Here is a 143,501-nt window from a genome sequence, read left to right as displayed (position 1 = left end):
AGGGTAGCTGTGACTTGAACCCTGGACCCTCAGATTAAAAGGCTGCCGTGACCCGGATTCGAACCGGGGTTGCTGCGGCCACAACGCAGAGTACTAACCACTATACGATCACGGCGTGCCACTGGCCTACGGCTGCTAAAAGGTCCAGCGGCGTGTTTGTCCGTTCTTTGGGGGTCGCACGAAAGCGTACCAGGGACATGCAATAAAGTGGCACGGCCTCGTCTCCTCAGCGTGGAGGAGAAAAAACGTAGTCGGCAGGATTTGAACCTGCGCGGGGAAACCCCAATGGATTTCTAGTCCATCGCCTTAACCACACGGCCACTACTACGGGAGCTCAGGGTTCCCAATAAGGACAAAGCAGGCTGCCACATATCATCCTGTAGAGGAGGGTTTTTCAGTGCTGACCCTACACTCCCACAGCACTGCAAGTTTCCTAGGTCTCTTATCTGTCTCACTCAGTTCACTTCATGGGCACTTTTCCTAGCGAGCTGACCATCAGGACCGAACACCTCTCTGGCGCCTGATGCACTCGCACCGTAGCCAGCTCACTCACCCAGCCGAACCTGCAAGCTAGCCCTACATCAGACAAAACGGCGATTCGAACTAGGAGAAAGCTGGCGCCCACGTCTCATCCTGTGATCCGGGTTTTTTTTTTCAGTACTGACCCTTTGGAACCACAGCACTGCCAATTTCCTAGGTCTCGTTTATCTGACTCACTCAGTTGACTTCATGAGCGCTCTTTCCTAACGAGCTGACCATCAGACTCAGGTGTGCCAAGCAAGGGAGACGCACAAAAACACTAGGCGGTGTAGTGAGTCAGCGGCATAGCTGGACCAGCAACCATATCACTGTCTTTCGCCCGAAAAGGGACTTGAACCCTGGACCCTCAGATTAAAAGTCTGATGCTCTACCGACTGAGCTATCCGGGCTCTCATGTTACATTGGCCTGTTACTTTTTATATAACAGCAGAATCCCCACAAACCGCTGAGCAGAAGCCTTCAAGGAATTACGGCAGAGAGAGCAAAGGCCTTGGAAGGCACAATTATCGGCACAGAAAACTAAAACAAAAGGGTAAGCGCCATCCGTAGTAGGCAGGGTTCTAACCTGCGAGGGGAGACCCCAATGGATTTCAAGTCCATCGCCTTAACGTCTCGGCCACGACTACACCTGGCTGCAGCTGGCCAGCTCTCTTGGCTGCAGGAAGGCAGCACCGGACGCCAGCAAGCTTCAAACACAAAATCCAACTTAAGGATGAGGTGGCTAAAAGGAGCCCGGTGTCCCGACAGCAAAAGGCTGCCGTTACCCAGATTCGAACCAGGGTAGCTGTGACTTCATGAGCGCTCTTTCCTAACGAGCTGACCATCAGACTCAGGTGTGCCAAGCAAGGGAGACGCACAAAAACACGTGGTGGTGTAGTGAGTCAGCGGCAGAGCTGGACCGGCAACCATATGACTGTCTTTCACCCGAACAGGGACTTGAACCCTGGACCCTCAGATTAAAAGGCTGCCGTGACCCGGATTCGAACCGGGGTTGCTGCGGCCACAACGCAGAGTACTAACCACTATACGATCACGGCGTGCCACTGGCCTACGGCTGCTAAAAGGTCCAGCGGCGTGTTTGTCCGTTCTTTGGGGGTCGCACGAAAGCGTACCAGGGACATGCAATAAAGTGGCACGGCCTCGTCTCCTCAGCGTGGAGGAGAAAAAACGTAGTCGGCAGGATTTGAACCTGCGCGGGGAAACCCCAATGGATTTCTAGTCCATCACCTTAACCACTCGGCCACGACTACGTGAGCTCAGGGTTCTCAATAAGGACAAAGCAGGCTGCCACATATCATCCTGTAGAGGAGGGTTTTTCAGTGCTGACCCTACACTCCCACAGCACTGCAAGTTTCCTAGGTCTCTTATCTGTCTCACTCAGTTCACTTCATGGGCACTTTTCCTAGCGAGCTGACCATCAGGACCGAACACCGCTCTGGCGCCTGATGCACTCGCACCGTAGCCAGCTCACTCACCCAGCCGAACCTGCAAGCTAGCCCTACATCAGACAAAACGGCGATTCGAACTAGGAGAAAGCTGGCGCCCACGTCTCATCCTGTGATCCGGGTTTTTTTTTTCAGTACTGACCCTTTGGAACCACAGCACTGCCAATTTCCTAGGTCTCGTTTATCTGTCTCACTCAGTTCACTTCATGGGCACTTTTTCCTAGCGAGCTGACCATCAGGACCGAACACCGCTCTGGCGCCTGATGCACTCGCACCGTAGCCAGCTCACTCACCCAGCCGAACCTGCAAGCTAGCCCTACATCAGACAAAACGGCGATTCGAACTAGGAGAAAGCTGGCGCCCACGTCTCATCCTGTGATCCGGGTTTTTTTTTTCAGTACTGACCCTTTGGAACCACAGCACTGCCAATTTCCTAGGTCTCGTTTATCTGACTCACTCAGTTGACTTCATGAGCGCTCTTTCCTAACGAGCTGACCATCAGACTCAGGTGTGCCAAGCAAGGGAGACGCACAAAAACACTAGGCGGTGTAGTGAGTCAGCGGCATAGCTGGACCAGCAACCATATCACTGTCTTTCGCCCGAAAAGGGACTTGAACCCTGGACCCTCAGATTAAAAGTCTGATGCTCTACCGACTGAGCTATCCGGGCTCTCATGTTACATTGGCCTGTTACTTTTTATATAACAGCAGAATCCCCACAAACCGCTGAGCAGAAGCCTTCAAGGAATTACGGCAGAGAGAGCAAAGGCCTTGGAAGGCACAATTATCGGCACAGAAAACTAAAACAAAAGGGTAAGCACCATCCGTAGTAGGCAGGGTTCTAACCTGCGAGGGGAGACCCCAATGGATTTCAAGTCCATCGCCTTAAGGTGGTGTAGTGAGTCAGCGGCAGAGCTGGACCGGCAACCATATGACTGTCTTTCACTCGAACAGGGACTTGAACCCTGGACCCTCAGATTAAAAGGCTGCCGTGACCCGGATTCGAACCGGGGTTGCTGCGGCCACAACGCAGAGTACTAACCACTATACGATCACGGCGTGCCACTGGCCTATGGCTGCTAAAAGGTCCAGCGGCGTGTTTGTCCGTTTTTTGGGGGTCGCACGAAAGCGTACCAGGGACATGCAATAAAGTGGCACGGCCTCGTCTCCTCAGCGTGGAGGAGAAAAAACGTAGTCGGCAGGATTTGAACCTGCGCGGGGAAACGCCAATGGATTTCTAGTCCATCGCCTTAACCACTCGGCCACGACTACGGGAGCTCAGGGTTCCCAATAAGGACAAAGCAGGCTGCCACATATCATCCTGTAGAGGAGGGTTTTTCAGTGCTGACCCTACACTCCCACAGCACTGCAAGTTTCCTAGGTCTCTTATCTGTCTCACTCAGTTCATTTCATGGGCACTTTTTCCTAGCGAGCTGACCATCAGGACCGAACACCGCTCTGGCGCCTGATGCACTCGCACCGTAGCCAGCTCACTCACCCAGCCGAACCTGCAAGCTAGCCCTACATCAGACAAAACGGCGATTCGAACTAGGAGAAAGCTGGCGCCCACGTCTCATCCTGTGATCCGGGTTTTTTTTTTCAGTACTGACCCTTTGGAACCACAGCACTGCCAATTTCCCTAGGTCTCGTTTATCTGACTCACTCAGTTGAATTCATGAGCGCTCTTTCCTAACGAGCTGACCATCAGACTCAGGTGTGCCAAGCAAGGGAGACGCACAAAAACACTAGGCGGTGTAGTGAGTCAGCGGCATAGCTGGACCAGCAACCATATCACTGTCTTTCGCCCGAACAGGGACTTGAACCCTGGACCCTCAGATTAAAAGTCTGATGCTCTACCGACTGAGCTATCCGGGCTCTCATGTTACATTGGCCTGTTACTTTTTATATAACAGCAGAATCCCCACAAACCGCTGAGCAGAAGCCTTCAAGGAATTACGGCAGAGAGAGCAAAGGCCTTGGAAGGCACAATTATCGGCACAGAAAACTAAAACAAAAGGGTAAGCGCCATCCGTAGTAGGCAGGGTTCTAACCTGCGAGGGGAGACCCCAATGGATTTCAAGTCCATCGCCTTAACGTCTCGGCCACGACTACACCTGGCTGCAGCTGGCCAGCTCTCTTGGCTGCAGGAAGGCAGCACCGCACGCCAGCAAGCTTCAAACAGGACTACAGGACTACAGGAGCTCAGGGTTCCCAATAAGGACAAAGCAGGCTGCCACATATCATCCTGTAGAGGAGGGTTTTTCAGTGCTGACCCTACACTCCCACAGCACTGCAAGTTTCCTAGGTCTCGTTTATCTGACTCACTCAATTGACTTCATGAGCGCTCTTTCCTAACGAGCTGACCATCAGACTCAGGTGTGCCAAGCAAGGGAGACGCACAAAAACACTAGGCGGTGTAGTGAGTCAGCGGCATAGCTGGACCAGCAACCATATCACTGTCTTTCGCCCGAACAGGGACTTGAACCCTGGACCCTCAGATTAAAAGTCTGATGCTCTACCGACTGAGCTATCCGGGCTCTCATGTTACATTGGCCTGTTACTTTTTATATAACAGCAGAATCCCAACAAACCGCTGAGCAGAAGCCTTCAAGGAATTACGGCAGAGAGAGCAAAGGCCTTGGAAGGCACAATTATCGGCACAGAAAACTAAAACAAAAGGGTAAGCGCCATCCGTAGTAGGCAGGGTTCTAACCTGCGAGGGGAGACCCCAATGGATTTCAAGTCCATCGCCTTAACGTCTCGGCCACGACTACACCTGGCTGCAGCTGGCCAGCTCTCTTGGCTGCAGGAAGGCAGCACCGGACGCCAGCAAGCTTCAAACACAAAATCCAGCTGAAGGATGAGGTGGCTAAAAGGAGCCCGGTGTCCCGACAGCAAAAGGCTGCCGTTACCCAGATTCGAACCAGGGTAGCTGGGACTTCATGAGCGCTCTTTCCTAACGAGCTGACCATCAGACTCAGGTGTGCCAAGCAAGGGAGACGCACAAAAACACGAGGTGGTGTAGTGAGTCAGCGGCAGAGCTGGACCGGCAACCATATGACTGTCTTTCACCCGAACAGGGACTTGAACCCTGGACCCTCAGATTAAAAGGCTGCCGTGACCCGGATTCGAACCGGGGTTGCTGCGGCCACAACGCAGAGTACTAACCACTATACGATCACGGCGTGCCACTGGCCTACGGCTGCTAAAAGGTCCAGCGGCGTGTTTGTCCGTTCTTTGGGGGTCGCACGAAAGCGTACCAGGGACATGCAATAAAGTGGCACGGCCTCGTCTCCTCAGAGTGGAGGAGAAAAAACGTAGTCGGCAGGATTTGAACCTGCGCGGGGAAACCCCAATGGATTTCTAGTCCATCGCCTTAACCACTCGGCCACGACTACGGGAGCTCAGGGTTCCCAATAAGGACAAAGTAGGCTGCCACATATCATCCTGTAGAGGAGGGTTTTTCAGTGCTGACCCTACACTCCCACAGCACTGCAAGTTTCCTAGGTCTCTTATCTGTCTCACTCAGTTCACTTCATGGGCACTTTTTCCTAGCGAGCTGACCATCAGGACCGAACACCGCTCTGGCGCCTGATGCACTCGCACCGTAGCCAGCTCACTCACCCAGCCGAACCTGCAAGCTAGCCCTACATCAGACAAAAAGGCGATTCGAACTAGGAGAAAGCTGGCGCCCACGTCTCATCCTGTGATCCAGGTTTTTTTTTTCAGTACTGACCCTTTGGAACCACAGCACTGCCAATTTCCTAGGTCTCGTTTATCTGACTCACTCAGTTGACTTCATGAGCGCTCTTTCCTAACGAGCTGACCATCAGACTCAGGTGTGCCAAGCAAGGGAGACGCACAAAAACACTAGGTGGTGTAGTGAGTCAGCGGCATAGCTGGACCAGCAACCATATCACTGTCTTTTGCCCGAACAGGGACTTGAACCCTGGACCCTCAGATTAAAAGCCTGATGCTCTACCGACTGAGCTATCCGGGCTCTCATGTTACATTGGCCTGTTACTTTTTATATAACAGCAGAATCCCCACAAACCGCTGAGCAGAAGCCTTCAAGGAATTACGGCAGAGAGAGCAAAGGCCTTGGAAGGCACAATTATCGGCACAGAAAACTAAAACAAAAGGGTAAGCGCCATCCGTAGTAGGCAGGGTTCTAACCTGCGAGGGGAGACCCCAATGGATTTCAAGTCCATCGCCTTAAGGTGGTGTAGTGAGTCAGCGGCAGAGCTGGACCGGCAACCATATGACTGTCTTTCACCCGAACAGGGACTTGAACCCTGGACCCTCAGATTAAAAGGCTGCCGTGACCCGGATTCGAACCGGGGTTGCTGCGGCCACAACGCAGAGTACTAACCACTATACGATCACGGCGTGCCACTGGCCTACGGCTGCTAAAAGGTCCAGCGGCGTGTTTGTCCGTTCTTTGGGGGTCGCACGAAAGCGTACCAGGGACATGCAATAAAGTGGCACGGCCTCGTCTCCTCAGCGTGGAGGAGAAAAAACGTAGTCGGCAGGATTTGAAAATGCGCAGGGAAACCCCAATGGATTTCTAGCCCATCGCCTTAACCACTCTGTCACGACAACGGGAGCTCAGGGTTCCCAATAAGGACAAAGCAGGCTGCCACATATCATCCTGTAGAGGAGGGTTTTTCAGTGCTGACCCTACACTCCCACAGCACTGCAAGTTTCCTAGGTCTCTTATCTGTCTCACTCAGTTCACTTCATGGGCACTTTTTCCTAGCGAGCTGACCATCAGGACCGAACACCGCTCTGGCGCCTGATGCACTCGCACCGTAGCCAGCTCACTCACCCAGCCGAACCTGCAAGCTAGCCCTACATCAGACAAAACGGCGATTCGAACTAGGAGAATGCTGGCGCCCACGTCTCATCCTGTGATCCGGGGTTTTTTTTTTCAGTACTGACCCTTTGGAACCACAGCACTGCCAATTTCCTAGGTCTCGTTTATCTGACTCACTCAGTTGACTTCATGAGCGCTCTTTCCTAACGAGCTGACCATCAGACTCAGGTGTGCCAAGCAAGGGAGACGCACAAAAACACTAGGCGGTGTAGTGGGTCAGCGGCATAGCTGGACCAGCAACCACATCACTGTCTTTCTGATGCTCTACCGACTGAGCTATCCGGGCTCTCATGTTACATTGGCCTGTTACTTTTTATATAACAGCAGAATCCCCACAAACCGCTGAGCAGAAGCCTTCAAGGAATTACGGCAGAGAGAGCAAAGGCCTTGGAAGGCACAATTATCGGCACAGAAAACTAAAACAAAAGGGTAAGCGCCATCCGTAGTAGGCAGGGTTCTAACCTGCGAGGGGAGACCCCAATGGATTTCAAGTCCATCGCCTTAACGTCTCGGCCACGACTACACCTGGCTGCAGCTGGCCAGCTCTCTTGGCTGCAGGAAGGCAGCACCGGACGCCAGCAAGCTTCAAACACAAAATCCAGCTGAAGGATGAGGTGGCTAAAAGGAGCCCGGTGTCCCGACAGCAAAAGGCTGCCGTTACCCAGATTCGAACCAGGGTAGCTGGGACTTCATGAGCGCTCTTTCCTAACGAGCTGACCATCAGACTCAGGTGTGCCAAGCAAGGGAGACGCACAAAAACACGAGGTGGTGTAGTGAGTCAGCGGCAGAGCTGGACCGGCAACCATATGACTGTCTTTCACCCGAACAGGGACTTGAACCCTGGACCCTCAGATTAAAAGGCTGCCGTGACCCGGATTCGAACCGGGGTTGCTGCGGCCACAACGCAGAGTACTAACCACTATACGATCACGGCGTGCCACTGGCCTACGGCTGCTAAAAGGTCCAGCGGCGTGTTTGTCCGTTCTTTGGGGGTCGCACGAAAGCGTACCAGGGACATGCAATAAAGTGGCACGGCCTCGTCTCCTCAGCGTGGAGGAGAAAAAACGTAGTCGGCAGGATTTGAACCTGCGCGGGGAAACCCCAATGGATTTCTAGTCCATCGCCTTAACCACTCGGCCACGACTACGGGAGCTCAGGGTTCCCAATAAGGACAAAGTAGGCTGCCACATATCATCCTGTAGAGGAGGGTTTTTCAGTGCTGACCCTACACTCCCACAGCACTGCAAGTTTCCTAGGTCTCTTATCTGTCTCACTCAGTTCACTTCATGGGCACTTTTTCCTAGCGAGCTGACCATCAGGACCGAACACCGCTCTGGCGCCTGATGCACTCGCACCGTAGCCAGCTCACTCACCCAGCCGAACCTGCAAGCTAGCCCTACATCAGACAAAAAGGCGATTCGAACTAGGAGAAAGCTGGCGCCCACGTCTCATCCTGTGATCCAGGTTTTTTTTTTCAGTACTGACCCTTTGGAACCACAGCACTGCCAATTTCCTAGGTCTCGTTTATCTGACTCACTCAGTTGACTTCATGAGCGCTCTTTCCTAACGAGCTGACCATCAGACTCAGGTGTGCCAAGCAAGGGAGACGCACAAAAACACTAGGTGGTGTAGTGAGTCAGCGGCATAGCTGGACCAGCAACCATATCACTGTCTTTTGCCCGAACAGGGACTTGAACCCTGGACCCTCAGATTAAAAGCCTGATGCTCTACCGACTGAGCTATCCGGGCTCTCATGTTACATTGGCCTGTTACTTTTTATATAACAGCAGAATCCCCACAAACCGCTGAGCAGAAGCCTTCAAGGAATTACGGCAGAGAGAGCAAAGGCCTTGGAAGGCACAATTATCGGCACAGAAAACTAAAACAAAAGGGTAAGCGCCATCCGTAGTAGGCAGGGTTCTAACCTGCGAGGGGAGACCCCAATGGATTTCAAGTCCATCGCCTTAACGTCTCGGCCACGACTACACCTGGCTGCAGCTGGACAGCTCTCTTGGCTGCAGGAAGGCAGCACCGCACGCCAGCAAGCTTCAAACAGGACTACAGGACTACAGGAGCTCAGGGTTCCCAATAAGGACAAAGCAGGCTGCCACATATCATCCTGTAGAGGAGGGTTTTTCAGTGCTGACCCTACACTCCCACAGCACTGCAAGTTTCCTAGGTCTCGTTTATCTGACTCACTCAATTGACTTCATGAGCGCTCTTTCCTAACGAGCTGACCATCAGACTCAGGTGTGCCAAGCAAGGGAGACGCACAAAAACACTAGGCGGTGTAGTGAGTCAGCGGCATAGCTGGACCAGCAACCATATCACTGTCTTTCGCCCGAACAGGGACTTGAACCCTGGACCCTCAGATTAAAAGTCTGATGCTCTACCGACTGAGCTATCCGGGCTCTCATGTTACATTGGCCTGTTACTTTTTATATAACAGCAGAATCCCAACAAACCGCTGAGCAGAAGCCTTCAAGGAATTACGGCAGAGAGAGCAAAGGCCTTGGAAGGCACAATTATCGGCACAGAAAACTAAAACAAAAGGGTAAGCGCCATCCGTAGTAGGCAGGGTTCTAACCTGCGAGGGGAGACCCCAATGGATTTCAAGTCCATCGCCTTAACGTCTCGGCCACGACTACACCTGGCTGCAGCTGGCCAGCTCTCTTGGCTGCAGGAAGGCAGCACCGGACGCCAGCAAGCTTCAAACACAAAATCCAGCTGAAGGATGAGGTGGCTAAAAGGAGCCCGGTGTCCCGACAGCAAAAGGCTGCCGTTACCCAGATTCGAACCAGGGTAGCTGGGACTTCATGAGCGCTCTTTCCTAACGAGCTGACCATCAGACTCAGGTGTGCCAAGCAAGGGAGACGCACAAAAACACGAGGTGGTGTAGTGAGTCAGCGGCAGAGCTGGACCGGCAACCATATGACTGTCTTTCACCCGAACAGGGACTTGAACCCTGGACCCTCAGATTAAAAGGCTGCCGTGACCCGGATTCGAACCGGGGTTGCTGCGGCCACAACGCAGAGTACTAACCACTATACGATCACGGCGTGCCACTGGCCTACGGCTGCTAAAAGGTCCAGCGGCGTGTTTGTCCGTTCTTTGGGGGTCGCACGAAAGCGTACCAGGGACATGCAATAAAGTGGCACGGCCTCGTCTCCTCAGAGTGGAGGAGAAAAAACGTAGTCGGCAGGATTTGAACCTGCGCGGGGAAACCCCAATGGATTTCTAGTCCATCGCCTTAACCACTCGGCCACGACTACGGGAGCTCAGGGTTCCCAATAAGGACAAAGTAGGCTGCCACATATCATCCTGTAGAGGAGGGTTTTTCAGTGCTGACCCTACACTCCCACAGCACTGCAAGTTTCCTAGGTCTCTTATCTGTCTCACTCAGTTCACTTCATGGGCACTTTTTCCTAGCGAGCTGACCATCAGGACCGAACACCGCTCTGGCGCCTGATGCACTCGCACCGTAGCCAGCTCACTCACCCAGCCGAACCTGCAAACTAGCCCTACATCAGACAAAAAGGCGATTCGAACTAGGAGAAAGCTGGCGCCCACGTCTCATCCTGTGATCCAGGTTTTTTTTTTCAGTACTGACCCTTTGGAACCACAGCACTGCCAATTTCCTAGGTCTCGTTTATCTGACTCACTCAGTTGACTTCATGAGCGCTCTTTCCTAACGAGCTGACCATCAGACTCAGGTGTGCCAAGCAAGGGAGACGCACAAAAACACTAGGTGGTGTAGTGAGTCAGCGGCATAGCTGGACCAGCAACCATATCACTGTCTTTTGCCCGAACAGGGACTTGAACCCTGGACCCTCAGATTAAAAGCCTGATGCTCTACCGACTGAGCTATCCGGGCTCTCATGTTACATTGGCCTGTTACTTTTTATATAACAGCAGAATCCCCACAAACCGCTGAGCAGAAGCCTTCAAGGAATTACGGCAGAGAGAGCAAAGGCCTTGGAAGGCACAATTATCGGCACAGAAAACTAAAACAAAAGGGTAAGCGCCATCCGTAGTAGGCAGGGTTCTAACCTGCGAGGGGAGACCCCAATGGATTTCAAGTCCATCGCCTTAACGTCTCGGCCACGACTACACCTGGCTGCAGCTGGCCAGCTCTCTTGGCTGCAGGAAGGCAGCACCGCACGCCAGCAAGCTTCAAACAGGACTACAGGACTACAGGAGCTCAGGGTTCCCAATAAGGACAAAGCAGGCTGCCACATATCATCCTGTAGAGGAGGGTTTTTCAGTGCTGTCCCTACACTCCCACAGCACTGCAAGTTTCCTAGGTCTCGTTTATCTGACTCACTCAATTGACTTCATGAGCGCTCTTTCCTAACGAGCTGACCATCAGACTCAGGTGTGCCAAGCAAGGGAGACGCACAAAAACACTAGGCGGTGTAGTGAGTCAGCGGCATAGCTGGACCAGCAACCATATCACTGTCTTTCGCCCGAACAGGGACTTGAACCCTGGACCCTCAGATTAAAAGTCTGATGCTCTACCGACTGAGCTATCCGGGCTCTCATGTTACATTGGCCTGTTACTTTTTATATAACAGCAGAATCCCAACAAACCGCTGAGCAGAAGCCTTCAAGGAATTACGGCAGAGAGAGCAAAGACCTTGGAAGGCACAATTATCGGCACAGAAAACTAAAACAAAAGGGTAAGCGCCATCCGTAGTAGGCAGGGTTCTAACCTGCGAGGGGAGACCCCAATGGATTTCAAGTCCATCGCCTTAACGTCTCGGCCACGACTACACCTGGCTGCAGCTGGCCAGCTCTCTTGGCTGCAGGAAGGCAGCACCGGACGCCAGCAAGCTTCAAACACAAAATCCAGCTGAAGGATGAGGTGGCTAAAAGGAGCCCGATGTCCCGACAGCAAAAGGCTGCCGTTACCCAGATTCGAACCAGGGTAGCTGGGACTTCATGAGCGCTCTTTCCTAACGAGCTGACCATCAGACTCAGGTGTGCCAAGCAAGGGAGACGCACAAAAACACGATGTGGTGTAGTGAGTCAGCGGCAGAGCTGGACCGGCAACCATATGACTGTCTTTCACCCGAACAGGGACTTGAACCCTGGACCCTCAGATTAAAAGGCTGCTGTGACCCGGATTCGAACCGGGGTTGCTGCAGCCACAACGCAGAGTACTAACCACTATACTATCACGGCGTGCCACTGGCCTACGGCTGCTAAAAGGTCCAGCGGAGTGTTTGTCCGTTCTTTGGGGGTCGCACGAAAGCGTACCAGGGACATGCAATAAAGTGGCACGGCCTCGTCTCCTCAGCGTGGAGGAGAAAAAACGTAGTCGGCAGGATTTGAACCTGCGCGGGGAAACCCCAATGGATTTCTAGTCCATCGCCTTAACCACTCGGCCACGACTACGTGAGCTCAGGGTTCCCAATAAGGACAAAGCAGGCTGCCACATATCATCCTGTAGAGGAGGGTTTTTCAGTGCTGACCCTACACTCCCACAGCACTGCAAGTTTCCTAGGTCTCTTATCTGTCTCACTCAGTTCACTTCATGGGCACTTTTCCTAGCGAGCTGACCATCAGGACCGAACACCGCTCTGGCGCCTGATGCACTCGCACCGTAGCCAGCTCACTCACCCAGCCGAACCTGCAAGCTAGCCCTACATCAGACAAAACGGCGATTCGAACTAGGAGAAAGCTGGCGCCCACGTCTCATCCTGTGATCCGGGTTTTTTTTTTCAGTACTGACCCTTTGGAACCACAGCACTGCCAATTTCCTAGGTCTCGTTTATCTGACTCACTCAGTTGACTTCATGAGCGCTCTTTCCTAACGAGCTGACCATCAGACTCAGGTGTGCCAAGCAAGGGAGACGCACAAAAACACTTGGCAGTGTAGTGAGTCAGCGGCATAGCTGGACCAGCAACCATATCACTGTCTTTCGCCCGAACAGGGACTTGAACCCTGGACCCTCAGATTAAAAGTCTGATGCTCTACCGACTGAGCTATCCGGGCTCTCATGTTACATTGGCCTGTTACTTTTTATATAACAGCAGAATCCCCACAAACCGCTGAGCAGAAGCCTTCAAGGAATTACGGCAGAGAGAGCAAAGGCCTTGGAAGGCACAATTATCGGCACAGAAAACTAAAACAAAAGGGTAAGCGCCATCCGTAGTAGGCAGGGTTCTAACCTGCGAGGGGAGACCCCAATGGATTTCAAGTCCATCGCCTTAACGTCTCGGCCACGACTACACCTGGCTGCAGCTGGCCAGCTCTCTTGGCTGCAGGAAGGCAGCACCGGACGCCAGCAAGCTTCAAACACAAAATCCAGCTGAAGGATGAGGTGGCTAAAAGGAGCCCGGTGTCCCGACAGCAAAAGGCTGCCGTTACCCAGATTCGAACCAGGGTAGCTGTGACTTGAACCCTGGACCCTCAGATTAAAAGGCTGCCGTGACCCGGATTCGAACCGGGGTTGCTGCGGCCACAACGCAGAGTACTAACCACTATACGATCACGGCGTGCCACTGGCCTACGGCTGCTAAAAGGTCCAGCGGCGTGTTTGTCCGTTCTTTGGGGGTCGCACGAAAGCGTACCAGGGACATGCAATAAAGTGGCACGGCCTCGTCTCCTCAGCGTGGAGGAGAAAAAACGTAGTCGGCAGGATTTGAACCTGCGCGGGGAAACCCCAATGGATTTCTAGTCCATCGCCTTAACCACACGGCCACTACTACGGGAGCTCAGGGTTCCCAATAAGGACAAAGCAGGCTGCCACATATCATCCTGTAGAGGAGGGTTTTTCAGTGCTGACCCTACACTCCCACAGCACTGCAAGTTTCCTAGGTCTCTTATCTGTCTCACTCAGTTCACTTCATGGGCACTTTTTCCTAGCGAGCTGACCATCAGGACCGAACACCTCTCTGGCGCCTGATGCACTCGCACCGTAGCCAGCTCACTCACCCAGCCGAACCTGCAAGCTAGCCCTACATCAGACAAAACGGCGATTCGAACTAGGAGAAAGCTGGCGCCCACGTCTCATCCTGTGATCCGGGTTTTTTTTTTCAGTACTGACCCTTTGGAACCACAGCACTGCCAATTTCCTAGGTCTCGTTTATCTGACTCACTCAGTTGACTTCATGAGCGCTCTTTCCTAACGAGCTGACCATCAGACTCAGGTGTGCCAAGCAAGGGAGACGCACAAAAACACTAGGCGGTGTAGTGAGTCAGCGGCATAGCTGGACCAGCAACCATATCACTGTCTTTCGCCCGAACAGGGACTTGAACCCTGGACCCTCAGATTAAAAGTCTGATGCTCTACCGACTGAGCTAAATCTGGGGAACAATACTCTGTATAAGCGGGGGAAGAAGAAGGAGAAGGGGGAAGGAGGGGGAAGGAGGAAAAAGAGAGCAAAAGAGAGAAAAGGAGAGAAATTGAAGTGAAATGAGAGTTAATATTGACTCTGCTGCCCGTCAGCAGCTACAGGACACATATATTACATTATTAGTTTGAGAAATATGTCCATAGATAACACTTTGCATAGGGTGCTGTGTATCCAAAGGTTGCTGGTTCAATCCCCGACTGGAGCAGGCATCTCTAACCTAACTTAAATATTACGAATCGTTTAATTAATCACTTATTAATTGATACAAATAGGACAATGGCTTATTTTGAATGTCATACAGTCAAATATATGTACTTAAGTTAACATACTTATGTAACAACGATATAGATAATAATGAACTTAATTTACATAGCAATGCAATAAATATGTTTATCAATTAGTTGGCTGAAGTTATTACTATATTCATATGTATTGTTTGTATATATGTATACATGCATGTGTTTTACATTGCTTGAGAAAAAATACCCAATACCCAATCTAATTTAAAAATGAAAGGAATTAGAATTGAAAGTTTGTAATTGTTTTCTCTGAGTGACTGTTGGCAATAAATAAAGATAAAGGCCTTGCTGTTTAAATATATTATTAATTTATTACAAAATCTTAATTATCTCTTTCTTTCTCTCTCACACACACAGTAAGCATATCACAGATACAAAGAAACTGAAGAATTATATATAAAATACAAATATAAAATAAATAAATAAACAAAATACACAAAGTAATAAAGGTAGAAGATTCTGGTCAGCTGGTAAAAAAATATATACAAATAACAAAATCAACACACTTTGTAAAGTTCACACAAAATAAAAAACAGTAATATACAGTGTGCTATTTCTGTATGTTGATTTTTTTTTTAATGCCAGACCTGTTATATGGGATGAATATCGAACAGTTACATCAACAAACTAATAGAACATGACTGAAGTATTTCCACTACACATCTACACAGTGTGAGACAAAGACAAACAAATCTATTTCTTATCTGCCCTCTTCCTCCGCATCTCCTCCATCCACTGGTCAAGTGGAATACCAGCATTTTGGGGACAGTATATGTACCCATAATACTGGGCATGGCCACTTTCTTTGTTGCGGGGCTGTTGGCACTGACTGCATTTATTTTTGTCAACTTTCCGATTGTAAGGCCTCCGGGCAGGTGGTGGAGAGGAGAGGGGGGCAGCAGGAGCAATCCGTTTGTATGCATTGACTTGTGGGGTCAAAAACGCATACACAAGTGGGCCACTGGCAGGGCTGGGGCTGGAGATAGTAGGCAAAGGGGCAGGGGTAGGTGGAGATGTCTGGTGAGGGAACAATTGCCTCTGAGCTGGCAACCTTGGGCAGGCAGACTGCAGAGAATGGGTGTGTTGGGCTGAAGACTTCCTCTTGTCCACTGCTTGTCCACTGCTTGCTGTAGTCTCTGAGAATTAGAGTCCATCTAGTCAGTGCATATTTACCCTGTTTTTTTGGACTTTTATGGATGTCACAGAGTTTCACAAAAATGCACTCTACCAGACGACAACAGTCTGGCCACTGGGCAGGGGATCCTGTCGATCCTAGCACGCAACGTGTCATGCTCTCCACACCTGGCGTAAATTCAGGTTTCTTTTTAGAGCACCTGAAGCGTCCTGTTGTCAGATGCGACTGGTGCCGTGCAGAGTACGCCACACGCTGCTGGTCATATGGTAGAAGGTTCTGCCACAGAGCTATGATGGTACTGGCCTGCTGGGAGTTAAGAGTTAGTCCAGTTTCATTCCTCAGTCCCACCAAGTATTCTGCCAGGCTGTCCACGCTGTCCATCCCTGGGATGTTGCGCTCATCCACAACCTGGTAAATACAGGAGTATATAAAAAGTTAAATAAAAACAATAGCACAGGCAGAAAAATAGCACATCTTTCAAACTGTTTATATGCCATTTTACATTATTGACACACTATTTTCCTATTTTGATATTGTGCAGTTGCTTTGACACAATTTGTATTGGTAAAAGCGCTATATAAATAAAAGTGACTTGACTTGACTTGACATGTCACAAAAGACCTACCAGCTGTTGCTGTGGTGCTGCTCGGGTCATGGCAGGTGGCTCAGAGGGACTTATAGCTGGAGTAGTGGCAAGAGAGGCTGGGACGATAGAACAGTCAGGAGGAGCAGAGGCTAGGTTGGTGGGGACAGCTTTTGGGCCAGAGGGTGCAGTGGTGTACTCATTTGCAGCCTGCTAAATGTAATAATAACAAATAATAATACTAATGAAATAAACATCGAAATGTTAAAATGTAATACTGCTTTTAATAATTTATTTATTCTTCAGATTTTTGTTCATTGTCTTTCATCTCTGTCCATTTCATGATTGCATTGCATATTTTTTTGTGATTGGAAAATGTGTTTTTGAAAAGTGATTACAAATACATTTTCTAATTATTATTATACAATGAAGATTATGATTATTATTATTACACAATAATAATAATTATTACTATAGTACAATGAAAGTCTAAATTATCCGGAGCAACCGGAAAGTCCACTGACACAGTATGATAAAAAAAATGTGACAAGCATAATAACCAGTGCAGCTGTAATGATAGCAGATGCAGGCCCTGAAGGTCGTGCAGTGGTCTGGAGAGAGGTGGGAGTTGGAATGACCGCTGAGCTGGTGGTGGCAGGTGATGGACCAGGGGATGGGTCCAGTAGCCCAACAGTTGGGTCCAAACCAGAATCTTCAAAGCCCTCATCTTCTAACTCTTCCTCTGTGACTACATCTTCCAGCATCTGCTCAGTCTCCTCTGAGTCAGGCTGGACATCCTGCAAGGCCCTCCCTGTCTGGCGGTATAGGTAATCCATACCTATTAGCTCCCCTGGAACAGACAAGAAAATAGAATAGAGGAAAATTTACTTTTCAGAAAATTCATAAAAAGATTTATGGATATAGAAAATAGCCTCCTGATGGAAAGCTTAAACTAACCAGTATAAACAGAAGGTGGCTGAAAAGATGGAACAAGCTTCCTTCCAAGCACCTTGACACTGTAGTTGTTGACACAGTGAACAAGGTCACCTGAGTAGCTGAGCAGCTGTTCAGGTGACCTTGCTGGATCCCCGACTGCCAGAGATGCAGCTTCACGGTCCTGGTTCCATCTGTAAAGGCCCTCAAGGAGGTACAGCTGGAAATTCAGGCTGTTGGCACTGGTTCCTTAAGATAGTACAATTGTGAGCAATATTGTTAGGTTAACTTGTTGTGTTTGGTTCTTTGTCAGACTGTGTCAGCGTTTCCAGGATAATAATAATAATTATAACTAACAATACTATTGCTACTATTCATAATAATAATTATAATAATAATAAAATGTTTAACTGCAAATATGTAATCTTGCTGATAAATAAAAAGTGATTCATACTGACCTGGAATGAACCTGTTCAGATGCAAGTGGAATGATTCAAGTGAGGTGGACCCTCTTGCACATCTGTAGTTTGGCAAGACAATGCCTTCCTTGGTAGTGGTGCCAGTTACAGTGTACAGGAGGACACCTGGTTCATCCTGAATGCATTTCACATGCTTCATCTGGGTTTGCCATATGTTCTGCATTCTCTCGTGGTCCAAGAGAGGGACACCAAGATAGTCTCTGCCCTTTACCCCCATGAGCTTATTAAGAAGCTGTTCAATCATCATGATCGTCTGCCGCTCCCCTCTTGTCCGCCTCCTGCAATGCAATGCCAGTTCCTCCTTGGTTATCTGCTGGTCCACTAGTTTTTCAGTGATCCCAGGAACACCTTCTTGTTTCAACTGTTCCCTCTTAGCTTGACGCAGCAAGGCAACATCTCCACTGTCCCACTCAAAAATGCAGCTTGACAGTCTGGACATAAAGATGGGGTAAAGAGGATGTGCATCCTTTGTACACCCAGATGCCAGTCGCCGCATGAAGTGGTATATGTCAAGCTTTACAACCAGGTCTGGCCACCCACCAAATCTTTGTTTTAGTTTTGTCTGTCCTGTGCCCTCTCGACAACATTCACAGTCAACATAGAGAAGCTGAGGAGGAGCCACACCAGCATTGCTGTACCTGCGGATGAGATCAGCAGCCATGGTGTCAAGTGCAGGACCCTCCTGAGCAGTCAGGACACTGATGAGGATTTGGCCCACCTCATTGCTCACAGATGTAAGCCACAAGGCGGTCCCCTTGGCAAAGCCTGATAGCTTCTTGGTGATCTGTGATCACATAGAAAAGACAGTGAATGCCTAAAGCCCAAATAAACAGTTTCCTTTACATGTAAAATACTGAAATAATACTGTTTTTTAATATATATATATACAAAGCATTAATTTCATTTTTCATGTCTTTTCTGCTAATGTTGTATTTAGACTTTTGTTGGTGAGATAGGATTTTACAGTGGTAAGGGTTAAAAATATTTACCTTTTTTGTGGAATCCATTTTTAATATATTGCCAAAGGTGGATGTTATGCTGGCTTTTATTTGATCCATTCTACTTAGGATGTCTCGGCCATAAACAGCCAGCATCCACCGGTGGGAAGGAACAGCCACTGGCTTAGGAGGGTCCTGGAACTTGATAGGGTGCAGGCCTGGCTGGACAGCGAAGTCTGAGCATGCGCCAAGGTAGCGACAAACACGCTTAAGCCACTCCTCGCTGTGATTTTCCCTCAGCTGCCTGACCAACCGACTGGGGCTATTACCCAAGGTCCTCTCCCTCAGAAAACGGATCACCCGTATGTCACAGGCATATCTGTATTAAGAAACAAAGTGAAAAAGAGACCCAAAAAAAGGCAAACAGTAAAACAAGCTCATTTATAGTGTGTTTGAATGACAAACATTTGTGACACAGGCTAAAGAATTTCAGTATACTCACCTTCGTGTCAGGATCAGCCGGAACTCCATTCTGTGTGCCAAATCCAGCTGGTCCAAGATGGTCTTGCTGGTGGAAATGTAACTCGTTTTACAACCAGCCGAACTGCACCAGAGAGTCTCCGTGATCATTAGGTAGTACCTATCCACATCCAAAACATGGCGGGCTCTCTTGTGGGCTCCATAACCTGTGAGCTGTTTTCCACACACAGGACAGGAGAGCCTGACCCGCCAAAGGTGGTATGGCATCCACAAGAGAAGCCGGTGTGTAAAAAAACGCTCTGGAGTGGGGGCCTGATGATAAATGAGCGCTGGCTCCGGTGGATCATACCAAAGCTTCAGGTCATTGTGCAGCCGCTTGTTCTTCCACAGAGCAGATGAAATCCACTTCTGATCCTGAGGTGGTATGGTCCCCATCAGCTTGGCAGGCAGCCAGCCAGGCTCTGGACCAGGAGCAGTCTCCATGTCAGCAGTAGGGTGATCTGAGCGACCAAAAAAAGAGGTGGCAGTGGCAGATGCAGAGGTTACAGGGGCAAGAGGAGCAAAGGAGGTACCAGAGGAGGAGGCGGCGGCTGACACTTCCTTTACAAATAAAAAAAGGCAAATATATATAAATATATATATATACATGATTGCAAGTCACACATAAAGGATGCTTATTTGAAGTAAAGTATCATTGTGAAGAAAACCATTTAATTTAAGAGTTTCTCACAGCTCTAGCAGCTACTGATGGTATCGAGGAGGCGGTTGTGGGCACAGGAGAGGGAGGAAGAGACAGAGTCGAGACAGTCTGAATGTACTTCCTGGGACTGCGAGCAGGCGATGGTGTCCTCCTTGTCATGGCACTTGTGACAGTGCTGGACATGGCAGAAGATTCAGAAGTGCAACTGATGGGCTGAGAGAATATGACCACAGTTTACAACATAATACATAATATTAATCTGCCCTTATTAGGAATTACAGTAATGACAACATAAATTCAACATATCGTTATGGAATGAAAATAACAGTAGCCTAACAAGAATACCCAGGCATAACAAGAATAAGAGTGCATCATACACTATTGTATTATATGACTGATTATATGATTGTAAAATCAAATTCAAACTGTCATTCTCTTTACATTACCTTGGTTGCAGGCTTCCTGCACAAATTTAAGTTTGGCGTTAAAGCGGCACCCTGAGACCCACCGAACCGCGGCTTTATAAACTGAAAAAAAGTTTTAAAAAAAAGTCATCTTAAGAGGAGCCTTGTAAATTAAAATGCATATATTTGAATACGTAAAAAAATTCAATATCAGTATCAGTAAATCCTCATTACGTACTGATGCCATAGTTAAAGTTGGCTTGCGGGGTGTGAGTTGTCCAGTTGTTGCTGTCTGCCCAGTTGTTGCTGTCTGCCCAGGTGTTGCTGTCTGCCCAGGTGTTGCTGTCTGTCCAGTTGTTGCTGTCTGCCCAGTTGTTGCTGTCTGCCCAGTTGTTGCTGTCTGCCCAGGTGTTGCTGTCTGTCCAGTTGTTGCTGTCTGTCCAGTTGTTGCTGTCTGCCCAGGTGTTGCTGTCTGTCCAGTTGTTGCTGTCTGTCCAGTTGTTGCTGTCTGTCCAGGTGTTGCTGTCTGTCCAGTTGTTGCTGTCTGCCCAGGTGTTGCAGCAGATGATGCAACAAGTGATGCAGATGAGGGACCTGGTGCCGTTGAAGAGGATACTGACATGGAAGGCTACAGATTAAGATAAAATAAAATAAAATTGAATAATAGAGACAACAACACCAACACTTCATAATTTTAGGAAAGGATTTTTGATACCTTTGTTGTATGGAATCCACAACTACATGTCTGTGTCTCTCCAAACAAAGACATTTGTCCCCTCAACTGCACTGGTCATTTAAATACGCTTTAAAGTTTTCAAAAGTTTTCGTCTTAGCGAATATTTTGTGAACACAAGAGGTTAACTCGTAACTTGTCCATGCGTGTAAGGGAAGAGTGGAGGACGTGAGAGATGGCATTGTCAGTGGATCTGTTTGGGCAAACTGAAGAGGGTCCAAAGTATCAGGGATGGAGGAGCAAATGTGGCTCTTTACAAGTCTCTCGAAAACCTTCATGACTATAGATGTGAGGGCAACTGGGAGATAGTCATTCAGGCAAGAGGGTTTATTGTTCTTTTGCACAGGGATAATGACGGATTTTTTGAATGAGGTGGGAACCACGGAGGTAGCAAGGGACTCAAAGTGAACAAACCAGCGAGCTGATCAGCGCAGGACCTCAGAACACGGCCGATTATCCCATCAGGTCCGGCTGCTTTCCTGATGTTCACTTTCTTTAGCGCCCTCCAAACCTCATCCTACGACACGGTGATTACAGGATTATCGCTGCTCTGCCTGCTGCATCCTGACGCGCTGGACGGCAGAGTCTTGTTTCTGTAGCTTGCTCGGTTAGCGTGTTTACAAAGCTTAATGCTACATCTGTGAACTCGCTGACGTCAGAAGAACTCGCCCGGAACATGTCCCAGTCGACGTCATCAAGAGCCGACTGTAGCATAGCTTCTGAGTGAGAGGACCAGCGCGTCACTACTCTCTGCACCGGGGGATCCTGAACGAGCCTTTGTTTATATTCCGGTGTGAAGGAAATGGCGGCATGGTCCAATTTGCCAAAAGCCGGTATTGAATGGGCTTTGTAGGCATTCTTAAACTGAGAGTAGCAATGATCCAGTGTATTTGGTCCTCTAGTTGGACAGGATACATGTTGATGAAAGTTCGGCATGACCTGCCTGAGGCTAGCTTTGTTAAAGTCTCCCGCGATGATACAGGCAGCGTCAGGATGTTTGTTAATGTAGCCGCTGAGCACATCGTGGAGCTTCGACAAAGCATCGACAAAGCCAAGCCGGTGTATGCCTGTGGTGGAATGTACACAGCAGTAACAATGATCGATGAAAACTCCCAGGGCAGATAAAACGGGCGGCAAGTAATGGAAAGATGTTCCAGATGAGGCGAGCAGGAACGCGACAGAATGGAGATATTCCTGGGATCACACCATTTCTTGTTAATCATGAAACACACTCCTCCACCCCTGGATTTCCCGGCCTCTGCTGATCTGTCCATCCGAAAAACAGAGAAGTTCTCACTTGGCATTACAGCAGTGTCCGGGACCGAGGAAGAAAGCCATGTTTCTGACAAACAAAAGATATTACAGTCCCTAATGTCCCGTTGGAAACTAATCCTGGCTCTAAGATCGTCTATCTTATTCTCCAAGGATTGGACATTTGCGAGCAGAATGCTTGGAAGAGGAGGACTGTGAGCCCTTTTCTTGAGTCTGTCTCGAATCCCAGTGCGTTTCCCGTGGTGTTTCTTGATCTGTCGCCTCGGGGGGTTATTGTTTATCTTCGCGTTCCGAAGAATCTCCAGAGTCCACGATGGATTCGTGGATAGAGTGTCCTGGAACAGGTTAGTGTAGCGGTTTCCAATGTCCAAAAGTGTTTCTATGTTATAGGTGATCAGTGCCGATGTGAAATGTGTAAAAAGAGAAAGTAAAAGTAAGTAAAAAAGTAAATTAAAGAAAAATCTGAGCGGAGAGACGTGGACGCCGTCCGAACACAGCGGCGCCATCTTGAATAATGATATAGTGATATTTACATGGAGTCAAGTGATGTTATGACACAGAGTTAGAGTTTAGGAGCCTGATGGCCTGTGGGAAGAAGCTCCTCCTAAGTCTCTCAGTTTTTGCCATCAGGCTACGGAAGCACTTACCAGATGGTAGCAAAGTGAATAGACGGTTACCAGGGTGATTTGAGTCCTTGATGATTTTGACAGCTCTATTTTTGCAGCGTTTAAGGTAGATGTCCTGCAGAGAGGGGAGAGCAGACCCGGAGATGCGCTCAGCTAAGCGCACAACTCTCTGTACTGCTTTGCAGTCCTGATTGGAGCTGTTTCCATACCACACTGAGAGTCAATACACTTTCTATGGTCCCTGAATAGAAAGTTTTCAGGATTGCTGGTGAGACCCTGAATTTCCTCAGCTGTCGCAGGTGGTACAGTCTTTGCCTGGCTTTCTTAACCTGTGTTTGGATGTGTGTAGTCCAAGTCAGGTTCTCGGAGATGTTTACACCGAGGTACTTGAAGCTACTCACCCTCTCCACAGGGGTCCCACTGATCATAAGAGGAGTGTAGGGCCGCTGCTGTCTCTTCCTGAAGTCCATGATCAGCTCTTTAGTTTTGCTCACATTCAGAGAGAGACAGTTGTCCTGGCACCATGATGTGAGTCTCTCAACCTCATCCAAGTATGCGGTCTCATCATTGTTGGAGATGAGGCCCAGAACCACAGTATCATCAGCGAATTTGATAATAGATGTGGGGCTGTGAGAGGACACGCAGTTATGCGTGTAGAGAGAGTAGAGCAGGGGACTCAAGACACAGCCATGTGGGGATCCTACGTTCAGGGTGATGGAGTTTGAGGTGAACTGGCCAACTTTCACCACTTGAGGTCTGCCGGTGAGGAAGTCTTGAATCCAGTCACAGAGTGAGGAGTTTAGGCCGAGGTCTGTGAGTTTAGAAGCCAGCTTGATGGGGATTATAGTGTTGAAAGTTGAGCTATAGTCAATGAATAGCAGCCTTACATAATTCCCATTGTTGCTGTCCATGTGTGTGAGGGACGAGTGGAGGACGTGAGAGATGGCTTCGTCAGTAGATCTGTTTGGGCTTTAGGCAAACTGAAGAGGGTCCAAAATATCAGGGATGGAGGAGCAAATGTGGCTCTTTACAAGTCTTTCAAAAACCTTCATGACTATAGATGTGAGGGCAACTCGGCGATAGTCATTCAGGGAAGAGGATTTATTGTTCTTTGGCACAGGGATAATGACGGATTTTTTAAATGAGGTGGGAACCACAGAGGTAGCAAGGGACTCATTAAAGATGGAAGTGAACAAACCAGCGAGCTGATCAGCGCAGGACGGTTATCCCATCAGGTCCGGCTGCTTTCTTGACGTTCACTTTCTTTAGCGCCCTCCGAACCTCATCCTCCGACACGGTGATTACAGGATTATCGCTGCTCTGCCTGCTGCTTCTTGACGCACTGGACGGCAGAGTCGCGCCGCTGCCGTTGCAATCGAAGCGGCCGTAGAAGATATTTAACTCGTCGGCCAGCAACGGATCTGCTCTCACCTCAGCGGAGGATTTGTTTCCGAAGGCACAGGTGGTTCTCAGTCCCTGTCACATCCGTCGAGAGTCATTGAGCTGGAAATGAGACTCAATTCTCTCTCTGTATCGGTGTTTGGCGACTCTTACTGCGCATCGGAGAGCATAGCACGATGCTTTGTACTCGCTCATATTCCTGGTCAGAAGAGCCTCAATGTAAGCGGCAGTGCGTGTGTTAACCGCAGCACGGATTGTTCTGTCCACCCACGGTTTCTGGTTGGAGAATGTCCTTATAGTTATTGTTTCTGTAGCTTGCTCGGTTAGCATGTTTACAAAGCTTAATGCTACATCCTTGAACTCGCTGACGTCAGAAGAACTCGCCCGGAACATGTCCCAGTTGACGTCATCAAGAGCCGACTGTAGCGTAGCCTTTGAGTGGGAGGACCAGCGCGTCACTACTCTCTGCACCGGGGGATCCTGAACGAGCCTTGGTTTATATTCCGGTGTGAGGAAAATGGTCCGATTTGCCAAAAGCTGGTAGTGAGCGGGCTTTGTAGGCATTCTTAAACTGAGAGTAGCAGTGATCCAGTGTATTTGGTCCTCTAGTTGGACAGGATACATGTTGATGAAAGTTCAGCATGACCTGCATGAGGCTAGCTTTGTTAAAATCTCCCGCAATGATAAAGGCAGCATCAGGATGTTTGTTAATGTAGCCGCTGAGCACATCGTGAAGCTTAGACAAAGCAAAGCCAAAATAATATTACTTATTAATAAGTAATATTATGTTAACATTTTTACGTAATTAGTATGCTTTTTACACACTCTTTTGCACTTTTTACTGTCTTGGATTTATTTATTTTTATTTAGCTTAGATGTCATTATTCATTATATTCACCATATCATTTTTATTTTTTTAAGTCTGCTACAGGCAATAGTCAATTAATTTACATAATTTATCTGTACAACCATCTAGTTATATAATCAAACAAGCATCCATGGGTCGAAACACCCTTCTAGCTAAAGTCCTTTTATTTTTATTTCACTTCATTTGTATCTGTCTCAAGTTGTCTGATATTTACCCTGTTGTTTTATACTTATAGACATGACTGGTAAACCTGATTCGTACTGGCATGACATCATCGAACGCCCAAGGGAAGTACCACTTCACTACAGGCAAGAAGCCAGGGGCGAAGAAGTGGAAGGCTGCCTTGGCAAAAATTAATAACTGCCCATTACACAAGCAGACCCGTGTTTATGATATCGTTGGCAAAATAATCCCCTGTAAATGCGGGTATCATAAGGTATGTAATGATAAATGTGATTATTTTACCTACGCTGGTGAGCATTACTATTTTTTTTTATTCATAACATAAAACTGCTCATGATTTGTGCTGTAAAGCTTGAAATATTAGTCAGAAAATCTAAGAGTATAATAAAAGCTATGTAGACTACAATGTGCTTAGTATCGTTTCAAAACATTTATTTAGATTTACATTCAGGCATATTATATATTCACATCTATAAAGAAAACTACAGTTTGATAAGTTAGACATTATTTACAATAGCAATCACTTATAATTATCAAAGTGACAATGTTGCTATACAGTTAAAATGTCATGTGTTGTAAAGCCTGACATAAGAAATAGTAGTCAGAAAAAGTAATGTGTATTTATAAATATTTTAAGTGTAAAGGTTTATTGAATCTTTAGACAAAAAAAGAGAACAGTTTGCTGAGTAACATTTTATACATTGCCTCATAGCATTATAGTGAAAGTATGGAGCTCAAACTTGATGAGGTAAAGTTTTTTTTTTCTTAGAAGCACAAACTGAGCAAAATTCTGCAATAATTGTACGTCAGTACAGTTAAGTGAAACTTTACATTCATGAAGATCTGAAGGTGGGTGTTTTTACTATTATTTTAAAATATCTTTTAGTTTCTAAAAAATTTAAAGCATGAATCAAATGACAGAAGGCATATTGTAATTTTGTACAACATGATTTACAGCAAAGTTTTGATTTTGATCATTTAGAGGCATTAGATATTTGTGTACCAAATGATGCACCTTTTTTAAGACTAAAACAACATTGTTTACTGCACTGGCAATATTCTCAGACTAGGGAAAAACTAACACTTTTTTTTTTTTTAACAGTCAGCTGAACAGACACAGCATTAGGCGCACAGGCAGGACCCCTCAGCGGTACAGGCATGCAAGCAGGACCATTGAGCAGTACAGGCTCCACACCTGCCCCTCAGAGCAGTGCTGGCTCCATACCGGCTCCTCCGAGCACTGCAGTCTTCAGCCCAGCCTCTCAGAGCAGTATAGGCATGCAGGCAGGACCATTGAGCAGTGCTGGCTCCATACTGGCCCCTCAGAGCAGTGCAGGCATGCAGGCAGGACCATTGAGCAGTGCAGGCTCCAGACCGGCCCCACAGAGCAGTGCAGGCTCCAGACCGGCCCCACAGAGCATTGCAGTCTCCAGACCGGCCCCACAGAGCATTGCAGTCTCCAGACCGGCCCCTCAGAGCAGTACAGGCATGCAGGCAGGACCATTCAGCAATGCAGTCTCCAGACCGGCCCCTCAGAGCAGTGCAGGCTCCAGACCAGCCCCTCAGAGCAGTGCAGGCTCCATACCGCCCCCACAGAGCAGCAGTTCAATTAGGTGTGCTCTTTGTAGCAAAGACGTTGATGTGGAGGGTTTCACTGAACATCTATCAGACTACCATGTCCAAGAATGTTGTGACCAGTGTGGTGCAAAAGTGTGAGGTGCAGTTGGACTACTTCACCACATTGATAATCGTCATCGTTTGACTAATCTTTCAGACCAAGACAGACCATCTGTGGATCCACCAGCAGTATCTGCCACAACATTGACTGCTCAGTCACCTGTATACATCGAAGAGCAGCAAGGAGCTCCACAAACTATACTTCACACTCCATCACTGTGGATTAAGTGACAGATCACTTCTGTCGCGTGATCAAACCAGCAGACCAGAACTGGATTGCTCAGTGTCTGTATGACAGTACGGGCGACTGAAGCAGCAGTTTTCCCAAAACTGGTTTCTTCCACCAAGTCCCAGCAAGCCTTCTACTTCACTGCCTGATCCAAGCAGTTACTTCAGGCAGCGGATGTTTCTGTGGGCCCCTATGAGGATGAGGGGTATTCCTCTGAAATTCACACAGTGCAATAGGAAGATGCACCATTCAGGTTTAGATGCACCATACTAAAGTGGGGGAAGTCATTGATGTTGACTCCAGATACTACTTGATTGGAGCAGACTACCCTCGCTGCAGTAAGTTCATGATTCCTGTCTGCCCTTGGAGTTCAGAGATGCTGAAACAGCTGGATATCTCCCACAGAAATAAATTCCCCGCTGTTCTCACCACTCACCTTGCCCTTGACAGGAATTGTGTGACCTTTGCTGAAGCCTAGAACTGCAGGAAACAGCTCCAGTTACTTGCAGCAAGTACTGGAAGAAATTCATAGCGAGGAGTGGGCAAGACAGACTATTGACTACCTGACAGACTGTGAGCTACACAAAAAGAGATGTGCCCTGACCCAACTGGAAGTGGTTTATGAGCAGCCACCACCTTTTTGCCCCCTACCTCTGGCACAGTGGTTTGAGACGGCCCATGCCAACAAAATTCTGGGTCAGCTTGACGAGCTAAAGGGTGTCATAACATCAACATATCACATATCTTCAGTGATTATACTTGATGTGTTTATGTATTTTTATAGATCACTAAAAAGCTTGCTAGTGGCATTGCGGACACTGCTACCTGGATGATCAACGTTGGCAATGAGTTTGGCCAAGTCTTAAACTGTGTCTTAAAAACTGGTGAGGGAGCCAGTCTGGATGACTTGTGTCAGGGCATCGTGAAGCGATACAAGGATGCTGGAGAGCCAGAGCCAGCTGTGATTTATGCTGACAGGGACTGCTACAGCGGGATGGGTTTGTAGCTTTATAACTTTTTCTAATAGGAATGCTTGTGCATTTATGCTGTTTATACATTTCTAATTCATATTAGCAAGCCTTTTAGGTAAGTTTCTGAATCAGAATAAATTACAAATTAGTGGGAACCATGCAGATCTGTGAAGTGAATTTACATGGCTTTTGTTCAGGTGTTTGTTCATATTTCTTAAGAGCACTCCTAAGGAGACTTTTTAGAACTATTTAAAATAGAAATGTAGCATGAGACCCCGTTCACTGTTTGCAGTTAAGTAAACAAAAATGTATTTAAAACCGCATTAGCATATTGGTTTAATGAATAAAATTTAAATCTAAGAAAATGCATAAGTTCTCTCTTTGTTTCTTATTGGTGTAGGTGTGACTCAGGTTCTTACCTAGTTTCGACCATGGAAGGTCACAGTGTGTCTTGATGTCTTCCACTTCGTGCGACGGTTCACTGCTGGTCCAGTTGTATCTTTGAATGGGACAAGGATGATATTGCTTATCTTAAAGAGGCAAAAAAGAGCATGCTTTTAAAAAAACATGGGGGGCATATTCCAACAGAGGCCCAAATCCTTTCAAGCATAACCTCCAGTGAGCTGGCCAAGCACTGCAGGAAGAGGACACGGGGAGTGGAAGAAACTCGTGCCTTGATTCAAGGACTGCTGGACTCCATGTGGGAACTGACCTGACTTTGCGCCTCATCAATCCGGAGAGCATGATGCATGTGTGGGAGGTGCAACAAAAGCATTTACCCTGCATCCAAGATCCACCCGCTGTTCAGCTTTACACAAAACTGGGCTCCGGGTTACAGAAGGGAGACAAGATTCTAGATGTACTGAGGTGTGGCAAAAGGTCCTCTTCTCTGGAAAGCTTTCATCACCACCAGTGCACTTTTATTCCAGGTAAGTATTGAAGTTATAAGACAATATCATGTGTATATTTAAGTAGTATTGTCACAATATTGTAATTTCTAACTTTGAATAATACATTGAAAAACATCAAATACCATTTTTAAAATGACAGGGAAAATTGTCACAAAATTAAAGGCATACAATTTGAACAGATTTTGGTCAGAAATAAATTCATTTAAATATTAGACAACTGTATAAGTGTTTACCTATCAGTTGAAACTTTTTCTTAGGCCTGGTAGTTCTGACGGGGGTTTATAATGCTATTTTCAGGCTGTGGACATGAGTGGTACATCGCATACTAAAATCTATGACGTACGTTTAATGTCCCACATGAACGTTCTCAGCAATGTATAATTAAGTCTGTCTGAATGTCTTTATTTTTGTTTATGTTTGTTTTTCAGATCACAAAAAAGCTGGCTGGTGGCATTGGGGACACGGCTGCATGGATGACCAACATTGGCAATGAGCTTGGCCAGGTTCTGAACAGTGTTCTGACAACAGCTGAAGGCGCAGGACTGGAGGAGCTGTGCCAGGGCGTCGTCAGACGTTATCAGAATGCTGGCGCACCAGGTCATCATGTTGACCGGGATTACTGCAGTCAGTCAAGTGGGATTTTCAAATCACTAATTTATCAAATATGCATTGCAATATATTTTACAAAAGTTAATAGCGGTGTGTAAAAAAAAAGTTCAATTAATATTTAAAAATAAAATAATTAATTAATAATAATTAATAAAAAAAAGATAATTAATATTATTACTGGAAATATAATGTAGTTGTAATAAATTATAATTTCGAAAAAGTATGTTGAAATGAATTCAAATGCATGCAGTTTTTTTTTCTCCCCCCTCCACAGGTGCACCTGCGGTACTAAATCTTTTTCGGCCATGGAAGTGTCACGGTGCACACAGCAGGGAGGAACAAGGAACATGGAGACGAGGATGTAAACTCAAACAATAGACTTTACTGAAGACATGGCAGGACAAGGCAAACTCACAGACATCAAACACCGGGGGGTAACGAGTAGACCAGACAACACACCACAACACAGACAGGACTTAAATACTAGGGATAATTAGCGAAACACACACCTGGAACAGAATAAACTACTAATTACATCAGACAAGGACAGGAAACAAACCAAATATGGACATGAACACACAGGGACCACGTGGAAACACAAGACACACACAACAGAGGTCTGACAGGAAGTCTATTGTAAGGCTAGATATCTTCCATTTTATGAGAGCACCACCCTCTCTATGGTATCGTTTGTTCAAAACTTTCCTCCTGTATCTTTGAGTGGGATCAGGAGGATGTGAAAGAACTTAAAGCGGCCAAGAGAGGGGAGTGGAAGAGCAGCCATGGTGGACAGGCTCTTACTGAGGCTCAGCTCATGACCAGCATCAGCCCAGGTGAACTGGCGAAGCATTGTAGGCGGCGGACACACAGGACTGAGGAGATCTGGGCCATGATTTCAGGGCTGCTGGATGCAACAAAAACACCTGGAGTGCATCCAGGACCCTCCACATGTAGAGTTGTACACAAAGACGGGAACACTCCAGAAGGGTGGCAAAGTCCTAAACGTGCTTGGGTGTGGCAGGGGTTCATCCTCGCTGGAGAGTTTTCACCAGTGTGCCTTCATTCCTGGTAAATTCTGAATGTTAAATTGCAGTATGTTCTGTAGATTTTTAAGTTGAAAAGATTGCTTGTTTTCTTGGAATTTACTACAAGCTACTTGTCTCATTATTCTATGTTGATGTTCTATAACTGTGTCATTAAATTTGTATCTCCTCAGTTTAAAAGAATTGCTGACTGAATCTGTGCATTTTCATTCTTAGGATGGAGATGTAATGCCATGCACACACAAATGTACATGTTAGAGGGGGCCTCGAGGTGGAACATGAGCCGGGCAAAAGAAGCTGTATCTGTGGTGGAGGCCTCAACCCTCAGGACATTTGATGTCTGCTTAATGTCTCATTTAAACAACATGGGCTTTGATGCCAGAATTCACCCCTCCAGAAAAACCCACTGGTAAGATATCTATCAGGGCAATGCTGAGCACTGGAGTATTCCTCTTTCTCCTGTGTTTGTGTGTGTGTGTTCTCTCCCCAGTAACAATATGTTAAAAATTATTGCAGGGGAGCGCATTGCAGTGGTGTACTTATTGGCCCAGTCCAATAGAGGCGACCAGTTGTTTGCACACCACAATGACATGCCTGAAGTCCCCCCAGAGGAGCCCGAAGATGATAGTGATATCCCATATTTTTTTCTATAAGATTTTTGAATTTGGCATTTTGGGAGCGTGAAACCACTATTTTTTTTAAACCGGGTCCCAGAGTGGATAAATCTGAAAACGACACCCTTGCGTTTAAGTGTTTACAGCCAATCCGTATATGTTGTGAAATGAAGATGTCATCACCCCACGTCTCACCCCTAGTCAAACACCACTACGTCACATAACGGCACCAACAACATGAACAAACACTGAACTATTGTCTTTTTATTAACTAACATTAACACAGATTAATAAATGTATTGTTCCATGTTTGTTTGTATACAGCGCACAAGTTTTATGTGCATAGTCCGTGCCTGCATCCTAATGTGCATACTATCCATCCTAAATTCTATGTGATATAAGTCATTTTCAATACTATTTAGGGCAGATAGTGTGGATAGTATGCACATTGGGATGCAAGTTCCATTTTTCTCCATTTTTAGTGTATCTCTGTGGCAGAATTACAGTGCCACATGCTGGTCTGGCATGCATACTACATCGTTTTGAGTCGGTTTCATGGTTTTAATAAAAATAAAAGTTTCAATGTTCGACACAATAATAAGATCACAGACATACTTGTCTCTTCACATTCTAAAATTGTGGGAGTGTATCTGCACTGGTCGGCTGGCATGCTGTCCTTCTACAGCTTTTCTGACACACACAAGCTCACACACATTCAACACCACATTCACTGAACTCATCTACGCTGGTTTTCTGGTTTATCCTCAGTCCTCAGTGTCTCTATGTGAGTTTAAAGAGCTTCCTGTCAGAAACAACTGAGAAACAAAAAGTCACACTATCTCTCACAGAGCTGTAAACTTCTCACTTTGAATCTTAATTTCAGTGCGTATATAGAAACACACAAATATTTATCCTGTTGCTTTCTAACACTTGCACTCATTCAACAGAAAACATATATACCATTTACTATATAATTAACTTCATTGTATTAATTGTTGTAGTTTTCAATAAAAGTCTGTTTTCTAACTTTTTTTTTTTAATGTGTCTAATATTTATTTACAGATCAGCAATGTTGCTGGCAGTTGAGGTTGTGATATTGTTGGTCTGAAGAATCAGTAATAGGATGGTTTGCTATTTCAGTGTCAAATGAGTGTGACATTCACCGCACACCAGGGCTGAACCGCACACCATGGGCTCTGTCACCCACTTATAATAAGTATACTCTATGAGCAGACAGAACTTTTCTAAAATCTTTTATAAAGATTTCAATAAATTGTGATTTGAGATTGAGAATTGTGATTGAAAGTTTACAAGTTGACTTCATTTCTGTCTTTGGCAGCCAGTCAAAACATTTTGGCTTTGATTGAAATGGATCTCAGCAGAAACAAAGCAACTCCATATGCTCTCGAGCTCTACCAACCTCATGTTATTCAACAACCCTCATTCAAATATTTATTTTATATTGGGGCACGTATGGGTCCATGGTGGGTGTGGGCACAGGCTAATTACAATAGAAATAGGCCGCTTTACATGTCCAAAAATACTATGACGCGCAATGTGTTATGGAAAGTCTTATAGAGTAAACATCATGAGTCTCTGCTGACCTGGCTGAGTGTGAACCTGTCATGCACACAGCACATAATGATAATGAAGGTCAAAGACACATTATTGAGATGGTGCCGCTTTGTTCGGACGCCGTCCAGGTCGCTCCGCTAAGATTGTGTTTTTATCTACTTTTTTACTTAGTTTTACTCTCTCTTTTTACACATCTCACGTCGGCACTGATCACCTATAACAAAGAAACACTTTTGGACATTGGAAACCGCTACACCAACCTGTTTCAGGACACTTTATCCAGGAATCCGGCATGGCCTCTGGAGATTCTTCGGAACGCGGAGATGAACAATAACCCCCCGAGGCGAAGGATCAAGAAACACCGCGGGAAACGTGCTGGGATTCGTGATAGACTCAGGAAAAGGGCTCCACAGTCCTCCCCTTCCGAGCATTCTGCTCGCAAATGTCCAATCCTTGGAGAATAAGATGGACGATCTTAGAGCCAGGATTCAAGATTTAAGATTCAAGATTCAAGATTTTTATTTGTCACATACACAATTATACAGGGTATAACCAGCAGTGAAATGTAGGTCAGGTCCGCTCCAAGGACAGTGCAATTATAAAGTATACAAATATTAAGAAAAAGAAAAGTAGAAAAAATAAGAGAATAAAATAAAATAAAAGATAAAAAATATAAATATAAATATAAATGTGCAGGTCAGTACAGGTCAGTATGTTGTTGACTTAAATAGTAATAAGAGGAATGTGCAAAAAGAATGTGCAAAAAGTTGTCGAGGGTATTTAAATAGCAGCAATATGAGGTAGAGGAAAATTATGAATAGCTTATTGATATGGTGATATTTACATGGAGTCATGTGATGTTATGACACAGAGTTAGAGTTTAGAAGCCTGATGGCCTGGGGGAAGAAGCTCCTCCTAAGTCTCTCAGTTTTTGCCATCAGACTACGGAAGCGCTTACCAGATGGAAGCAAAGTGAATAGTCGGTTACCAGGGTGATTTGAGTCCTTGATTATTTTGACAGCTCTATTTTTGCAGCGTTTGAGGTAGATGTCCTGCAGAGAGGGGAGAGCAGACCCTGAGATCAAACACACTGGATCATTGCTACACTCAGTTCAAGAATGCCTACAAAGCCCGCTCACTTCCGGCTTTTGTTAAATCGGATCATGCCGCCATTTTTCTCACACCAGAATACAAACAAAGGCTCGTTAAGGATCCCCCGGTGCAGAGAGTAGTGACGCGCTGGTCCTCCCACTCAGAAGCAATGCTGCTCTTGATGACGTCGACTGGGACATGTTCCGGGCAAGTTCTTCTGACGTCAGCGAGTTCACGGATGTAGCATTAAGCTTTGTAAACACGCTAACCGAGCAAGCTACAGAAACAATAACGATAAGGACATTCTCCAACCAGAAACCGTGGGTGGACAGAACTATCCGTGCTGCGGTTAACACACGCACTGCCGCTTACAATGAGGCTCTTCTGACCGGGAATATGAGCGAGTACAAAGCATCGTGCTATGCTCTCCGACGCGCAGTAAGAGCTGCTAAACACAGATACAAAGAGAGAATTGAGTCTCATTTCCAGCTCAATGACTCTCAATGGATGTGGCAGGGACTGAGGACCATCTGTGCCTTCGGAAACGAATCCTCCGCGGAGGTGAGAGCAGATCCGTTGCTGGCCGACGAGGTAAACATCCTCTTCGGCCGCTTCAAATGCAACGGTGGCAGCGTGTCAGGAAGCAGCAGGCAGAGCAGCGATGATCCTGTAATCACCGTGTCGGAGGATGAGTTTCTGAGGGCGCTAAAGAAAGTGAACGTCAGGAAAGCAGCCGGACCTGATGGGATAACCGGCCGTGTTCTGAGGTCCTGCGCTGATCAGCTCGCTGGTTTGTTCACGTCTATCTTTAATGAGTCCCTTGCTACCTCCGTGGTTCCCACCTCATTTAAAAAATCCATAATAATCCCTGTGCCTAAGAACAATAAACCCTCTAGCCTGAATGACTATCGCCCAGTTGCCCTCACATCTATAATCATGAAGGTTTTTGAGAGACTTGTTAAGAGTCACATCTGCTCCTCCATCCCTGATACTTTGGACCCTCTTCAGTTTGCCTATCGCCCAAACAGATCTACTGACGATGCCATCTCTCACGTCTTCCACACTTCCCTCACACACTTGGACAGCAACAATGGGAATTATGTAAGGCTGCTATTCATTGACTATAGCTCAGCTTTCAACACTGTAGTTCACATCAAGCTGGCTTCTAAACTCACAGACCTCGGCCTAAACTCCTCACTCCGTGACTGGATTCAATACTTCCTCACCGGCAGACCTCAAGTGGTGAAAGTTGGCCAGTTCACCTCAAACTCCATCACTCTGAACATAGGAGGCCCACAGGGCTGTGTCCTGAGTCCCCTGCTCTATTCTCTCTACACGCATGACTGCGTGTCCTCTCACAGCTCCACATCTATTATCAAATTCGCTGATGATACTGTGGTTCTGGGCCTCATCTCCAACAACGATGAGACCGCATACTTGGATGAGGTAGAGAGACTCACATCATGGTGCCGTGACAACTGTGTCTCTCTGAATGTGAGCAAAACTAAAGAGCTGATCATGGACTTTAGGAAGAGACAGCAGCAGCCCTACACTCCTCTTATGATCAGTAGGACCCCTGTGGAGAGGGTGAGTAGCTTCAAGTACCTCGGTGTAAACATCTCTGAGAACATGACTTGGACTACACACATCCAAACACAGTTTAAGAAAGCCAGGCAAAGACTGTACCACCTGCGACAGCTGAGGAAATTCAGGGTCTCACCAGCAATCCTGAAAACTTTCTATTCAGGGACCATAGAAAGTGTATTGACTCAGTGCATCTCAGTGTGGTATGGAAACAGCTCCAATCAGGACTGCAAAGCACTACCGAGAGTTGTGCGCTTAGCTGAGCGCATCTCAGGGTCTGCTCTCCCCTCTCTGCAGGACATCTACCTCAAACGCTGCAAAAGTAGAGCTGTCAAAATTATCAAGGACTCAAATCAGCCTGGTAACCGTCTATTCACTTTGCTTCCATCTGGTAAGCGCTTCCGTAGCCTGATGGCAAAAACTGAGAGACTTAGGAGGAGCTTCTTCCCCCAGGCCATCAGGCTCCTAAACTCTAACTCTGTGTCATAATATCACTTGACTCCATGTTAACATCACTATATCAATAAGCTATTCATATTTTTTTCTACCTCATATGCTGCTATTTAAATACCCTGTACAACTTTTTTGCACATTCCTGTTATAGTACTATTTATGTCAACAACATACTGACCTGCACATTTATATTTTTTTATCTTTTATTTTATTCTTTTAATTTTTTTTTCTACTTTTCTTTTTCTTAATATTTGTCTATACAATTGCACTGTCCTTGGAGTGGACCTGACTTACATTTCACTGCTGGTTATACTCTGTATAATTGTGTATGTGACGAATAAAAATCTTGAATCTTTAATCTTGAACAATGTAATTGGGTGACTATTTTCATAAAATGAATAAATAGAAAACTTGCATGAAGCAAAATTGATTTTATTACAATACAGGAAATAAAATAAACTTGTTCTTATATAACATGTTATTTGTGCAATGAAATAATTAAAATCAGGCAGTAAAAATGTGTTGTGTGCCTTTTTGTTGTAAGTCAATGTGGGACAGACTCAGAAATCTGAAAATTGTAAATGCTGTTATTTATGCAAAACTTAAAAATAAATTCTGATTTGTGTGCACGTGTAGTTCCACCACTGTCAATTAACTATCTATCTTGATCAATGACATGCTCTCACTCTGTCTCTGAACAAGAATGCATGTGTAGCAGCTAAAAAAGTGCAAATGAATCTAAATAATATTGGAGGAATTATCTATATTGATAAATATTACTTGTACTTTAGTGACTGCTCCAATTACATACACACAAAGGAAATAAGAGTACATAAGGCATTATAAAAAAGCAAGCCAATAGAATACATTTATGAATGTGTAAATAGTTCAAGGTTTGGAATGAAAAACATAAACACATGCACTGTTTAAACAGAGGACAAATCTGCAGACATAGAGGTCTTTATTATATAAATGCATGTAAGTTTATTCTCTTGCTTATTCCTGTACTATAAATGCCATATGTGTAGTGTACAAATACGCATATGTAGCGGTGTGTTTTCTGCGTTGTGTAGAAATCAAGGACGAACTACAGGAATTCTTGCATTCACGTCCTCGTTTATTCTGCATAACACAAACGAACATACATGAGGACTCGTGCAGCAGCAATGCACGACGCGCTGTGACTCTTCTCATACAGACTGAGAAGCAGCAAAGTGTGCCAACCCCCCAAGTCAGCATGGTGGCAGGAAACACCAAATATGGTCATGGAAAGTGAAATCACAAAATCATTTCTTATATACACACCTGCTACACATAAACAAATCAGTCTAAACAATCTAAACAAAACGTCAATAAAATATTCATAATGAATACTTTACCACTAAATAATTCAGTAATAACAGTGCAACATATAATAACATGGCAATAATTTTAAATGTTGTATAAACTCACGTATAAAGAAACATTCACCAAAACGTTTTTCAGAAAACATCATCACTGTAAGAGGAATAATTAATAGGACAATAATATATGTATGACTTCTTCAAGGCCATCAGATTATGATTGCAAAGCATCAAGCTGATTTCTGTCTTATAAACCAATCATAAATCAAATCACAAAACAGATGTACTGAAAATAATACCAAAATTAATGGGGCAAAATAAATTCACATTTACATGATGTGAGATGTTTCAGATTAAAAAGTTTACAAAGAGAGTGACATAAGCGCTTATTTCTAAAATATAATTTTATACAAATTGAAAGCAGCTTGTAATGGGTCAAGCCAAAGCTCTAAACCAATGTGTTCTGGACTGGTGAGTCGTGACCCACACATGGGTCTGTTCTGCTTGAGCCACAAAGAGCAGGGAAAAAGAAGGTCAGATCCACATAAAATTGTTACATTCCCTCCCCGTCTAGGGGTTTGGGAAAAGGTGCAACAGAAAAAAAAAGTTTTTGGTGGAGGTTATGAATCCTGTCCCAGCCAGCAATCACCACACATATTTGAAATACAATTGTTTTTTATTGACTCTTCATTAGAAGAAATAAAAGAGGAAGCAAGAAAGTTGAAGAGGGGACCAGGCCAAAATAACAAACAAAAGATGTGTAAATGTTGGGAGGAACAAACTATCTTACCTGAATTAAGAAAAGGCAAATAAACCACATAACTTTTTACCTCACTCCCTATCTGACCAAAAACACAATTAGCAAAAGAAAATAGCATCCACCTCTCTAAGGCTTCCAAAATTAAATACAGTCAAAGGAACTAGAGTGAGATAGTTCAACAGAGTCAGACCGTACACAGATTACATTGGTTAAGAAAAATAATCACTTAGTAACACAAATCTAGGCTTTAGACCCTCACAACAGGGCACAGGCACAGGCACAGGCACAGGCACAGGCACAGGCACAGGCACAGGCACAGGCACAGGCACAGGCACAGGCACAGGCACAGGCACAGGCACAGGCACAGGCACAGGCACAGGCACAGGCACAGGCACAGGCACAGGCACAGGCACAGGCACAGGCACAGGCACAGGCACAGGCATCATATGCTGGGTCAGGAGGAAAGACTCTCAGCTTCCTGGCTTTCCTCCTCAGCTTTATCCACCAGCTCCTGTCTCATCAACCAATCAGATCACCCCCAGAGCTTGGTTTTAATTAGGCACAGCTGACGCTCATACCTGTCTGAAGGGACGACAGAGAGAGAGAGAGAGAGAGAGAGAGAGAGAGAGAGAGAGAGAGAGAGAGAGAGAGAGAAGAGAGAGAGAAAGAGAGAGAGAGAGAGAGAACAACCAGAGAGGGAGTACAAAACACAATGCAAAACAAAGTGCAACCACATTGCACCAAATAAATGGTGACCACATACATCACAGATTAATGGGAATTCAAACAAATACGTCCTGGGACGTAACAAAATAATCCATACAAATATAGTAATTATTTCATAAATTAATAAGGCAATTTTCCATACTTGATGTGGACTGCAAAAATGGATTCTCAAGCAAACCAAGTTGAGAATCACTGCTTCAACCAACCAATATAAATACATTTTTAAACAGACCCATATATCTGGGAAACCTGTGTTGATTTCTTCAGATTGGACAATTCTCAACTTTAGTGCCTATATAGCCACCCAAAAGTGAAAGGCCTACAAAACCCTAGTCACCACTATAAGCAGGAAAATATCTAGTAATCAACACTGCTGCAACCTTGATAGAGGAGTTTAGTGAATTTTACTGCTTCTAATAGTAACACACATTTACATCAGTGTGTATATGTACAGTGCAGTCTTTCACAGCAGGAAAGAATGAGTGAGATAACTATTCAAAGGATTTAAAGGACATTTAGTGATAATGCTAATTTTATATTTAGTTATATGACAAACTGAAGCCAAATGTTTTTAAACATTAATACAGAGGGACATAAGCATTATTTAAGAGTAACACTCTTAAACAGTGTTTCTTATATACATATAATATGTTATACACACACACACACACACAGACACAATTTCATTTAGTCTATCATAATTTCAAAATAATGTAAAGAAACAAAAACATGAACCCTTCAGTGATTCCATAATACAATTGTTTTAAAAAAAAGTGTCTGTTCTTAAGAAAATGTTGGTCTTTGAGCTCCTTTCTACACTGTAGCACAACTAAATGTCTTTTGTTTTTTTGTAGGTTTTTTTTTTTTTTTTGCATAAAAGGTTAAAAATTATTTTAGCTGGTACACCAGCATGGTCTCTTGGCTGGTTTTAGAGGAGTTTTGGGCACTTTTTAGCTGATCAGACTGCGGGACAGTTGCTTGTAATACCAGGAAATGAGATTAGGCTGGTTTAAACAGGTTTTTATAGCTGGAAGGTTCCTGCCCCGTGCATAGTGGGAGCCATGTAGAGTGTAATGAGGTTGACCAGATGTCTTGATATATCCGGGACAGTTCCAGTCTCATGAGATGTGTTATTGTTTGTGGTTAATGATGACAATGCAATCTGATGAATTAATGCAAACTGATTTGCCAATATTTTCATTCTAGAAAATCTTTCAGAAATTCAGATTCCCATAACTTGTACTCAGTGCAAGGACCTTCTCAAGTCCACTAGCAAGGTTAAGCTAAAGAGATGCCCATATGAAAATCAGTTTTCAATGACAAAGAAAAGGTGTTTTGTTGTCACTTTAAATGTTAATTTATGTTTACAGGCAATTTTGTAAAAATCTCATCTTCATAACCGTGCTGGCTAAAATTTGTTTCTTAATGAGCTCTGAAAAATAGGAAAAAATATTTTTTATGGATTTTTACATTTTGTGTAAAAACCTCAACAATACAAAACATAACAAGAGGATAAAAGATTTGTTCCCCAGTAAGTAAATAAATGAATTATGAATAGCACTGTATAAGTACTACAAATGACTCATCTAGGTCTTCTGAAGCTGTTTGATAGCTATAAGTAGGAGATGATAAGTTTAATGACCAATGGCATTTCCCGCCAGAGCTGATGTAATGCATCTTCAGGAGCTCATGTTTGAATGTGTGTGGGGTGGGGATGAAGATCAGCTTTGGGGCTTTTCTCATACAAAACAATCACTTGGCCTTTGAAGATTTGTAATTTCTTAATTACATTTACATTTAGTCATTTGGCAGACGCTTTTATCCAAAGTGACTTACAATTGGGGAATACAAGAATAGTGAATAGTGAAGTGACATACTGCCAAGTATGGTGATCCATACTCGGAATTCGTGCTCTGCATTTAACCCATCCAACGTGCACACACACACACAGCAGGGAACACACACACACAGCAGTGAACACACACACACTGTGAACGCACACACACAGCAGTGAACACACACACACAGCAGTGAACTCACACACACCCGGAGCAGTGGGCAGCCATTTATGGTGCGGTGCCCGGGGAGCAGTTGGGGGTTCGGTGCCTTGCTCAAGGGCACCTCAGTCGTGGTATTGAGGGTGGAGAGAGCGCTGGACATTCACTCCCCCCACCTACAATCCCTGCCGGCCCGAGACTCGAACCCGCAGATTACGAGTCCAACTCTTTAACCATTAGGCCACGACTTCCCGATTAAAAAGCGATTAGTCTTGAAGAGGCAATCAGACAGAGGAAGTGCTCGTAACACCAAGTCTCAGTCATTGTTCAAATAAGTACAAGCTACTAAGCGGAGGGAAAGAGTTTTTTTTTTTTGAGTTTAGGATGAAGTCAAGTACTGCCGAAAGAGATGAGTAATTAACTGTACTTTCTGCCTGTTACACGTTTTATATTGTTTTTATATTGCACTATATTGACAAATAATTAGCTTTAGAATTTGGGGTCTGGTTTGGTGCTTAAAATCAATCCCAGCATATCATGACAAAATGATGACCAATATATAATTTCAAGATATGGAAATCCTCATGACCTTCATGCAAATCTTATGATGCCAAAGTTTCTTGCTGAAAGAAAAAAGATGAGGTGTGTTAAACCTTCCACTGTAAATGTCAAAATCTACAGAAACAATGTTTGTCATGATTTATTTTGTTATTTGCATTCTCAGTTTATTCTGCTGGAAATATGGGAAAACTGAATAAAACAGGAGAGAGGTTGAAACATTATCAAACTAAAGATATGACACCAAATATGATATGCACCAACTACATTGTACAACAGTTCCTCTTATTTTGCCGAAATAAACACCATAATATGAAACTAATGTTATTTCATCGCTATTTCAGTTAATGGTGGCAGGTAAGGCTCCACAAAAATCCACCCCCTGTGTATCCTAGACTTATAAATATCAGAAAATTTAATAAACCTGTACAGCAGTGTCCAAAAGTTTGAGAACACTATTGAAAATTATCTATTTTTTTTATCTATTCTAATACAAAAAATAAAAGTTGTCATCATATATTATATAATTAGCATAACAATTTACATTAAAAAGTAAAATAGAAAAACAAAATACACAAATTTCTTCTGCTATGCAGCATACAAGCTGCCCATGTCATGATTGAAAATTGATCTGGCATGATTGAAAATGTTCAAAAAACATCATGACTTCTGTATAATGGAATTAACATTGGTAAAATGACAAATCTGATTACATTTCATTAAGTGAATCTGAAATATTTATACTTTATATGTCACAACCTCGTTTTTTTAATGATATATCTTTATTTATATAGTATCTAGGCTTTAAAAACATTTTGACCCAATTGTACACCTCACTTTGATGTGAGAAGAAACCCACAACAGGGGGTGGTAAAATAGTGAAATGACACATTTTTTTTTTTTTTTTTTTACCAGAAATACAAAACACATTACAGAAAAACAAGGAATCTTAAGATGAGACAGAAGAGAAACCCAAGAAGTATGATGGCAATAACTGATCATTAGCTACATTTTGGTTGAAATCAGTCTCAGTTTGCGCTGGGTGACTGCAATCCACTTTCAGATAATGCTATTCTTCAGGGTCTTTCAAACTGACTCACTTCCATAAAGCTTAAAACAAGAGATGTTAAAAGACTCTGTTTCAAGATTTCCTTTGAATCCTGTTTGAGCTTGTATATTCCCCCAAGTTGTCTGCTTAATTGTGCAACACATATCGCGCACCACAAAGTTTCAGTGTTTCAAACACGGCTTGGAAGGACCTGTAATACACACAGCTGAAGTCCCCAGCTTTGCCTGATGAGATATCCAACTGTTTGTCAGAGGAGCGAATAAGTTGCCCTTGTTTGATTCAGCGCTTTAAAAAAACTCACACTTCCAGTCCACAAACTGAGCTCAAATATCGCAAAGAAATTACTGCACTTCAAAACAATATCCAACAATAAACAGATTATAAAAGCATATAAAACACAAAGAGAAGACAAGAAATAACAGTCACAGAAGCAGTTCAACTGCTAGCTGCCCCGGATAAATCACACACATGCAAGTATATCCATGCACGCGCACAAACACACAGATTTAGGGATTTTAGTCCTGACCAAAATCCTAAAACATGTTCTTCTGCAAAAAAGAGAAAGAGTAAACCATGTCCAAGTTCTTTTATAGCTGATGTTATTTTTATTGGTTGTTATTGTTGTAACTAACGCAAAAAAGGGATGAAAAGTGTATTGTGTGAGTGTATATTTAAAAAAAAAAAAAATCTCTTACACAACAAAAGAAAATGTGTGTAATAATGCAGTGGTGCACGATAGCTATGAGAGATGCTCTTTGTTCAGTCTTTAAAATATGCACACGTTACACAAATCCAGTCTCTGCTCGACTGTCCGTACATGCAGGCAGCTCCCTTTACTGGGAGAGAGGAGGAGGAGAGAGACAAAAGGGGATTTTGGTTCCTATGTACAATTGCTTATATACCGTAGATGTCTCTATTTGATTATTTTCAGAGTTGTCAAACGGGGGAATCTCAGAAAGCCTTGAGATGATAAACCCACAATAATAATAATGGGTGGTAAAGTCAAAAACATAAAAGCAATAGCTGCAAAGTTTAGATCTTGTTACTGACTATATATTAGACTAGTGTCCCACTAGTCAATTTTCAGTTGTATGAACATATCAGACCCAAATGGACAGATACAGCATCTCACGCATTCATAGGGTCAAATTATTCCATAAACTGCATCCTAAAACAATGCAACCTCAGATCTAATTTATTTCATGTCTCTTTCAAGTTACTCTGAGATCTGTCTCCTAACCAGTCTGTGCAAAATCAGTTTCCTCATGAATGTACATCAAATATCTGGGTCACATCATGCAGCAGTGATGATAGACAGGATTAGATGTCACTGGAACACTGTAAATGGTGAGATTGGTAGCTATGATTCCACTGATGAAAAGCACGTTTTTTTTTGGAGCCGGACAGCTTTAATGACCCATTGTAGCAAGCCTCATGTCACTTCTATCTGTAGCTATGACCTGAATAGCATTCGGCTGATCAATTCGAGACTGTTTTGGTCTAACGGTGGTAAAATAAGAATGAATAAGATGCTAAACAGTCAGCAGACTATTAGATATGGTTGGTGTTGGAGCTGGTGGAAGTTTTAATACAGTATATTGAAAAACTGTTGAGATATTGAGCAAAAAGCCCAATTAGGGCTCTGGTTCTTCTGAGGAGCTCTGATCGAAAGAAAGGGATTGTAAAGTTGTGCTTTGGTTGGAGAAGCATTTGCTGAGAGTTGTAGGATGGCATGCTCTTTGTAAGGGAATAAACTTGGGCTTTATGTTTATGTTGGGGCCATATTACAGGACAGACCCAGCAATTAATTTGAATCACAATGTTGACTTGCCTGGCTTATATTTCTTTTAAGTGCTTATGTATGTTTTTGAGCCTCAGTATCGATGAGACTGATGAGAGTGCTGAGATGAGGACGAGTATCCTATAGTGCTTTGCGACTGGGTAGAGCCTTGGACATTGCTCTGGTAACCAAGCCGCGAGCTGGAGTGCTGCAATGAAGAAAAAAATTCAGATGATCAAGTATTTTGCATGAACAAGCATTGACCAAGTTTTTTTGTAATACTGAGCTGAACACTAACTTGTAACTAACTGGACACAACTAACGAGTATATTGTTACATAATAAACATGCATTTAATTTACACACCTGGGCCTGTATTCCTAAAGATTCTAAGAGAGCTCCTTTTAGAGAGCTCCTAATTTAGCTTAACAATTTCTAACTAGGAGTCTTAGCTTAAATGTGATTCAGGACCAATCTGAGAGCAACTCTGAGCGACGAAAAAAACCAAAACTTGTATCTTAGTGAGGAGGCGGGGCTGACCCCGTTGCTAGCTATGACACAGTCTTTTGAAGACTGTGATTGGTTGGTTGTCCAAGGAGGAAATAAAAGAGCACTTTTGAGAGTAGGGTTTATTATAAGCCTTCACTTGTAATTTTTCCTGATTTACCATACTCTCTCTCTCTCTCTCACACACACATTATATATGTATATATATTTTTTATTTACCATGCTGTCATACTTACCGTGTTTTATAGGAAATGAATAGAGACATTGCCCAATAAGTGCTGTAACAGACTCAAATCATCACTGCTGCATAGTTGCATTTTTCCAGTTGCCAAGTATGTTAATGTAGTGATTACGTCCATTTCTGGCGCTATGGCATTTCAGCGCGGTGTCGGAGATGTTAGCATGTCTTTAATAAGATCGGTCACAAACATGATCCCTGCACGATCTAATGTGTAGCATCTTATTAACTCACTGTCATGCATTGTGTTCAACACATTTCTTCTCCCTCTTCATGTTTTGTCCATTTTCTCCGCTGCTAAAGAAACTCTTAAGCCCCTTAAAAGTCCTCGTCTGTACTCCTAACAATTTTGGACCTTAAGATGCTTTCCGGATTACTTTTTTCTTTACTAGGATCTTTTCTTTAATTTTTAGAGGAAACACCCACATTTCTTAGAATTTTGTTACTAGGAGCAACTCTTAGCACTTTCATGAATACTGGCCCAGATGTGTTTCAAATGACTCTGTTTCTCTGTTCAGCTCTGACTACTCTGATTGCAACTTCAACTGTCAGATTGTGCTATATGCTACGGCAAGAGATGTGTTAAATATTATTAATATTTATGTTTGCAATTCTTTACACATCTTGATCTGATGGTTCTTTTATTTTGCAATTTCAATGTCTTATTTATGTTGTTTTAAAGAATAAAATACAATACTGCATTGTGTGGGCTATAAATTCAGAACAGGCAGTGGTTTACCTTTCTAAATATAATACTGTGATTCTTACAATGTAATAAAAGTTCATCATAAAAATAAAATAGTATGGGCCTGCACCTTTTTCTGATTTTTTTTTTTTTATTTGTTTTATTTTTTTATTTTTTTTTGGGCGGGGGGGGGCAAAATAATCTACATAAAAAAATAACAATCACAAACATGACACTTGTGAATAAAATAAATGCCATGTATATCTCTGCAGCTTATTAAAACAGCTATAAATTAACTCACTGACAGAGTTTCAAGTGTTGACTGCTCCATTAAATAAAATTTGGATTGCGTTCTTTGTTATAAATAGTCACGTTGGGTACAGAATTCATTCTCAATGTCGGGTATAAAATTCATCATCAATGTCAGTCTTACATCTATAATATCTAGATACTAAATCCACTTACATTTTCCTGCTTACATTATGAATGATTACACAGTGCCTTCAATAAAAATGTAAAAAGTTCAGATTTTTGTGTTATAAATTTAGTCAGATTTAGACTTGCCAAGTTTTCATAATTTTCACACTGGAATGATATCTGTGTTGATACCAGTGCTGTGATTAATCGCATCCAAAATAAAAGTTTTTGTTTACATTATATGTATGTGTAGCATGTATATTTATTATGTACAAATAAATACACACACATACAGTATACACTTTGAAAATATTTACATATTCTTATATTTTATATTATATATAAATATTTAATAAATAAACTTTTTTTTCTTAAATATATACACATGCATGTTGTATTTATATATACATAATAAATATACACTGTATACACACATATATTGTGTAAACAAAAACTTTTATTTTGGATGCAACTAATCGCAATTAATCGTTTGACTGCCCTAGTTCATTCCCATTATACTGGTGTTATCACTGGCTGAACGCTAGGTCGTGCTAGGACACACGTGCAGTGCTTTCAGCAGGGTGTCTGAAAGACTGAGGAACTGCATTATTTAGGGCTATTCTCTGAGTTCGGATATTACCATAGGAACTGCTGCTGTCAAGTAAGAGAAGAAGATGGGGATACTTGACAGGATTTTAATGCCCAGCTATGTTGGGATATAGAACCATTTCAATTGCACTGGGTTACCATTGTGGTGAAATGTGGAGCATTTGCTTAGGTTGAAGATGAAAATCTGATCATAAAGCTTGTGATATGAAGCTCACACTGTTCAACTGTCTGCTGGGTGTCTTGTTTCTAAGCATTCAGCTGTGACATTCCAACACCGCACTGTTTCACATGTAAAATGTTTGGCACTGCAACATGGAGTTAACACTGCCAAGCAGTTTTCTCTCAATAAACTACTAATTTGCTTATTACTAGTAAGGTAGTTGTTAAATTTAGGTATGGGGTGGATTAAGGAACCTAAATATGCTCATGCAGAATAAGGCATTAATATGTGCTTTATAAGTACTAATAAACAGCCAATATGCCAGTAATATGCATGCTAATAAGCAACTAGTTAATAGAGAGAATTGGTCTCTAAACTAAAGTGTAAATAATACAACTGGCTAATAAGCGTCATATATCATTTTATAAATACAGTGTTGGCTTTAAGTACACATTCACCTCACTTTATCAGTTAGTATAAAAAATGTAGATGTCGCTTTAAGAGTCCCGGCACTGTTATTAAGTATATATGGCATATTGAATTGAACAAGGATTAAAACGAGGCTGTGAGGGGAAAAACAAAGTCTTTGCAATGGCACACACTGTATAAAGTCCCTAGATCGAGTAATTTTCACAATTCAGTTTTTTATGGAGTATTTGTCCACTGAAAATTTGTGTCAGAAAGGCATTTCATTACCTGAACAATCGTTATATTGTTACAGTCCATTAAACACACTGTAATCCTGTCTTGTTTTCATTCCTGCCAAAAAATTAAATATGGCTCTACTCTGACTAAGGCCTATTAAAATTTGAATATTAAACAAATCTCTAAGTGTTAGCTTAAGTGTTTGCCTAATGATTTTTTTAAGTGTTTGCTTAATGACCTAATGATTTGAATAAAGTACTATCACTCTATTGTGTGTGCACATGATTTCAACTAAACTAATCCTGAGGTCAAGTTAAATAGTAATAATGAAATATAATGATAATGAAATAATGAAAGGAAATATGTGGGATATGCCTGTTTATATAAAGCTGTTCTGTGAAAGCATTACTGATCAAAGCATAAGATTCTTTTTTGAAATACATTAATACTTTTATTCAGCAAGGATGCATTCATTCAAAAGACATTTATACTTTTTTGAAAAGGTTTCCATTAAAATGAATTCAGTTTTTTTTTGTTTTTGTTTTTTTACCTCCAATTCATCAAAGTATCTTGAAAAAAAAAAGCGTCTTCAGTTTCCATGAAAATATTGTGCAACACAACTGTTTTCAACATTGACAATAATAATAAATATTTTTTAAGCACCAAATCAGTATATTACAATGATTTCTGGAGGATTATGATATTCTATGTTTGTTTAACATGCACATTTTTTTTGTCAATCCAAATGAATCCAATCAGTGACAATGAATTAATAAATAATGTTGTTTGAATGAATCTGAACACAGATGAATGGAAAATTCAGATCTGTGCTCCCCAGCGCACCCTAGAGGCTCCTCTCTTACCTGGTAGTCTGTTTGAAGAACACTGGTTCCTGAGGTGCGAGGTTTTTTGTTTGGTGGCCCCTGTTCCTGTCCATGCTGTATGGAGGGGCCAGTGTTGGCCCCTGCAGTGCCTGATGTGCCATTTGTCTGCGCTGAGCTCTGCTGGGTTGGAGCCTGCTGTGTCTGCGTTTGTGTCTGCGTCTGTGCAGCCGTCTGCTGGTGCTGCTGTGTCTGATTCTAAAGACAAAACAACATATCACTGCACTTTGAATGCTACCTTTGATTATTTGGCATTGAAAGCTGGACAACCATTTTAACATACATTATTAATTTCGGTATTTTATTATTTCACAATAACAAGCACTGCAACTTTTGTAAGACCACATTAAACAAGAAGATTACAGTGGCAGATAAGCGTTTTCTTTCAGTGCGTGCAATATACTGGTGAATATAATGTTGTTTTTTTACAAACATCATTTGTATCATGGTAAAGCAAAACCAAACCAAACTCCACTTCACAAAAATAAAAGATGTTCATTTTTATAAATCTGTTTAATTGCAACATACATGACTGCAAATAGAAAAAAATCTTTAAAATGGCCAACTTTATTTACATTAAAACATGGAGATTAAATTTGTAAAAATAAAAGATCTTCATTTCAATAAATCTGTTTAGCTGCAACATACATGACTGTGCAAATAAAATAAAAAAAATCTTCAAATGTTTACGTTCTACATTACGTTCTTCACATAAAATTGTGAAGAGTATAGCAATTAAAATTTTTGCTTGTATCACACACCTCAGTTTTATTCTATGTCTGAAGAGTTGACCATTTTTTTTATTTTATTATTGGCATTCTCTGATAAGTTATTCTGTTCGGACGATTTGGATGTCACTTTTGTTTATTTATTTATTTTTATATATTTATTTAGTTAACAGGGACATTGTATATTAATAAAACATTTATGTAAATGTACTAGAATTAGCCAAAGGCTATTTTTCATCCGTAGTCCTTGGACAAGATGTTACAAGTCACCATAAAGAAATTTTAATTAAAAATACATACTAGAAAATTTAGTAATTACACAATACAAATCATACAGTAGTCTATTGAAAACAATATAATATTAATTAAAAACAATGCAAACAAAATACAAACAATAATAGGATAGGTAGCAGACATAAGATTCTAATGTTAATAAATCTGAGTACTAATTAACCAATTCCTTAATTGAACCCTATAAAGAATATGTGTTTAGATCTCTAGATTTATCTCTCTAAATTTAAAGATGTGTCTCTTTAAATTTACATTATTTTTTTATTTTTGTGAGCTTTCTTTCTTTTACATTGGGTCCACTAGGCCAGCAAAGAATGTAAGAATTATTTCCATAGCAATTAACAAGCTTGTATAGACAAAAATATTACATAAAATAAATATAAATTTGATTGACGGAAACGGCAATTGTTGTGAATGTGCGATTTACTTTCTTTAAATTAAAAAGTGTGATATATATTTCATCCATCTCAAAGACACAGTCAAAAATCTATATTAATCAACCAGTAATTAAAAATGACATATTTCTAGCTCTGAAATCTACTTGGATAAGTTGCAGTAAAATATCCAAGAGTCCTGTGTAGACTAGGAATATATGTTAAAAAACATCCTAAGGTGTTTGCTGATATGCAGTTCAAAGCTTATTTATGATGTTTACTTCAATAAATATAATTTTGAACAAAACAATTGCTCCCAATAAATAATTTAATATTGCATGAATGCACTGGGTATGCAATGACAGCATCTTGTGTGTTGTGTATGAATAAGGAAATGTCCCAAACAACCAAATTCATCAAGGGAAACCCACTGAAAATGACACAAGGGAATAAAAGATGCAGTCTTAAGTAGACTAGTGTTATTATATCAACTTTTTTTTTTGTGTGTGCTGTCAAGTGTGCATGTATTTTGTACAAGCAAACCTTTCGTAAATCAGGGCCTTTGTGTGGTAGGAACCCAATCAGTGTCTGTAGGTCTGTCTCTGTAATAATGGATATGTTTGCAAGGTTAATTTCCTCAAATGCACTCACAGCCATCCTGAAATTGTGTTACCCAGAAAAGCAGCAGTTGCATGAACATTATATGGTGTAGCCAAAACCACTAAATGTAAAAGTAAATATTGGCTCACTCCAGCATTGCAGACATGAGATGGTTATTTTATGCTGTGTGTGTTTGTTTGTTTGCCTTTTGCTTGGATACATTTCATCCTTCAGTGACCGAGTGCAAAGCTTAACAACACTGCTATCTGAGCTCTCGCTCTGCTATTTTCTCTTTTCTGCACCTACACTCAGCTTCCCTCTTAGTTCCACTGGAATGAGTGACATTACAAATTAGCAGCAGAGACTATAAGAAAGCAGTCATTTTACCAGATGCTTTTATCCAAAGTAGTTTGCAGTACACATTTTACAGTGACAATCACCCAGGAGCACCAAAGTGCCTTGCTCAAGATCACAATGTCCTTTTAAGTTATGAGACCTACAACTTTGCTAAAGTGAGCTTCAAAACTGCTCATACTTACAATAAACACTGCATTAACTAACTGCCTATGGCTGTTAAGACAAAATCAAATAAGTTCAGTAGTTGGTAGTCTGAAAAGCAAATATAGCCCATACATTATATACTCCATATTTAAATAAAAATGTAAGGGCAAAGGAAGCATGTACAAAGAAAATAACATAGGTCCTATAACAGATCCCTGAGGGATCCCACAAGTAATAGGTAGACAGTAAGTAATTTGTCCTTAAGAGAGAGAAAAAGTTCCCTTGTCCCTTGAATTTCAGTCCCATGGAATATGGAATCACATCACAAAAACTAAAATCAGAATCAGAATGAGCTTTATTGGCCACGTATGTTTACACATACAAGGAATTTGTTGTAGTGACAGAAGCTTCACAGTGCAACAGAAAGACAGCAACAGGACAGGACACAGATTAAAAAAAGAATAACAACAAATAACCAAATAGGCAATGTACAAATCAGCAAAAACACAATATATAATATAGACAACTATGTATGTGCAGGTCAAGTATGTGCAAATTAGAAATGAGAAAATAAAAATAAAATTAGTGAGTGTGGTGAATGGATAGTGTATTATAGTTGTGTGTTCCACGTTTATTGATGAGTGTTCATGAGATGGATTGCCTGAGGGAAGAAACTGTTCCTGTGTCTGGTCGTTCGGTAACAGTTCAAAGAGGGAGTGTGCTGGGTGTGAGGGGTCCAGAGTGATTTTACCAGCCCTTTTGCTCACTCTGGATGAGTACAGTTCTTGGAGAGTGGGGAGGGTTGTACCGATGATTCGCTCAGCAGTCCGGACTACCCTCCGTAGTCTTCTGAGGTCAGATTTGGTAGCTGAGCTGAACCAGACAGATATAGATGTGCAGAGGATGGATTCAATGATGGCGGAGTAGAACTGTTTCAGCAGCTCCTGTGGCAGGTTGAACTTCCTCAGTTGGCGAAGAAAGTACAACCTCTGCTGGGCCTTCCTGACAATGGAGTCTATGTGAATATCCCACTTCAGGTCCTAGGAGATGGTGGTGCCCAGGAATCTGAATGACTCCACTGCAGTCACAGTGCTGTTCATGATGGTGAGTGGGGGGAGAGCAGGGGGTTTCTAATGAAGTCCACTATCATCTCCAAAGTTTTGAGTGTGTTAAGCTCCAGGTTGTTAAGACTGCACCAGACAGCCAGCTCCTTAACCTCCTGTCTGTAAGCAGACTCGTCACCGTCCTGGATGAGGCCGATCAGTGTGGTGTCGTCTGCAAACTTCAGGAGCTTGACAGAGGGGACTTTAGAGGTGCAGTCGTTGGTGTAGAGGGAGAAGAGCAGTGGGGAGAGAACGCAGCCCTGAGGAGCTTCAGTGTTGATGGTACGAGTGCTGGATGTGAATTTACCAAGCTTTACTAGCTGCTGTCTGTCTGTCAGGAAGCTGTTGATCCACTGGCAGACGGAGGTGGGGACGGAGAGCTGGGTTAGTTTATTTTGAAGGGTCTCCGTGATGATGGTGTTAAAAGCGGCGCTGAAGTCCACAAACAGGATCCTCATATAAGTCCCTGGTCTGTCCAGATGCTGCAGGATGAAGTGCAGTCCCATGTTGACTGCATCATCCACAGACCTGTTTGCTCTGTAGGCAAACTGCAGGGGGTCTAGTAAAGGGTCCAGTGATGTTCTTCAGATGAGCCAGAACCAGTCTGTCAAATGATTCCATGGCTACAGACGTTAGGGCCACAGGTCTGTAGTCATTAAGTCCAGTAATTTTGGGTTTCTTTGGGACGGGCATGATGGTGGAGCGTTTGAAGCATGAGGGGACTTCACACAGCTCCAGTGATCTGTTGAAGATCTGTGTGAAGATGGGGGCCAGCTGATCAGCACAGGTTGTTAGGCAGGCTGGTGACACACCATCTGGACCAGGTGCTTTCCTTATTTTGTTCTTCCTGAAGATCTGGCACACATCTTCTTCACTGATTTGAATCGTAGGTGTGGGGGAGAGAGGGGTTGATGGAGGTGTGAATGGCTGTGTGGAGAGGTGTTCAGGGCGGGTGTGGGGTGATTTTTCAAAACGACAATAAAACTCGTTCAATTTGTCTGCCAGGTGTTGATTCTCCATAGTACTGGGGGATGGTGACTTGTAACTGGTGATATCCTTCATTCCTATCCACACTGAAGCAGGATCACTGGAAGATAATTTTTTCCTGAGCTTGTCAGAATAATTCCTCTTTGCCACTCTGATCTCCTTTTCCAGTGTGTATTTGGCCTGTTTGTACAAGACTATATCCCCCTTTCTGTAAGCATCTTCTTTGGCCTGACGGAGCTGTCTGAGTTTTGCAGTGAACCATGGTTTGTCGTTGTTGTAGATTAGATGAGTCCTGGTGGGAATGCACATATCCTCACAGAAACTGATATAAGATGTTACAGTCTCTGTGAGGTTGAACAATCAGTAAGGTTGAAACAGGCTTGTAGATCCCGCTCTGTTTCATTAGTCCATCTTTTAACAGTTCTTAATACAGGCTTTGCAGACTTAAGTTTCTGCCTGTAGGACGGTATAAGATGAGCCAAACAGTGATCAGAGAGTCCTAAAGCTGCTCGTGGAACAGAGTGATATGCGTCCTTTATTGTTGTGTAACAGTGATCCAATATATTACTGTCTCTGGTGGGACATGTGATGTGCTGTCTGTATTTTGCCAGTTCGCGGGAGAGATTTGTTTTATTAAAGTCCCCGAGAATGATTAAAACAGAGTCTGGGTGTTGTTGCTCCCTCTCTGTGATCAGATCAGCGAGTTTCTGTAAAGCTGTGCTCACGTGCGCTTGCGGTGGAATGTAGACATTCACGAGAATGAATGAGCAGAACTCCCGCAGCGAATAGAACAGCTTGCAGTTAATGAAGAGCGTTTCTAGATCTGAACAGCACATCTTCTTTAACACTGTTACATCTGTACACCACCTCTCATTGATGTAAAAGCACGTCCCTCCGCCGCACGATTTTCCCGTTGATTCTGCGTCCCCATCTGCTCTGATCAGCTGATAATTAGGCAGATGTAGCACGCTGTCCGGTATGTCGCCATTCAGCCAGGTTTCCGTGAAACACAGCAGAGTTAGAAAAATCCTTGTTTGTCCGGGAGAGCAGAAGGAGTTCGTCCGTTTTGTTGGGTAGAGAGCGGAGATTCGCCAGATGGATGCTAGGCAATGCCGTTCTAAATCTGCGCTGACGAAGCTTCACGAGTGCTCTGGCTCTCTTCCCCCGCCTGCGCCTCCTGTAGCGTTTCACCAGAGCTACGGCTCCGTCAACTACAATGTCCAGCAAAACATCCGAAAAATCAAAATCCGGTAAAAGATTTTGTGGTGCGTTCTGCCGAATGTTCAGCAGGTCATCCCTGGTAAAACTGATCGTATTTGAAAAACAAAAAACAGGAAAAACAGTACAAACACTGGAGAGTAACGCACAATAGCTGCCATCATCGGTGCCATCTTGGTCTAAAGTGAGCTTATAATTAATCTTATAATCTAATACCATTAATCTTTCCAAAAATGTATTTCAGGAACATGTTATGAAGATGAATCCTGTATATGAAGATGGACATAAAAGCAGCCCTCCGGCTGAACTGAATAATCTATTTATGGTTGAAAACAGAACTCTAGGTGCATTAAAAGTGCAAAATGATATCGAAGCCTGCACAACTCTCCGTCAAATTCTCCCTCAAAACAAGAAGAGGAACCTGTAACTATTTCGTATTTAATTTCCATTCAGCCTTCCTGCATTCCTGCCTAAGGGTGCAAGTTTGATTCCTAAGCCATGGTTCTGAAACAATTTTAGATTTCCTGACTTTATATGGAGCAACAGAGTTAACAATGTCTGTACAAACACAGTTAGACTGTGACTAACTCTGGACCAACAGAAGGAAGGGAGACCTAATAAAACTCCAAAATGAGGTGGCTATATAAACTTCTGTGAAGTCCAGAGCTGTGGATGAAGTAATAAGGTGGGAACAGAACATAAAAAAGCTGAAGATTAGAGTGTTTACATGGATAGAAAACATTAAACATAACAGGTATATGATCAGATGAACAATTATTAATAATGTAAGTATTATTAGATCAGAGGCCCTAGAGATATAGCTCCAAAGAGTTAGCTTGCTCATGAGTAGGGCCAGTAACTGAAGAATATTAGGAGTCCAGCGGATCTAAATAACATTTACGTTCAAATTTGACATTCACTAAGTATTAAATGGTGAATGAGTGAATGGTTCTTGCACATGTAAATACAATCATGTCTTATCACAATAAGATGTTATATGACAGATCATATTAGAGATATAAACATTTCTAGTCTACTTCTTATACGTTTCTTGTCAAAACTATTGTAACCAATGTAGATAGTAGGGATGGGAACCGAGAACCGGTTCTTCTTTAGAACCGGTGCCCAGTGAATCGATTCCTTGGAACCGTTAGAGTACCTGCTTAACGATTCCGCTTATCGGTTCCGCTCGTTGCAAATGTGTCATGACATCACACACGCGCTGCGTTGTTTTGGTTATACAGCAAACATGTAATCGAGGCAGAAGCGATCTAAAGTGTGGTTATATTTCACTCGAAAAGACACCAATGCGGTAATTTGCAACAGTTGTAAAAGTTTAATTTCGGCAAAGGGGGGGAACTACCTCCAATATGCAGAAACATTTGGCCACACAGCACGCAATTCATTTGCAGGACTGTCGCATGTTTGATACACTACTACTTAGCGACACAGCAACAACAAGTGAGTCAAGCAGCAGCGGAGCTAACGAGACACCATCTGCTATTAATGCCGAAGGTAACTTGTCTATTTAGTTAATGTGAGCGCCATTTCATTGTGTAAACTTTTACTATACGGATAATAATCTCCATTGTCATTGTCCATCAAATTTAGATGATGATGATGACGGCCATCAGAGTCTGGCTGGCTCAGAGGCTGCAGCAAGTATCTCTCGTCGTGCACCTCTAGCTACTCCGTTTACAGAGGCAGGGAAGAATAAAATGACCGCGGCGAGGATAAACGAATGTCACAGAGCAGTGACTAGGTTTGTGGTAAACGGTTTGCACCCGTTTGCCACAGTAGATGCCTCTGCATTTCGGTAGGTTAATTTGCTGTATTTTGTCCAGCATCATGTCTTTTCAAATGAAAATAAATGCATGACCAAAAGTTGCATGTTTTTATGTCAGTATAGTTCTGTTTTATTAATTGCTACAGGTTGCTACACATAATTTGTCTGTGTGAAGAGTATGTGCTGTGTTCTTATCAGATATTAAAGTGAGTTAATACAAACAAACAAATTTGTACTTATTCCCTCACCTAATGAGAATTGATAAGGAATCGGATCGATAAGCAATATCGATAATGGAATCGGAATCGTTAAATTCTTATCAATTCCCATCCCTATAGATAGGATATCCAAACAAAAGGATCTGATTTCATTCTTTGCAAAATTACAGTCTGGAAAGTCAGTGCTAAAGATCACATCTAAAAAACAAAACAGAACTGGATGCAATGTGATAAAAAGTTTTTAATTGAGAAAAAAGTGTGAGAAAAAGTTTTTAAATCAGCCATTGTTACCTTCTCTGTTTTCTCCTCTGGTTCATCCTCGCTTAGAAACTCTCGTTTGGGGTAGGGAATCTGACATCCTGCAAATACACTAAAAACACACACATGCACACAAAGAAAAAAATTAAAGCAGGTTTTATAGGAACTGCAACTGTTTCTCATCTAAATTTGGTAAATTAAATGCAGGTTAACAACTATTATTCTTGTTTAAGCTGCTATAAAATCTGTTTGAAAGAGGAAAATCAGGAAATATTTGTGGTATGCTACACTACAAGGTGAAAAGAAAGCAGACATCCATTTTTAATTTAAGGGTTTGGCTAAGTTCCAGTGAAAGCAAATCTTATTGCAATGGCACAGAACAACACTTTAGAGAATTAAGTACTTTTGATTAATTGATTCCATAAAAAAAATTATCCATTGCGTCTAGTGCAGAACACTAAACCAAAGCTCAGACATGAACCCTACTGAACATCAATTAGATGAACACAAAATGAACTTCCCAAAGCCTTGTTTCTACAGTTGGGAAGCCTTTAGAGAAGATTAACTCCCTATTAATGCTAAATGTTTTAAAAGTACATGTTGAACAAGTACATATGGGTGTGGTGTTTGGGTGACCACATACATTTGGTCACTGAGTTTTCTACTCTGAGATTACTCAACGTGTGTCTAAATGTGTGTGTGTATGGAATGAGTCTTACTCAGACGTAGGTAAGGGGTCCTCCAGGAAATATGGGTCCTGCAGTGCCTGCTCAGAAGTGATTCTTTTGGTGGGGTCCATAGTCAGCAATTTCTGGAGCTAGATTAGATTATATTAATTACTGTGGGAAGGATGAACTAGATTAGATCATTAGTTGACTAGGTGGTGTTAAAGCTATGATCAGGCATGTTTTTAGTCATATTGGATGTATGGACACTAAATGCGGCAATTTAATAGACTAACTAACCGATACTGAACAAACAGATAGATGATTATTACAGAATAGAAAGATAGAACATTAACTAATTATTTCACAAAACCTCCAAAGTTTTTATGTAAGAAACACTCTAATACAGAGCAGGATAAGAAAATTGCTTATATAGGCTATATCTTCATGTAATCCAAGAATGACTCTGTGTGGACCATGCCATTAGCTGTTATAGGACTCCATTTAAAAATCTTATTTTTAATAAGATTAATAATAAGATTAATTTAATTAAAAATAAGATTATTTTTAATAGGATTATTGTAATATTTGCAAAAGGAACGCCTAAAATTTAAATTTCCTTCTGCAACATTAAAGCAAATGATTTACATAAGTAACCACCTTAAAACTAACATTTTGTGAAACATAAAATGTGTCTAAGACATCTTCATAGTACTATCTCTTTTATACAAGTTAAAGTTGATTCCATATACAAGTGCACAATAGACTCACCAGTAGAAACACTTTGCTGTCTGGTTTGACTTTATGTTTCTCCATGTATTTAATAAGACTGCTGTTGGCATATCTGCAAAACACATCCAAAGAATCTCCATATATACACACTCAGTGGTAAAACTCTAGGTATAGCTAGACTTTACACAAAATATAATACATATACTAAGTTAGCTGTGTTCAGACAGTACAGAACTGAACAGATGCACTGCCTTGCAGTTCTTCTGTATACAGCTAGAAAGATTTATCATGATGTAATATTAACACTCATTTTGTTTTTGCTGTTGAGAATACATTTGCTGTTATTCTGGTAAAGCGCACTGCACTCACGTGGTTCTTCTGAAATCTTTCTGTAGAGTAGGATATTCTGGCATTTTCCGGATATCTTCCCAGTCTTTATCTAGGAATTACACATACACATTATAATAGTGCACAGTGACATTTAACAAGGCTACGAGTCCAAATAAGGACTAATAATAACACATGAACTCACTTGTTAGGTGTCTCTAACTACTATGTACTTTTGAAAATTATGCATTTGATACAATTATTTGGTACTATAGTGTGCATTTGTAACACTGTACTTACAATTAAAGCATCTGCATTTACTACTAGCGCTTTACTGAACAGTCTTGCATGTACATGTGCTTATTATAGTAATTAAAATAAAGAGGTAAATAACTAGGTAGTAACGCTAATCCTACCCCTAAACCTAACCTTAACTCATGTAGATCACTTATATTACCCAGTAGTTTGTAAGGTAAGTATACTGTAAGCACACCTAAGAGCATGTACTGTAAAATGAAATGCAGTTGTTACATCTGTAATTACTCTACCCAAAACCCCACCTGTATCATAACCTCAGTAGCAGAAAATGTCAATTCAATGAGAGTTTTTCAGAAGGACTTTGTATCAAATTCGGTGCAAACACTCTTTCGGTGTAAAAAAAAAAAAAAAAAAAAAATCAGGATTTACTAAAGACACAAAGTGAAAATTAGTGGTAAAAAGATGTGGCACAGTTATTTTTGCAGCTAATCTAATTGCATATGCATTTGTAGAAGTTTCACTTTCAAACGCAAAGTTTATGGGAAGAGAGTATTTAAATAAATCATGCAAGGTGATTTACTGAGGTTTGTTATTCAGTTTTTGCGCCATTATTTAACACCCAAAAAAGTATGTCTTACGTCATATTACACCTGTGTTTGTAGTAGATTACACATGCCTGGTTATCACCGGCTCTGCTTTGCAGACCCTTCGCTAATTTGCGCTGGTGGATTGGTAAATTGCATTATGGAAATCCATCGCCGCACTCTCATGGTGCTATTTAGTAAATCTGGTCCTAAATATCCATGTAACTTGTGCTCTGTTTTCTGTGGCATTATGTTTTTGCCCTGTTTGACCTAGTTTTCCCTAGTCTGTTTAATTACTCATTCAGTTCACCGGTTGTCTGATTATCTCATTAGTTTCCCTTTGTTTGGTTCCTGCTTATGAATGTCTGTTTTCATCTATACTTTGTGCTTAGCGAGTATCCTGTAGTTTTCTTGTGGCTTTATATATTTAAGACTGTTATTGTTAATTCTTCTTCATCGTGCGCTTCACTCACAACACATACCATGACAATCCACAAGTACAACTGAATACGTTGCTTTGTTGTCTATGAAATATCAGCACTTTTGGATGGGCAATCTATATTGTCTTCTATCTTCCAGTGTGTTCTGTACAACTGTTTGCAGCAACTGCTGCATCATTTTGTTTCATGCTGGTCTATTATTGTGGTATAATCTATTTCATATAAACCCACAAAACAACATCATTCATTCATTGATTCAACAAATCAATGACGAGTCTTTTATCACTGTACAAACAGCTTCACATTATGTAACACTTCAGTTAAAACAAATGACTCAAAACAGTAACACTAATATATAAATGTAATATATCAAACTTGTAGCTCAAATACATGTGGGAAGAGGGCCCACACAAGGACAAAAGAATTCAGGCTTTATAGAAAGTAAAAATATTTAAACTTAAGGGAAATGCAAGATGCAAGTCAAGTACATCACTAAGAGAAAAAGAAATGTAGAAAATTTTATTGTTTGTTCCTAATCTTAAAAAAACCATAAATCTCAGGTCTTCCGGTTGTAATTTAACTATGATAAATTGTAAATCTATAATAAACTGATTTTTCCAACAAAACAGCCAGAAACTGCCATGACCAGTCATTCCAATTTAGATTCATCTAAACTGATCAGTCTAACACAAGTGATGTAAAAATGTTTCCATTTCATTCGAATCAAATCTAATGAATTCCTGAGAGTAGTACAGTGAGGCAGAGTAAAGGTGGCCATAAGATAAGCTAAGGTCAGTCACCTGCTGGGAAGCCCATGACGCTGAATATGCGATCTAACTGGTCGTGATGGAAAGGATTGCTGGTCTTTATGTCTTCTTGTCGGCAATGGAAGATTGGTTCTGACGTCAACAGCTCTGCAAAGATACAGCCTATTGCCCAAATATCTGAAAAAAGTCAAAGAATATTAAGTACAGATAACAAAGAAGACAGACAGACAGCCTGAAATACACACAATGCACAACTTACCGATTGCTTTGGTGTAGTGTCTTGCCCCGAGCAGTAGTTCGGGGGCTCGGTACCAGAATGTGACGACCACTGGGTCCAGATCGGCCAAAGGCTTCAGTGGAGAGTTAAATAGTCGGGCAAAACCCATATCCGCTAAGACACACAAACATAGAAACCCATAAATAGCCCATTCTGATCATGTTTGCAGATCATTTCAGCCTTAGGTGTGCTATGCATTTTGTTTTTCATGAGCATAGGAGAAGTAACAAACAGTCATTGGCAAGCATTTTATTCAACATTATTAATAACTGGTGGCTTTTAGGGGTCATGAAGTGACAATGTGGCATCATAATTATAATAATAAATGTAATAAATGAAACAGTATTTTAATAATGCATAATATAATATTTGCATTGAGAACATTACAGAGACCATTTCATCAGTGTTGCCAAGTCTGCAGTTTTCCTGCTGTTGCCGTGAAAGTCCCTCCTTTTTTCGACTGAGGTAGAACCCCCCGGAATGCACTTTTGGAGCAAATTTTTATGCAGTTTTTATAGACATTTTCCTCAGGAGCACGACTGAGCTATATTTGAGTACCAACTGTGCTGGTTTGATTAATAGGAAAGTAGAAATTTAGCTATTTTAAAAACATAATGGAAATTGTTGACCATGTTTTGTCCCATGTGCCATAGCCCATGAGAGGTTAAACAATTAGTTGTGCTGCTTACATGGTGTGGCTCCAGTACTCAAGTGAGTGAAGATAACACTGAAAGCCACAGTGTAACCAAACACAATAACAAATTCCACAGGCTGGTAAAAATAGTGCCCACAGCCCTGAACAGTCATCACCCAGAATAGTGTCTTATGTAAGATAATGGCTTCACATTTGCTCAGACTGACCCTACAGCCGCTTAACCTTGACAATATCACCTAAAAAGAAAATAAGTTGACCAAAAAAGGTTCCACAGAATTACATAATATCTAATTTTCTTCCTTGATAATTTGCAACTTCAATAAAAAACCTTTTCAGTTGAGGAAATCTTGATAATTATATTGCAATCCGATGCCAAAGTCAGTATGGTATTTTACCAATTTTGACTCTTCCTCGCTCTGGGCCTTCCCCCATGACCAGGATATTGGCAGGTTTCTGAAAGACAAAGATCACAAATAACCACAAATGATCTGCTTATCTCAGAATGTAATGCTTTGGTGCTATGGCAAAACATCCTCAACAAATGGATGTGCAATTTGTTTAATAAAATCTTGTCAGAATCATTCTAGATCAGTACAGAGGTTTTCAAAATTAGGGTAGTTCAGACTTGATTAATCATCACCTCTGTACAGTACTTTTTCAATGTTTTTAACAAAGTTGTTTCTGTTCACCAAGGCTGCATTGTTTGATCAAAATACAATAAACAGCAATATTACAAAATATTTTTACAATTTGAAAGAAACATTTTTTATTTAAATATATGTTCAAATGCAATTGATTTCTGTGATCAAAGCTGAATATTTAGCATAATTACTCTAGTCTTCAGTGTCACTTGATCCTTCAGAAATCATTCTAATATGCTGATTTGCTGCCCATTTATTATTGGTGCTCAGTTATTAATAATGGTTCTTATTATGAACAATGGTAAAAAAAAAAAAAAAACGTTTTTGGTGCTTAATATTTTGTGGAAACGTTTTTCAGGATTCTTTGATGAATAGAAAGTTCAAAAGAACAGAATTTTGTAACATTATCAGAAGAAGAAGAATCAGAATGAGCTTTATTGGCCAAGTATGGTTACACATACGAGGAATTTGTTTTAGTGACAGAAGCTCCACAGTGCAACAGAAAGACAGCAACAGGACAGGACACAGATAATAAAAGAATAATATACAAATATCCATATAGGCAATGTACAAAACAACAAAAACACAATATATAATATAGAGAACTATGTGTGTACAGGTCTGATATGTGCAAATTTGGAATGAAAAATATAAATAAAAAATAAGTGTGGTGAATAAATTATGTATAATAGAGTTGTGTGTTCCGCGTTTATTGTCAAGTTGTCATGAGATGTATTGCCTGAGGGAAGAAACTGTTCCTGTGTCTGGTCATTCTGGTGCTCAGAGCTCTGTAGCGTCGACCAGACGGTAACAGTTCAAAGATGGAGTGTGCTGGATGTGAGGGGTCCAGAGTGATTTTACCAGTCCTTTTGCTCACTCTGGATGAGTACAGTTCAGCCCAGAGGAGCTCCAGTGCTGATGGTACGAGTGCTGGATGTGAATTTACCAAGCTTTACTAACTGCTGCCTGTCTGTCAGGAAGCTGTTGATCCACTGACTGACAGAGGTGGGGACGGAGAGCTGGGTTAGATGGTGTTAAAAGCGGAGCTGAAGTCCACAAACAGGATCCTCACATAAGTCCCTGGTCTGTCCAGATCCTGCAGGATGGAGTGCAGTCCCATATTGACAGCATCATCCACAGACCTGTTTGCTCTGTAGGCAAACTGCAGGGAGTCCAGTGAGGATCCAGTGATGTCCTTCAGATAAGTCAAAACCAGTCTTTCAAATGATTTCATGGCCACAGACGTTAGAGCCACAGGTCTGTAGTCATTAAGTCCAGTAATTTTGGGTTTCTTTGGGACGGGGATGATAGTGGAGCATTTGAAGCATGAGGGGACTCCAGTGATCTGTTGAATATCTGTGTGAAGATGGGGGCCAGCTGGTCAGCACAGATTTTTAGGCAGGCTGGTGACACACCGTCTGGGCCTGGTGCTTTCCTTATTTGTTATTTCTGAAGACCTGGCGCACATCTTCTTCGCTTATCTGAATTGTAGGTGTGGGGGAGAGGAGGGTTGCTGGAGGTGTTAATGGTTGTGTGGAGAGGTGTTCAGGGCGGGTGTGGGGTGATTTTTCAAACCGGCAATAAAACTTGTTCAAGTCATCTGTAAGTTGTTGATTCTCTAAAGTGCTGGAGGATGGTGACTTGTATCTGGTGATATCTTTCATACCTTTCCACACTGAAGCAGGATCACTGGAAGATAATTTTTCCTGAGCTTGTCAGAATAATTCCTCTTTGCCACTCTGATCTCCTTTTCCAGTGTGTATTTGGCCTGTTTATACAAGACTTTATCCCCCTTTCTGTGAGCATCTTCTTGGCCTGACGGAGCTGTCTGAGTTTTGCAGTGAACCATGGTTTGTCGTTGTTGTAGGTTAAATGAGTCCTGTTAGGAATGCACATATCCTCACAGAAACTGATATAAGATGTTACAGTCTCTGTGAGCTCGTCCAGATCGGTGGCAGCAGCTTCAAAAACAGACCAATCAGTGAGAGAGAAACAGGCTTGTAGATCCCGCTCTGTTTCATTAGTCCATCTTTTAACAGATCTTAATACAGGTTTTGCAGACTTAAGTTTCTACCTGTAGGACGGTATAAGATGAACCAAACAGTGATCAGAGAGTCCTAAAGCTGCTCGTGGAACAGAGTGATATGCGTCCTTTATTGTTGTATAACAGTGATCCAATATATTACTGTCTCTGGAGGGACATGTGATGTGCTGTCTGTATTTTGGCAGTTCGCGGGAGAGATTTGCTTTATTAAAGTCCCCGAGAATGATTAAAGCAGAGTCTGGGTGTTGTTTTTCTATGTCTGTGATCAGATCAACGAGTTTCTGTAAAGCTGTGCTCACGACACTCACGGGGCGAATAGAATGGCTTGCAGTTAATGAAGAGCATTTCTAGATCTGAACAGCACATCTTCTTTAACACTGTTACATCTGTACACCACAGATGTGGCCAAGTATGGTAACCCATACTCGGAATTTGTGCTCTGCATTTAACCCATCCCAGTGTACACACAGTAGTGAACATACACCCGGAGCAGTGGGCAGCCAATGCTGCGGCGCCCGGGAAGCAGTTGGGGGTTCGGTGCCTTACTCAAGGGTCTCACCCTAGTCGTGGTATTGAGGGTGGAGAGAGTGTTGGTTATTCACTCCCCCCACCTACAATCCCTGCCGGACCTGAGAATCAAACCCACGATCTCTCTTATAAATGTGATTACTGTCACTTTTGATAAATTTAATGCATATTTACTGAATAAAAGCTTAAGAAATAAACACATACACCCCATTCAACATTTGAATGGTAGTATAAAATGGTGTCCAGGGCTTGACATTAACACCCGCCAACCTGCCAAATGCGGGTGTATTTCAGCAGTGGCAGGTAACACGGTCACTAGCCACTTTGGCGGGTTGAATTTTATATACAGAAACAGAGCTCGACATTAATGCTTGTGTGGGACAAGTGGATTTTTTGAAGGAGCAAATGAAAGATGATTTTTCTTGCCTGACCGGACAACTAATCTGATTAAAAGGCGAGAATGATTCTGATTTTATTTCTTTTGGTGTAAATGGCGATTGATAATGGATAAGATGATCTCGTGGAGAAATCAAAACAACGCAACTACACACACAAGAAACATACTGCGGTAAAAGGGTAGTTTATATATTTATAACGTCACGACCAAGAGAGCGATTGCAAATTTGACATTGAATTTATACAAGAGTTTGAACGAGTAGTCAATATACAGTACAGTATTGTCAACCTTGACTGTTTTTGCTTGGTTTGGTTAACGAAAAATAGTTCCAAACAAAGATCACAGCAGAACAGTCGCACATCTGAGCAGCACACAGCGGTGTTTAGTTACTGAATGATTCAGTATTTTTGAGTCAATGATTCAGTGGTCCATTCACAAAGACAGGCACTTCTTGAATGAATCAGCCATCTGAACAAATTGTTTGCCTCAATGGCTCACTAAGACAGTCGCTTGTTGCCACCTACTGGTGGTTTACTTTTATATTTAAAATTAGGCCTACCTTTACTTTGCATTTTTTCCAACATTTTATATTTGGATATAAAAAAAATGATTTAAAACACCAAGCTCATAACCTTATTTATGTTGTTATTATTTTGCAGTGTAAATGCATTCATGCTATATTTCAGCTTCATTAAATTGTCTGTGTAAATGCATCTAAATGCCACTTCAGCTGCTTCTGTGGAAAAATCGTTTTTGTTAAAGGGGTTCTATTATGCTTTTTCACTTTTTGAATTTTAGTCAGTGTGTAGTGTCTATGTTTGGGCATAAAATATCTACAAAGTTACAAATCTCAAAGTCCACTCCAAAGGGAGATATTTCGTTTTTTAAAAATCCCAAAGTTGTTTTCCTGTATTTGTGATATCACAAAAATAAATCCCACCTATGGAAATTCGAATGGTTGGGGGGTGGGGAGAACGCTTGGTTGAGCACTGCACGTTTCAAAATCGAAACCCGGTGCGGGTGTTTTTATAACACTGTATTTCTGATGGAAACCGACTGTCTTCAGAAAATTTTGGATGTCATTTTCATTTCATCTTGCATGTAATGTCTGATAAAGCAGTGTTTGTGAGCAGAGCGCTGCTTTGTGTACAGCATTACCAGGGAAACCTCGATCTCTTCCGCTCCAATAGCACCTCCCGTTGGCAGAGAATGAATTTGCCGCCACAAATAGTGTAACTGTCACGAATCCGGTCTATGGCCTTCCGCCCGATAGCCACCAGAGGTTGCCTCTCCATCATATTGACTCTCACACCACACAGCACACTGAACTACAATCCCCATCATCCATTGCACTGACGACACATATACAGCTGATTGCACTAATCACGCTCACGCCTGAGAACTATCACACAATCACACACTCTACTTAATCCATGGGCTTCCTCTTCCTCTCTGCCGAGCATTGTCCTGCGTATGCTGTTCACCCTTCTGTGTTTTGATCTCGCTTGTGTCTTGCCATTTCTGTTTACCAGTGTTTGATCCTGCCTGTGTATTGTCCTGTGTTTTCTGTTAACCTTTCTGTGTGTATGTCTAGCTCTGAGTCTGGTCCTGCGTATAACACTCTCCAAGTGTTAGCTGCCTCACCGAGCCATTCTGTGTTTTGTAAGTCTAAGTTTAGTTTGTTTTGTTTATAGTCTCGTTTCCTGTTTTCTGCTCGTATACCTGGATGATCTCTCTGCCTTGCCCCTTTGGACTCTGTTTGTATAATTAAAAGTTTGCACATGGATCCGCACGTCTCACGTCTTGTTCACCACGTTTCAGAAACTCTGTGGGACTATGGTATAAATAAATTCAACTGTTTAACAGTTTCACTGCAATTCATACTATAATGTTAGAATTAAAGAACAATAAACATAATACATATTACCATTGCACTTATCTGTACAAAGTAAATGCAGTTATTTTTAAGCTGTTGTTGACATCCTATCTAAAACGTGATTTAGCCCAAAAAAAAACAACAACACAATAACGTTACCACTTGAATATGTGTTGCGATTATCTGTGCGTGCAAAGGTTCTGTGTGATCCTCTTGATCAATATTCTTGGGGTTTGAACAGATATGGCAATATTGACAAACTTGCTGTTTTGGCAAGGGGCGGGGCAGTATTGAAACACCGTCTAAGCTGTTCGCCAATCACAACGCACTGGGACAGCTAACCAATCACAACACATTTCATTTCGTTTTTCGGAAGGCGGGCCTTCATCAAACCTGGAACTAATCGAGCAGTTTGTGTCAGGCTGGGGAGAAAGGTATTGTAATAATGTAAATTATGTGAAAATTAATGCGATTTTCGAAACCACCAAGCATGAGAGCATGTTATAGTACACCCCACCCCATAAAAAAAAAAAAAAAAAAATTGTAAAAGAGCATAATACTGATTTCACTGGATTGGTAACAGCCCTATAGTGTCTTATTATATTAAGTGGAATTATCAATAAAATGTAAGAATTTGATATGCAAAGATAAAGATGATGCATGCATTTAATACGGTTAGGGAAAAATGCCCTTTAAATAGACAAAAAAAATCTATTTAAATAAAGTTTAGTATGCAGTAACTTCATAACTAATCATATAAAACGTAACTTCCCAACAACAAAATTATGGCTGGTGAAAATGCTGAGTGGCTAATAATTTTAGCTGGTGTCTGGTGAGCAAAAAAGTTCATGTTAAGCCCTGATGGTGTCTGCATAAATATTGGGCAGCACAATCGTTTTCAACACTGATAATAATCAGAAATGTTTCTTGAGCAGCAAATCATCATATTAGAATGATTTCTGAAGAACATGCCTTTGCCGCTTTGTTCCGCCAGCCTGACAATGTGGGTCCGACCGGCGCCGCAAATGGCTGCAGGACCCGGATGGCTGATTGCCAGAACTGGATTATTACCCTGTTGCAGTTGTGTGACTATGTTGTTGATTGACTATGTGCTTTTTGTTGCTGGGGTGTTTTTTCTGTTCTCACACTGTACTCTCATAAGAATACAGTCTGTGAATTATTTTTTTTCTCCCCCCTCTCCTCATGTCATGCTGTATATTTCCTCACTTCAACAAATTCCTCGTATGTGTAAACATACTTGGCGAATAAAGCTCATTCTGATTCTGATTCTGATTCTGATGTGACACTGGAAACTGGAGTAATGATGCAGTACCGTATGTCTGTTCACACCTGCATGAACCATATATCCATGACAGTCATTTTGTTTATGGAAATATTCTGTCTCACAGGGAAGCTGTGGCAGGTGCTGAGCTATCCCTCTTCTAAATGCATCTCATAATATTCATTTCACTGCTGTTACTGGGTGTTAATATTTCTGAAGGCCACGCTGAAGAGAACGTACCAGATGCCAGAGAAAACAAGTAATTTTAAGTGCATGAAACCTAAAAAGCCCTTTATAATCTTTCATAGATACTCATAACAACAAATGGTTTTTACTTTAAGGTTTATTTAGTTTAAGTGGCAGCAAACAGAATTGCAAAAATAATTAGTTTTCCAAACTGCACAGACTCATTTTTCGGTCTTGTTTTCTCAAGATTACAAATATTTTATTTCATGTCTACAGGATTCTGTATGTTTGGAAACTATTTTATTCACAATCTAATTTGGTGCCACTAATACAGACATTTCATGCTTTACAAAATGTTGTTGCTTATAAAGGGACAATGAAATGGAGCGGACAGACAGAAATAAAGAGACGGCATGCGATTGTGGGTGACTGGCTGTTGCATCAGTAAATAATGATATCTTCTAATTATTCTGAGACGCTTGAGTTTCTATGAGCCTTAATGAGGGTATGTTGCTATGGGAACAGCAACCATAAGGTTTCTGTAATTCACTCAACAATACTGCCATCTCAAAATTGCTGTTATCATTCACTAGAATTCACTTCAACAAATGTGAAGTCTTTCTATTGTAAAACTGCAAGCCTCAATGTTAAAAAGCAAAGCAAAAAATAATACTTACATTTATGTTAACATTAAGATAATATCACTGAATGCAGACACTAGTCATGCCTGTACAACAATGTAAAAACAAATGTGTATCTAGCACATTACACATACTGAAATGAAATACAGTCAGTATGACATAGCATAGGCAAAACTTCAGGAATAGTTCACCCAAAAATGAAAATGCTGTTTGATTTCGTAACCCTCATGTCGTTCCAAGCTTTTATGCATTTTTGTAAATGCATTTTGTTTATGCGTGATTGCAAAGCACTTTGGGTGTACAGCAATACACAATAATGCGCTATATAAATGCATCATTCATTCATTCATTTCTTTCTTCTTTCTGAACACAAAAATAGACAGTAGTAGATAATTTTTTTATGATTTAAAACCTGCCCCTAACCTTATCCATCATGGCCTAATGGTTAGAGAGTTAGACTCATAATCCAAAGGTTGTGGGTTCGAGTCTCGGGCCTGCAGGGGTTGTAGGTGGGGGGAGTGACTGTCCAGCACTCTCTCCACCCTCAATACCACGACTGAGGTGCCCTTGAGCAAGGCACCGAACCCCCAACTGCTCCCCGGGCGCCGCAGCATAAATGGCTGCCCACTGCTCCGGGTGTGTGTTCACGGTGTGTGTGTGTTCACTGCTGTGTGTGTGTGTTCACTGCTGTGTGTGTGTGTGCACGTTGGATGGGTTAAATGCAGAGCACGAATTCCGAGTATGGGTCACCGTACTTGGCAGTATGTCACTTCACTTCACTTTCCACTTCAATAGGAGCAACTACAACATGGACACACACACGCGTGCGTACACACACACTCTCACACAAATTCTCTCTCTCTCTCTCACACACAGTTTGGGTTAAGTTTGTAGTTTCTACCAAAATAACTTGGCTGCCTCTGTTAGAAGAATAGTTCACCCAAAAATAACAATTCTGTAATTATTTACTCATCTTTATGTGAACCATATGCAGTTATATTTTCTGAGAAAAACAAACAAAATCACTTTTCCATATAACTATAGATGAAAGTGAAATGCTGGAGCTTGACAGATAGTTAATGTCAACTTCTGCTGTATGAAAAAGAGCTGCATGAAAAAAAAAAAGTCTAAAAATACTAACATATGGGTTTAGAATTAAAATGTTACCACTTTAGATTAGGAGCACATATTCACTATCAACTTAAATCAGTTTTTACCTCAATAAACCCCTCATTTGCTGCTTATTAATAGTTAGTAAGTTAGTTGTTAAGTTTAGGTATGGTGCCGGATTAATGGATCTAAAATATGTTCATGCAGAATAAGACATTAACATGTTCTTTATAAATACTAATAAACAGCTAATATGTGAGTAAAATCCATGCTAATAAGAAACTACAGTGTTGCCTAATCAAAAAATGACCAGTGAAGTTAAGCAAATAATGACAGAATGTTAATTTTTGGGTGAACTCTCCCTTAAACACTTTTACACAACTTTTTTTTCTAAGGACAGTAAAAAAATAAAAATAAAATGAAAACCTCAATACAAAAGCACTGAATATCCTGCTGTCCCTGCTGTAACATTTATAATTAATGTTGACTAAGTCAGCTGTTGAGCACTGTAACAATGTCTATTTCTCTTATATACAACTAGGTTAATGACGGAGTATGTTATTGATCGACACACAGCAGGGATTGATGGGATTACATAACAGTGCAGAGACAATCCGTGTGTGACACTTTCCACTGGATTCAATCCATATCAGTCCCAGTCTGTGTGCTGATGCTTTTGACGAATGTTAGCACCAGCTGAACAATGCATAAGTAGTTTAGTTTAGTTAAGATCCAGTCAATGGATCAGGCATGTAAACAGAACTGAAACAGTCTAAATCCAACTTTATTTTCTTCTTACTTTGACTGTCAAATAGTTCCTTACATAAAACTATTTGCATACATTGTTGTTAAACGTAGCCAATGATTTAAATAAGATAAAGCATCTTCTCAAAATGCAGAATATAATTTTTGATAATGTAGATGATTTTATCAGACCTTTCTGTGTAGTGCATAATATTGCATGTCCTCAACTGTATCTAATCAAATATTGAGTTTTCGATTTCAAATGAGCAATTCATTTGACTTTTCTTTAATAAAAGTAATCACTGACAAATATTTCTTTATTTTTACATTTGAACAATAATGGTCATCCTATTATCGGTGTGTGTTTTGCCTCTGTGTTCTGCACCACCCCTGGCAACCACAGCCTTTTCACTAACAAGAGCATCATAATAAGGCCACCAGAGAACAATCATTTCATTGCAGAAGAAGGGATTTAAACCCTACTCACAGGACGAGAAGCCGGGGACACTCTCCACAGCAAGTAACATTTCATTTTATGTTTATGTTTCCATCACATAAACACAGACAGATTGACTGCTCTTTGGTTGCAGTTGCACTTTACATTCCGACCAGCACATTTAATAATGCACCACAATAACGTAATATGGTTCTTTTAAAAGTCATGTTCACACAGAACAAGAAGATACTGGGATGTAGAGAGCCCTTCCACAGACTGATGACAGCTCTCCACAATAACAGTAAATCTAGCCAATTCCACTTATATTTTCACATTTTAAAAATGAATCTGCATTTATAACACTATGCTTTGTGTTACACCCCAGCATCAAATGCCAAAAAGCTTGTTAACACTTTCTCTCTTCTGATTGCTATTCATTCTCATTTGAAAAATCACAGCATAGATTTGTTACTGTTGGAATAAACAGGAATGGAAAAATGTATTAGCTTTGGCATCTCATTTACTTACTCATTTACCCTGCTACAACCTACAAACATGAAAAATGTTCAGTTAAAAAAGCACGTGTCCTAAATATTTTGCTAATAATTATGGGAATTAAACATATTTCAGCCAAACTTTATTGTACTGGCCACTGTCATTATCTGCATTCTGCATTCAAGATTTTCTTGTTTTTTTAACACAACAAAAATACCAGCATATGGGTTTGTAAATAAATGAAGGACATAAATGACCAAATTTTCATTTTTGGGTGAAGTAGTTCTTTAACATTTGGAAACAGGAACAGTGGAAATTCATGCTTCCAAAATGCAAAAGCTTTGAATATTCTGCTGTTCCTGTTACAAAACATTTATAATTCATATTGTCAAGTCTTAAGTGAATGTAAATAAGCAGGGGGGAAAAACAGATATGTGGGGGAAGATCGGACCAGTGCATCATGCCTTGCAGTGTAAATGCATCCTCTGTGACCAGGCTTGTGTCTGTACTCACCAGATCTCTGTGCAGGACCCAGTTGGCATGCAGGTAATGGATGCCGTCTAAGATTTGGTAAAGCAGAGACTTCACCATCCCCCTCGGTAGCTGCATGGGTTTCTTGTTGGCCTTTGACGCTCGATGAAATTTTATGATGTGCTACAACATAAGAATGGGTAAAAGTTGCGTGAACTGCTGCTAAGGGCACGCAGCCAGGCACTACCAAATTAAGATCAGTAACATTCCATCTCTGCTGACCTTTTCAACTTTTTTCACTGATGAGGTGGCAACCATCAGAGCAATCCATTTTCAGAAACAATACTAATCACACAGAGGACCCTGCAGAAGTGCCGAGGTCAATTGCTAAATAGATTTACTAAACAGGGCAAACTAGCATGAGAGCGCAATCCCATAACAGCATCGATGGGAGTGGGAAGTTCTGCGGGAGATTTACTGACAACGCGCAAAATAAAGAACACAGACGCATCCGAATCAGTACCATAATGACCATCGCAATCCACCTAGAGCAGCAGAATGCAAGCAGAGCCCATGATAATCAGGTGCGTGCAATCTACTAACAAATGCAAATGGTGGATGCTTTTTTTGGGCGGTAAATAATGGCTTATAATAACAGTAAACAGACTAGTGCAAACCGTAGTAAATCATGTTGCATCATTCATTTAAAGCAGCAGCTATTTGCACTGCACATTAGATACTATTTAGACAGTGAAAATAGCATATTTTCTTAGCGATGGAAAGCGATAGCAATAGTCAAAATGACCATGGCACACACTTTACCATCTGCTCTACTGGAGCTGATGATTCAGAGTCGTTTTTTATTATGTTGACTATCCCAATCATAAATTGGTGGGCGGCGTTTGTGTAAGTCTCTGCCAACAAGGTGTAAATAGACACTCCATTCATTTAAAAACTCTCCTCCCATTAATTTTGCTTCTGAAAGGGAAATACTTACAAATGCATATGCAGGAAGATCAGCTGCAAAAATGACTGTGACCACATTTTTCGCTGCACGTCTTAAATCTTAAAAATGTAAATCCTGACAGTAGTAAATCTGGCCCCAAGGCTCTTAATATATCAGATCATTTGACCTTTTTACATGCAACTGTTTGTTCAGATTGTGAAATATGATGCACCTGACCACAAAACATAGTATTTATGAATAGTTGAAAAAAGTAATGTCGAAAATACATTTAAAAATTAATTCATTCAACAATTTAAAAATGTGTTTTAAACATTAATGATACATTAAAAAACATAATAATGATAGCTGAGCCATTCACACTTAATACGTTTAGCTTTAAAATACAATACAATACAATACGTACAATCCAGTATACGTGCAAACGGCAGAACTGCAATGATGATTGCAATGAAGAAAACAAAGCCAGGGTCTTGAAATACGAAGATTTGAAGATTTATTTTTGATTTATCTTTTATTTATTTATTAGGATCGGAAAAGGACCACAAGCTCAAACTCAGATGGTACAGTCCCCCAAAGCACAACTGTGCTACACTTCAAAAGAGCTGTGTACGAGGCTATCAGCTCCGACGATGTTTGAATTCCTTTAACTTGACACAGCAACTTAAAAACTTGGCAAGACTCCCACCTAACACATGTTTACAAAGAAAATCAGTGTGACAGAGAACGTTTTCTGTGTGAAGCACTTCTAAGATGTATTCAAGTTATCAAGCTCTTGAAAATGTAAGATATAAATACCTGGGAAAATATTCAGTTGTTTCCTCAGCTAATTTCTCAAAGAACTGTTCAAATCAAAAATGCAAGGTCACCATTTTCTTTGAAATTATATGAATTTCTTTCTTCTGTAAACACAAAATGTAGAGAAAAAAAAAGCGCAACATTACAATAACTTGAGTGCATGTGCACATGTGTACTCACCCACAGGTCATGCTCAGCATAGTCAAACAGGAGCCAGACTTTGCGGTCACTGTGAGAGAGAAATACTTTCTGCAGGGCGATGACATTCGGATGCTTTAACTCTCTCAGCAACTGCAGAAAGACAGAGAGACATATTCGTCTGTTCCTTCACCTGTTCATTTTCCAAATGGCACATACATGTAAAGACATTTACATCAGGGAATGCAGAATAACTTTCTATCACAAATACTGACCCTGGTATTAACATCCATCTTGAGCAATCCTTTCACGATCGGATAGCACTAATAAATACACGTATCCACCTTATTCTTCAAGCCTAAGGGCGAGACACGTCTGGTTCATTAGCCACTATAGGGAAATTATGAGAATAATAACAATGTGCAGTAAACAGTAAAACTGTTTGCACTACAAACCAGTGTGTTCATAATTAATATATTCAAATAATATGGTAAGACACACTAATTTGCAATATCACGCAGCAAAACGAGTGGTTTTGTACAGCTAGAAATAGCTGGAAGCAAATGATACTGGAAGCCATGCACATTAAATTTGGCCGTGCCCATTTTTATGGGAAGAATAAGGTGGATAAATGATGTTCAGCACTCTGAAGGCTGACTTCCAGTAATTGAACTCACTGAAAGTGGTGGGCACTATTCTCCCTTTGAAATCAGCTGATGATAAACAAAATCTAGCACACATCTGTTGCTTTTCGTGAAGTGAACTCTGTTGAATAATTTGAAGTAAGGATTTATACCGTTCTGCGGAGACACATTTATGTGGCCAAGTGTTAATGAAACCCCCAAACTCATCCGATACGATCAATCAAAGTGAAGCATTCGATCAAAAAGGCATGCGACGGCAACATTTGCAGTACAAACACAAATATAGTAGTATTTAAACTTCATCAGAATTGCAACTATTTTAAAATGACCTGGCTGTGTTTTAGTATAGGCTGTATTTGTGATGTGTGTAGAAATCAGAAGCGCTCCCCTTCTGGAGGCACATTTGAGATTAACATGACAAGGTCTTATTTGTCCACTTGTGATCGGAGCACATGAGATGGATGTTAATGCCAGGTGTAAACAATTGTGTTGTTAACACAAAGTATTAAGTGCTTTTTTTTCCTTTTGTCAAAGTACAGACAGCACAAAGTGTGATACAATGTAATTCCATTTAAACTTAAAGCTGCTTTGACATAATCTGTATTGAATAATTCACTAAATAAATAAAGGTCCCTTGACTTGACTGTGAAATATGAGGCAGAATAGCAGCATGACAGTTATCGAACAATTAATTCCAAGTTACATATTACAGCAGGATGCTAAAGGTTATACTGTATGTTAGAGCTAAATCTCACAAAGGATACTGACATACAAATACAAAGCTGTAAATTAACAGACAATTGACAGTAAAGCTATCGTCCACGGTCCAGTAATACAGTAAAAAGAAAGAAAAATAAAAAAACCATTTTATTCCAAATGAACTATCTTAAATATCTAAGATTTTGGCTTTAATAAGATTTCCCAGGAAACCTGGCATCCTCCACGATTCCTATTCATTCCAGCAGAAAAGCACTTGAATGCGACAAGCTTGTAATAATCAGGACTTCTAACATTGGAAGTAGGAAATTTTGATAGCACCCCCGTAGGCAGTGTTATTCCTCATTTCCTTACAGGAATACAGGAAATGTCATTACCCAATTCTAGATGGAGTCATACAGCTGCAGCTCACATACATGAAAGTGGCATGTCTGAACTAGTCGATACAGGAAATCAGAAGTCTAATAAAGAGGTTGATTTGCAAAAAGTATTTTATGTATTTTGAATATACAAAAATACTAATATTAAATGTATTTAAATACAAAATATATTAGATTTTTTTCCAAAGGTATTTAAATACAAAATAGTATTTTGTATTTCAAATACGTATTTGAAATACTGCCCATACTGCTGCTCAAACGTTTGGGATCAGTTCTATTTTTTATTTTATGAAAATTCTATTTTAAAGTCTACTAAACCAATATTAGAAATTACAATAAGACTTCACAATATTACTGTTTTTTACTGTATTTCTGATAAAATAAATACAGCCTTGATGAGCAGAAGAGATTCCCTTAAAAAACATAAAAAATCTTACCGATCCCAAACTTTTGAGTGGCAGTATATATATATATATATATATTCATATATTCTAGGGGTGCTAATAACTTTGGCCAACATTTATTGGAGAAAAATGTTTATTTCATAATGTCATTTCTCCCCATGTTCAATTGTTTTAGATTTTTGTGAATTTTTTGAATGACAGGTAATACAATATAAATTCCTTTTGCCGCCTTCTTTGCTCATATTTACCAAGAGGGCCAAGAATTCTGACCACAACTGTGCATGTTAAAAAAATAGCTACTGCTGGCCATACTGAAAATGAGTATAAAATATAGGTTACAGTCATGTCTCTGTTGAGTATCTCAATCAAATGACATGGTGTGGTCAAGTGATTACAGATTTGGGCTGGTAACTGCATATCTGCAAGTTCAAATCCCATAAGAGACGATTCGTAAAACAACCACAACTGCACACTAAAGCAAGGAAGGTAGCTCCAGAGGAATTGCAAAAAACTGTCTAAATAATAACTACTGTTCGCAGACAGATTAAGAGATTCCAGTCAGCAGGTTAGATTGTTTGCTCTGAGATGTGACTGACATGCTGGTGTTTTGCAATGAGAGAGTCTTAGTCATCACTATGTCCTGCAACATGGTGTAGATCAGTATATTTAACACATTTCCACTGTAAATGTTTCTGCAACATTTGAAGGAAATCCATGCACAATATTCTCTGAAATGCTTACATACGTCCACATATCCTATTTTAAAAATGTATAAATAGATTTTATAAATATATTCTTTCCTATCTTTCCAGCCAATGTAGCCTTGAAGTCTGCCTGCACTGTTCGTTCAAGTTACAAAAAAACTGCACACCGCTGCATGAAATGAAGTCAATTTGCACTTCTGCCAGTACTGTGATGACGGCATTTTTGCCATGCGCATATGGCAACTATGTAACAGGTTAAACATTTGTCAGTTCATCACAAAAGTAAACACTTACAAAAAGTGAGCAATATTAACTCTTGGTTGTTTTTATACACTTTATTCATACAGAGGCACTTTGTTATTAAACTCTATTATACACACAGTTTTTGTAGCTAGCATCGCACATGCTTATAATGAAAAAGAAATAAGTTACTTGCCACTGTACTATGAATTAGCAGTTATTACTCACTGAGTGAAGCAACATACATTATATTGACTCCATTCCCATAACCACAACCTATCCATAAGCCCTAATCTTTAGCACAGTGGTAAACAAAAGCCCTTGTGAACATTAAACACTAGCAGGTCTTTCCAACAACACAAAATAAATTCAACATCTTCTGATCCAGTGCTATGCAAAGCATGCTGGGAACTAATCAACTGCCCAGTTTCAGTTAGTCTATTAACAATAATTTAAGTAGCCCCAAAAAAATGGCTTACGCAACCTTCGTTTTTACATATTTAAGTGGATTTAACACAATGGAATTAAGTAGCAACAAAATGCTTTAGCCTATTTTAAGTGAATTGTACAAGCAGCAAATCATTTTTTTTTACAGTGTACAATGCAGCTCATTAATACAGTTGTTTGCTACACTGCAATCCACTAACAAAAAAGTTATAACAACACTAAAAAATTCAACTTGTATTTTGTCAGATACAAGCTATGTTTGATTGGTTGATTGAACTAATGCAGAAAAAGTTGAGAATACAAAAAAGTGAATAAAGTCAACTTGTATGTTTTTAGTATTATCATGTCTTGCCTGTGATTTTGTGTCCTAAGGCTCTTGTTTTAAAGTATATTTCATTCCGTTGTTCTTGTTTTCTCTTTTCTTGTGTTTACTTCATGCTTCTTACTTCTAGGTTTCTGAATGTGTGCTCATTGGTTGCCTTAGTTACTGATTACTTTCACCTGTGTTTAGTTGCTTGTTTATTTTGTGCATCTACAGACCTGTGTTTCAGTTCCCCTTTGTCCATTCTTGTCTATGGCTTGCTATGTTTCTGCATTTCTCCTGTGATCCCAAGGTCCAGAGTGTTTTGTTTCCATTTAATAAGTACCACTTTGCAGACTGATCTACATTTCAACACTCTCCTTGCCTTGCACCAACCTTGACAGAAGATCAGACCATAAATTGACCAAGCAGTAATACAAATCCTCCTTCCTGACTCATGAGGGTGACTGACGCCGGTTTCACACTGGATGCACAAGCAGTGCGGAGGCAGAGCAGGAGCAGCGGGCGCCCATTGTGCTTTCACACTGGCAGCTGAGCCGCAGCGTGTGTAGGCCTACTTTAAATACAGACGAGTATCGTCAATTCTGTCATATTTTCCAGTGTTCTCCTCAGAACACTGTGTGCCATGTGCTTTTATGTATGATATGGCCAGCATACTCTGTGATGCAACCGTGTCCGCCTCTGTCCCACACACATAAGTAAATAACATGCTATATAGGTAGTTTACACGATAAGCTTGAGCCAAGTTTTCAAGATCTGTATACGAAAAAATTGCCAACCCTGTCAGGAAAAATTATGTCTGACCCTTCTCACATTTTGTATGAGAAATATTAATTTTTGCCATCTAACAGAAGGCTTTGAGTTGCTAGATTGAATATATTATGTAGCCTAAATCTTTTGTGTATCGATCTGTAAAATTAATAAATCAGAACTGGGGGTTCAAATAGGCCTCTGGGGTCTGGAAAATAAAAAAGGACTCACTATTCTAATGCACTGTAGCCGTGTGTTTTTGTATACTGTTGTTTTTGTGGGTTTTTCTTTATTAAGGTTGTGTCTGTTGTTGTCACGGTTTGGTTTCTGTTTAGTTCCTGTTTGTCCTTATTTGGTCGGTTTCCTGTCATTAGTTAATCCTTTCACCTGTCTTGTATTAATCGTCTAGTTTCCTCTGATTTTGGTTCATTCGGGGATCATCAGAGTGCTTCCCCCGCCCGCAACGATGATAGTTCCGCTGCACATGGCGAAGAGTGTGCCGCCACCCGCGGTAAGGTTTATGCCACTGCCCGTGGGTCTCCCAAACCCGCCTGCTCCTAACTTAGAGCTTCTGGATACGGCAATGCCCCCTGATTTCCTGGCTCCTGTCCTCTCCCCAGAACCCGCTCCTCAACAGCGCCCTCCTGTGCCCACTCTACGCCAGCGCTTTCCAGTGCCCGCTCCTAGTCAGCATTCCTCAGTGCTCGCTTCTCCAGAGCCAGTCCCTCTAGTGCCCGCTTCTCCAGGGCCAGTCCCTCCTGTACCTATGCTGACAGAGCGCCCCCAGGAATTAGCCCTTCCCGAGCGCCCCCAGGAATTAGCGCTGCCTGAGCGCCCCCAAGAGTCTGCCTCGCAGGTGCCCTCCAGTGCCGGCTCCTCGCAAGTGCCCTCCAGTGCCTGCTCCTCGCAAGTGCCCTCCAATGCCCGCTCCTCGCAAGTGCTCTCCTGTGTCTCTGCTGGTCCCGTCCAGCTCTCCTGCATCTCCGCTGGTCCTGTCCAGTCCTCCTGCGTCTCCGCTGGTTCCGTCCAGCCCTCCTGCGTCTCCGCTGGTCCCGTCCAGCCCTCTTGCGTCTCCGCTGGTCCCGTCCCGCGCCTCCAGAGCTCCGCACTTCCAGAGCACCCCCAAGAGTCCGCGCTTCCAGAGCGCCCCCAAGAGTCTGCTTTTCCAGAACACCCCAAAAGGGCCCACTTCTCCTAAATTGTTCCCAGAGGGGAACTTGCCCAATAAATTTTTTTGGGGGGGGCCATATACCCTCTGCCTGTGTGGCCGGGCCTAGAGCCAAGGCCACGGAACCCCTTGAGCCGCCTTGGCCGCCCAAAACAATAAGGCCATGGCTCCCCGAGTCCCCGGATCCGCCATGGCCATCCAAGCTCCCAGATCCACCATGGCCTTCCAAGCTCCCAGATCCACCTTGGCCTTCCAAGCTCCCAGATCCGCCTTGGCCTTCCAAGCTCCTAGATCCGCCATGGCCTCCCGAGTCTCCAGTCCCGCCATGGCCTCCCGAGTCTCCAGTCCCGCCATGGCCTCTCGAGTCTCCTGATCCGCCGTGGAGGCTTCCCTTGTCTCCTCCCTGTCCTGGCCCTGCTCCAGCCTCCAGGGCGATATCTGTCACGGTTTGGTTTCGGTTTAGTTCCTGTTTGACCTTATTTGGTCGGTTTCCTGTCATTAGTTAATCATCATTTATTCCTTTCACCTGTCTTGTATTAATCATCTTGTTTCCTCATTAGTTTGTGTTCTTATAAGCCTTGAGTTCAGCAATCCTCTTCGTCGTGTCTCAGAGTAATGTTGTTTATGCTGTTTTTCCAGTTGTTAATACGTTTACTCAATTAAAGTACCTGATTATTCTGCATCCCTCGTCGTCCTGCGATGTGAATTGTCGATGTGAATTGATGCGAGACAGTACACGCTGTGAGATGCAATAAAGTATAATTGGCTTTCCTGTAGCTCAAATAGTAGAGCATGGCACTAGCAACGCCAAGGTCATGGGTTCAATTCCCAAGGAAAGCAAGAGCTGGTAAAATGTAAAAACTGTAACTTGAATGCAATGTAAGTCGCTTTGGATAAAAGCGTCTGCTAAATGCATAAATGTAAATATATATATAATTGAATTGAAAAAGTAATCGTAAAGCTAACATATGCATTTAGTTTTATTAATTTAACAGACCTTTGAAGTTTGGGCAAAAACTCGTGGAAGAGATGTGTTTTCGTGCATTTTTATTTTTTCATATGGTGATTGTGAAACACAAAGCTTAATTGTGTATAGGTTTATAGTGTATAGGTTTATAGTGTTTTTTATAGGTTTAAAGTGTTTTTTTTACTTCATTGTTGTATGTCTGTATTTATGTAGCACCGTGGTCCTGCGAGGCACGACATTTCGTTCCACTGTATGTCCCCACATGTAGCGGAATGACAATAAAGCTCAACTTGAACTTGAACTTGAAAACACCTCACTTACATTATTTTATGGTGAAATGTGTTATTTTCATGTTGATCGGGTCAATTTTGATCAATAACAATACACTGTGGCTTTAATTCAGAGTAAATGGCAGAGCAAAAATAGACTCCAGTTCAGCTCGAATGACTGTCTGGTTTCTTAAAAGTCCACCACAACCCTAGCCCTTCCTCCTCCACCAGCACCGCCAGAGTCTTCAAAGGTTCCCCTGATTCATTCTCCTGATCCGCCGGCTCTCCTTTTCCCTCCAGCTCCATTGCCGTGACCACAGTCTTCTGGCGACCAAGATACATCCTGGTCTTCAGACTTGTGGGAACAAGCTGGAACATTCGACCCTCCGGCTCCACCTCAGTGCTTTGTTTCACAGCTCCAACTTGGCTTATTGATCCCTTGGGTGAACAATTCACGTCCAACTCATGTCAGGTCTAACTTTCAAATATGAGTTGGCACAACTACTGAAGTTGAGAAAATTCAAAAATTCTTTGAAGTTAGTTGCTCTATTTACTCAAGTTTTTTTTTTTTTTACACAAAAGCTACTTAAGGGGGCAATATATGTTAAATGTGATCTGATAGCTATACTGTTGAATTTATTCAAATGCATTTTTACACTTAATGCAATAAATCTAGAAAACACATTAAATGTTGAAAACATAATAACAAGCAACAGCATGAAGCTCAATATAGCTATAAAATGGACCTAAAATGAAGAAACCAAAGTCCACATGATTTCCAACTGATACTAGCCAACTTCAACACCTTTCACCCAGCTCTGGAACAATATGACTATTGTTTTGCCTTTCCAACAAAGTAAAAGAGAGGTCAGATATTCAGAGATTGAGAAAGAGAGAGTTTGATCCTATTATTTTTATGGTAACAACAACACACTACACAAAGAATCGCTTGGATTTAAACAATTCAAACGCAATTCAATGGACAAATTGTCTGCAAGTAGCGCAACAACAATGCTCAGTGCCATGACTCATAATGTGACCTTCTGAGACCTCTATACCCATGACGTTTCAACATCAACAACAATGTTGTTATGCCGTTATTTTCAATCTCAGGAAAGACCTGGGCCAATTGTGCTGCTACTGAATCAATTCTATGTTAAGGTACTTTGAGAAACTTGGCATGCAGAGTTGTGGTAAAGCGAATAAACAAGTTTTTGGTATAGTTATTACGTTTGAGGCACAGACCCGTTTGAGACACACTTTGTGTTGGACTAATGCTAACTGAATGTTGAAGAATTTATTTATTTTTTGTAAGTACTTATTCAAATTTAATGCTGTTTGTGCTACAGACATGAATGATGGCAATCATGTGGACTGCTGAAGAGATGTGTAATACTTTTCTATACAATAAAAATAGGTCTAACCTACACTGCCCTCCAAAAGTTTGGAAACGCCCTAGAAAAGTGGGGTTTCGGACAATATTGGCATGAATCCTTTTTAATTTGTGATAATTTTGCACTGATAAGGGACAACACAAACTACGAAAACATATTTTATTACATAAACAGTTTATACATAGAAAAAACTTAAAGTTCTGATTCATCAAAATACTATTAGCAGCTATTACAGCTCTGCATAATCTGGGCATCCAAACTGTCAGTTTATTCAAACATTGACTTGATACTGTATATTACTCCAAGCCTCCTGAAGGATTGCCCAAAGATGATTCACACTGGTTGGACACTTCTTAAGGACATCACGGTCCAGTTCCTTCCATAGCAGCTCAGTTGGGTTGAGGTCGGGTGATTGGGGAGGCCATTCCATGACAGACATGATGCCAGCTGACTGTTTCCTCTCCAAATTGGATTTCCACAGCTTGGAAGTGTGCTTGGGGTCATTGTCTTATTGGAAGGTTTAGGACGGTTGGGGTGTTTCCAAACTTTTGTAGGGCAGTGTAGCAGATCATGAAACGGGTGTAAAAATCACAGTGAAGGACAGAGCCAAGCCATATCTAGATACCAGAATATCAAAGACTTGACAGTGGTTTTACTGACTACCCATAACACCCAATAGCACCCATAATAGCAACCACCCAAACACCAAAGCAATGTGGTAGCATGACCTAGCACCCTTCACAATTTATTCAGAAAATGTGTTTTATTTTAGATGATGTTTGAAGATACATAAGTAATGAACTATATCAAACTTTAATACTTTTGTTCTCAACAAATATTAGTCTACATTGAACATTTAATTAATAATCATAATTAAAAATAATAAACATGTTGCAAGAAAAATGCTAATAAAAATTTAGGTTTGAATTTAAATTGTAAATTTTTACATTGCAACATACACAGAGATGATAAACAAATATGCACTTTGGGAACATAGTAAAAAAGGGAGAAATTATGCACAGGGACATTGTTATGAAAAACCCAAGCCTCCGTGTGACATAGCTTTAAGATTTGCCCTCGCTGGAATTAAGGGGCCAGACTGTTAAGCAAAGGAAATGTTGACACTTAAAAAAAAAAAAAAAAAAAAAAAAGAGTTATTATATGTTATGTATTTTATTAAGTTATTTTATATAACAACTTAAATTTGCTTAAAAATAATTTCCTTAAAGGAACTGGTTGTATTCGTAGGATTTATGTATTTATTTTTATTTTTTGTATGATTTAATGAAGTGTAAAACTTTGAAGACAATGAGCACATCTTCATTTCAGAAGATATGATACATGTTTTATTTACAGTATTTTGAATGTTTCATTTTACAAGCGTTCAGGGAATCAAAAGTTCCTGCGAATAGAGAATCAACACATCATGTGTTTTTTTTTTGGTCTGTAAAACTGCTGTGGCTATTCAACATGAGGCTGCTGAACCTGTTTCAATATCAGTCTGTTCAAATATTGCCACACCTTAAAAGTCTTTCCAGAAAAAAACTGTTTAGGACCAAGAAAAAGACAAACATTGGCGCTGACGCAGCACCTCGCATTTGAAAGTGAAGATTGCCAACCACAATTCAGAAAACAGCTCAGACGTAAGAGAAAATATCAAGCACTGCCCATGCATTCGCAAAGCAATTAACTCAGTCCAATACAAATAAGCACAAATATTTATGGGCCATTTATTAGTGGTGTTTGCTGAGGCACAGAATCTCATCCTTTAATCCACAACAGCCTCTTTGCAAAGCTGCATTACACTGTTACAAATCCACAAAACAATCCACACTGAAATGAACGCATTTTACACTTGGTTAGTTCTTCTGTGTGTTTTTTTTAGCAATAATAGTGTTTATCATACTTCCTCCAGTTTACTAAATGAATGTTACATAATCTACTATATATCAACTATGACTTAAGACCCAGTCAATTTTTCCTGCAACATATTACCAGAGAAATATTTTAACTTTTAGAAAATGAGGTTAAAGTTCCCAGGAAATTTCAGCAATGGCCATGCAATGAGTCGGCAGCTTTATCAACGGTTTGAATGTGTTTTACACGAGATAATGTCTGTGTTGGGATCCTCACTCTGGATGCTTGTTATGTTGTATATTTTGCACTTCTCAAAACTGAATTTTACTTGCAACAGTTATCAAACTTGCCAAATAAAAGCGTTACAAAACTGCCTTGAATTATCTTCTCTATGGTACTTTTTGTACCCATGGTTCCACTCAAAACATCAGCCTGCACACACAAATGAAATGGCTTTTTTTTATTGGTCATTTAATTATAACATGCCTAATAATTATTATTTTTATAGTGAACCAAAAATGTAATGTTTTCCCCAAGGCCATACAAGTGAATTTATCCACTGGTTGACCTCACATATATCCTATAGTCCCCTATTATTACCTTGTTATCATCATCCCATTGTGACCTAATACTGAATTTGTGGGCTCTACACTCTCAGAATAAAAGGTACAAATCTGTCACTGGGGCGGTACACTTTTCAAAAGGTACTAATAAGTAATATGTACATTAATATCTCCCCTCAGGCACGTTACAGACGTTACAGATCTCTGTGCACTAGAACCTCTGGGCATAAACTGCTTTTTTCCTTCATGCCATCTCCATGCAGCTTACAGGAATTATTACCTGTGTTCTGTATTTCATTCTCCATCTCTAATTATTGCCTCTTTCTCAAGTACTATGTAAATACAAATGGAAATTTTATTTTATTTTAAAAAAATTTATGCAGCTGTATATAGTACAGTATAGTATATGTGACCCTGGAGCACAAACGCAGTCTTAAGTCGCTGGGGTATATTTGTAGCAATAGCCAAAAATACATTGTACGGGTCAAAATGATCAATTTTTCTTTTATGACAAAAAATCATTAGGATATTAAGTAAAGATCATGTTCCATGAAGATATTTTGTAAATTGCCTACTGTAAATATATAAAACTTAATTTTTGATTAGTAATATGCATTGCCAAGAACTTCATTTGAACAACTTTAAAGGAGATTTTCTCAATATTTAGATTTTTTTGCTCCCTCAGATTCCAAATTTTCAAATAGTTGTATCTCAGCCAAATATTGTCCGATCATAACAAACCATACATCAATGGAAAGATTATTTATTCAGCTTTCAGGTGATGTATAAATCTCAATTTTGGAAAATTGACACTTAAGACTGGTTTTGTGGTCCAGGGTCACATATAGTAAATAATGCACAAATCTGTACATAAATCTTCTGTTCCAGACTCATACACATTACTATTATTTATTGTTACATCTTATTTAAATGTTTTCTGTTCTCATGTCAGACGTGTATGTATGTACGCATGTACCAAGAGCTTCTTAAAAAAACACAACAAATTCCTTGTGTGTTTGCGCACACTTGGTGAATAAAGCTAATTCTGTTTCTGACCATTTAGTGGTAAATAAGGTACAAAAGATGTAAGTTTTAGCAGGGTGCAAATTACACCGTGATTTTCGGGGGGTCAGCATGGGTGGGAAGGGGGTTAGGTTGTGTTGGGGTAAATGAATGTGATTTTTTAAATTCATTATGTTTTACATTTATATTTATGATGTTAATTTAAAAGTGTATTAATTTTTAGACAATGCTAGGTCATACTAATACTGTTACATGTGCATAAATAAATTAGCATGAGCCCAGATTTAAAAATGCTATTTTTCACTAGTTCATAGTAACCACTGAGTAATGTTAAATGTGCAACCATACTGAAGTGTTACCGATACATTAATAACAGCAGCCATACACTATGATTCCCTCAGTTGAAGCTGTAATAACAGGATACTGACAAAGCAGATTTGGCAAATGCTCCATGCTTATTTGTCTTTGCATTATGGAGAGATTTAAAAATCGATAGGTTTATCTCAGAATCGATTTATATTTAATTATTTTACTTTTCCTAAGAGGTGGTGGGGAGAAGTTAGCGCTAATGAGTGCGAAATGTATCGGTGTGTTGGACTTGAAAAAGCAACACCATTTTTTTTCATCAGTTTTCCTGCAGAACTGGGAAACTTTAACACTGTTGCCACGGGTTGTTTTTCAATGTAATATTCGATATGGAGTGCAAATTTTACCAGGGGAACCCCACCAAAAAACGTGTATTTTACCCCCCGGAATGCGATTTTTTCTGGGGGACCCCCTCGAAACGTTATTTGGCTAGTTTTGAGTAGCAATTGAGTGAGTTTTGCTGTGAAAACCTGGCAACCCTGCATGATGGAAACAGAGGATCAAACCTCTTCCAGAATTCTTTCTGCACCTTCACGTTGTGAATCCCAAGTGAGGATACACTTTAGATTTTACACACTGATGGGAACATATAACTACACATGACTAAAACCGTATACAAATGTTTTATTTCAGAAAGTGTTTTTTTCCTACTCATTTTGTTGAACTTTTGACTATTATATTCATGTGCAAGTTCAGGGTTTTGGTACTTGAAAGTTTCATGGTTCAAGGTACTTTAAAATATAGTTATACTGTGTATGTGTATGCTCCTGAAATAAAAGTTCAGAAAGATGTGATGCATTGTTTTTGTTAATATGACTCATCATATACAGTCTCTTTAAGGGTGTGATCAAGTATTTTCCATTGTCTAGCCTTTAATAAGGAAACAAAAATTACAATAAATTGAAATATCGTATCGCAATAGCTATATAATCGCAATACTCAATTATTGCTATATATATTGAATCGGCACACAAGTATCGGGATAGTATTGAATCGACAGATTAGCGTATCATCCCAGCCCTAAATAGACGTGCTTGAAGCACCCTCACTACTGGCTCTGCCTCTAAATGAAGAGTGATTCTTTAACAGCTTCATTTTAAATTAGATTTATATGCTCCATTTTCTTTCCACTGGCCAAAGATGATTCTGAAAGAAAATGGACTGGGTTTGTAAGCAACAACAACTTTCACATGCATCTGCTAACAGATAAATGACAGATAAACTGTGTGCTATTTCAGTGTTGCTATGTGCTTATAAGAGAAGAACTTGTTAAAAAGTCTTTATTTTTGTTTTCTTTGTGCACAAAAAGTATTCTCATAGCTTCATAAAATTACAGCTGAACCCCTGATGTCACATGGACTATTTTAACGATGTCCTTACTACCTTTCTGGGCCTTGAACATGTCAGTTGTGTTGCTGTCTATGGAGGGTCAGAAAGCTTTTGAATTTCTTTAAAAATATCTTAATTTGTGTTCCGAAGATGAAATAAGGTTTGGCACAACATGAGAATGAATAGTTAATGACAGAATTTTTATTTTTGAAAATGATCAAGGAAAAATTGATTCCTCATTATTTAACAACTTTTAATGACTATGTTGAGTTCCACAGGGCTCTGTACTCAGACCTAAGCTTTTTTTTCAGTTACACCGGACTAGTTGGTTCTGTTGTCACGTCATACATCTAATCCTTCATTACCACTGCTCACAGAATAGACAGCTATTCATTTGGTCTTTTTAATACCTTGAATAGCAATGTAAAAGTTCATGTTTATCATTGAAAAGTCTTGGTCTACCTTTATCTCAACCAAGCCCTAGGTAATGTCTGCGTTTCTGTTGAAGATCAGATAGCTATTGTACTTCACTGTGAACAAAGCTCAGGATTTTACAGTCAATTCTTACAAACCAACAGAACGATTGAGTCACCGGCTGCATTCAAACTAGACTGACTCACCAGCCACATTCACAACACACCTCATCGAAATTCTCTAGGATTCACCATTACCTCATGAAACCTGAGTCTGTGACAGGTATTTCTGTCATTTTTGTTTTTTACAAAAACACAGGCAAAGAACATAATACTAACAAGGATTTTTGAACTTTTTTGTACCTGTACAGAAAGAAATGACTGTTTAATACATGAGCTGGGCAATAATTAAGTGCAATTAGGATTACACAGAGCTAACACACAAAACAATGACAATTTATAATGAATACAGTCATACCGGCCTTATTATTTCAAATGGAAAGTACATAATTTGGGCAAAAAACAACATGACAACAGAGTTTTAACCTTGTGGTAGTCATATGATAATAAGGACACTTTTGCCATGTGATTGTGGGAGAGTATGGCTGATTTGCATGACACAAGAAACGTCTTTAAAAAATGCAAAACAGCCTGAACTGTTGCAGCCTGTCACCTACCACAAAAATTAGAAACAATGTTTTCCATTAATATGCCTACAGTCATGGTCAGATTTATTGGCACACTTGGTAAATATGAACGGAGAAGCCTATGAAAATAAATTTGCATTGTTAATCCTTTTGATCTTTTATTTAACAAAAAGAAACAAACAGGAAACTAACCTTTCATTGAAGTAAAACAACTGAAAATCTCATTAAATGTAATGTTTTTTTCTAATATACCCTGGCCACAATTAATAGCACGTTTTATTCAATACTTTTTGTATTTATTTCATACTATGATTTTTCTCCCACTTTAACTTGAAGGGTTGGAATTTTGCGAGTGAACAAACAAACGAACGATAAACAATACAGATTTATTTTCCACAGGCTTCTTTGTTCATTTTTACCAAGGGTGCCAATAATTCTGACACAACAGTTTAAAGCCAATTTCATTGAACTTTACTTCATCTCCACATTGCTTTTCACCACACACACTGCAAATCAGCTTTAAAAAGAATACTGTCTTACAACCAGGGGTCAAATCTGGATTTTTGAAGAGGGCGAGTCAAAAGATCCTGAGTTTAATCAAATGCCCTTGACAAAACCAAATATGACCCTCTGAACCTTAAAGAAAGGTTCCAGGTTATTTCCCAAGTACCAAGAAAAAGTGAAAGGCTTCACTTTTATAGCTGGTGTTGGCATTGTGTTGGTTACACACATAGCGGTTGGTAAATTATTCTATCGTACTAATCTCAAACTAACACACTTATACAGTAGCCTAATATTATGGTTTATAATTATGGTTATATTTTCAAATATATAAGTTATATGCGGTAACACTTTATTTTAGGGCCTTTTAACTAGTTGCTTATTAGCATGCATAGTACTAGAATATTAACCATTTATTAGTACTAATTAAGCCTTATTGCCTTATTCTACATCCCTAATCCTACCCAATACCTAAACTTAACAACTACCACACTAATTATTAATAAGCAGCAAATTAGGAATTTATTGAGGGAAAAGTCATAGTTAATAGTGAATAAGTGTTCTATTCTAAAGTTTTATCATATATATTTTTTTTGTTTTTAAAAACTGACGGCTGATGAAAAATAATTGTATGCAAAGTAGTTTGAATGTAGTAACTCACAGCAATTTCCCTGCAGGCAGACATGGAAATACCAGTGCCTTCTATCTGTTTCAGTGCATACTCCTTCTCATCCTTCCTGTAAAAACACAAACACAACATTACTAAAGGTGAGGAGAGCATCTAGGCACATACAGTAAATATACCATTACAACAATTTTGAATATATCTATTGCATTTCAGTAACTTATATTTAAGATATGAATAACAATATGCTATTTATTTAATGAATTATAAAGTAATAAAAGTAGTAACCATTAAAAAGTGTTTGTTTACACAATAATGCACTTTAATGAAAAGTGAATTTACTTACAGCAATTATTATTATTTTAAAAATCACAATTAATCTCAATACACTGTTCAAGGCCTGCAAAAGTCAAAGAAAATATATAAATTTTAGAAAATGCATATGTATACATTTCACCTATCAAAATGTCAAACTAATCAATATTACTTTTGCTTTTCAAAAAATATTTCACACGCACACACACACACACACACGCACTCACAAAATAATAATAATAATAATAATAATAATAAACTTTAGGCTTTAACTCATTATTTATTAACTTAAAAACTTTAGGCTTTAACTCATACCAAATGGATACAGTTCTCAAAACTGTATGGCCACATACAATGATCATGCAACAGTTAAAGTATTTTGGTATTCTCAGCAACGTCTGAGCAGTGAAGCAGGTTTCTGTATCAGTGTATCAGATGTAGTGAAGTTTTCTCCAACTTAAGAGTTCACGATTCTACCAAAAACAAAAAATACAAATAATAATAGTATTATATATATATACACATACACTGCCTTGCGAAAGTATTCATACCCCTTAATTTTTTTCACGTTTTGTTATGTTGCTGCCTTATGTTAACTGCTTTAAATTACTTGTTTCCACATCAATCTACACTCCATACACTATAAGGGTAAAGCAAAAAAGAATGTTTTTAACATCTTTGCAAATTTATTAAAAATAAAAAACTTAAATGATTCCATTGCATAAGTACTCTCTCTCTCTATATATATATATATACAGTGGGTGTGGCATCAGGCCTCGGAGAGGTTTTTATTAAACAAAATAATCAAATAAAGTGTCAAAAAGGGGGTAAAAGTGTCCAAAATAAACAGGGTGTCCTCGTCGTGCTACGGGGTTTGTGAAGGAGGGCAGTGTTCTGGAAGGAAGGGTCCAGGTAAGGGGCGGAGTCCGGTGGCCGCACACGCTCTCCTCTCGGGACCGGGGCGAGAGGGTGGCGGCTTCGTCCGGCAGCTCACGTCTTGGGTGGTGCGGGAATCCCTCTACGCACCCTTCCTGGACCCACGAGGACACCGGCGTGCATGCACGGGGAAGAGGCTCTATTCAGATCAGGTGCGCCTCATCACACGCCGCCAGACCTGGCTGTTTCAGCGCCTCTCCTCTCTCACACACCCACTCCCGTCGGGAGCCTGGTGTAGGGCGGCGAATACGGGACGGGGTGGTGATGATGATAAGGGGGGAGGCAGCCGACTCGTCACAGTATATATATATATATATATATATATATACACATACATATACACATACATATGTTTTGTTACCCAATGCAATGAAATGCAAATATGTTCCAGGCCAGTGCTTAAATATCTCTATAATTAGAAATAATATATGTTTTTTTTTTTTTTTTCTGTAAGTACCAATTATATACCAATGAAGTGAAAGTGTGAAGTGTATGAAGTGTGGTCACGTTTACCATTGTTCTGAGACTCTTCACAGATTAAATCCAATCAATTAACAGAGTCCAAATGTTCTGGAACTTCACATGAGGGCAAAATATTTCCTCACCAGATTTCACAACAGGTTCACGCTGACAAACAGAAAACTGCTTGGGTTGATAGTGAATTTGTGTGACTTGTGATTCATATGTCACTCCAATATTGACAATCGACTTTTTTAACATCACCTTCAGAAATCATTATTTATTTTTTTTTTATTTTTTTTTTAAATAAACAGATCCCAATTATCGAGTGAATAATACCATTAATTAATGGTCACCATCAAATAAGTGATGATGCAACACTGATTGTACATTTTGTGCAATCAAGCACACCTCATTCATCTTATTACCAGAAAAACCTGAAATAGGTGTTTCAATAACACAATCTACTACTGCAGGACCATGGTTGGGAACCACTGGCCTCATCTAGCCTAACTAAGTCATATCTTTTGTACTCTTCTGTATCATCTAATTTTTTTTCCACCTGTGGCTCACATATTGTAATTTAGTTACACATGACCCATTCGAGCAGAACAAATAGCCAATCAGACACGTACCACACCAGCATACTTTATCTTTCATCTGTTGCTATAATAACATATATGGCTTAAAAAGAGTGAGCAGTTCTTAAACTACACAATGCAATGTAAAGGCTGAACCCAGAAGATTAGAGCAAAGACACAGACCTGCTCATGATTAATGTTCAGTTATCTTTGACATATGTTTTCTGTAATGTTGAAGTTGTTGTGGTTAGCATTGTGCTGAAGAGGTTGTGGGTGACTCTACAGCAGGGCTGGGCGATAATTCGATAACGATAATTATCGCGATATAATTTTCCTCGATAAAACGATATGAAGAGTTCGATAAATGTTCGATATAATGTCTATGCACCAAAAGTGGAACGAATTCACTCATTTGAATCGTGACACACGGAGCGTTTATCCGCTCGGATCACAGTTCAAGTGCTTCACTAGAGCCGATGTAGTTACTCGATCACGCGAGCGATGAACACAAATGACTGTGATTTAAACTAGTTTATAGCCAAACAGGAGAAGCACTGTGTGCAACGAGACAGTCAGAAGGCTTTTCAGTCTACACATCGCCATCTTTTACCATGGATTTACTGTAGTAACACTCACTGCACCATGGTATTGTGGCAGAAATGTGGGATATTCACACTGAATTTTATTACAGGAGTTATGGTATATAATTATAGTATGTATCTGTGATTAAGCTATAGCATGTGTGCATTTATACTGAATGTTTTTAGACTACTGTTTTTCATACAAATAGGCTACCTAAAAACCATATAGTTATATTTTTACCATGGTATTGAGGTGCTTTATGTGGTTTTAATTTTGTGTTTATCATGATTTAAATGTATGCTACTATGGGAGACCAATGCTTGATTAAAAAAAAAAAAAAAAAATGGTCAAAATAAATGTAACCATATAAAACTGAGGTTTGTACAATTTTTACAGATGTTACTGATTTTAAAGATGAACAAAACTTTACCTCTGCATCCTAACCCAAGCTACTATCAAAAGTGCATTTCTAAGAGACAAAAAAAGTGATATTATTATTAATATTATCAGGCAACCCAAACCTGTTTCTTGATTTGAAACACTGTCACTCATTAGAACAAGCAGAAACTAAGAAATACATTTTTCTATTTAGACATTTTGTTAAGGAAAATTAGCAAATGGAGCAAAATTCTGGCTTTAAACTTGAAAGAAATTTGACATTTATCGTGATAATTATCGATATCAATTGTTTCAAATAAGCCTTAATGACTTGATTAGCTGGATCAGATGTGTTTAATTAGGGTTGCATCTAAACTGTGCAGGGCTGTGAGTTTGACACCCCTGCTAGACAATAGTGTATGTTGTTGCTCCACTCAATGTTAAGTCAGTACAGCCATATGTGACCCTGGAGCACAAAACCAGGCTTAAGTCGCTGGGGTATATTTGTAGCAATAGCCAAAAATACATTGAATTATCCATTTGTCTTTTGAGCCAAAAATCATTAGGATATTAAGTAAAGATCATGTTCCATGAATATATTTAATGAATTTCCTACTGTAAATATATCAAAACTTCATTTTTGATTAGTAATATGCATTGCTAAGAACTTAATTTGAACAACTTTAAAGGAGATTTTCTCAATATTTAGATTTTTTTGCACCCTCAGATTCCAGATTTTCAAATAGTTGTATCTCAGACAAATATTGTCCTATCATAACAAACCATACATCAATGGAAAGATTATTTATTCAGCTTTCAGATTATGTATAAATCTCAATTTCGACAAATTGACACTTATGACTGGTTTTGTGGTCCAGGGTCAGATATGTTACTTATTATTGTTCACTGCTTTTGTATATAAACATGTGCTGTGCTAGCTACAGAACCTCAGTTCAACATTAAACAACATTAAACATCTTCACTCAAAAATACAGACTTGAATCTACTCAATATAACGGAGCTGATGTTACTGAAAAAAACATTGACAAGATTCAACTAAAGGCATGTCTGAAATTAAGATAAATATATTTAATGCAAACACTTGCCCTATAATATTGAATAAATTCAATAAGACATTTTTTCATTGAAAAACAAGGCACTTAAGTGTCTGTACAAGTAGTGAAGATAAACTGATTTGTTGCATTAAGTCTCTTCCATTAGTGGTTATGCTTTCAATGTCAAATTAAAAGGAAAAAAAAACACCACTGTGGAGAATACACCAAAAACTCGGATGCTTAAAATTTTCCACTTACTAATTTACTGAAACAATTGCACAGATTAAGCAGCAGCTCTGGTTTCCCCACAATCCAAATGCTTACAGCGTAGACATGCATGCATATGAGTGAGAGAGAGAGTGTGTGTGTGTGTGTGTGTGATGGTCTAGCCATGCGTCCATGCTGCTCGGCCCGAGACGCTCACTCACGACCCTACAGAGGACAAGCGGTTTGAAAAGCAGATGGAGTAAGCAGCATTTCTATTTAAACTTCCTAGTTCTCAAATCAAGACTTTCTTGAACAGCATCTCGCACACGACCAGAGAGATAGACAGAAACATTGATAACTCCTGCACACACAAACACATCAGATACCAATCTCCTCGCCCTGAATGTATAAGAACTGGCAGGAGAGACAACTCAAACTTCTCGCTGCGAACCAGCATCCTACATAAACAACAGCAGACAGTGTGATCACATTCTGAGCTGATGAAGAAGTGAATGCATCTCAAATACTGCTGCTTTCACATGCATGTTAGTCATTTGATAACCCTCAAGTTGTTACAAACCTGTACGAGCTTCTTTGTTCTGCTCAACACAAAAGATATTTTGAATAATGTGTGTGAATGAACAGCTGATGGTCCACAATGATGTCCAGCATACTTTTTTTCATTACTACTGGGATCCATTAACTGTTAGGTTACACACATTCTTAAACATATCTTCTCTTGTGTTCGGCAGGTTGCTGCCTCAGTAACAGCTTCTGTGCCTTTTTTGAGAGTGTATGATAAATAATCTAGGATCAATATCAGAAATTCTGATGAAACGGGTCTTTTTGTATTATGTTTTGATGTGATTGCTGTAATATGATTGATCCAAATCACTTATTCTATTATATAACACTGTTGTGATTGTTCAAAGTCTATGAACATTAAGCTTTGCCGGCAGAAAATTGTTTCCCACAATGCTTGCTGTCACTATAGTGTACTTTTGCATTTCTCATTTCTCACTGGCATGATCACAGGTTACTGATTCTGCATGGAACTCAGTTCAAGTCCAACGAGCCTAGTAACTCCTGCATAAATGAACATGAACTCTTGTCCAATGAACACATAAGCATATGAACTCCTATGCAAGTGTGCATGCTGTGTAAACTCTAGCAGTAAGAGCTCGTGCACATGTAAACATGATGCATTCTGAACATCTGCAACGCTTTCAGGTGAACTTCTGCAGACACGGCAAACGCATGTAAACATGACATCCAGCAGCACAGGTGCATTTCTGAACACACGAACCACTGAACATCTAAGCATATAAACTCCTGCCCATATGAAAGCATGAACACATGAACAGGTGAGCACGTGAACAGCAGGGAAACATACATCACGTTGGTTTGGGGGTGGACCGTTAGAAGTGCGCCCATGAAAACAAAAACAATCCCACAGGGTAGAGATAACAGCACAATTCCCTCGACACATATGAACACCCTACACACACACACTGACAGCAGAAGCGCGTAGAGTGAGTGAAACGCGTGTGTCTTACCCGTCTTTACGCTTCGCTTTATAAACATGCCCGTATGTGCCGCGACCCACTTTACAACCTTCATATTCAAACAGATCCTCCACTCTCTCCCTCTCGGCGGCGAGCTTCGTTTTGAAGTCGTGGTCCATTTTAACCCATAAATATTTCTTAATTTACAATAAAATAAAATATTAATTATTACATGCATTAATTAAATGATCCGATCGTTTTATTACCCCACCATTTCCTTGTTTGGGATTTTGGTCGGCTCCGCTCAATGGTCACGTGTTCGGTGACGTATTGTTATTGTTGCCGACTGCCTTCTGGGAAATGTAGTGCACTCAGATCAATCCACCGGTTTGAGTTAACGACGGTGGGTCGTCTGTAAACTACAACTCGCGAATCGCGATGTGGACGTCGTTCTTTCGTCGTTCCATTCCCTTTCAAATTTTCCAGGTTGTTGGAATATTCAAACTTTGCATTAGCTGTCATTACAACAGAAGTACGATAATAGCTTGCGTCCTCAAAACGTTTAAAATGCTGTCACGCGATGGTGTAAAATACACAAGCAAACCATCACTTTTCTTCAACTGACTAGTGAATAAACGGGGACCAGGTACCAGTTGCGTATGTACTGGCGCAGCGTTTATTCGCCTATACAAGGGCATTATATACAAGCTGCGCTGCTACAGTCTGAACTCACACCTTTACGCAACCGCCAATTTGATTGACAACAGTTACAGCCAATCGTTGCTGACACGAGGGCGGCTTCTTGGTCGTGATTGGCCGAGCTGCGGATGACGTCGGCGGGAAAGTAATAAAAGCTCCGCGCAGGCTGCCATTCTGCGCTTACACAGTATGGCCGGCGATATTAGCTAGCATTCGCCCACGGTATTCTCTGCAAAAGGGAAGACGGTAAAAACAACAAGGCAACTACATCTGGACTGCTCAAGGACTGTAACTAAGCTAATAAATTATAACAACCAACAAAGGACTAATTCATTGGGATTCCATCCGACGGTTTAATTTCTGTTGTTGGAGTCAGTTTGTGTCACGATGGAAGAGAGCAGTGCACACTTCTTCGAGGGGACCGAGAAGCTCTTGGAGGTGTGGTTCTCCCGGCAAGACGAAACCAAAGGAACCGGGGATCTGCGCACTATCCCCAGGTGAGCTGGGACTGGATTTAACGTTAGTCATTCGCGACGATCAGGGTGTAAAGCATGAGTAAAGCATGAGTAATGTCACACTGATGGTTCTGAGCTGATGAATGACATGTGGCTCTGGCACCCGAGGCGTCAGCAGCAGTTTTGGCCGTTTTTGACCCCATCCCCCTTTACACTCATTCATTTGAGCTGTCAGGGCTGCAGCTTTGAGGCCAATGAGCTCTTTTCCATGATTAAACTCCTCCGAGTCTTTGTAAACAACAGTAACACGTTTAAGCAACGTCTCGATACAGGTTTTGGTGTAAGTCTGGCCCTGTCCGTGTCGAGGCTCGCTTCGAGTGCAGTTTCGCTGTGTTTGGATCAGTTATTGATCAGCTGTAGTGTGAGTGGATATTGATCGATTGATTAGCCAGTGGCTACAGCTAGCTGATATGGCGCCTCCTGAAACACTACTAATATCGGATGCTTTTGATTCGTCTTTTGTTGACGTAGCGTTTCTAGTCATTTATTATTATTATTTTAATTTCCACAACGTCATAGCTAAAAATTTATCTTTGAATATTTACAATCGCAGTTATGCTTCACCACATGCATTGATTGATTGCATGCAAGAGCTGTATATTTTTGGGAAGGATCATGGCGGTTGGTCCTGCGCCGCAGCTCCATGTGAAAGTCACGCGTCTGCAGCGCACGTCGTAAGCTCCGCCCCCGTGCTGCGATTGGTCAGGAGTCCCGGTCGCTCATTGGCTGGTGTTATATGATGTGCGCAGACAGCTGCGGCGGCACGCGTGCGTCTCCTGCGGTCCTTGCTGAGCTGAAGAGTTAATGCGGACTGAAACAATATTTTACAACAGGGCTGTCCAAACTCGGTCCCGGAGGGCTGGTGTCTTGCAGAGTTTAGCTCCAACTTGCCTCAACACACATGCATGGAAGTTTCTAGCATGCCTAGTAAGAGCTTGATTAGCTGCTTCAGGTGTGTTTAATTAGGGTTGGAGCTAAACTCTGCAGGACACCCCTGTTTGGACAGCCCTGTTTTACAACAACCGCAACGTCAATTTAACATTCAATAATAGTTGGATATTATGTGTTTGTCTTGACGTCTAAGATATAACAGAGTTATTATTACAAATGAAACGCTTACATTTAATCATTTAGCAGACGCTTTTATGCAAATGAGGACAATGGAAGCAATCAAAATCAACAAAAGAGCAATGAATGCAAGTGCTATAACAAGTCTATTAGCTTAATGCAGCACACCTAGCAAGGTTGTTTTTTTAAAATATATAATAAATAAAGAAAACACAGAATGTAAAAAGAATGGAGCAAGTTAGTGTTACAGGCCTTTTTGCTTTTGTTAATTGTATAATAGATCAAAATAATACAAAAAGATCAGAAAAGCTAGTGTTTTTTTAAGAATATAATTAGAATAGAGAGTGCTGGAGTTAGGGGGTCAAATAAAGATGGAAGAGATGTGTTTTCAGCCGATTCTTGAAGATGGCTCAGGATTGAGCTGGGCAGGTCATTGCAGCAGGAGGGAACAGTTCATGTAAAAGTCCGTGAAAGTGATTTTGTGCCTCTTTGGGATGTGTGTACATGTATAACACTTTATATAAAAGTAGTTCACTAATATGTGTGCATTATCAGTTGGCAACGCTAGAAGAGATGCATAAGATAAATAGATTGTACATTAATTAACATGTTTAATTGGCCAATACTAATATTCTCAAAATGTTGGTCTATTACTACAAAAAAAGTCCTGTATTGATGCTCTGATTCCTGCTAACAACAAAAAACTACTGACACTACCAAAAAAGACACTGCAAATAACATCAGAGTAATGCTAGGGCTGTGCAATCAATCAAATTCGATCATCATGCACATCTTGTCAGTAAAGCCGGTTCTGTGATGAGTAGTAAATGTCCATCACATGCTTACAGATGGAGCAGCATTTACTACACAGAGCCATAGTTCACTTTTTTTTTTACTCCCTAATATCGGTATCTGTCCCAAAAAAAGATGTGGAAACGCTGAACCGTATGGAAAGACGTACACGCATAGATCCATAGTATATAAATTAGAGCCTGACCGATAATATAATCCAAATAATAGTGACTCATGACCGATATGGTCAGGCTCTAATTTATATCCTGTGGATCTATTTGCGTACATCTTTTCATAAGGTGCAGTACTCTGTAATGTATTAATAACCTTAAGTCAGTTGCAGTCAGCCTTCCAGCTCATATAGAAAATAAGTGAGTAGAATATGAATGAGTGAGGATATGAATCAGCGCTCCTCTGCGGTAAAGTTTCTCAGAACTAAAAGCTGATCTCTGTGGTTTCTTTGGGTACGGCTGTCAGATTGAATGATGAGGGCTATTAGTTTACTTCCGGGAAAGCATTAACACTCTCAGAGGTACTAGAAAGAGTCTGCGCACAGCCAGTTTTCAAATAAGTGCAGCAGGCCTTGTCTTCCTACAGCATGAGAAGCACATTACTGTGCTCAAATCAGCCTTCGTCTGCCGATTAACTCAGAACTAGCATTTTATGTGTCCTCGATACACACAATCAAATAATTTCACAGTTTAGTGTATTATTTGACAATTACTGTTGGAGTGGTGCACGATCAGAAGATTTAGATTACCTTCATTACCTTAGTTTTCTTCTCATATTATGTCTCCTGTTTTTTATCAACAAGTCCACTTAATATAGTGCACTAATATTAACATTTTTGATTTTATATGGTTTAGCTTATAATTAAGAACAAAAGCTACATTTATAGTAAATAACATGCCACCAAAGGGGCATTAGTACCTGTAGTTGAAGAAACATGGTTATTGAGAGGAAACCTCAAGCTGTGTATTACTAGAGACTCGCATTACTTTCTTCTTTGGTGCAATCTGGAAACGGTTCGACTTTGTCAGGCGTGTGACTACTGAATCAGTTTTTAAGACGACTTGCATATCACACATCTTGATCGTTCCAAGATATTTATTTGACAAGGTAACAAGTAGGAGACTCACTCAAAAGAGACTGATGGGGTTTTTTTTATAAATTTGAATGGGGTAAATTTAAGCAAATTAGTTTTTTCTTGGGAGTACTTGACTTTCTGCAGTGTTTCTATAATGAAACCAAAATAATATAAATACAGGCAGAATTGTCTAAATTTATAGTATTATTGCAAAATAAACCCTCATTTTATTCATGATTTTGATTGCCATCCCCTTGCACCAAACAGGCCACCTGAGCTTGTGCCAAATGTGTGAAATTTGAGAGCTCTACGGCACGAGTTCAACCGAGCCAGCAGCTGTTTGTGCCGCAGAGCAAATGACCTCAGAGACGCAACATGAAATCCATACAATCTGTGCTCGTTTCTGCTCTATAATTAATCAGTTATTTGTTTATTCTTTCTAGAAAATGTCTAATTTTTCCTCGTTGGAATTGTTTGCCTTTGTCCCAGAGTTTGGAAAGTGTTGATTTTCAAATAATTAGTACTCAGATTCTTCTAGAAAATAACAGAATCATGTTTTCTAATATTAATAGAGGTCTTAATGTTTCTCTCTCTCTGTGTGCATTTTCAGATTTGAGTGGGACAAACTTCTGGAGAATGTGCATTGTTTGATTATAAGTGTGACAAAGTCTGACAAGCAGGAAGCTTATATACTCAGGTGAGCTATTGATTCGTCTGTCCGTCCGTCCCCTGAGCGCAGAGGACAGGATTGTGATGATGCATCCCGCTTCAGAGCTGCTGGCCTTCAGACACCTCGAAATCAACAGCAAATTAAGATTTCTGAGAAATGGAATCAAACCCAATACCTTGGGTTATTTGTAGCAACATTACAGCCCGAACTGATTTAAAGATAAATTGTGAATGTTGCGTAATTCGGAAATGCGGCTTAAAGAAGTTAGATAAGTTGCAAATGTCATTTCATGTTGTTTTTAAAAACTAAATACAGGTGTGGAAGCTCAAATGAAACATGGTGTCGTTGTTACAGTGTAATTATATATTTTACTGCTAAGGAATATTAATTAACTACATGTACTTACTGTGTGGTTAGGGTTTGTCTTGGGGTTACTTGCATATTGTATTGTTATTATAATTGTATATGTAATGTGTAACAAGGACACCATAAAATATAGTGTTACCGAAACATTTTATTGGCTCATTGCTGGGTAGCAAAGCCTTGGCGTGTCTTCGAGTCCTGAATGTTTATCATGATACAGTAGCGTTTCAGCTTAGAGATAATCACAAGCTGGTCAGACTAAATGAAAGGCATCTGTGTGACTTTCACAGTCATGGGGGTAAATGATTCAGAGTACTTGCTAAGGATGACGCTAAGCCATTTAATTGGTCTGTGAGTCAAAGGAGGAACTCGGGTCAAAGCTATTCATAGCTGCCTGGAGAGAAAAGGCTGGATGGATTTTTACTTTTTTATTGACAGTTCTGCTAAAATGGCTTTAAAGTTCTTCAAAGTTAAAAACTAAGTTCAAATAAGGAAGAATATTTGGTAACGCTTTATTTTAGGGTCCCTTAACTAGTTGCTTATTAGCATGCATATTACTAGAATTTTAGCCATTTATTATTAGTAATTATGCATATATTAATGCCTTATTCTACATCCCTAATCCTACCCAATACCTAAACTCAACAACCTTACTATTTATAAGCAGCAAATTAGGAATTTTTTGAGGGAAAAGTCATAATTAATAGTGAATAAGTGTTTCCTATTCTCAAGTGTTACCGGATATTTAATCAGTACCATTATTTTTATCTTTATAGCAATACTTGCCACACAGTGGCGTCCATAGACACATAGTCGAAAATGCATCAGAGTTTTGAACTTGTTTATTAAAATGGACAGTTCAAGAGAACTCATTCCTAAAACTTCTTAACACTGTAAGCATTTTCGTTGTCATGATTAGTAATGGAATGAGCAAATGTGGGAAACATGCAATAAAGTCATTGATTTTCACAATGTTGATTCATTTTATATTAGCAAAAAGTATTGTGAAATATTGTGAATGCTCCACTTTGCTTTAACAATGAGCCATAATTGAAAGGACTAACCACTCCTTTGTGATTCTCTCTCTGCCTCTCCTAGTGAGAGTAGCATGTTTGTCTCCAAGAGACGTTTCATTTTGAAGACATGCGGAACCACCCTCTTACTGCAGGCACTGGTGCCACTGCTGGAGCTGGCTCGTGAGTACTGCGGCTTTGATGCCATCGAGGTACGACACACACTCAGGTGTATGCACACAGGTTCATGTTTAGAGAAGAATTTATGGCACATTATCTCCAACCGCAGTAAAGCAAGATATGATAACATTAAAAGCGTGGGGTTTATGAGTTCACGTGCGTTTCACACGTTTGGTGAGCTTTAGATGAGTCAGTTTACACATCATATAGATTAATCATTGGCAGTTTTCAATACAAAGTGTCTATGAAAATGTGACTTGGCCTCATCTCATTTTCCTTTAGAATTTCTTCTATTCTCGTAAAAATTTTATGAAGCCCACCCATCAAGAGTTCCCTCACCGCAACTTCCAGGAGGAAGTCGAGTTCCTCAGCCAGATTTTTCCAAGTACGCTTTCACACCTGCAAAAATGAGATGCAACAAATGATGTGAACATTATAAATGAAATGGTAATGCTGTTGTCTGATTAAAAGGTGTTTGTTTGTTTTCTTTCGTCCATGCACAGATGGAGCAGCTTACTGTATGGGACGTCTGAACTCAGACTGCTGGTGAGCTGTTTTACATCATCTGACTTCAGATAAACCATCCAATCATTAGAAAATCATAAATGTTCCATATGCATCAGAATTTTACAATAAGGCCAGATTTTAAATCATGATTATTTTGGTCAATATTGTAATCACGATTATTTAAAACGATTATTAGTGGGCCATATGACCAAAACTTTATATGAAAGATTTATTTAAAGATAGTGATGTATATCAAATATATACTTACTGTAAATAAGTAAATAAATACATTTTAGAGACCGAAATGTCACAATTTTCAACACCACAGCAGATTAGAGTAGCTAATATTAGTTAAAACAAACAAATAAGGTCCTCAAAATGATTGAAAATAATTAAACTGCCAGTAATAAAAAAGCAAAAGATACAAATGAAACAAACTGCTTTAAGTTTTTTTTAATGCAAGTCTAAAGTAGCTATTCAGTTAACAGCCTACTAGAGAAATTAGTGTGTGATTTTTGTCTGTCTTGTTTGATTAATATAAAGCACACAGTTGGTAGCAGGAATATTAGCCCACTGTCACTTTTAAGAGCCGCACGGATCCGATTTACTGTTACACATGTATTTTCATTCTCAGCTGTTTACGTTCATTTATTACATAACCGACGAGGGTTTACGTGAATAATCACGAAGTGCTGCATTTTGACACATTTTTGCGTGTATTTGACCATTTAGGCATTTTGCAAAAGTCTCGTTACATGATTTTACTGATTTGCACGTGAAATTGGGCTTTTATGGAGGAGTGAAAGTGCAGCGCTGGAAAGGGGGGCGGAATGGGGTGCAATAATAGTTTTATCTACGATTACTGTATTTTCATAATCGTTGGAGTCTGAATTTCGATTAATTGCACAGCCCTAGTTTGTTTTATGGGATCGTTTCATAAATGATTAAATGCAATCGTTCCAAATCAAACCGTTTTTAATTATTTAGTTTTTTGGGAAAACAAAAAACGCATCATCTGATGTCCATTTATGTGGTGCTCTTCTCCGTTCTCTCATGAAGGTATTTGTTTACGCTGGAGCTGCCGGAATTCTGGGAGAACAAGCAGGCGGACCAGACACTAGAAGTTCTGATGAGTGACCTCGACCCAGCTGTGATGGACCAGTTCTACATGAAAGACGGTGTTTCTGCTAATGATGTCACTCGTGTACGATCCGTCCTCTATGCTTCTGCTCTGTAGTGTCATTTGTGCTCTTATTGCTGGATGCTGGTCCATTTACTAGTAACAGAATGTTCCATGCTTTATGGACTACAGTTTATGGATGCACACCACAGTATTTATATATATATATATATATATATATATATATATATATATATATATATATTTTTGGAGGTGTCTTTAAGGGTTATCTGTGGTGTCTTCACAGATGAGTGGAATTCGTGACCTGATTCCAGGTTCAGTGATTGATGCCACAATGTTCAACCCTTGTGGATACTCCATGAATGGAATGAAAACGGATGTAAGGAGACATTTAAGGCTGCATGTTTTTAGTTGTTGTTGTTTTTTGTGGGAAAGTTGCTCTGTGTTCTGCAGCGTGATTGAGATTGGTTGTCTTTCTAGGGAACTTACTGGACGATTCACATCACCCCCGAACCAGAGTTCTCCTATGTCAGCTTTGAAACCAACCTCTCCCAGACATCTTATGACGAGCTTATCCGCAAAGTTGTGGATGTCTTCAAACCAGGGAAATTTGTGACAACGCTTTTTGTCAATCAGGTACATTGTTACACAACTAATCAACAAATAGTTCATTTTTAAACAGGTACTTTTTCCTCATTGCGCTGAAAAAACATTTAGGTTACACTTCATTTTAAGGTGTCTTTGTTACAGTGTAATTACACATTTAAGTACTGAATAATATTAATTAACTACATGTAACTGTATGGTTAGGATTTGCATGTGTTTTAGGATTAATTGCATGTAATTATGCATGATTAAGTGGTATTATATAACAAGAACACCTTAAAATAAGGGTTTATTTTTTTTACTTATTTAGATATATAATATTACTTGTGAATTGATTGCTATGAATATTTATGTAACATTGAAGGCAATGTGCAATGTTTCCAGCCTCTGGTCTTCTAATTGCAGTGCAGTTGTAGCAATAGTAATGCGTATGTGGTATAAAATGGTTGTGACGTTTCAAAAATAACTCATGCAAAGTCCGTGTCTGGTTGTATTTTTTTAGTTTTTGCTGAAGCTTAGCTTTGAGGTCACAGCTCTGATCGGCAGCTTCAACCCTTGACCGTATTAGGGCTGCTTGATTAATCGAATGCGATTATCATGCGCATCTGGTCAGTAAAGCCTGTTCTGTGATTAGTAGTAAATCTCCATCATGTGCTTTCAGATGGAGCAGCATTTACTACACAGAGCCGTAGTTCACTGACAAGCTACGCAATATCGCATTCATAATCGCAGACAAATTTAATCACGCGATTATGAAATTAAAGAAATCGTTTGTGATAATGAAAGCTGTTTGCATAGCTTCTCCGTGAACTACGGCTCCGTGTAGTAAATGCTCCTCCGTCTGAAAGCATGTGAAAATATCACATTTAACGTCAGTCCAGTGTTTGAAATAAATCCTTCTGTGAGATGATGTGGCTTCTTACACAGAATAAGGCACGCAACATATTTCATAGCATTCTAATGTCGATTAGCATTGCATTATAGATATACTTTATTAGGTTAAAATTCTAATAAGAGCTCAATGAAAGCATTTAATCTTTTGTTTATTCAGCTAGCGTTATAGGCATTTCCTGGGTTTCTTTTGAGGGGCATATTTGGAGTTTCTCTGGCCTTCGGATGGAGATTTACTACTGATCACAGAACCGTGCTTCACTGAAAGATGCTTCTGACTAATTGCAATTGCGATTTCGATTAATCGAGCAGCCTTAAACTATACAACTTTATTCAACCGCTCGATCTGCACATCATACGTCATTACGCTATTTCTACGTCATTGCACATGAGCAGTCATTTCAGTTTCGGTTTTCAATCCAGTCAAGCTTTCAAATGCGCTCTCAATCGTATTAATAAGGAATAAACCACCCCTTTCAATCCGGTCGAGATTTTGTTCGGATGGAGTTCAGTCAGATCGATTAAGGTGTTTACATGAAGGTTTTCAGTCAGATTGAAGTGTCAATCCGATTACAAACTGATTATTTGGTTGCATGTAAACGTAGTCACTGTGATTTGGAGTAATCAAACTGGTAACACAATTCTCACTGTTAACTAGTTGCTTATTAGTATGCCTATTATTAACATATTGGCTGTTTATTAGTACTTCTAAAGCGCGTGAGCATATTCTACATCCCTAATCCAACTCAATACCTAAACTGAACAACTACCTTACCAACTATTAATAAGCAGAAAATTAGGAGTTTGAGGCAAAAAAAAAAAATTTTTTAATAGCGAGAATTGGACCTTAAAATAGTGTGACCATCAAACTCATTCTTCTCATTTATCTGGTTCCCAACAGAGCTCCAAATGTCGCAGCGTTTTCTCTTCGGCTCAGAAGCTGGAGGGTTACCGCCGCTTGGACCGCCAGTTGGCCCACTTCAACGACTACAACTTCGTCTTCACCAGTTATACCAAGAGTCGCCAGCAGAAGCAGAGCTGAACCTCCGAAATGAAGAAGCGTAAAAAGAAATCCTGCCGCCGCGAAGAACAACTCGGCGGACGGCGTAGTCTTTTAGCGGAGAGGCGGTGTTTGTGCGTGGAGTCTTCTGGCTGTAGATCTTCCCTGAGTTTAACATTTATGCATTCTTGTACCTATGACGTAGATATCGTGCATGAAAGCTCTTCTCGTGTCTCTGTAGATATACTAGCCCATTCTTGCTGTGATCTTGAAGTGCATGTAGAGTTCCTGAACGTGGTGGTGGTGTGTGTGAGGCATGTCACACCATCCCAGTACATGCAATGCTCCCTTCCCTTCCTGCAAGTGTCCCCTCGCATCCCCCACAGACAGGGTTTCCGACCTCACTAGGCAAGGACCCTGACGTGCTCAGATCCGTCTCGTCTTTCACGATACACAGTTCATCGGTGTGCGAAGAGGTGTTTTTGATTTACATTTCATTTTGTTTAATACACGTGGCGTTGCTTATTTAAATCTCAAATGTTTTGCTCTGTATGTGTTCAGCTCGACTGTGTAGCTAGCTAACTACTCTGAAAGTGTGAAGAAGTCCTGAAAACAAACTTCAAATATTCCTCGTTCATCTTATTTTCTGTCACCCTGCAGGCAGCTGTCTTTATTCGGTGTACTAGAGAAGTAAGCGTTTTAGAAGTTGAGTAACTTAACTGTCACCTTCGATGTCGACAGCCTGCTCTTCTTTTAGGGGAAAACAGTGCTTGTTTCAATAATACGCTGGTTAGCATTAAGCTGAATTTGTAAAGGTTAAAAATGCGCACGATTCTTATGATTCCCTTCATCAGCTTTACAGGTGGTCAACTTTATTCAAAATATGCAGAGAAGTGAATGTTACTTAACTCTTGCCTTAAGTCTCAACAACATACTCCATACTAATATATAACCATTTTATGGTGAAAGTCAGCTGTTGTCTTCCTTTCCTCAAAATCAAATAACATTTAAAATGAATGTATTAAAAGAAAAAAAACGTTAGTTAGTTGAAAGGTGATGAGAAGTAAGAATGGATTTTGAGTAATGTAGCGAGTGCAGAAGAAGCCTGTTTGGCAGAAAGAGGGAATGGTGTTCTTTGCCTTCCGTCCGTCGTTTGTGTCATTGTGAAGGACCCTGGGGCTGTCCAGCGCTGAGCCTGCTCAATGCAGGCCTTTGAATTGAAACGGTTGGACAGACACTTTGCTTTAGTGTGCCGATCGCACAGCAAAGCATTTTTCTTTTTCTAAACAAAATGAGTTCAAAATGAGTTCTCTACAGAAGCCGGTGAGCACACAATAGGTGCGCACTGATCTGAGCATGTCAGGGCTGACCCGGATCATTCCACACCCCACGCCTGCATAAAGTGCAGTTTTATGAACCCCCCCCACCCCCCCAAGCAGACTTTTTTTTTTTTTTGCAGTAGATTTGTACACCTCTCCAGATCATGCTCTCTTTGTGCATTGAGAAAAAAATATTTTTTTTCCACAAGTGCTATTGAATGCGACTAGCGTGTATCAAGATGTTTACCGTGCAGTGTCCCCGCTTCAGCCTTTTGTAACGCGTTTAATTTCTGTTCGTACAATGTAACAAACTTTGTTCATAGGTCCTGAGTGTGATGAGCAGTGGGTGTGGTTTTATTTTTACCCTCCCGTGCTGACGGAGAAGCTGAGTTACGCAGCTGGTGTAGTTGTGAGGAGGATGATGTTCTTGTTATGTCTCCATAGTGGCAGCTCGGTTTGTGAAATCTTCTTTACTGCCACAGAGAAATCTGAAAAGGGCAGGTGTCCCTACAGAACGCCAATCTAGTAACGAATGTGTCTTAATTGCGACTCTGAAAGGTCAAAGGGCAGCTGGATGTTTACAGTAGTAGTTCAGAGGAAAAAAACGAAGCAATTAAATTTGATTTAACGGACAATGTAGGTGTCAGAAGTGGACCACTGTTAGGAGAAATAACATGAGCATGATCGCATATCACATTTAGCATTTTTTCAGTGAAGTGGTGGTTTCAAACATTTTTCTGGTCTTTCTATATGAGATTTATACAGTATACAAGAGTGCGGGGGGGGGGGGGCATTGATGTTGCGGACCAAGTATACATACCAATATACTACTTTTTATTTTATTTTTCCTTTTTCTGACCCTGTTCTGAGGTGGGAAGTGACCTTTTCAGATGATTTGGACCTCTTTCTTACTAGTTCTGCCCAGTCTGTGTTGGTTGGTAAGGAAACTCTATAGAAAGGATTCTGTTGCGAGATTTTTACAGGAAGTTGGGAAGAGGAAACTTTGCTGTTCCAATTCTCTTGCTATTTCCTTGGTTGGTCAAGATGTGCTAAATATATCTGTACTAAGAGCTTGATGCTTTCAATAAAGTTCATAACTATCAGCTGTGTATTTGTGATTTATTTATAGAGTTTTTGTTCATTGCTTAGAGCACACTACTGTATATCAGTATGATATTTGGCTGGGTTAAGTGCATTCAAAATGATGTCATGTTTTATTTTATTGTACATAATGTAGGTTTATAGACATTTTATTAAAAATTTTTATAAATTATGACTTTCAATTTTCACACATTACCTTGTTTTACCTTTCATAATGAAGTTGGTTATTTTAACCATATATTGGTGTATACAGGTACATCTCAAAAGATTAGAATAATGTGAAAGTTTTTTTATTTTTATTGTAACATTGCAAAAAGTGAAACTTTCATATATTTTAGATTCATATGTTTTACTTTACATTCTACATGTAAAGTAAAACATTTCAAAAGTTTTATGGTTTTTGATGATTAGAGCTTACAGCGTCAAAAATCTGTATCTCAAAATCAATCAAAAAAACGGATTTGAAAAAGAGAAACATTCAAGTTCTTTAAAGTATCTTCATTTCTGCACTCAATACTTGGTCGGGGCTCCTTCAGCACAAACTCCAGCATCAGTGAGGTGTGGCATGGACACGATCAGCCTGTGGCTCTGCTGAAGCACTATTGAGCCTTGAGCTCGTCTGGATTGTTCCCTTAGATTCCATATGGGGTTCAGGTCAGGCATGTTGGCTGGCCAATCAAGAACAGTAATATCATGGTCAGCAAATCAGTTGGAAAGTCCTGCTGGAAAAGGAAATCAGCATCTCCTTAAAGCTTGTCAGCAGATGGAAGCATAAAGTGCTCCAAAATCTCCTGGTAGACGTCTGCATTGACTTTGGACTTGATAAAACACAATGGACCAACACCAGCAGACGTCACGGCACCCCAAATCATCACTGACTTCGGAAACCTCACACTGGACTTCAAGCAGCTTGGATTCTGTGCCTCTCCAGTCTTCCTCCAGACTCCAGACCTTGATTTCCAAATGAAATGCAAAATGTACTTTTATCTGAAAAGAGGTCTTACTTTACTTTACATGTAATGAATCTAGAATATATGAAAGTTTCACTTTTTGAAATGTTACAATAAAAAAAATATAACTTTTTCATGATATTCTAATTTTTTGACATGCAATTGTATAAATCAAAAGGGTTTCTATGGGTCTTAGGCCCGGTTTCACAGACGGGGTTTAGCTTAAACCAGGACTAGGCCTTAGTTAAATTAAGATATTTCAGCAACTTTTACAAAAATGCTTTAGAATAAAATGTTACAGGTGTGCATCTTGACAGAACAATGGCACTGAAAAATTTAAGATATATCAGAGCAAGATATTTTCAGTTGAGACAGCTCAAACGTACATTTTAGTGTGGGACTAGCTTAAGACGCGTGCACCTGGTTTCACATACAAGGCTTAAATCATAATTCACCCTTAAATTCATAAAGGCCTTAAAGTATCAAATCAGAGCGGAAAGTCATTGCATTAAATTATGCATGCACTGCAATAAATATATATGGGTTTGTTTGTTTTCCTAGTAGAAATATCTAAACCTACTTAAACCAAGATACATTTACTTGAGATGCAAACTCCGCATATGAAGTCTTGTTTTCTGAATTGTACGAACAGTTTACACTTAAAACAAGAACAAATAAATGTCATTGTGTAAGAACTTGTTTTCCCTTTTTTTTTTTTGAGCCCATTGAGCCTCAAAAGACTTATTTTGCATCTGAAATAAATGTATCTTGATTAAAGAATCTTTAGACATTTGCCATGGAAAACTGAGGAAACTTTTTTGCAGTGTTATACTAAGATTCAGTAAAAGTTTTTTTTTCCATATTCTAGTATTTGGGAGCAGAGCTATTCAAGATTTTTGTTGTTGTTTTTTAATGTATTTATTTTTTGCAAAAATGGTTTAGCTGGCATTTTGATTAATGGTACTTTCCCAAACATATGAAAAGTTATAATTTTCCAGGTGCAATAATCTCGGACAGGATTAGGTGAAGGGGCCTGCTGTCAGGGGGAATGTCTCTATCAAGATTCAAGATTCTTTATTATTGTCACTATACTAAAAGTACAGCCAAATTAGAGCAATCCGTACAGTGCAATAGCACATAAATTAGTGCAAGCTAAACAGCTATATATATATATATATATATATATATATATATATATATATATATATATATATATATATATATAAAATAAATAGTAGAAAACGAACAGTCAGATATTGCACAGGAATATTGCACGGTGAGCAGAAAGTGCTGCATGATATTGCATACAATAGAAGAGAGGTACGTGCAACAGAATATACGCACAACACAAACTGAACAATATACAATGTAAACTTATACTAATAGACTAAATAGACACACCGAGAGGTATACAGAGGGACATTCTTTCTTCAAATGATAAAGTAGTTTTGGCTGATGCTGTATTACCCTGGTATTGGTGTATTGGTAATTGTAGTTTTTCATGTAAGGTGGATGAATATTGCTGGTCCACTTTGGCTCATTGTGCTAGATAAATTGGGACGGTGTTAAGGTCAAGTGGGCACAACACAACTCAACACATTCTGAATCGTTTTGTATTTCAGGCATGAATTCAACAAACCTCTGAATTTTAATCATACCCTAGGCTACATGTTTTGGGATGTGTTAAATGTTTTTTAATATATTTGTTTGTTAATGTGTTGTTAAAATAATAATAATACTTAATTTCCAATTAGAATACAGGATCATTTGAGACAACCCACTTTTACTGAAAATACATTTGTCTGTAAGTGCATCTCAAAATATGTATTGGGTTATACCTTCCAAATACAGTGGTGTGAAAAAGTGTTGGCCCCCTTCCTGATTTTTCTGCATGTTTGTCACACTTTAATGTTTCAGATCAAATACATTTAAATATTAATCAAAGATAACACAAGTAACATGCAGGTTTTGAATGAAGTTTTTTATTATGAAGGGAAAACAAAATCCAAACCCACATGACCCTGTGTGAAAAAGTGCTTGCCCTCTAAACCTAATAACTGGTTGGGCCACCCTTAGCAGCAACAACTACAATCAAGCGTTTGCGATAACTTGCAATGAGTCTGTTACAGCGCTGTGGAGGAATTTTGGCCCACTCATCTTGGCAGAATTGTTGTAATTCAGCCACATTGGAGGGTTTTCGAGCATGAACCGCCTTTTTAAAGGTCATGCCACAGCATCTCAATAGGATTCAGGTCAGGACTTTGACTAGGCCACTCCAAAGTCTTTTGTTTTTCTTCAGCCATTCAGAGGTGGATTTGCTGGTGTGTTTTGGATCATTGTCCTGCTGCAGAACCCAAGTTCTCTTCAGCTTGAGGTCACAAACAGATGGCTGGACATTGTCCTTCAGGATTTTTTGGTAGACAGCTGAATTCATGGTTCATTTATCACAGCAAGTCTTCCAGGTCCTGAAGCAGCAAAACAGCCCCAGACCATCACACTACCACCACCATATTTTACTGTTGGTATGATCTTCTTTTTCTGAAATGCTGTGTTACTTTTACGCCAGATGTAATGGGACACACACCTTCCAAAAAGTTAAACTTTTGTCTCATCAGTCCACAGAGTATTTTCCCAAAAGTCTTGGGGATCATCAAGATGTTTTCTGGCAAAACTGAGACGAGCCTTTATGTTCTTTTTGCTCAGCAGCGGCTTTCGTCTTGGAACCTTTTTGCCCAGTCTCTTTCTTATGGTGGAGTCATGAACACGGACCTTAACTGAGGCAAGTGAGGCCTGCAGTTCTTTAGATGTTGTTGTGGGGTCTTTTGTGACCTCTTGGATGAGTCGTTGCTGCGCTCTTGGGGTAATTGGTCAGCCGGCCAGCCACTCCTGGGAAGGTTCACCACTGTTCCATGTTTTCTCCATTTGTGGATAATGGCTCTCACTGTGGTTCGCTGGAGTCCCAGAGCTTTAGAAATGGCTTTATAACCTTTTCCAGACTGATAGATCTCAATTACTTTCTTTCTCATTTGTTCCTGAATTTCTTTGGATCTCAACATGACGTGTAGCTTTTGAGGATCTTTTGGTCTACTTCACTTTGTCAGGCAGGTCCTATTTAAGTGATTTCTTGATTGCGAACAGGTGTGGGGCCATGTGGGTTTGGATTTTGCTTTCCCTTCATAAAAAAAACCCTTCTTTCAAAAACTGCATGCGTTTACTTGTGTTATCGTTGATTAATATTTAAATTTGTTTGATGATCTGAAACATTAAAGTGCGACAAACATGCAAAAAAATTAAAAATCAGGAAGGGGGCCAACCCTTTTTCACACCACTGTAACTCATTATATGAACTGAATTCAAATGCAAATATTACAGCTGGACCTTAATGTTAACAAATGTGATAAGAAAAATCCCTAAATTAGAAATGTAACAAAAAGTGGCCCACTTTACATGAATTTACCCAAATGAATATTCAACACAGCAGCATTTGTAAAGTGGCAGGCAGCTCATGACTGAAGTTCAGATGCTGAAATATTTCTGTCGAAACATCTTAAACAAGAAATTAGTCCACTTGTAACGACTTAATTGCCTAAGCTAACCACAACCCTATCACTGATTTTATTCTATTATCACCTTTATTTAAAACCTAGTAGTAACAGAAATGAAACAACATATTTGATGGGGAATTTTTTTTTAATATTTTTCATTTTGACTTGCTCAATACAGTGAAGTGTATTCCAGAGTAAGGCTCTGAAAACCACAAACGAACAGAGGTTTTTGCTCTGAACTAAAAGCTTATCTGAGAAGCTGCTGTCGATCCTGTCAATCCATATATATGCATTAACAACTTCACAAACCTTTGCAAAGCCTAAATTTGCAAACTTCAATAAATTGACTGATATTTCTTTTCAGGTACAAAAATGAATCATACGGTTGTTTTTTGTTTCTTTGCTTTTTTACATTGCTGAAATCAGGAAGTTCTTAGGAAAGCCGCTCTGTTGACACACGATAACAGTCGTGGTGGTCAGCTGTAATACTTTGATCTCTTAGGGCTTCGACTGCGATCTTGTCTGTGGCGTTTGTGATCGCCGTCTCGGTCTCTGCCTCTCTGTTTCTCCTTCTCTCTTTCCTTGTCCCAGCCTCTCTCGCGCTCCTTGTATCTCTCCCGGTCTCTTGAACGTGAACGCTGTCTGCCTTTATCCTTTTCTCTCCGACTCTCATCACGATCCTAAAAAGACAATCAATCAAATGATGAGACACGAAGAGAATACTCAGAAGCCATGTTTTTTTTCACAGATTTTATTAAGTAACTGATTCGCAAATATATAGAATTTCTTCAAGATGAACATTTAAACACATTCCTTTCCCTGATTTGTTAAAGCAACAACTTTACCTGTGCTTCTCAAGTTTGTGACCAAAATGGGATGCATGTTTGTTCTGATGCAGGGAAAACTATACTAAATGCAAATAATCACATGTAACTAACTTTATAAACATGTATAGTTAGGGTAACACATTAAATAAGCTTATCAAGTTTGAAATATGAGAAAACACTATATTTTGTTGTTGGCATCAAAGGTTGTGCACAACCAATGTGATCTGTGCAACAAATTACTGGCCAAGAGCAATAATAATTTGCTTCAATAGGGTTTAGGTCAGGACTCTGGTGACCAGTTCATACATGAAAATGATTCCTTATGTTCACTGAAGCACTCTTTCACAAACTGAGCCTGGTGAACCTTAGTATTGTCATCCTGGAATATGTACATGGGTTCGTCTGCCAACATGGCTGTTTAAGAAATGAAAAGCTACACACTGCATCAGTTTGAGTTAAAAGAATCGCTGGAAAACATACAACATGACAGAAACATGTTAATCACTGCAATAATGATCCAATCCTAAACTCTTCTGTATTTGCTGAATTATTATATTATATTGATTATATTATATACAGTGGGGGGGGGGGGGGGATTTATTTGATGCCCTGCTGATTTTGTACGTTTGCCCTGACTAATTTTAAAAGTAGGTTTATTTGAACAGTGAGAAACAGAATAACAAAATAAATCCAGAAATACGCATTTCAAAAGAGTTGATTTGCATTTTAATGAGTCAAATAAGTATTTGACCCCTTCGCAAAACATGACTTAGTACTTGTGGCAAAACCTTTGTTGGCAATCACAGAGGTCAGATGTTTCTTGTAGTTGGCCAGCAGGTTTGCACACATCTCAGGAGGGATTTTGTCCCACTCCTCTTTGCAGATCCTCTCCAAGTCATTAAGGTTTCGAGGCTGATGTTTGGAAACTCGAATCTTCAACTTCCTCCACAGATTTTCTATGGGATTAAGGTCTGGAGACTGGCTAGGCCACTCCAGGACCTTAATGTGCTGCTTCTTGAGCCACTCCTTTGTTGCCTTGGCTGTGTGTTTTGGGTCATTGTCACGCTGGAATACCCATCCACGACCCATTTTCAATGCCCTGGCAGTCGGTACATGGCCCTGTCCATCATCCCTTTGATGCTCTGCATCACCCCAGACAAAACACTCTAAATCATAATGTTTTCACCTCCATGTTTGACGGTGGGGAAGGTGTTTTTGGGGTCATAGGCAGCATTCCTCCTCCTCCAAACACGGCGAGTTGAGTTGATGCCAAAGAGCTGGATTTTGGTCTCATCTGACCACAACACTTTCACCCAGTTCTCCTCTGAATCATTGGCAAACATCAGACGGGCTGTACATGTGCTTTCTTGAGCAGGGGGACCTTGCTTGAACCCCAAGACTCGAACCCGCAACCTTTGGATTACGAGTCCGACTCTCTAACCATTAGGCCACGACTTCCCCTTTTTTTTTTTTATAAAAATAAAATTTATCTTGCATGGAGCCTCAGACCGAGGGAGATTGACAGTTATTTTGTGTCAGCTGGAGATAAGTGAATGTCTTCATCTCAAGGTTTTTTAACATCACAGCACGATGTTGTGAAGCAGTAATTTTCCACTGCTTTTGGTTGCGATCAGTCAGACTGATCATTGAAGACACAACAAAGATTATTCAATAAACAATCTTTTTACACCATCACTATCTCCTGCGTCCTGCTCTTTTCCTGCCTCTCTGACTGATAGAAGAACTGACTGTGATGTATAAAAGTAAGCATTAGAGGCTGGGTTAGCCTGTGGCTCAGTCTAATATTCTTGTATAGCAAAATGGTCCAGTAACACACTTACAAAAGGACATTTTTGGTTCTCAAATCACCATAAGAAGATCCTATTCTCTGGTGGGCAGATGTGGACCATTGGGTGCCAGAGTGACTTGTAGACTCTGTGAGAGCCACTGATATCTATTAAAATGCACAGCACTGTACCTTTGATTTTTTGTCCTTGGGCCTCTCGTCTGAATGATGTTTCCTGTCTCTTTTCTCTCTGTCGTCCTTCCTTCTCTCATCCTCATCTTCATCTATGAGAAGCTCATAACGGGAGCTTGAGAAGACAGTCAAGAAATACTGACTTTACTGTGAGAAGATTTTTTTTTTTTTGATAGCCACTTTAGGACACAGATGTCAACTTAAAATCAAAAAGGGACCCTCTTTACATTAAAACGCCATGTTAATGGGCATCGGTTACGGTTATAAGTCCAGTAGCACAACACTTTCTCAAGTTTAGATATTCTATTTAGACTCTACAATATATTGGCATTGAAGCTGTTAAATTACCTCACAGAGGGGGTGATATTAACAATTTACTTCTAAAACATGAAGCATATTGGATGTGCACTGTGATCACCTAATTATCACCGGTCTTAATGAAGAATTTGTAATATTTTTTATGAATTTGACATTGATATACACTCACCTAAAGGATTATTAGGAACACCTGTTCAATTTCTCATTAATGCAATTATCTAATCAACCAATCACATGGCAGTTGCTTCAATGCATTTAGGGGTGTGGTCCTGGTCAAGACAATCTCCTGAACTCCAAACTGAATGTCAGAATGGGAAAGAAAGTTGATTGAAGCAATTTTGAGCGTGGCATGGTTGTTGGTGCCAGACAGGCCGGTCAGAATATTTCACAATCTGCTCAGTTACTGGGATTTTCACGCACAACCATTTCTAGGGTTTACAAAGAATGGTGTGAAAAGGGAAAAACATCCAGTATGCGGCAGTCCTGTGGGCGAAAATGCCTTGTTGATGCTAGAGGTCAGAGGAGAATGGGCCGACTGATTCAAGCTGATAGAAGAGCAACTTTGACTGAAATAACCACTCGTTACAACCGAGGTATGCAGCAAAGCATTTGTGAAGCCACAACACGCACAACCTTGAGGCGGATGGGCTACAACAGCAGAAGACCTCACCGGGTACCACTCATCTCCACTACAAATAGGAAAAAGAGGCTACAATTTGCACGAGCTCAACAAAATTGGACGGTTGAAGACTGGAAAAATGTTGCCTGGTCTGACGAGTCTCGATTTCTGTTGAGACATTCAGATGGTAGAGTCAGAATTTGGCGTAAACAGAATGAGAACATGGATCCATCATGCCTTGTTACCACTGTGCAGGCTGGTGGTGGTGGTGTAATGGTGTGGGGGATGTTTTCTTGGCACACTTTAGGCCCCTTAGTGCCAATTGGGCATCGTTTAAATGCCACGGCCTACCTGAGCATTGTTTCTGACCATGTCCATCCCTTTATGACCACCATGTACCCATCCTCTGATGGCTACTTCCAGCAGGATAATGCACCATGTCACAAAGCTCGAATAATTTCAAATTGGTTTCTTGAACATGACAATGAGTTCACTGTACTAAAATGGCCCCCACAGTCACCAGATCTCAACCCAATAGAGCATCTTTGGGATGTGGTGGAACGGGAGCTTCGTGCCCTGGATGTGCATCCCACAAATCTCCATCAACTGCAAGATGCTATCCTATCAATATGGGCCAACATTTCTAAAGAATGCTTTCAGCACCTTGTTGAATCAATGCCACGTAGAATTAAGGCAGTTCTGAAGGCGAAAGGGGGTCAAACACAGTATTAGTATGGTGTTCCTAATAATCCTTTAGGTGAGTGTACATGTCTGGCTTGATTATATTTTATGTAATTTGATTCAGTTCTGTTGGTGATTATGTCTGTTTTCTTGATATTTGGTATTTTTTTAAATATTTTTGTGAGAGATATTGTTTATTCATATATTTTTTTTGCAGTCAGGTATCTTTTGATATGTTTAGGTTTAGCATTTGTAGTTAATTGTTGTTTTCACTTTTATGTTTGTGCCCTTATGTGAGGTGATTTCTTGATTTTTTTTTTCATGTGTGTGATCATGTGATTTAGGTTTGTGCTGTATTTAAGGGCTGAACTATGGATGTGTTCATTGTCTGATGAAGAGCTTGTAGGCTCGAAACGTCACCTGTGGTGAGAACATAAATATTTTTCTATTTTTGGAGCTGTGGTGTGTCAACTTTGCTCTTCCTGTCAAACAGTTACAACAATAACAACAAATTACTAAGTACTAATTCCTGTGATTCAAGCCAAACCATCTCTTCAAAGCGTCTACGGTAAACCTTTTTGGAGAGTTCACTAAATCAAATTTAAAATCTAAAGTGCAAATCCTATAAAGTGAAATGCAATTGTCCACGTGTTTCCAATGTAAAGAGATTATTAGAAGGATACTCCTGCTTGGTCTTGGCACTGTCTTTCAAAGCCAGTTTGGATTTGTTGTCCAGATCTTTCTCGTAGGCCTTAAAATCATCTTTAGTGTATTTCCCACCTAGAAACGAAACAAACTGACAATAAAACCTCTCTTTCTCCAATATATTATCTACTGTACACTTTACCTTTAGTTGCATTAAAAGCTTAGTAATTAATTTTGTTTTACTAACGTTAACATTTAACATGTCAATAGTCTGAGCAGCACAGCAAAATTCAGGAGAAATTGATTTCTATTATTTTACAGGTTATGCTTTTAATAAATGGGCTCAGACTCACCTTTGCCTTTCCATTTTATCTTAGACACTGACTGGCTAAAGTCCACGTGAATGCGACGGTCATCTATCAGGACATTGTCCATTTTGAAGAACGCTTTTTCACAGTCCTCCACCTTCTCAAACAATACACAAATGCATTCATTATTACAAAAAGACTGACCATGCTTTTTCTCTGAATGTACAAGGACCTCACTAAGACACTTTTCAATTCATTTTAGAAACAGGGCATTAAATGCAAATTTTCAGGATCACACAAAACTCCACAATGATTCAAGGCCTTAATCAAGATTCAAGATCCACGCACAAGGATTTTTATTTGTCACGTACACAATTATACAGGGTATAACCAGCAGTGAAATGTAGGTCAGGTCCGCTCCAAGGACAGTGCAATTATATAGAATACAAATATTAGATGGAATACTTCCATGGAAGCAAAGTGAATAGTCGGTGAGACCCTGAATTTCCTCACTTTGCCTGGCTTTCTTAACCTGTGTTTGGATGCGTGTAGTCCAAGTCAGGTTCTCGGAGATGTCCCAGAACCACAAATTTGAAGTGAAGTGACCCATACTCGGAATTCGTGCTCTGCATTTAACCCATCCAACATGCACACACACCGTGAACATACACCCGGAGCAGTGGGCAGCCATTTATGCTGCGGCGCCCGGGGAGCAGTTGGGGGTTCGGTGCCTTGCTCAAGGGCACCTCAGTCGTGGTATTGAGGGTGGAGAGAGCACTGTACATTCACTCCCCCCACCTACAATCCCTGCCGGCCCGAGACTCGAACCCGCAACCTTTGGATTACGAGTCTGACTCTCTAACCATTAGGCCTCGACTTCCCCATTTGATAATAGATGTGGAGCTGTGAGAGGACACGCAGTCATGTGTGTAGAGAGAGTAGAGCAGGGGACTCAGGACACAGCCCTGTGGGGCTCCTACGTTCAGAGTGATGGAGTTTGAGGTGAACTGGCCAACTTTCACCACTTGAGGTCTGCCGGTGAGGAAGTCTTGAATACAGTCACAGAGTGAGGAGTTTAGGCCGAGGTCTGTGAGTTTAGAAGCCAGCTTGATGGGGACTATAGCGTTGAAAGCTGAGCTATAGTCAATGAATAGCAGCCTTACATAATTCCCATTGTTGCTGTCTGTGTGTGAGGGAAGTGTGGAGGAAGTGAGAGTGGCATCGTCAGTAGATCTCTTTGGGCGATAGGCAAACTGAAGAGGGTCCAAAGTATCAGGGATGGAGGAGCAGATCACTGATCACTGTATCTGGTTTTATATTTCAGATATTTTATATTTCAATTAAATTCCATTTTTTTCTATACAGAAAGTGACCAAAGATTGTTCTTTTTATAGTCGCTGGAATAATCTCTGCCAAAACTCCTGATATAATCAACAGTTTGCACTGCTCAACGAACCTCTTATTTACATCGTGTTTTCACTGTGATCGTTATGATGAAAGCATCGGTGGGATTGCAGAAATCGAATTGCATTGTGCGTTCAGTAGACATGACTGTGTTTGGCAACCTTTGATGCAACAGGAGTAGTTCTAAATAAAATGCTGTAATCAACACTTTTCACCAGTAGTTAATCTTGGCATGCTCCTTCCAACTGAGCTTTTCAAATCAGAGGACTAAATTCAGCATAGAAATTGAGTATTTATATCTACATTATGACGGGTTTGATGAAAAAAAAAAAAATACACTAAGATTATAAAAGCACCTCAGAAAACATTTTAAAATAATTAAAATAGATTTCATGACCCCTGTTTTTTTTATTTTACTAGATGATTGATTGAACTAGATGTTTCACAAGCACAATATTTCTAATCTAGAAGTTATTAACATTTGAAGGGATGCGAAAAAAAAGTTGCAGCATATTAAACAGGGCTTGCTTAAAACAAATCACTATCATTTGTAGTTTTGTATTGTAAGGATTACAGAATCTCAGACACTGTGAACTCCTGAGATGGACAACACACACACACAGTGCATTAACATACAGACATCTGTCTCCACATCCCACTGGGAGAGAATACAAGAAAATGCCTCTCTCACATATGCATCAGTTCCTTTTCATCCCTTCCTTCCTTCCCCCATCCTTCACTCACTCAGATTGGTCAATAGAAGAATGTAATATTCTACATTAATGCAAGTGTTATTTACAGTCATGTTTGGTATCATTTGAATTGTCTCAGAGCGACTGGTACAATGGTCTCATTCTTATAAGAAGTAAACTAAAAGGTAATACAAATCCTAAGAGTTCAGAGACATTTTGCATACTGTAGAGGGCGGACCGCACCTAATGGTTTTCATGCAAATTACCTTTTGTCCCTAAAGGTGCCAACTTGGCTTGATCAAAGCAAATCCAAATTGTTAGTTCCTGTCTCGAGTTTGGGGGATGTTTATTCTGGTCTGAAGTACTTAAAGAGAATGTGGCAAAAGGATCGGGGCGATTCTGTAGTCAGAAGCCCGTAGTGTAATACCTTACACTATGTATTTCTATAAAGTCAGGTATGCATTCTTTACTCATAGATTTATCTTTGAGAATTCGATGTTTTGTATTGATATGATTTGATCTCTTTGAATTGCTGTGGAATTGAAATAATACATACAGTATTTACCTGACTGATAATAAATTGTTACATTTGACCTTATTCTGTTTTACTCTGTAATTATTGACTCTAGTAGATTACGTTGCATCCTTGTTAAAGACATGAGCAACCGAATGAACGAGTAAATATAAAGTCAAGAGTTAACTAGAATAATCAAATATCAGATTAAATGATAAAATGGAGTCAGATTAAAGTTTAATTTAAATTGAAGAACTTTGCACATTTGGAAAGACCGAGCACGCAGGAAACCTTCATCCACCACCGGAAACCTTCTTTGGGCCGGATGCGTGGAGCCTTACAGTATATAGCTAGGTTTTATCGGGATTTATTAAGGATGAGTGCAAGTCTATGGATTACAACGTCACAAAACTTAATATCTATATTTTTATCCAAAGCGACTTACAAATGAGGACAATAGAAGCAATCAAAATCAACAAAAGAGCAACAATATGCAAGCACTTTGACAAGTCTCGGTTAGTCTAACACATAGCAAGGTTTTTGTTCTCGTTTTTTTAAAGAAAATGAGTAGATAGAATATAGAAAAAAAAGAAACAGTGTTTTTTTATTTAGTAGAAAAATTGTATGTACTGTATGTGAATTTGGATATAACACTAACTTCTGTGTAACCATTCTTGTCTACTTTTGAAAACATGGCAAATGGATTTTAACAGCTTACTTGGTAACTTTTCACTTTTTTCCAAAGATGGCATATTTACAGAACAGACATTACAAACCTTTTCAAACTCGATAAATGCATAGCACAAAGATTCTCCTGTTTTCCAGTCTCGGATGATCTCGCAACTGCAAATGAACATTAAGATGTTAGATCAAAGACATATAAGATTAAGGCACAAGCAATGGTCAGAACTGAATACTAGCATACTAGAAATTGCTCACTGGACATCGAACTCTGCCTAAGTGCCTACTATAGAAAAACTATGAGAAACTATTCAAACAGCAGTATATTAATGGTCTTCACTGTCACATTACATGTTTAATCCAGCTAGTAGCATCCTATCTCAGAAGTAAAACAGTGCACTTTTATGCAGTGCAATCAAGATGGTATTGAAAATCACAGCAGATATTCTTTCCAGTTCAAATGTAACAAATAACGACCACACTGCATTGTGGGATATAGTCTTCCACACAGTTCAGCAAGGTCATCCAGGCATTCCATACATACAGCCTGCTGCTAAAATTATAACAGAAGAATGTGCTCCGGGATGAACCTTCAGTCTCAAAATAACATTAAGCAAATACATAAAAAGTAATCAGATGGCATAGTCACAATAACACTTGAGTACAAAAAATGTATTTTACAGTGTTTATAAAAAAATATGGTCACACTTTAGTTCTTTTGCCTCAAACTCCTTATTTGCTGCTTATTAATGTTTAGTAAGGTAGTTGTTAGTTAAGGTATGGGGTGGCTTAAGGGATCTTGGTCATGTAGAATAAGGTATTAATATGTTAATATGCTTTAGTAGTACTAGTGGTTAATAGAGAGAATTGGTCCCTAAAATAAAGTGTCACCATGTATATTATATACAGAAATTAATATGTGATATTTAATGACAGATTTCACATATACAGTGCCCTCCATAAGTATTGGAACAGTATAGTCAAAATTGCTCTGTTGGCTGTGGAGTCAAGACATTTACAAATATGATTAAAAGATGAATATAAGACAAAACTACAGAATGTCACATTTTATTATTAGCCGTTTCAACACATGTTTTATCAAATAAAAAGAACAGCACTTTTAGAGTTCATCCCACTCATTGATGTGAGCATAAGTATTGGGACAGTTGAACATAAGGCAGATATAAAAGATTAAAAGCTATTATTTAGTTGCAGATCCCTTGCACACAATCACAGCAGTGAGTCTGTGACCCATAGACATCACCAGACTCTTGGTCTCATCCTTTGAAATACTTTTCCCATCCTTTAATGCAGCCAGTTCCAATTGTTGCTTGTTTTGGGGAGTTTCTGCCTTTACTCTCCTCTTCAGCTGCTGAAATTCATGTTCAATCAGATTTAAATCTGGAGATTGACTTGGGCAATCTAAGACTTTCCATTTCTTTGCCCTTATAAATTCCTTGACTGAACTGGCAGGGTGTTTTGGGTCATTGTCCTGATGCAATATGAAGCACTTCCCAATGAATCTGGTGGCATTTTCTTGAATATTGGTAGGCAAGATGGTTTTGTACCCTTCCAAATTCATTCTGCTACTGTCATCATACATTAAGTCATCAGTAAAGTTGAGAGGGCCTGTTCCAGAGACAGACATGCATGCCCATGCCATGACACCACCTCCACCATGCTTTACAGATGAGGCTGTATGCTTGGGATCATTGCAGTTCCTTTTTTTCTCCACACTTTTGCTTTCCCATCACTTAGATAAAGGTTCATCTTTGTCTCATCGGTCCATAAACACAGTTCCAAAACTCTTCTGGCTCACCTTTGTGCTTTTTTGCAAACTCTAATCTTGTCTTTCTATGTTTGGTGCTGGTCAGAGGTTTGCATCTTGCTGTGTAGCATCTGTAATTCTGTGTCAAAGTCTCCTGAGGACAGTAGATTGTCAGAGCATCACCCCAGCTTTCTGGAAGTTGTTGCTGATTTTTAAGACACGTCTTTTAGGGTTCATTTATATAGCTTTTTTGATTTGTCTTTCATCAACTACTGTTGTTTTCTCAGCCGATCAGGTAGTTGTTGGTTGCTGGTGGTTTCCAAACTCTTGATTTCTCCATGCCCTTTGTTTTTACTAGAGCTCTAATTGACTTCCTCTTTTCTATTTTTCTCTCAAAGTCAGCTCCCTCATCTTCATCCTGGTTTGTGTGTGTCTTCATTGAATGCAAGATTCAGAATACAGAAGTAATGGCTATAACTGATACGACACATTCCCTGCTTTTAATATCTGAAGAATTAATGCAACAGGACACAGCTGATCACTTAGAAAGACCTGTGAGGCAACTGCTCCAATACTTATGCTCACATCAGATAGAGGGATGAACTCTAAAAGTGCTGTTCTTTTTATTTGGTAAAACATGTATGTGTTGAATCACCCAATAATAAAATGTGACATTCTGTAGTTTTGTCTCATATTCATCTTTTAATCACATTTGCAAATGTCTTGACTCCACAGCAAACAGAGCAATTTTGTCTTTACTGTTCCAATACTTATGGAGGGCACTGTATGAGATGAGAAAAGAACAACTAGGTCCCTGTTAAGTGCTTTGTTTAAGAGCACAGTTCAAACCTTGCAGAGGTCCAAACATGTAATCGTTTGGATACAAACAGCCCTAATCATTACCCACACTATTTCACCACACCTATGAGGGTCAGACTATTATTGGAACCAATACAGCAGTAAAATGTTCAATTATCTCACCATTTAATGAGGCCAAAACGTGAGAAGATGATCTCTAGATCTTCATCTGTGGTCACAGGGTTCAGTTTACACACAAACAGCACGTTCTCTGGAGGTTTAACATCAGCATCTGGTAGATCACCCACCTTTCAACAAGAAACAAACATTCACGTCATGAAAGATACATCTAGAGTGAGTGATGTCTACATGTTTGAGTGCAAGTGATGAAATTTACCATCTCCAGTAAAATGGCTTGTGTCTTTGCTTCCTTTTCCTTTATGAGTTCATCCAGAACCTCAGCATCCTTCGCCTCTTCATCATTTATCACCTCATCTGCTCCAATCCGACCGCTCTGAAATATGTATATCACTTTAGAATGAAGAACAAAAGCCATAATTTCTTAACTTTACCTGCTTTTTCTGTATTAACTAGTTACACGCATAGATAAATTACATAAATAATAAGTTTATGTATTTCCGAGAAACAAAACTGATGGCCTTGGTAATGCTTTTTGATAATAATTAATAAACTAACACGTATAAAAGGACATGCACACATGACCCTCCGCTTTTAGGGTCACTCGTACCCAAACTAAACACTTAGCATGTATTTATTATTCATGAATGAAGACCAACAAGTAACCTAATATAATATTGACCAAAAATATTTGGAAATGTTTTTGGAAAGACTATGTTACAGTCACAACGCATATCATGCACTGTAGCCATCATTCACCATTAAATTAAATCGAACGAAAAGCCTGTGAGCTGATATTGAATTTAATGTTGAAACCCCTGCATGTTAATCATTGAAATTATTACAAACACCACCTGCCGCCTCACAGTACTGTAATATGGTGAGTTTGAATTATGCACTGAATGAAGACACTCACATCCAGCTGCTCTTTAGTGGGTTCAGGCGATCGGTCCGGGACCGGGAGGCCCGCAGGATCATCAAACGGGTCATCCAGAATCACTGTGTGATTAATCCTGCAACCACAACACAGCCCAAAACTGAGGCTTAGTCTTTAGCCCTTATGACACTCATCTATGAATGTGAACCACCAAAACCTCAAAATAAAATATGGGAATTATGTAGTGACCATATTTATATAATTATTGTCTACATTCCAACACTGTTCGCTGAGTGCTGATATAACATTGAGACTTTTCAGTGTTGGCATCACTCCGGTTGACTGTGTCTGTGTTCCAGTCAGTCTGTGCTTTGGAGGAATGGATTTTTTTGTTGGCCATGACAAATCTTTGTGGGTCACCAAATCATTCACTTGAGCGATTTGTTTAAAAACACCAATTTATTCTGACAGCCACTACTATGTGCTGTTTGAAGACTGGTAATTCTGCTGTGGCTTTTTTTGGTGCAAAAACAGAAAATGGCAACATTGTGTTTATAAAGTACCTTCCCCAATATTAACACATTGTGTCTATTAACTGCTGTTTAAAATAAACGTGTCATGACACAAGGTGACTGTCGATTTGAATCTACCACTGAAAGAGACTGATTCACAGAAGCAGAAGTTTAAATCAGGGATCTTAACACTCATATACTTGCAAAACTAGTCTAAGGGCACCGTAAAAAAACATTATGAATTGTTTCATAGGTATTTCTCAGTTCGCTTTGCGGATAACTAGTTTACTTGTTAAAAAAAACTTAGGGTGCTTCTCAGGTTTCAGGTCCGTGGAAATGATTCTTGTCGAAAAAAACCTTGAGCATGTATAAATTCTCCTCCTCACATCAATGAAAATTATTTTAATTTATGTTTCACTTTTGCAATTTAAATAAACAATACATTTCAAGGGCATGTGGCTCCAATAATAGCCTACGTATTATTAAATTCCTAAATAACCAAACTTCAGCAACATAAGGGCAGATCACTTTAGCGCAACTGATGGAGCTTTTACCGGACACTCGAGTGATCAAGAATATTCCAGTATACAAAGTGCACCCTCGCATCCTAAGGGGGTGGAGCTAAGACACAATGACAGGAAGCAAGCAAAGGGAATGAAGATGCACAAATAAGAAATGAGAAGCACTTTTAGTGTCTTCCAAGATCTAAAGCCACTAATCTGGCATTTTACAACAGGAAAACAATCACTTTCTCTACTTGGGAAGAAAACATTATAACTTGTTCTGATCAGTTGTACTCTGATTAGTTATTAAATATATATATAAAAAAGGACAATTTAAATGTAAAATATGTGTGGGTCAGTCTCTCGCTCTCTAAAACTTTGTCCCACCTGATGTCCTGGTAGGGGATGAAGTCGTTGTCTACAAAGGTCTCATTGATTTTAGTGAGCACATCCATACCCTCCGTGACCTCTCCAAACACAGTGTGAACACCATCCAGATAATCCAGATTCTCTCCCGTGGTGATCAGAAACTGGGTGCCAAATAAATAAATAAATGAATCATACTCAAAGCCCATAAACAATACTGACACTGTATTAAATGTGTGCACAACTAACCTGAGATCCATGCTGGTCGCTGCCGCTGTTGACCATCGACACCGTTCCTCTCTTTCTATGCTTGATCCTAGGCACCTTCTCAGATTCAAAAAAGCGTGCCTGATCGCCGTACAGTTTACTACAAGCACACAAACATCATCAGCACACAGTGCATACATGTGTATATTCAGTTAGAACTAAAAACTGATTCCCACCTGAACACAGACTCTCCGCCTCGCCCCGTGCCGGTGGGGTCACCCATCTGAATGATGAAATCTCTCTGGAGTGGGCAATGCAACAGATGCAACATCCAATTAACCGGATACACTACCGCAATTTACAGCCATATGTGCAATAACGTCACATTAACTGGATTATAAATGCTATTTTACCAATCATGCAGTTATGAAATTTTACCATGACCTTTTGAGATGTGTAACTAAAGAAAATAGTATTTTATGTATTCATTTTTCCTTATAATGAAATAAACCTAAAATAAGAACAGCACACACGTGCTTAAAGCACACTTTAACAAATATTGTAAGCAGCAAGGCACAGATAATGAAAGAGATATTACCTGAACATTGTGAATCAGACAGTAGTTGTAATATTTGATTTTGCACAGTTTCAGGAAGTTCAGCGAAGCTGCAAATTAGAGGACAATCATGGTTATCATTCAGTAACGTTAAGTTATTATGCTCTGTGGTAAACTGTTGAAAAAGAGTGGTTTCTACTCTTAAAATTCAATGAACCACTAACTTAAATAACAAAACGAGTTCAATTCTGGTTACACCAACACAACTATATTTATCACATGACGCTTTGTTGGTTGTATTAAATGATCACGCGCGTAACACTGCAGGCATGTTCAAACCCTGTCTCTAGTGGATCTTATTATTAATCACCTTTCGGTCTTTCTTCTGTGTATAAATCGATCACGAGATCCCCTAACGTTGTTTCCAACAACACCGCCATGCCGCTCCAGTGTCATCAACATGCGCCGGAAGAGTCGCAGATGTTACGTCACAACTCTGGTACAGGAGGGATACAGCTCCGAATTAAAATTTCTACCTATTAGATTGTGTTTTAGCAACGTCTACACCTACCCCATATAGTTATGCAAAAATATAAATGATTATTGTGCAGTGCTGTATTGATGTGCGCATGCCCAGTAGCTCAAAGGCTTTTTGAAGGGAACATGCGACGGAAGTGATTTCCGTCTGTGATCATGTGATCTTCGGTTTTAGGAAATCCTGTGATGCATTTTAAAGAAAAGTTTATTTCGAATTCACATGCAAACGTAGGTAGCGTAGGCTAATTAAATTACTCTTTATTTTGATGTAATAAAAAATATTTTTGTCAGTGATATATGAAATATGTTTAAGATGGTAGTGAAAGCATGTTTAAGCAAGTTTAGCTCAAAAAAGTTTGCCAAGTCAAGTCCCCTTTATTTATATAGCGCTTTTAACAATACAGATTGTGTCAAAGCACTTAACAGTATCAGATTGGAGGATAGAATTCCAGTAATGTATAATAATAAGATTAAACACTCAATTTTCAGTTAAAGGCATTTCATTATTGAATTCAGAGACGAATTCATTATTGAATTCTAGATCAGTTTAGTTTAAATAGTATCTGTGAAATCAAATTGACAATAATCACTAGAAAGTAAGCGTCCTCAGTCGGGGGCCAGTTCTCCCCTCAGTTCAATTCCAGCCGCAGCCATGTCTGATTGTGCAAACAGCTTATCTGATTCCCATGGTCTTGTCCCGATGGGGCATTTTAATTTATAATTTAATGTATTTGTTATATTTGTGTTTTATTCATTATTTGAAGTTTTTCATTTATATGATTTATTCATTTGCTATAATAGTAATGTATAGTTTAATGCATTCATTGTTTCTCTGTCGATTTTTATAATATATATTTGTTTGATTATTATAATTTTAATTTATAGTTTAATTAATTTCATATATTTCTGTTGTATATATATATATATATATATATATATATATATATATATATACATGTATAAATGTTTTAGATTTCTATTTTTATATTGTTATATTATATTTATATTCTAACAATAATAGTATTATGTAGTTCGGTATTTTATTATATTTTTAGTTATTTGTTTTATTTTTAGTTTTATTGTATTTTAAGTCGAGGTCTTCACTGGGGATATGTCCCTGGGGCTCATCCAGGTGTCCGGCCTCCGCCGACGATCCACCATCTGATCCGGACACAGACTGAGAAACAGAATAAGAAAGAAACAGACAAATATTAGCGTAGATGCCATTCTTCTTACGATGTAACGAGTACATCGTGTGTTATGGGGAGTGTTCCCGGTTCCGGTTGATCTAATTAATGCAGCCCAACAATCCTTTAACAGATTTGAATAACAGAAGTGTATTAGTGTGTTATGTGTAAACCAGGTTAAAGAAATGTGTCTTTAATCTAGATTTAAACTGACAGAGTGTGTCTGCCTCCCGAACAGTGTTAGGTAGATTGTTCCAGAGTTTGGGTGCTAAATAGGAAAAGGATCTCCCGCCCGCAGTTGATTTTGATATTCTAGATATTATCAAATGGCCAGAGTTTTGAGAACACAGCAGACGTGGAGGACTATAATGTGATAAGAGCTCACTCAGGTACTGAGGAGCTAAGCCATTCAGGGCTTTATAAGTAATTAACAAGATTTTAAAATCTATACAATGTTTGATAGGAAAACAGTGCAGTGTTGACAGAACCGGGCTAATATGGTCGTACTTCCTGGTTCTAGTAAGAACTCTAGCTGCTGCATTTCAGACCAGCTGTAGTTTGTTGATCAAGCGTGCAGAACAACCACCCAGTAAAGCACTATAGTCTAACCTTGAGGTCATAAACGCATGAATTAGCATTTCTGCATTTGACGTTGAGAGCATAGGTCGCAGTTTAGATATGTTTTTGAGATGGAAAAACGCAGTTTTACAGATGCTAGAAACATGGCTTTCAAATGAAAGATTGCTATCAAACAGCACACCTAGGTTCCTAACTGATGAAGAAAATTTGACAGAGTAGCCGTCAAGAGTTAGATAGTGTTCTAGGTTATTACATGTGTGGGTTTTAGGTCTATTCTGTTCTCACCAATGCTTTACTTAAGCAAAGGGTTAACGGATAGAGAACAAAGAAAACTCCAGAAAGCAGTCTTGTGACCTTGGTGACTTTACTGGTTATTTTTAACTGTAAAACTACAAACAAAGAAGAAAATGATGTGTAAGCATTATATTTATATCGATGACATATACAGTTAAACAATACAAAGTACATAGTTTCTTCACAACATTACTTTAGCTTTGTATATACTATAAATATATGCATTTTGTGTTAAACAAAGAGAAACCTAATGTTCCCTTAAACTGTTAGAATGTAGCATTAATTACTAAAGCAATTCGTTTTCCCACAATAAATGCAGTATCACAGATCTGGGTAGATTACTTACAAATTGTAATCCGTTACTGATTCCAGATTACATGACAAAAATTGTAGTCAGTAACGTAATCTGTTACACATTACACATTTTAGGTAATATAATCAGATTACTTTTAGATTACTTTTGATTTAACTCGTTTATCACATTGATTTAAATAGCATTATCTTGTACCATAATGATGTAAAAAAATGCAAAGAGTAAGAAAACTTGTTCCATTCATTTTAATTTCAAGTGCATTAAACATTATATTACAGTTTCCCAAACTAGGGTTCGTAAAGGAACTGCAGGGGGGTTGTGAGTTTAATGAAAAGCTGACAATTAATTAAATTAAAATAAATCATTTTAAAACAAACTCCCTTTTTTTTATTTAATTTTTTTTTTTTTTTACTCCCTTTTCGAGGAAAGTCTCTTCACTTGGCGGCCATATTTGCAACGCCTCCAGTCAGCTCATACAAGACAATCGTAATGAACAGGGGAATCCTAAAATCTCAAAAACTGCTCGCTGAACTCACATTATGTCAAATCAGCAACAAAAATCTGAAATTAATTGCCCCATGAATGTTGTTTCTTATGCTCAAATAGCGTTTAAAAAGCTTATTTTTCAGGCTAGACCAGGCAATGTGCATGCTGAATCATAACCTGCTTATACTGTGCATGTGCATTGGCAGGTCTAGTCAGGTTTCTATGGGAAATTTGACTCTTTCATTTCGAAGGTGGGACTATTCCTCCATATTGCGTGTTGCAGTTTCTCCCATTCATAAGTATAGGAGTGAACAGTCTTTGTGTTTCTATAGTCTTTGTTTTAAATAAAACACTTACTAAAAAATATTAAATATTTTTATTTACCTGCATGCCATGTGATCATTAATCAACATCAAATAAACCGTGAACATGCAAATGTGATACTTAATTATTTAAATATTTATTTTAAAATCTCAGGGGTACTTAAAGCAAATATATTTGGTGAATAAGGTTTAGATGACAAAAATGCCTGCATTACATATATCTAAGAAATAACGTGAATATGTGCATTTTAATTAGTTATAATTAATAATACATGGTTAAAAAACCTACTTAGTAATAATAAAAATAAAAATGAATGTGTTCATCAGTAGTTGATGCAATGTTGAAACCCTTCTTAAACCTGAAATGATTTTTGTAAATCCAGTGGTCAAATGCTGTCACCGCCTGACTAATGACTGATCTTTGTGTGAAGACTGGACTATTTATACATATATAATAACTCTATATTCGGTAGACTATTTTAGAAAGGAAAATTTAAAAGATGAAAAAGAGAAATTAGGGGGAATCAATGATTAATGAATAAGTTATTGCTATTGTGTGAATAATATGTAATCATGTAATCCATAAAAAAGTTACTGTAGTCTGATTACGAGTATTTTAAAATGCAATTTACTCTGATTACAAGTACTTAATTTTTGGAATCTGATTACGTAATCCAGATTACATGTAATCAGTTACTACCCAGCTCTGAGTATCAATCAATTATTTCAACGATTAAACAACTCCTTATGGACATCAGTATGTTTTAACACAAATATGGCACTTACGGACATATATATCCAAGGCTCAAACGAAGAAATCAAAAATCTATTTGTTTTAGACAATCTTCACTGAGAGAAATCGAAAGTGAAACTAAACATGTCACGAGTAGTACCTTAAATGTCCAGTAGGTGGCGGGTCAAAAACACAAAGGCTATTTGCAACAGCACAAGAATTCAGAATTTAGCAGTAAGAAGTTATTCATCATCCAGTTTTTTAATTCGACTATGCATTCCGTTAGTTTCTCAATTTGGTGTGTTTCACCGGGCCGCGAAGAAATATAGAGCTGAGTATCATCAGCATAACAGTGAAATGTCTCCTGATAATATCTCCCAAGGGTAACATGTAAAGCGTGAAAAGTAACGGCCCTAGTACTGAGCCTTGAGGTACTCCATACTGCACTTGTGATCGATATGATACCTCTTCATTCACTGCTACAAACTGATGACGGTCAGATAAGTAAGATTTGAACCATGCTAAGGCACTTCCACTAATGTCAACAAAGTGTTCTAGTCTATTTAAAAGAATGTTGTGGTCGATAGTGTTGAACGCAGCGCTAAGATCCAGTAGAACTAATAAAGAGATACAACCACAATCAGATCATAGAAGCAGGGCATTTGTAACTCTAATGAGAGCAGTCTCAGTACTATGATACGGTCTAAATCCTGACTGGAATTCCTCACAGATACCATTTTTCTCTAAGAAGGAATATAATTGTGAGGATACTACCTCTTCTAGTATCTTTGACAGAAAAGGGAGATTTGAGATCGGTCTGTAATTAACTAGATCTTTAGGGTCAAGTTGTGTTTTTTTAATGAGAGGCTTAATAACAGCCAATTTGAAGGTTTTGGGGACATATCCTAATGACAATGATGAATTAATAATAGCTAAAAGAGGATCTATGACTTCTGGAAGCAGCTAGATAGTTTAGATGGAATGGGGTCTAACATACATTTTGTTGGTTTAGATGATTGAACAAGTTTGTACAATTCTTCCTCTCCTATAGTAGAGAATGAGTGGAATTGTTCCTCAGGGGATCCATAGTGCACTATCTGATGCGATACTGTAGCTGACGGCTGCATGGTTACAATTTTATCTCTGATAGTATCTGTCTTGGAAGTAAAGTAAAGTATCTGTCTTGGTTCATAAAGTCATTACTGCTGTGCTTTTGGGAAATGCCAACACCTGTTGATGCTTTATTTTTCGTTAATTTAGTGACTGTATTGAATAAATACCAGGAGTTATGTTTGTTTTCTTCTAGAAGAGATGAAAAGTAATCAGATCTAGCAGTTTTTAATGCTTTTCTGTAGGATAGGGTATTTATCCTACAGAACTAGTTTCAACTAGTTTTGTTTTCCTCCATCTGCGCTCCATTTTCCGGGCTGCTCTCTTTAGGGTGCGAGTGTGCTCATTATACCACGGAGTCGGACTGTTTTCTTTGATCTTCCTTAAGCGTAAAGGAGCATCTAAAGTGCTAGAAAAGAGAGAGTCCATAGTTTCTGTTACATCATCAAGTTTTTCTGTGCTGTTGGATATGCTGAAGAATTGAGATAAATCAGGAAGATTACTTACAAAGCAGTCTTTTGTGGTAGAGTTGATGGTTCTACCATACTTGTAATGAGTAGAATTTACAGTTTTAGCTATATGGAGTTTACACAAGACTCGATATTGATCTGAGATATCATCGCTTTGCTGTAGAATTTCAACACCACTAACATCAATTCCATGTGACAGTATTAAATCTAGAGTATGATAGAGAATGAGTAGGTCCTGAAACGTGTTGTCTAAGCCCAATAGAGTTGAGAATGTCTATGAATGCTGATCCTAATGCATCTTTTTCATTATCGACATGGATATTAAAATCGCCAACAATTAAGACTTTATCTGCTGCCTGTACCAACTGAGATAGAAAATCAGCAAATTCTTTAATAAAGTCTGTGTGGTGCCCTGGTGGCCTGTATACTGTAGCCAGTACAAACATCACAGGGGATTTATCACTAACACGTGTTTCTCTAGATAATGTTATACGCAGCACCATAACTTTAAACGAGTTATAGCCTGCCCTCCGAGAAATACTGAGAATATTGCTATAATTTGTAGCAACACCTCCCCCTTTACCTTTTGGACATGGCTCATTTTTATAGCAGTAATCTTGGGGGGTAGACTCATTTAAAGTAATGTATTCATCTGGTTTTAGCCATGTTTCTGTCATACAGAGCAAATCTAGGTTGTGATCATTGATCATCATCATTTAAAAAGTGCTTTTGTTGAAAGGGACCTGATATTGTCACAGTGCACACAGCAGGGAGGAACGAGGAACACGCAGACGAGGATGTAACTCAAAATAACAGTCTTTACTTCAAATAAGGCAGGACAAAACAAGGCAAGGCAGACACAGACAGGAACACCGGGGAGTAACGAGTAGACCAGACAAAATCAAACTGAACAGCCAGGACTATAAATACACAGGATAATCATAGATAATCACAAGGCTGGACAAGAATGAACTAATGATCACATTAAACAAGGACAGGAAACAAACCAAATATGGACACAAGAGGCGGGAACACATGACACACACGACAGAGGACTGACAGATATTCAGTAAGCCAAGGTTTATCAATTGATTCTCTGTTTTGTAAACATTCTTTATTTGTTGAACATCAATTAAATTGTTACTCTTAATTTGGTTTGGACGTTTTCTAGTTCGGGGTCTCTATAGTGTGATATCTAGGTGAAGGAGTCTCTATGTGCTGAGAATTAACTGACTTCTGTGACGTGAGGTGGCTAGCAGACGGTCGGTTTAGCCAGTCTGTCTGCTTCCTGACCTTTAACAGTTATAAGACAAAATTCGATAATATTTGAATAAAATAAGAAGAAATTTATTTGCAACAACTGATGGAGTGTCAAATGCTGCAAGAACGCGCACGAGTTGTAACATCTGGTCAGTCATTCCCTTCCAAAGGGCTTCGAAAGTTCGAATTCACCCTTGATCTGACCTAGGTTCTCATATATTGGATTTCACCATTGCTGAACACTTCTTTAGTTTTTTTTTTTAGTTTATTAATTTATAATAATATTAATAATACTATATTTTTTTAATTGTTACTATGTTAATATTCTATTATTTTTTATTTGATATGGTCAATTTTTCATTCAAAAACAAACACGTGCAAATAATTTTCCATCTTATCTCTTTTTAAAACTGAATTAAACTCAATTCTGAAATCTCTTTACCTTATGAAGAATAAAAAACCCTATAATATTCCTGAAATATTACAGAGAAGTATTTAAAGAAAATCCATACATTTAGAACAGGGGTCACCAAGTTTGGTCCTGGAGGGCCGGTGTCCTGCAGAGTTTAGCTAATTAAACATACCTGAACAAGCTAAATTTGATTAGGGTTGTCATTTTAAAGGTTCAAATATATCTTTACCTTTTACATGGAAATCATAGTCTTTATTGTTGTCTTTGCAATAGGTCAGATGTCTGTGCATTACATTAATTAGAGCAGCAGGAATAGCTTGACCACTGCAAAAACAAAAACAAAAAAACATTGCAAATTATTAAAGTAGAGTTTTCTAATCCTAAGGCTATTATAATCAATCTCACATTTTCTGAGCAAATCCAGCCGTCATCTTTAAATGTGTTTAACATAAGAGCCACACCTGCTGAGTGATTTGAGCCACGACTGAAAAAAAACTAAAATTGAATCAGAGTCAGAAGAATTAAAATCTCTTGGTAAATAAGGACTTAAACTTCTTTCTTTTTTCCCCAGAGACTTGTGGACCCAGATTTACACAGAAATGTTCCTTGCAGAAAAGCTGTCAATCACCATTTTCTTAGGTAATATCTAGAACACTGATGCATGCATACCCCTTCAGTCAAGACAAACCCTCCTCAAAATCCAGCACTTGCAGTCTTAGAAGAAAATGTTGCAAGGATCTTTCAATTCCACCGTAAAGCTGAAGATTCCATCTTCTTTTGTAGCTCTGCTTTCCCATACACATCTCCTTCAACTGCTTGTTTTCCTGCTGCAATGCACCAACATTTTTGTCCAGATTCACAGTCTTTCTTTGTGGGATGTGCGCTCTGACAGCTCTCTTACAGAAATAGAAAGATAGAAGTGGCCATCTTTTCCATGCACACACACACAAAAAAAAAAACCTGTAAAAGTGATGAAAAATACAAAAATGTATTCATATATTAATTTTAATTTAGTTTATTTGTATCACTTTTCTTAATATACATTGCTCAAAGCAGCTTTAAAGATATAGGCTACTCTTGATGTTTAAAATATCTTATTTTGATAGCTAAAAACACATCTTGTAACTTTTTCATCCTTTAGTTAAAACAAAAACAGCAGTGCATTCAGCAGACGCCGTAAAAGGGAATTGTTTTGGTGCCTTCATTTTTTAAAGGTGAAACAGTTATAGGACTTTGTACCAACTTGTTTTTTAAGATGCAAAATCGCATAAGAACGCATATTGAGGAATGACCGATGTGTGTTTTTATAACAGATGGTCAGTAGTGCTCTGCTCTTGTCCAGGTGAAGTTCTGCTGGTGAAAGTAGCAGCACACGACCAGAGTAGGTTGCATCTCCCTCTGTTGGTTGAAATAATCACCACATGATTGCTCTGGAAACCATAATGTTGTGTTGGTCAGGCTTATTTGCAGTATATTTGTACAGTATATACTTTTGTCTTTTTTTATCCAATCAAGCACACTGTGTTTGAGAGCTAAACAAATAAATCCCCAATTAAGTTTTCTTATTGCTCTTTTAATTACATAAAGTGATTGTGAAATCACATGTAAAGGCATTATATTTCAATGGATGCAGATAGTTATACTTAAATTTTGATCTGTTTTCTGAAACATGACAGGTCAGTGGTGTCCAGTCCTGTTCCTGGAGGACCACCATCCTCAGTTTAGCTCCAACACACCTGCCTGGAATTTTCTAGTATTACTGAAGACCCTGATTAACTGATAAGCAAATGATGCACCGATATATATATATACCTTGAACCTTGAAAGGTTACAGTCTTTCCTGTGAGCATGGAAGTATATGTTTACTGGACTGTTTGCTTTTTTGTTGTTGTTGGTGTGTGTTACAGATGGGTTGAGCTTAGGCCAAAGTGCTGCCCCAAGACACCACAATTAATATTGTGTCCATCGCTGGAGAGGAACATGAACGGTCAGAGTCTTATATCTCTTTCACTCATCAGACATATAAAAATCCATCGTTACATTAGATTTTCTATCTTGACTTTCCTGATAAACATTACATTTGGCTAACAATGCCAAAGCTACCATTAAATTGGATAGTTGATTGTTAATGGGTTGCCACTGACATAATTTTTCAGGATACCAATAAATCACTGTGGTTTGTCTCAATGTTGAATTTTTTTCAAACACTGTATAAGACAGTTTCTCCAATGTGTTTGTCCTAGAGCCCACTTTTAATGTATTCAACAGGCAAAATTGGGGGGCCCAACATATTAAACTGTACAGGGGACCAAGAAAACTTAGTGAAGTCACTGCTTGGTGGTATGCACTCTATAAATGTCTGTTGGAAAACATAGTCCAGGTTATATGTCCACTGTTTCATAAAAGCATGAAATTTGGTACACTTGTATAGTTTGCGGCCCTAAACATTTTCAGAAATGGAGCCATTACAAAAACACCTCGTGGTTGCCATGGCGACCGTTTTACTTTCTGCCATAACCAAGTTATGTATTTTGTGTCATATCTCCTGAACAAAATATGATAACACAGAAAATGTGATGTCTACCCCTATGTTTTGATGGTCAAGGATTACAATGATACCATACACAAACTTTTCAGGTGAAGAGTTAATGGTGAAATCAGCAATGTAAGAAGGAAATAACACTATCTGAGCATCACAGTATCACATAATTTACAAAAGTCCATATTATGGCTTTTGTTTTTTTTTTCTTTCTTTGATAATTAACTAATATTTTATTCAATAGTACAATAAAAGGATGTTTTAATTAATTAATTAGTTACATTTAGTGCTTTTCTGAGCTTTACATGGAAGGGGGAATCTCAATCTCAACTGTGCAGCATCCACCTGGATTACATTTACATTTATGCATTTAGCAGACGCTTTTATCCAAAGCGACTTACATTGCATTCAAGTTACAGTTTTTACATTTTTATCAGATCTTGCGTTCCCTGAGAATAGAACCCATGACCTTGGCGTTGCTAGCGCCATGCTCTACTATTTGAGCTACAGGAAAACCTTTAATGGATGATGTGACAGCAGCCATATTGCGCCAGAACGCCCACCACACACCAGCTAAATAATGTGTTATTCAATAGTACAATAAAAGATTGTTTTCAAGAATACAATAATTTATTTCAGCGATATAAAAAAATATAATCTCAAGTAAGTGTATTTTTCTTTACCTCTCAGGTAGAGTAAGGTAGGTGGCAGTATGTTTCCAATACATTCTTGTTCTCTCTCAACAATGCTCTAACATCAATCACATGCATACTACCACTTCTAACCTAAAAAATTGCCCTGTGTATCATCATCTTTACTGTATTTTTGCTGAGCAGTCTTTTGGGTGGCTCACCAATGTAATAGATTTCTCTAATATAAATAATTAAGTATGCTTGACCAAAATTTGAAGATGGTAGTGTAGCAGTTCTTCAATAGCGATGTTAGCATGTCTTCCTTCAAACAATCTTAACCCTTGTATGAATCCTAGCTTCTCCCAAAGTTCTGACTGTGGGATATAACTGTATACCTGAAGACAAAAGGGCTAGAAACAATACTGTTAGGACCTTCCCGCTGGAGATCCTGCAATCTACAAGACGTTCCTGAGGAATGGAATGGACCATTTAGTTCACACCTTTATAGACACAGTTACATTATTTCTTTCACAGAATGACCACCTGAACTTTAACCAATCTGGTTTCAGCAGCGACCATTCAACTGAGACTGCTTTGCTGTTGGTCACTGTAGCCCTGCAGATAGGATTCCAAATCATCAGTTCTTATTCTGCTGGATCCATCTGCCACTTTTGATACTGTGAATCATCAGATTATCCTGTCTGCCATCACCGGATCTGCACTCCACTGGTTTGAATATTATCTCACAGGTAGGTCTTTCAGGGTTTCCTGGGGAGGAGAGCTATCCAAAGAACATCAACTGGCCACAGGGGATCAGTTCTTCACCATATACACTACATCACTGGGACCCATTATACAAGCACATGGTTTCTCCTACAAAATTCTACCATTGATGACACACAGCTCTATCATTCATTTCAACCAGACAATCCAATAGTAGCTGCATGGATCTCAGGCTGCCTGACAAACATCTCGGCATGGATGAAAGAACATCACCTGCAGCTCAGCCTGGCAATGATTGAGCTTCTTGTTTTCGCTGCCACTCCGACTCTACAGCATGATTTCATCATCCTGCTAGGTTCATCAAAAATTATTCTTTGGTGACCAACTGACCTTCAAGGACCATATTGTAAAGACAGCTCGATCATGCATGTTTGCATTGCACAACATCAGGAGGATCAGCCCCTTCCAAACAGAGCATGCTGCACAACTTCTTGCCCAGGCCCTTGTTATTTCTAGGTTGGACTATTGCAATGCTCTTCTAGCTTGACTTCCATCATGCGCAAACAAACTTCGACAAATGTTTCATACAGTTTTTTTTTTCTTTGGTGTGGTAAGGTTAGGGGGGTGGTCCATGTTTCAGGAGGTAGGGGTTCGCATGGGGTTTCAGAGGGGGGTGGGGTGATTTGAGTTGAGTAGTCTGGCGGAGCGGGCTCTGATGCTCCGGTAGTGTCTTCCTGATGGTAGGAGCTGGAAGAGACTGTGGGAGGGATGGGTGGAGTCCTTCACGATGCTGTTGGTTTTGCTGGAGCATCGTGTAAGGAAAATGTCCAGGATGGAGTGGAGAGGGGCACCGATGATCTTTGCAGCTGTGTTCACTGTCCGCTGGAGGGTCTTGCGGTCAGCAGCACTGCAGTTCCCGTACCAGACAGTGATGCAGCTGGTCAGCACACTCTCAATGGTGCCTCTGTAGAATGTGGTGAGGATGGGTGGAGGGAGAAAGTGTAGGCGCTGTTGTGCCTTTTTGGAGAGTGACATGGTGTTGGTGGTCCAGGTGAGATCCTCTGTGATGTGCACCCCCAGGAATTTAGTGCTGCTGACTCTCTCGCCAGCATTCAGGACTCTGGCTTCCTCCTCTTGGACAACATAATAGACAACTCTGGTCCCAGAGAGTGACTATGAATACAATTTACTTTAAATTTGTTTGAAATTTCATTCTGCATTTTCTGAGATTTCATTGTAATCCTTCTCATAAAGTCACTAAATTAACCATTAACTGCTCACCTGATTGTGTTGCCGTCTGCGTGTGATGTTAGAGCGTTGTTGAGAGAGAACAAGAATGTATTGGAAATACAGTTACCTGAGATTATTTATATATATATATATATATATATATATATATATATATATATATATATATGAAATATATGATAGTATTCTTGAAAAAAAATATTTTAATGTATTATTGAATAAAATATTAGTTAATTATCAAAGAAAAGAATAAATGAATAGCCATAATATGTACTTTGGTAAATGCTGTGATACTGTGATGCTTATGGCTGATTTCACCATTAACTCTTCACTTGAACAGTTTATGTTGTTGTGTATGGTATCATTGTAATCATCGGCCATCAAAACATGGGGGTAGACATCACCTTTTCTGTGTTATCATGTTTGGTTCAGGAGATATGACACAAAATACATAATTTGGTTATGGCGGAAAGTAAAATGGTCGCCATGGCAACCACGAGGTGTTTTTGCGATGGCTCCATTTCTGAAAATGTTTAGGGCCGCAAACTATACAAGTGTACCAAATTTCATGCATTTATGAAAAAGTTACATTTTTTTTCACATATCACCTGGACTAAAAGGCCCTCCAAGCATTGTGGTGACATATATTGCCATTAAAGACACATAGTCTTTTGGGTGTTAAATCCCAAAACAAAAATTCTGTCATCACTTACTCGAGGAAAAAACTGAAGTCATTGCATTTGGAAACAAAGATGAAGTTCTCAAGGTGAATGCATACCTTGACTCTAGGGATCAAACAACTAAAAATGAGGTGATTCTGGAGATAGACCTTAGTTTCAGTAGTCATGTCAAAACAGTAACTAAATCAGCATACTATCATCTCAAAAACATTGCAAGAATTAGATGTTTTGTTTCCAATCAAGACTTGGAGAAACTTGTTCATGCCTTTATCACCAGCAGGGTGGATTACTGTAATGGTCTCCTCACCGGCCTTCCCAAGAAGACCATTAGACAACTGCAGCTCATCCAGAACACTGCTGCCAGGATTCTGACTAGAACCAGAAAATCTGAGCATATCACACCAGTCCTCAGGTCCTTACACTGGCTTACAGTTACATTTAGGATTGATTTTAAAGTACTTTTACTCGTTTATAAATCACTCAGTGGCCTAAATATATTGCTGATATGCTCACTGAATATAAACCTAACAGACCACTACGATCATTAGGATCGAGTCAGTTAGAAATACCAAGGGTTCACACAAAACAAGGGGAGTCTACTTCTAGCTATCATGCGGCCCGCAGTTGGAACCAGCTTCCAGAAGAGACCAGGGGGCTGTTCCGTAAAAGACGCTAAGAAAAGCGGGGATTAAAGTCCAAAACCTGACTTGAAATAACCTAACAAATCAATCGGGTCTAAAGCGGTTCCATAAACGACAATTCAAGTTCACGCAATCTGACTAATGCTATCCAGGTTCAGTGAGTCAGGATAATGTGACGTGCAGCTTATTCTGAAGCAGCCCTTAATGTCGATCATGGATCAAATCGATCCACCATAGCAAACAGCGAATATTTGTGCTGTTTAACGCATTTGAAACATTGTGTTTTCCTCAGTGCATAACTGATACGTCACAGGTATATTTTTTACATCTGTAAATGTCAGAAAGCCATGCAAATATATCCATTTAGCTGTCAGGAGTGGGCGAGGCTTATGCGAGAGAACGAGCGCTGCGGCGCGCATGCGCGCTACACAGACAGAGCAGGATAGAATACTAGCGCAAGAATTCTGAATAAAATATACATTCTGCTAAAATATTTGTTGTTGGACATTAAATGCGACAAATAGAATTTTACTACATATAAGTGTATTTTTATGATAGCAGCAACTGTTAATCACTAGCTCAAATGAGTTAAATGTGTGTTCCTCTTATCAGTTAAAATGTACTCTGATTTCTATTATAAATTTACATTTTTAATTCAGTGATTTTCACTTTTGATTGTGTTTTTATGCTTTAATGCTTTAAAGAGACATTTTAGATTGTAATGTTTTAATGTTCTAATAACCATAAAAGGTACAGCTGTCATAAATTCAGAGAGAAAGGCTGCATGGCTAGAAACTTCTGATCAACTTCTGATTTAACTATGTTAAAATGTCATTCGCCTACATTTTGGGCACAATACATTAAATACAGTTGGTTGTAGCCTATTTTTTATTTATTTTATTATTTAAGGTGTATTTTCTGTATACTTTTATTTTTGGACCGATACTAAATTAAACTGACTGTATGTGAGAGAGTCAGTGGTAATATGGATGTGTTCCTATTGGTCAGAGTTAGAGGAGCTCAGCTTAGCCTGACAGTTAGCCTGCTCCGGACCAGGTTAGTTTGCCAGCATAAGTTGCCGGGGTAACTGAGTTTGAACTTTTTTAAGTTTGATTTATGAAACCGAATCTACCAAAAATAAGCCTGACTAACCGAAATAAGCCTGGCTTATACTCTAATCTTGGTTTATGGAACAGCCCCCAGATGTGCTAAAACATTAGCCACATTTAAATCCAGACTCCAAACTCCTGTGCATTTGTTGAATGGGCACCGGGCTCCATCCAAACTAACTGCACTGTATTTTATGTATAATCGTTTTCTGTCCTTAACTGTTTTAAATTCATTTTGAATCAATTTCAAATTTTAAAATTACTTGTTTTTATTATTATTGATTCCTTGTTTTTATTGCTGTGATTATTTCACCTTTTACGTAAAGCACTTTGAATTACCACTGTGTATGAAATGTGCTATATAAATAAACTTGCCTTGCCTTACTCTCATGTCACCTTCATGTCATAAAAAAACTATGAATTAATTTTTCTGTGGAACATAAAAGAAGACATTTTGAAGACTTTCTTGGTCCATACAATGAACTTCAATTGAGTCTTATGTTGTTTAAACTACAACGTTCTTTTGCTTCACAAAACAAAGAAAAGGGGGGTGAGGCAGTAGTGGCCATGAATTCCTAGCCATCAGCAGATACATTCTTACATTGACATATCTACACACTAGGGTGGGGTGGCACGGTACAAATCCAAATATTTCCATATTTGCGATGTAACGTATCTGAATGCTATATTATGTAAATGATAGGCTTTGTCCTTCAGTCGCGTTCCAACG

At 39.9% G+C, this 143,501-nt stretch overlaps 3 protein-coding genes across 6 annotated transcripts; 1 reads left to right on the top strand and 2 right to left on the bottom strand.

Annotated features, from left to right (window-relative positions):
• Window positions 1-41,554: 41,554 nt before the first annotated feature.
• LOC306843375 (cyclin-dependent kinase 19-like) lies at window positions 41,555-96,387 on the bottom strand. 3 transcript variants are annotated; one of them, XM_079374827.1, is made up of 13 exons: window positions 95,928-96,387; window positions 89,675-89,750; window positions 73,951-74,061; window positions 72,051-72,191; window positions 61,553-61,610; window positions 60,485-60,616; window positions 60,259-60,402; window positions 58,219-58,288; window positions 57,889-57,961; window positions 57,172-57,269; window positions 56,486-56,564; window positions 48,371-48,586; window positions 41,555-44,455 (listed from the first exon to the last, which is right to left on the bottom strand). In XM_079374827.1, exons 2-13 carry the CDS (start codon window positions 89,696-89,698, stop codon window positions 44,342-44,344), a joined length of 1,260 nt encoding a protein of 419 aa, XP_079230953.1. In that variant the 5' UTR covers window positions 89,699-89,750; window positions 95,928-96,387; the 3' UTR covers window positions 41,555-44,341. The 3 variants fall into 3 exon arrangements, with proteins under 3 accessions (XP_079230953.1, XP_079230952.1, XP_079230951.1); XM_079374826.1 differs by having other exon boundaries at window positions 95,923-96,330; XM_079374825.1 differs by having other exon boundaries at window positions 95,708-95,980.
• Window positions 96,388-96,531: 144 nt separating this feature from the next.
• LOC306844324 (S-adenosylmethionine decarboxylase proenzyme-like) lies at window positions 96,532-108,609 on the top strand. Its single transcript, XM_079376365.1, has 9 exons — window positions 96,532-96,852; window positions 100,428-100,514; window positions 101,949-102,075; window positions 102,326-102,428; window positions 102,547-102,589; window positions 103,610-103,754; window positions 103,978-104,070; window positions 104,172-104,327; window positions 106,090-108,609. Exons 1-9 carry the CDS (start codon window positions 96,743-96,745, stop codon window positions 106,228-106,230), a joined length of 1,005 nt encoding a protein of 334 aa, XP_079232491.1. The 5' UTR covers window positions 96,532-96,742; the 3' UTR covers window positions 106,231-108,609.
• A 4,622-nt stretch (window positions 108,610-113,231) lies between these two features.
• Window positions 113,232-128,122, bottom strand: LOC306843624 (peptidyl-prolyl cis-trans isomerase-like 4). 2 transcript variants are annotated; one of them, XM_079375201.1, is made up of 13 exons: window positions 127,866-128,122; window positions 127,538-127,605; window positions 127,176-127,240; window positions 126,982-127,099; window positions 126,754-126,896; window positions 125,391-125,487; window positions 124,734-124,850; window positions 124,520-124,644; window positions 121,866-121,932; window positions 118,525-118,636; window positions 118,210-118,306; window positions 115,909-116,023; window positions 113,232-113,783 (listed from the first exon to the last, which is right to left on the bottom strand). In XM_079375201.1, exons 1-13 carry the CDS (start codon window positions 127,933-127,935, stop codon window positions 113,580-113,582), a joined length of 1,398 nt encoding a protein of 465 aa, XP_079231327.1. In that variant the 5' UTR covers window positions 127,936-128,122; the 3' UTR covers window positions 113,232-113,579. The 2 variants fall into 2 exon arrangements, 1 of the variants encoding a protein (XP_079231327.1); XR_013781859.1 differs by having other exon boundaries at window positions 113,266-113,865; window positions 113,944-116,023; window positions 127,866-127,955.
• Window positions 128,123-143,501: the final 15,379 nt, after the last annotated feature.

The sequence above is a fragment of the Barbus barbus genome, assembly GCF_936440315.1.
Source record: "Barbus barbus genome assembly, chromosome: 24".
In the NCBI taxonomy this organism is placed as follows: Eukaryota; Metazoa; Chordata; class Actinopteri; order Cypriniformes; family Cyprinidae; genus Barbus; species Barbus barbus.
The sequence above is the reverse complement of the archived record's forward strand: the minus strand, read 5'-3'. Positions and strand labels throughout refer to the sequence as shown.

Bases quoted from the DNA above. Each gene is read 5' to 3' on its own strand.
- LOC306843375 (XM_079374825.1), bottom strand. From the start codon at position 95,835: ATGGACCACGACTTCAAAACGAAGCTCGCCGCCGAGAGGGAGAGAGTG. The intron at 57,270-57,888 runs GTGAGTCTATTG...AATCTAATCTAG, and splicing joins ACAGCAAAGTGTTTCTACTG to CTCCAGAAATTGCTGACTAT. The intron at 44,456-48,370 runs GTAAGAGAGGAG...TCTTCATTGCAG, and splicing joins TTCTTCAAACAGACTACCAG to CACTCCAGCTCGCGGCTTGG.
- LOC306844324 (XM_079376365.1), top strand. From the start codon at position 96,743: ATGGAAGAGAGCAGTGCACACTTCTTCGAGGGGACCGAGAAGCTCTTG. The intron at 100,515-101,948 runs GTGAGCTATTGA...TGCCTCTCCTAG, and splicing joins CAGGAAGCTTATATACTCAG to TGAGAGTAGCATGTTTGTCT. The intron at 102,429-102,546 runs GTACGCTTTCAC...GTCCATGCACAG, and splicing joins CCTCAGCCAGATTTTTCCAA to ATGGAGCAGCTTACTGTATG.
- LOC306843624 (XM_079375201.1), bottom strand. From the start codon at position 127,935: ATGGCGGTGTTGTTGGAAACAACGTTAGGGGATCTCGTGATCGATTTA. The intron at 121,933-124,519 runs GTGAGATAATTG...GTTCATTTGCAG, and splicing joins CGTTTTGGCCTCATTAAATG to TTGCGAGATCATCCGAGACT. The intron at 118,637-121,865 runs GTTTGTAATGTC...TTGTTTGAGAAG, and splicing joins CATTTATCGAGTTTGAAAAG to GTGGAGGACTGTGAAAAAGC.